Source organism: Bradysia coprophila, unplaced genomic scaffold, assembly GCF_014529535.1.
Source record: "Bradysia coprophila strain Holo2 unplaced genomic scaffold, BU_Bcop_v1 contig_297, whole genome shotgun sequence".
Classification (NCBI taxonomy): Eukaryota; Metazoa; Arthropoda; class Insecta; order Diptera; family Sciaridae; genus Bradysia; species Bradysia coprophila.
Window position 1 is genome coordinate 9,423,251 of NW_023503555.1, and position 124,269 is coordinate 9,547,519.

General features: G+C 35.4%; 5 protein-coding genes and 1 long non-coding RNA gene across 7 annotated transcripts; 1 reads left to right on the forward strand and 5 right to left on the reverse strand.

Moving 5' to 3' along the window:
* Nucleotides 1–5,586: 5,586 nt before the first annotated feature.
* On the forward strand, nt 5,587–10,357 carry LOC119079062 (putative inorganic phosphate cotransporter). The gene is made up of 10 exons (XM_037186871.1): nt 5,587–5,827; nt 8,182–8,357; nt 8,430–8,568; nt 8,623–8,822; nt 8,878–8,991; nt 9,053–9,217; nt 9,283–9,499; nt 9,694–9,882; nt 9,950–9,999; nt 10,062–10,357. Exons 1-10 carry the CDS (start codon nt 5,794–5,796, stop codon nt 10,323–10,325), a joined length of 1,548 nt encoding a protein of 515 aa, XP_037042766.1. The 5' UTR covers nt 5,587–5,793; the 3' UTR covers nt 10,326–10,357.
* Nucleotides 10,358–14,570: 4,213 nt separating this feature from the next.
* LOC119079142 lies at nt 14,571–33,515 on the reverse strand. The gene is made up of 4 exons (XR_005088108.1): nt 33,505–33,515; nt 30,905–30,912; nt 15,766–15,770; nt 14,571–14,734 (listed from the first exon to the last, which is right to left on the reverse strand). It is a non-coding gene; the product is annotated as an uncharacterized LOC119079142 (long non-coding RNA).
* LOC119079023 lies at nt 20,797–25,176 on the reverse strand. Its single transcript, XM_037186802.1, has 5 exons — nt 25,102–25,176; nt 24,965–25,038; nt 22,647–24,902; nt 21,987–22,049; nt 20,797–21,602 (listed from the first exon to the last, which is right to left on the reverse strand). The coding sequence occupies exons 1-5, from the start codon at nt 25,104–25,106 to the stop codon at nt 21,304–21,306; spliced, it is 2,697 nt and encodes an 898-aa protein (XP_037042697.1). The 5' UTR covers nt 25,107–25,176; the 3' UTR covers nt 20,797–21,303.
* A 1,643-nt stretch (nt 33,516–35,158) lies between the features above and the next one.
* LOC119079050 lies at nt 35,159–49,058 on the reverse strand. 2 transcript variants are annotated; one of them, XM_037186846.1, is made up of 3 exons: nt 49,053–49,058; nt 35,564–37,039; nt 35,159–35,501 (listed from the first exon to the last, which is right to left on the reverse strand). In XM_037186846.1, the coding sequence occupies exons 2-3, from the start codon at nt 37,005–37,007 to the stop codon at nt 35,230–35,232; spliced, it is 1,716 nt and encodes a 571-aa protein (XP_037042741.1). In that variant the 5' UTR covers nt 37,008–37,039; nt 49,053–49,058; the 3' UTR covers nt 35,159–35,229. The 2 variants fall into 2 exon arrangements, with proteins under 2 accessions (XP_037042741.1, XP_037042740.1); XM_037186845.1 differs by lacking the exon at nt 49,053–49,058 and adding an exon at nt 40,264–40,377.
* A 3,655-nt stretch (nt 49,059–52,713) lies between these two features.
* Nucleotides 52,714–54,704, reverse strand: LOC119079048 (carboxypeptidase N subunit 2-like). Its single transcript, XM_037186843.1, has 3 exons — nt 53,350–54,704; nt 52,913–53,279; nt 52,714–52,855 (listed from the first exon to the last, which is right to left on the reverse strand). The coding sequence occupies exons 1-3, from the start codon at nt 54,677–54,679 to the stop codon at nt 52,816–52,818; spliced, it is 1,737 nt and encodes a 578-aa protein (XP_037042738.1). The 5' UTR covers nt 54,680–54,704; the 3' UTR covers nt 52,714–52,815.
* Nucleotides 54,705–61,011: 6,307 nt separating this feature from the next.
* On the reverse strand, nt 61,012–62,845 carry LOC119079073 (endoglucanase E-4-like). Its single transcript, XM_037186882.1, has 7 exons — nt 62,592–62,845; nt 62,500–62,516; nt 62,295–62,429; nt 62,146–62,237; nt 61,869–62,090; nt 61,329–61,799; nt 61,012–61,268 (listed from the first exon to the last, which is right to left on the reverse strand). Exons 1-7 carry the CDS (start codon nt 62,806–62,808, stop codon nt 61,058–61,060), a joined length of 1,365 nt encoding a protein of 454 aa, XP_037042777.1. The 5' UTR covers nt 62,809–62,845; the 3' UTR covers nt 61,012–61,057.
* Between the last annotated feature and the right edge of the window lie 61,424 nt (nt 62,846–124,269).

Genomic DNA, 124,269 nt, shown 5'->3' on the forward strand with positions numbered 1-124,269 from the left:
AAATGCATGAGAATCGACGACATATTTTTGTGGTCGGCAATTTTGTCAATTTTTATCTATATTTTTGGATGACAAAATTAGTTTTTTTTTTCACTGATGTTATTATAAAGATGAACATATTTGTATAAAATGATAAACATTTGGTGTGATAAAAAAATATTTCACCGAATGTTCGTTTTCAAATGCATTTGCGGCATTCGATATAGTTTCTTTTTTTGCTGGGATTGGGTTTTTGCTACTGGGAGAGAAAACGTAGAATAATTTTTTCGTGGAATCACACCGCGTATGCGATAAATATTTTTATCTGTCTAGAACTATAATCTCGAGCTTATCCCTCTAGGGAGTTTTTGTTTATCTCGATATATCTGTTCTCGACAGATAAAATATGATATGCACCTATTGCCAGACTGTTATTTTGACCTGTAGGCATTATAGCCCACGCCTTCGGCTAGGGCAATAATGTCCTACACGTCAAAATACCAATCTTGGTAACAGGTGCATAATATATATTATCGCATACGCGGTGTGATTCCCCGAAAAAATTATTCACCTAGGATATATAAACAAACATTATACTTCTGTAAATTGTCAAAGTGTCATTCGCATATCTTGTTGTCTCGTTTTCGCTTATGCGATAATAGTATATTACTTCCGAGGTTCCAAGTTGTGTATTTGATAAGTGGGGTGTTACAGCCCGACCCGAAGGGGAGGGCTGTATTCCCCACTTGTCAAATAACAACTTGGAACCTCGTAAGTACAATGCTTTACGTGATTAGGCAATGTAAATGAAAATGAAACTTGCCGTAACACGTAATAGTAGATTATTCACCTCTGTCCACATGTTTATTTAGACACTTGGGGAGTTATTGCATGAGCCGAAGGCGAATGGTATAACCCCAAGTGTCTAAATAAACATTTGGACAGAGGTGAATACGCTATTTTATCTACCGACGGCGAAATAGTAGCACTTTTTCACTGCTATTATTTCACCTAGGTAGATAAAAAAGAATATGCACGTATGACAAGCCGTCTCGGCAAGCCTCGACCGCTTTGTCACACGTGCATAATATTTATTACAGCTTTACCAGTAGCGAAGATTTTTCTCCTAAATGAAACGAATCTGACTATCGGTTCCAATCTGTCTGCGGTTGAGTTTTGCAACTCTTACACTAGCAACTCATTCGAATAGTGGGAAGCATACGAGTTAACCAATAAGCTATTGAATTGGAGAGACTCCCTGCTACATTGTAAATTCAGTTATTGCTTCATGATTGTAATTGAATTAGTTGATTCAGCATCAGCAGAGACTTATAATAATTCTGTCGATGAATTTGCTATGACAAGTTAAAGTTATCGCGCCAAAGACCACGCCATGTTGTGATGTTAAAAATAGTATATCGATACATGAGAGGTCATCTTGGCAAGCCTCGATTGTCCGTCTCATGTATCGATAATCTAATAACAATCTCAATGTAATGGAATTAGTAATTATTGAACATTTCTACATCAATACGTCGAAGTATTCATATAATTCGTTAAAATCAGTAACATCTAGATATTTGGCAGAGGCGGATTGCCTTGTGGGCGAGGTGGAGAAGATCAACCATTGAACAACTGTGAGTTTTCTAGTGCTTCGTTTGAACTTAGCACTTTCAAGAAATTGATGAGAAAATCTTTTACTTAATTTGGTACATACAGAGCTAGAGCTACAGCCTCCTCCTCATTTTTTGTCGCCTCTGTCAATAACATATGATGAAATATTGAACAGACGAAGCGTTGCGGTGTCGACATGACTGTCATTTGGAAAAAAGAAATATCAACAAGTAAACTATCTGATACACTCGACTAAAATGAGGTTATTGTCAATGCCAAAAAATGGTGGCAGTATACATAATTGAATGTTCCCAAAAACGAGGCGATAAAAATAATCTTTTTACTATTGTATGTACAAAAGGCGATATCATAAGATAAATATGAAATGTAGAAATTGCATTCTCATTTCATTTTGTAGACTGTGTCCCAATTAAATTTTTATTTTGTTTTCGTTAATCGCTTTATCTCAACTCATCATCCATTTTTACAAGTGGTCTATTTACAATGATTACAACCGTTCGATGCTATATATATGTAATACGATGCCAATAAAACTATAGAATTTTTAAATTCGTGCGAAAAATACGATTTTACGGGTTTTTTATTGCTCACTTTTGACTTTTCGTGGTGATTGTGGCTGCAGTGATTCTATTGTAGTTAATACTAGTCATAAACTCAGTAGAATGCGAGTTTTACCTATATTTTACCTGACTGACTATTATTCTAGAAGTGCATGGACTGCAGTAAATAAAGTCAAGTCAAGTCAAGTCAAGTTCAGTCGGTACGTACAGACGAGAATACCAGACCAATTCACCATTCAACTTCGCTTGCCGCCTATTCAATTTGGCGGCGAATCACGTGGACCCGACGTTACCATCCAGAGAATTCCGCCACCTTGTTTCGGAACTTGATGAATCGGTATTTGGCTCATTTGCGACTTGCTAGAGGCTTTTGATTTTAAATCGATTTTTTACTTTTGTTTTTGTGATATTTTTTGTTTTTGTTTATTTTTTTTGACTCATCAACTTATAATTGTGTTCATTTTTTGCATCCTCGCTCCGGCAGTGGTTTTTGGTTTTTATTTCGCATCTTATTTTTCACTGATTTTTCGGTGTTTATTTTTGCATTCGTCTACCGGACGACTGATTTCTTTTCATATGACAATGTGATATTTTTGTATTTCGTATTTTATTTATGTATTTCTGTCGGCTAGGACATAGTAGACAATAAAACTATTATCATTCAATTATTCCCTTCTTGATTCTACTGATGATTAAGGTAACAGTAAGTCAACTCATAAGAAAAAGCCAGGGGGGAACCTGAAAAGTCGTCTGAATTCACTGCAGTATTGTAGTTCCAGGAAATGGAAGACAGTGGACCACGAAGACGTAACTTATTCTTAGGAACGGAACATTGGTGAATTCAACCTTGTTCAAAGTCCAAATGATTTCCGAAAAAATTGCCAAAAATGTAAGAAATGTCTAGTGTGTTGAACAAATAAGTAGTAGGAACGTCAGGATTCGACATTATTTTAAGGGTAAAGTCAGTCGAAATTTGTTTGATTTCCATATATTTCGCTTATTCTCTGTCACATTAAAAAGTCGAAAAAAACGTTTATTTTAGCTCGTTTCTATAAAGAGTCGAAGAAAACGTTTATTTAAGCTCGTTTGTAGAAAGAGTCGATAAAACCGTGTATTTTAGCTCGTTTGTATAAAGAGTCAAAGAAAACGGTTATTTTAGCTCGTTTGTATAAAGAGTCAAAGAAAAAGGTTATTTTAGCTCGTTTTTATAAATTCGTCAATGTTTTGCTTCAATTCGACATATCCATCTAAGAATCTAATACTTCATTTTACTACAAAACTTTTATTAACGACAAGCACTTCACATAATTAACATTCAATCTTTTTAGACCCGTACGAAGTACTGGGGTCTTATAGGTTTACGCATACGTTTGTAACACGTCGAATTGGACTCCCTGAGTAAGGGGAAACCTATTGTGGTTGTCTAGAGATGCCAAATCAGTGAAAAAAAATGTCCGTCTGTCCGTCTGCACGATAACTTGAGTAAAACGCATCCGATTTTGAAAATTCTTTTTTTTTCCCGTTTGGTAATATCAAAAGACAGGCTAAGTTCGAAGATGAGTGATTTTGGATCGACCCCTCCCGAGCTGTGGCCCAATAAGTGCTTTACGGTCTTTCGAAGATATCTCCGGACATTCAAACGTTACACTTGTAAGTGGTACGTCAAATAAAAGGTATTTACAATACCGATCGACAAAAAAAAAAGTTTATGGAAATCGGATGACCGACTCGTGAGTTAGACCCCTTGGTGTGAAACAGGCACAGGGCGGCAAGCAGTTTTTGCTTGTAGGTCGGCCACATTTGAACATATTTCGTCTGTTTTAGCTTTATTAGATAGGTATTGACCAGGGAAAAAAAGTTTTATGAAATTATGTTCTCCGGAGCGTGAGCTAGGTCTCTTGGAGTGAGCTCTTATCTGGCTACTCGGAAGTACAGTGAACGTGGAGTATTTTGTCAATTTCTCGAGTAAATTTTGACCGAATTTCATGATTTTTTTTTGTTTGAAAGGTATTAACGAATGTAAAGCGTCGGTAAAATTTCCGGTCTCCTAACAAAATGGCTGCCGGTGGCCATATTGGATTTTAATAAAAGTGATATATCTTGGGAAAAATGGTACTTAGAGTGTTTCTGTTAGCATGGAAATAATTTGTTATGTGTGTGGGGTGTTTCAGGCATTCCATATATGGACATCTATATATATCTATATTCACCTATATTGAGCTATGTACAGGCATATAGAGCTATATAATAGCATATTCATCTGTGAAATGCTTATTTATAGGAAAATATAGGTAAGTATAGCGGTATATAGCTGTTTAAATAGGAATTTATGAAAGTTGACTTCGTATGGGGCTGTCTATATTGTCTATAAAATTCTGAAGTTTTTTACAAAGTCTTTTACTTCATATGTTATCAGTTCATTTGCCTATGTAAGAGAATAATAATCAGATCCAATTTATTCTAATTTGGTCGTGGTTGTCAATCACAGATGGCGTGTTCAACATAGATTTCTTCAATTTGAGAGATTTCTTAAGGGTTTGAACCTTAGGACTTAGTACAGGGTCATATAGATTGTATACCACTTTTTTTACATTTTAAGGTTGTCCATATTGATATCTATGCCAGTTTGCTATCTTCCAGTTTGCAAGAACTGAAGTGAAAAATCTCACAAATGTGTGCTTGAAAAAGCTACAACTAAAATAAAAGGAGGCTAGTAACGAACTTGTTTACCCTATGTTATACCTTACAACGAGGAATTTTTACCGGAAAATATGTGGTAAAGTTCACCAATGAACCGAAAATATTTGAAGATGTCTACATCAATGTTTACTTAGCTGAAGGTGTTACGCATAACTGTGTGAATTAAAACAAAATTTAAACCGAAAACAAATCGTAAATCTCTTACACACCAATATACCAGTTCTCTAACGGAGCCCCCGACACCAGTTGTCGATTTTTTTTATTGCCTGCTAACAGTATCGGATCCATCTAATTATTCAAAACCTCAAAAAGGTGATAATTTCGATAAACGCAAATTAAGAAGAATAACATTTTGTCTCAAGTCGCAATCGCTTGAAAGAAAAATAGAAAAAAAAATTATGCCATACCGGACGCACGCGTGTATGTGTAAATAAGTACAAGCAGCCACTAGTGATGTTCTGCGAAAGTAAATAATATCTGGCAGCAGGCATCTGCCGTTCAATTATTATTGTCCATTAAAACAATTATATCGCAATAAAAATGACACTATCTCAAGTGCTACCACAGCAATTATAACTTTTAACTTCTATGGAGGTTCGTAAATCATAAACATCTTAATTGTTATACGTTTTGTCAATAAATAACAAAAATTGAACTTATCGGATTATCGATGATTGTGGCGGCAATATTTTTTTTACCGATTTCGGTTCTGCGGTCTGTTCGTTCAGACTGTTTCGATGAGCGATCGGAAACGGTTCACAATTTTTCTTTTTTCGTGATTGGGTGATTGTTATCGAACAATATTTGGAACAAATTTTGAATATCGTCACGATAATTAAACGTTTTGAGTGTTCTAACTGTTGCACGCGAGTCTGTGATATATTTGCTCTGTGTCAATATTGAATAAATAAATTTAACCATGTTAACGGGTTGGCGGAAGACATTGTCGAAATGTAAGTTTGAATTGGTTTGACATGCCATCATCTCCGATTTCCGTTCATAACTGACCTCTGCCTTAGTGTTGAAATGGAAAGCTTTCAAACGTGTGAGACAGAAAATATTTGAACGAACCATTTAGATGAAAGTGATTGAGTGATTGATAGAGTTCGCAATAGCCGAGTAGAATTAGTTTACGACGTGTTCTACTACTCATATATTACAAAACGAAAACTTGAATTTTCACAATAATTAATGAAAGGCCACTACAATACGGTCACTCACGTTTTGTAACTGCTAAGGCAGCTCGGGAAATAAGAGCTATTACATATGACTGTTCGATACGATACCTGTTATCGAAAACTATGACAAACAATAAACAATGATCTCTGAGTAGTATTCGCTTTTATAGAAAAAAAAATTATGTTAAAACTAATGAAGTAGAAGATTGGATATCAGATACTTCGATAATTATTCGATTTTTTTGGGTGATTTCGGTGACTAGAGCTACGTACTTTATGACCAACAAACTATCTTTAGGAAAAATATTTATCATAGGAAACCATAGTTTCCCTAATTTTCCTCAAAAAATGTTTTTGTAAAAATTTTGAAAATTCAAGAACAGATGTTACAGAGGTGAGCACAACGTTTGTCATACGTACGAGGTATGATTTACGGTTTTTTGAAAACATAAACAAAGTGACAGTTCAAGGGGGAAAAGTTCTGCTTTCTCCTCGTGAGAGAGAAAGTGTTACACTTTTCTCACTACGAACGTCATTCGTCCAATGGTCAACAAAACGCCTTTTGAGGTGAGGAAATAAGGTAAATTATATCTCACCGAAAACTGTTCCTTGCAGGAATTTCGGTCCAATAATCTTGCTTTTACAAAATTCGAGAGGGAACTTGATAGTTGCAAAAAAATGCTGTCGATTTTTTTTTGTCAATATACTTCACATCATACTCGTGCTGGGCTTCAAACTTGGCTTCAAACTGCTTCCTACAAAGTTCAGAGGTCCTATACTACCACGCTTGTAGCAGGTCGAATTCGAATCCCTGAGTCAGTGGAAATCTTTTGTGGTTGCTGAATGATTCCGATTCAAGCTCTTAAAGTTTATAGAATGTTTCCTTCTTTTGCTAACTCTCTATTTATCGGTGTACAGAGTTACTGAAAGAGGGAAATAACTAGGTGTCTGCTGATGAGACTGGGCGAATCCTCTCTTTTAATCGATCTATTATATTGGGACATAATAGAAAGAGAATATAATCTCAATAATAAGGTGAAGAGATACAAAGCGTTTCTGTACAACTAGCTATTATGCACACTATTTGTATGAGTCTCTTCTTATGTTAAATTATTTTTTATTGCTTTGGCTCAATATTTCCAATACAAACTGCAATGAATAAGAAAATTTTGGATTTCGAATATTCCTTAAATTTTGTATTTTGCTCTATTATCAAATGCTCTACATTTTTGAATAGACTTCTTCATTATAACAAACAATAATTGTCATTTTATTAACACCTGTGTTCCACAAAACAATTCATTTGGCATATTTGTTACTTATATCGAAATAAAAGAAAAATTCTCTGAGACCGGAATACTAAATTTATGAAATTTTTTGTGTGTCTTAAAAGACAGTTTGCGCAAATGAATAATAAGTCACATCTTAATACAAGACGTTCTGGAAGTTTATTTATAATTTTGAAATTATAAGTTGACTTATAATTTATACGTCAGTTGAGGAAACTGTCTAATAAATTGCTATTTGTATTTATACACTTCATCTGAAATGTTTGAAAGGAATTTTATACCAAAAGCGGCATTTGTGTTTTGTAACAACGTCTTTCATTCGTTAAAATGGAAACAAAGAAGTTAGTTCAACCATGATACTTTAACAAGAGAAATGAAGTCAAATGAAGTAAGTTAAGCCTGATGAAGTAAAAGATTTTCAAGAACCCTACAAAACTGACTCTTATTTTTTAAGAGTAGCTAGCGAGGTTGCTAGTCATCTTTTATCGACAGCGACAATAAAAATAATTGATGTAACTAATGAGGGTTACTTTTAACAAAAGAAGTAGCAGATTTGACAAGTTTGAAGATAGATATGCATAACACTTAGTGCCTATTTTAAGGAATTTAAGGAATCTCATTCCGAAGTAATCAGTTAAGCTCAAAGACATGAAAAACAACTAAAAAGGCAGTAAAAACAACATTTACGATGCAATCTGTTGTGTTTTTAGATGAAACGACGAAAAGTGACGGAAAAATTTTAGAATTTTTGGAAATTTAATTTCCTTAAAATAGGCCCTTTAACGTTACCACTAGATTGACAATTTTCTATTAATAGTCCCACTTTATTCCATTTTACAGTTTTCATAATCCCACATCGACTGATTGTGTCGACAATGGGATTTCTGGCTATTATGTTGGCCTACACCATTCGCACGTCATTGTCGTTGTCAATAACGAAAATGGTTAAAAGTCATGGCCACAGTGCTTCAGCTGAGGAATGTCTTGTCGAAGATAATGGTACGCCTGGTGACAGTGTAAGTTGTTGAATCTAGGTTTACGTGATGACTACGTAACTGACTACGTTCAGTTAATTTCAATAAAATTAGAAACCTGGCGGGGACTTTGATTGGTCGGAAGAACTACAGGGTGTAATTTTAGCCTCTTTTTACATTGGTTACGTTATCACTCACGTTCCCGGTGGAGTAGTAGCATCGAGGTATGGCGGAAAAATTACACTTCTCGTCGGTAAGTAAAAGAAACTTCGATTTAGGGAACTAGTTGAAACATGTTTGTGTTTAGGTATGACTGTAGCGGCATTCTTCACCCTCATTACACCCGTCTGTGTTGAAAGTGGCGGTGCTGCAGCTTTGATCACCCTGCGAATAATTATAGGCCTTGGCGAAGGATTAATTTTTCCATCATGCAATGCACTGTTAGCAGCTTGGGTTCCATTGGCTGAACGAAGTAAAATGGGTACTCTAACATACTCTGGAGCTCAGGTACTTCCACAATATATGTTTCTAGCTGGATGCACTTCAATCTGACTATACGCAGATCGGTTCCATATTTGGGTCACTAGTATCTGGTGCTCTCCTCAGCGCGTACGATGGATGGGCATCGGTGTTCTACTTTTTCGGTGGAATTTCATTCATTTGGATTGTAATCTTTGTAAGTTTAAGTCACATTTCGAAGGGAAATCCATCTATCTCAGAGTCTTGATCCACCAAAGGCACTAATATGCTACAAAGACCCAGATTCTCATCCGTTCGTCAGCGATAAAGAGAAGGAACATTTGGAGAGAGAAATGGGACAAATAGAACGAGATAAGAACCGAGCCGTACCATGGAGACATATACTCAGCAGTCCTGCTGTTATTGCTTTGATTTTTGCACAGGTGAAATAAGAAACCAAGTTTTGACTGATTATTCGACTGATTCGAATTTGCTTATTTTCATTCAGCTGGGACACAATTGGGGATTCTTCATTATGGTAACCGATCTTCCGAAGTATATGAACGACGTTCTTAAATTCTCGATCAAAGAAAATGGATTCTACAATGCGCTTCCTTACCTTGCTATGTGGATCGTTGCTCAATTGACCGGGTTTTTGAGTGATTTCATAATTGCAAAAAGATACATGTCGATAACGAACGTCAGAAAATTCTTCACGATCTTGGGTAAGGCTTCCTTAGCTTTTTACTTATAACGAGCTTTTGAGAGCTTTGAGCATCTCCGACGAAAAATCGGATTAGATTGAAGTTCCAAGCTTTCGGAAGCTCTCAATAGCTAGGCTAACACAACACGACTGAAGACTTGTCTACTACTTTTCCACCTCGACCTAATTAAAACGCTTTTCAATCCACCGCTTTAGCTGCTGTTGGACCTGGTTGCTTTATAATTGGTGCCTCTTATGCGGGCTGCAACAAATTTGTGGTTGTGGCTCTATTCACCATTGGCATGGGCTTCATGGGAACTTTCTACTCGGGTTTGAAAGTCAATAATTTGGATCTCGCACCAAACTTTGCTGGTGTCATAATGGCGATAACTAATGGAGTCGGAGGTAACGAAAATGACAATGTCCAATAGTTGCGTCGAATTCATTAAATCTGAATTCATTAAATTTGTAGGTATCAATGGAATTTTGGCACCGTACATTGTCGGAGTCCTAACACCGAATGTAAGTCGTCTCTCCGAATCCATAAAGATCAAATTTTCTAATAGTTCGCGTCGTTATTATAGTCTTTGATGAATGAATGGCGCATTGTATTCTGGACAGCTTTCGTAATATTTGCGCTAACATCAGTTATCTATGGTATATGGGCATCGGGTGAGTTGCAACCGTGGAATAATCTGGAAAAAGAGACACTCGCGGAGGGTGGCGACGTTAGTAACAAAAGTGTGGAAAATGTGAAAGAAAAGTTGGAAGAGCTCGACAAGGGCGAAGAAATTACGCATGAAGAGAAAAGTGATTTCAGTTCGAATGACTCAAAGTTGAAGGAATAAATTTTAAGTTTAGTTTTAAAGTGCCAAAAATGGAGTTTCATTTTATCAGTTTACGGAAATCGGTTGGAGAGTACTTTAATGTTCATCTACTGCGTATACAGGAATACTACCTCTCGCTGGAAAATGGCGTCATTTCAGAGACTAATGATTGATTTCCACTTACCAAAAAAGTACTCCGTGTGAGAGACAAAATGGACATTTTTCGATTTCACTTTTTTTCCTTGACATAAGGGGTAGGGTAAATTGGCACCATGCAAGTTTGATGCGTGCCAGTTTCCACTGTAATGTGAATTTAGCACAGTGCCAGATTCACCATCTGAAGAGTAATTTGGCACCATGCAACTTTGGAAATTGGCACACGGTAGCCATAATAGAAAAATATATAAAAGTGAATGGTGTGCTAATCATAGTTAGCCGTCTGTCACTATTAGTCAACATTATTTACCTATAAAGGGAAGGTTTGGCAAAAATTAGGGAATTGTGATGTTTCGATTCGAGGAACAACGTTTAGCTGCTCGACGAAGATTGCTCAATAGGGTCGGAAAACGACAATTGAAATTGATTTTTTTTTTTTTATCGATGAAGAACCTAATTATAAGACACTTTGTCTCGTATCATATGCCAAAAAAAGTTAAAACTTTTTTTTATAAATCATTTTGAAAGTCACTAAAAACACGAAAATTCGAATAGAAATACAGTATGTCATCAAAAATTTTTGTATTTCGATTCGAATTTTCGTGTTTTTAGTGACTTTCAAAATGATTTATAAAAAAAGTTTTAACTTTTTTTGGCATATGATACGAGACAAAGTGTCTTATAATTAGGTTCTTCATCGATAAAAAAAAAAAAATTGTTTGTAACTCAATCGCAACTTTTATGCAAGATTTCGTAAAAGGACGAATTTTCTAGTTTGGAGACAAATTATTGAATGTATCTCGATGCCTTCAAAGCCACCTGTCACATACCGCTTTTAATCTTATACAGTAATATGCATGTTAAAAAAATTGAAGTACAAGATTTAAAATCAACCATTACTTTGATCTATGGAAGTAATAGACCAGATGATAATTCTGGTCATATGCTTGCCGTCTGTAACAGGTTGAAGACAGTGAAAGGGAAGAGTAAAGCCATTTTTATGTACAATTGAAATATAGATTGGACTTCATCGATCGAATTCACTGACCGTGAAATCAATGCCGACGAAAATCATATTCGTGATTCCACACCAAATCCTGCTTCGGAGCAGTTAGAGTTCGATTCAACTTTGATCCAAAAACTTTTTGGCAAAAAGAAACCCCAGAAACAATGGAAATAGTTGCACCAATGGAAGATCGTGTCGAAACTATGTATTTGGCGCAGTCAAATATAACGAAAAGTGTCAATGTATACGCTGCACGGTATATCGCTAATTTGCGTACTCTAATTCTGGCACAAGCTCAAGAGGAATTGAAAGCGACACTACAAATTTGATTTTGAATCGTTTCGGTCAAGACAATGCGATAGCGTGAAGAACTTGGGTCTGACGTTAGACAGTCGCATGGGCTGGGAATGTCATGCTAGGAAAATCTCAGCCAAGGTGTTTGCTGGCCTAAGAAACATGTGGCCGAGTGCTCGATTTCTACCCGTCAAGACGAGGGAGTTGCTAGTGAAGGCTCTTTTGTTACCCCATCTGGGACTAAGAGTATCTTCGAGAGATGTTTCAATGCTTGCATTCGTTTCTCGCTTATGGGATCGGCCGCTATGACTCTGTTGGTGGCCATCTACATAGGCTTCTTGGGAAATAGTCTTTTCGTGTACTGGGACTATCTCACCTCCGCGTTCCTGCATAAGGTGATCATCACTAAGGAACCCGACTACGTCTTTCGAAATCTGAAGTTCAGCTCTTCGAATAGGCTTCGAAACCGGATTTTGCCACGCAATAACAGAAATAGTTCACTTCATAGTCTAATGCTGCGCTTTAGACCAGTGAATAATATTGGTCTACTGAGTCCAAAAAGATTAACACCCCAAAAAAAAACCCACCACACGACCCACAACCTCTCACCAAAGATTTTAGTGTAAGAGTCATTTTGATGAATTATTGTGAAGCCTATGTACATGCTAGAATGCCGATATGGGGCTTAAACGAAAGGTAAAGGTTCATACTTTTTTTACATGACCAAACGTTTTTCAATTTCCCCATTTTCCACATAAATTTCCAGAGTTTTCCCTGAAAATCTATAAAATCTCAAAAATTAAGGGTGGTGAATATCTTAAAAAACTTTTTGTGCAAACTTCCTTCTGCAATATGGTTATCCAATGAGTTCTGCCCAAATTTAAAGAGCAAAATTAATTGATGTGTCATAGACTAGAAGATAAGATCAGAATTTCGGCGCTGGAAAAATTTCATTCAAATGCTTTTTTACTGAAAACTGCTTAAACATACGATCTATGTCATTGAATTTGTGAGGAAACTTTGTGACGCATTTATTGAACTACAGGAAAAACCCATGCACCATTAACCTCAGATCATCCACCACTCACTTTTCCACTATTAAACTATTGTCTTTGCGACTTAACTTATATTTTATCATAAAAGCAAACACTAGATTGAGGTAATCGTCTGTTTTTAATGTCGTTGTAGACTTTAATATCTCCTTGGTCTAGCTAGAAATCACAGAGCGTGCGGTACAACACTCTTTTTTCCCATATAACTCTTTCGCGTGGTCAGTGGTCATACCCCCTGATGTCCATCTAATCGAAAACAAACAACCGAACTGGTGTGATCTTGTGATTGCAAACTTTCTGTTCAGTTCAGAAAAAATTCACATCCAATCCACTTTAAGTCCATAAACCAAATTAAAGAAATCGATGAGCATTGTACGTTCTGATAAACATCCGAATTGTGGATGGTGGAGGATGAAAAAAAAAATATTTTCATCCGAAAAGATGATATCAAAATAGAAAATTCAATGTAACATTGACGTTGAAAAATCATTTCCCACCAAACGAAATATGTTTTCACTGCACGTTCTAATTGATTCTGTTGTAGCAGAAGCAAATTGAAGAAAATTGTTATTTTCCTTTCGTTGTTTTGTTTCAATCTTTTTTTCATTTTTCCTTTCCATTCTTGTATTTTCTTCGTTTAATGTTTTAGTAAGTACGCGATAGATTCGCTCTCAGATACGATGTTTTTAACCTGTAATTTAATTACATTTGACCCCCCGAGTGATGCCGATAATAACACAGCATGACAGCCATCATTCCAGGTGGTATATTAAAGTTTTAGATAAAGCTTTTTGTATACGCTTTATATAATAATATGGCAGTGAGAGAGAATGTTGTTTCTGGATATTTTGTTGTGCAGTGCACAAAGTGAAATGAAATTCTTTTCATACAGAAAATATTCATTGGTTTTCGGTGGTGAGTGTGTATGTGTTGGCTCGACGTTTTTTCTTTTCTTTGAACGATTCTGGCATATAGCAGGCTTTGTGTATTGCGGAGACGAGAACATAATAGTTCAAGAGGAAGAGGCAACCAGCATGATTTTTCGTAATAAGTGAACCACCAGTGTCTCTTGTGTTTGGTATTATAGACAAACAATAATTTCACATAGTCATGTTTTAATCAAACATCGTCGTCGGAATACAAGCAACACGATGGAATTGACAACACAAGGAACAGAGCTTTGTTGTCGCGAATTAAATTTCTCCCCTGCTGGATTTTCTGAATAACGATGAACATTTTGTTGTGCGCTGCTCCATTTTGTATTTATTTTAATTAAAAAAATATATTTTCAGGCATTATTCCACCAGAAGGTGTACGGAGATTATGTAAAATAACATTGATAAATGCGAGAGGCAGAGCATCATATAATAACCGATTATACATAACGGACAGCTATGTCATCTGTTATCGACAATGACTGCAAAAATAAATGATTAGCTTCGGTTGATATTAACTTTTATAACAAAGTGAACGTTAATAGTGTTGAAGTAAATGATTTTGCATCGATCTATTGAAAATGCCTAGATTTTGCTGATGTTTATTAAACGCAGACAAATAAGGTGCATGCAACGGCATAGAGGTAGACTATATGTTGTGAAGGGTGTTGACATAGCAACTGAGGATGATCAGACCATACTGGCCAGTGACCGATATCAGCACCTGAGGTTGAAATAGCAATTCTATCTCAAAATTCACTTAACGTGAGTCGTGTGAGTGAAGAGAATCGATTTCTCTTTTTGTTTTTAATATTTTTTCTGATGTTCATTTAGCAATTTATCTGTAGACATTTCAGCTGGGGGTATTTTCAGTAATCCCAAACGTCCTGGTTAAGGACACAACGTTTGATCTACACGGGATCTTCAATCAACAATAAAGACTAAAGCAATTTTGTTTTAATATCTCAGATGTTGCCCGAATTAACACTAAAAAAGTCTCTGAATTTGTTTCAGTTTCACTGTGCATTTTGAAGTACGTGATATGATCGAAGTTTTTATGTGGATTGAGAATCTGTGGTATTTAAGTAAACGGAATAAGAATCTCTAAGCTAAACTTTGCTACTGGACGCATACCCTTGTACTTTTATATAACTTATTAGAGTGATTTTTTTTGCTCGGATTACAAAAATCTTCTTGAGAAAATTAGTCAGTCAGTCAAGGGATCTGACCCATCCAAAAGATGGGGCCTAGTAGTTATTTGTTCACCGAGTGGGGGAAAAATTGGAAATTTCATTTCGTGAGTGTTGTTAGTGACCATAGCGTAGTGAGATGAGAACAAATGCTTCATAAGTTTCAGCTTAGGTGAGAAAATCGCTATTGTGAAAAATGTTTGTCACACTTCTTCTTCTTCGATCACTTCAGCAATCCTGAAAGGATTAAAAAAAATTGACGAGGAACGACATTCCCGCGGCTAAATTCGAAAATGCGCTGTAACAGACTGGTGACAACAGAGATATTTCCCGAAGATGTCGCTTGATAACATTGGCTAGTGATTTTCGACGGATTTCCAAAAGATAGATGCTATTCGCAGGCGCCTGCGAATAGTCTTTAAATTCTAGAAATTCTAGCAGGGGCCGGCGAATAGACAAAGTATTATTGAAAATGCTATTCGCAGGCGCCTGCGAATAGACAAAGTATTATTGAAAATGCTATTCGCAGGCGCCGGCGAATAGCTACATTATTATAATGGCGCTATGCGCAGGCACACAAGTCAGTATCGAATGACCGAGAATACTAGATGTGATGGAATAATAATGGAGCTATTCTCACATAATCGTTTATGGCAAGAATACAGTAATGTAAGCAGTTCTTTTGTGATCGGTTGTAAGTGCAAATAATGATACATTGTCGGGAGCTCAAATCATAGTTGAAAGAAACAGCCCGCGGGTCACCTTCCTTGACCACGCATGACCGACTAATTAAAAATATTTTTTCATATGAGGCTAAATGTGATGTACATGTGCTCACGTCTCATCTGGCTTGAACTGATAGGACTTGAAACAGATTGTTTCTGTATTGATCTGATCTGAAAAAAGTGGATATGAAATCAGTCAACTGAATTTGTTCCGAATCTGATAATTTTAGATCGGATTTTTCAGATTCAGTTTGAGCTAAAATCTGAAGTGATCTGTTTAACTAAAAATTTTACTTGAAACTTTCCTAAAAATGTCAGATCAATCTGAACCTGAAACTGATCTGATCATTTCAGATTGAATATACATATATTCCGATTTTTAGATTTCAGTAAATTCAGTTTAGGCTAAAAAATTTCACATCAGGTCAGACTTTGTGGCCATTCTGTATAAGGAAATTGAAGCCATTTTGATAGCTACAATACTTTGTAGTAATTCTGTCTGTATAAGGAAATCCAGTTTTTTTGTTTGCCATAGTGCCTTGAGGTCTGTACAAGGAAAATCCATTTCTTTTGATAGCCACTTTGTGGAAATTCTGTATAAGGAAAATCCAATCGCTTCAACAGCTACAGTGCTTTGTGACCATTATGTCCAAGTAAATCCAGTTGTTTTAGTAGCCGCATTGTGGCTATTTTATACAAGGAAAATACAACAGACCGTGTGCCATTTTGAGAAAAAAGTTTCATATTTCAATAAAAAGAAGATTTACCATGAAAACCATTGAAAAAAAATGTTAAACATTTTTTATAGAAATTATTGAAAAATATTATTGCCATCCCGATGCCATCCCACTTATTAGAATCTTAGTAAGAATCCAATTAGAATGAATTAGAATGAATTAGAATGTATCGAGATATCATTTTAGGCTTATTCAGATTACAGATTTTAAAGTGAAATTTAAAATCAAGACGACATCTTTCAGATTTTCTGTTCACACTTTTGTTCTGCAGAATAATAATCTACATCAATTAAAAATAAGTTATTTATACTTCACACGGTCTATTGTTTAAACAGCCGAAGTGTTTTAAAAAGTACATTTATTACAACTGACGGCTCGTGCTGTCCTCACATCCATCGGGATATTTATGTACATTTATATTAAAAATATTTGTTTTAGATCAGTGAAAGTTGCCATCGGTACCTCTCAGTTGTACGGTCGGTCGTTCGACAAATGGTCAATTGGTATTTCTACGAAAAATATTTTTTTAAACAAAATTACGTAAAATATGTGGTCCCAACATGAAATACGAAATGTTTATTGGTATGTGTGTTTGCCCTTTTAATTAAGATGGCAAATTGAGCTATCAAAAGTGGAAATGCGTCAACGCACACATGTATTGGTGTAAAATTATACGAAATGTGTATCTTATACAAACTGATGTTGGGACCACATTTCGTCGTACAAATTTCCTCTCTAGGTGTAATTACTCTAAGGGTTTTATAATGACATCAGTTCACCACCCCCTATCATTTGCGCCCATAACCAATCTCACAGCAATTGTTTCTATGAACTACGATGTGATGGTGCCTGCGAATAGCATTTTCAATAATACTTTGACTATTCGCCAGCGCCTGCAAATAGCATTTTCAATAATAATTTGACTATTCGGCGGCGCCTGCGAATAGCATTTTCAATAATACTTTGACTATTCGCCCGCGCCTGCGAATAGCATTTTCAATAATAATTTGACTATTCACCGACGCCTGCGAATAGCATTTTCTAGAATGTAAAGACTATTCGCAGGCGCCTGTAAATAGTCACTTCGTTTCCAAAAAGTTTTTTTTATATTCAAAGAGACCTGAAATTCCTTGGGAATAAGCAATAAGTTGATGGAATAATAGAAAATACCGGAATAATAAGCTCGATTTATTCCGAAAATTATGGAAAAACAAAGATAAAACATTTCAGAGCAAAGCGAATTCCGTAATACACACGAGTTGCTTAATTTATTTATGAGCAAATGGGCAAACTTTCCTGTCAGAGCGAAGCGAGGGTTTCGTTTTCATAAAATTAGTAAATAAAAAATACGTCATTTATTCAGTGCGGTTTAGCAGACAATAAGACGTAAGCCTCGTTTGAAAATGTAGGAATAAATTCACTTCGTTTAATTCTGAAAATTAGGTTGAAATAAAATAAACGGAATGAACAATTTATTATAAAGCAAGACCATTTTATGATAGTTTTGTAACAATTGCAAAAAAAAAATGAGAAAAACAGTCAGTCAAGGGACCTGACTCACGCAAAAAGTGGGACCTAGTATTTATGAAATAATTTTGAAGAATATCCTGCCAACAACTTTTCAGGCGTTAGTCTTAGTAGCTCAAAATGCTGCGTATGCCAATTTTAATTCGAAATGAATATGTTATTTCGATACAAGATGGGTATGAGGAGACATTGTTTTAATTTGAAGTTCACAAAATTGTATGCAAAAATGTTGGCCTATGGATATGTTTTCATGCTACTAAAAGATCAAAATGTTATCACAAATGTTAATATTAGACTAATTTACACATGCAACTTCCACTAAATATAAAAATTTCATGAAAAATGTTGTCGGAAAATATACAATTGTTAAAAGTTTAGACGGAGCTCATGTGATTCGTGTTTTAATGCTTGAATTCTACTTACCAATAAAGTACTCCTTTCAATTTTTGCGTTGTTTATTTGAAAAACTTTTTGTTGAGTGGAAACCATATCTAAGCCTAATCTGCATTTCACTTCGTTTACTCACTGTTAACACAATAACAACTGATCTCTCTCTCTCTCTCTCTCTATCTCTTCTCATTGTTGTCGCGTAAACAGTGAGGAAACGGATGTGTGAAGTTTTGCGATCAAAATTTCTATTCAACTCAACAAAAAGTACTCTGAGAGAGCCGTCAGAGAGCAAGATGTCAAATAAACAAAGCAAAAATTGAGAAAAATCAATTTTGTCTCTCACACGAAATACTTTTTTGGTAAGAGGAAACTAAGCATAAGGCTGCGAGCGCACTTACGCCGTTTAGCACTCTGTTTACGAATGAACAATGGAAGCTCCTCCCGCTTTCCATTGTTAAAACGTAAACGGAGAGCTAAACGGTGTAAGTGCGCTCGCAGCTTAAAGCTGCAATCGCAGTTCACCGTTTTGGGTCTCCGTTTAGATATTGCGCATGCGCACAGAGAGAATTCTATCTCTGCGCATGCGCATTGTCTAAACGGAGACCCAAAACGGTGAACTGCGATTACAGCTTAAGAATCTACTTCGTAAAGACCGACTAAAACAGCGATTATTATCTTTGCAGCACAGCGTGAGCAATAACGAATTCGTGCAACGAAAAATGAACTCCGTGTGGGAAACGCTCTTATTTAAACGATTTATACGGTGATTATAAAGAGCGAGATGGAAAATCAACTCTGTGTCTGCTGTCATCGATTATACAAAAGAATCTGACAGAAGACCCCGTGATGGAACAAAAGGTTGTCGTTTCGCCATCTCTCTCACTTAAACACTCTATTGCAGTTGAGACAACTTCCACCGAAATATCAATCGTTGTAGAAGAGTACGTAAATAGGCTTTGCTAAATACGAAAGAAGTTAGGCGTATCGAGGACACTAAAATGCAATTTGAAGATGACTCTGGTCTGCCCCTAAAAGTAATTATACCTATAGGTGAAAGTTCGAACAAAATTACGTAAAATATGTGGTCCAAACATGAAATACGAAATGTTTGGTAATATGTGTTTGCCCTCTTAATAGTCTTTGATGAAAGAGAAGAAGATATTTTGACAAGATAAAATAAACTGGTCTTCTGTCCTCTGGCTCTCAATGTACCACGTTGGAAAAGAAGCAAATACTTTGATAAAGTATAGTTTCCACTAAAAAAGAGCACTCCGTTTAGCCTCCGTCTACATGACAGTTGTAAAATAGAACAAAAGAACTGTCACGCAAACGGAGTGGAAATTGAACTTATTTCAATTTTTTACTCCGTTTACGTGACAGTTCCTTAGTTCTATTTTACAACTGTCATGTAAACGGAGGCTAAACGGAGTGCTCTTTTTTAGTGGAAACTATACTTAAGTACCCCAAGGTAATTTATAATAACTAGTCTTCGGTTTTCTCGCTCTGATCATAACAGTCTATTAAGGTGACAAATTGAACTATCGAAAGCGTCAACTCGTATACATGTATTTGTGTAAAATCGTACGAAATGTGCATCTTATATGTAGTATGTATAGTCTAACTTAGACTGTCCAAGGTCTGCCCAACAGAATCGATTTTATTCCTACAACCAACGGCACAACATACTAACAAGACCTTCCAATCATTGAGGTTTTTTCTGTTGTTCCTATTATAAGTTTCGCAAAGGGAAAACAAACCAATAACAAAAGCAATGATTTTTATCTTTAATTTGTAACGCCTGACGATAATAGTCTCACCTTTCCGTGTGTGTTATATTCCTGGCGAACACCGAAACTTAAAATCCAACGTCACGACAGAAATTCAATTTTTATTCAACACTTGCACCATTTATACACTATACTAAGGAATACAGACACCCGGTTTGCAATATTTATTCTCGTGTTATTGTCTGGGATCCCATCAGCAATTGTTTTCGTCTGCTGGTATAAGGTGGAAATCATTAATTCAAACTATTTTAGAAAATTGAACATTTGAACCATTGCTGGTGGTTATGTATACAATATTCCAGACAAATAACGAAACCAATTGCAGTGTGGGGTTGATTTGTTAGGTTGTTGTTGCGTTCGTTGAAAAATGCGAGAGATCAGCAGTTGGAATGTTTTTACCAGCAAACAACTGTTACATGATGTGACGTGACTGGTAACTTACAGACAATTTTTAGAATTCCATCGCACTCCTGCAATTAAGAGCACGTCAGCTCGAAATTGATGGTCCTAAAATTTTTGACAGTTACAACAGCCGTCTCGATTTCTAGCCATGACTTTTTTTAATTGACGTAGCGCGATATATTCAAAACTAGTATTTTGGTAAAACACTTTACAAATCGTCATGTGAAAATTATGTTTGTAAATAATCATATTGGCTCTCTCGCTCTTTCGTTTGTCTTCTAGCTCGTATATTAGAATGAAATGTCATGTTCGTGTTACTATTTCGATTCTTAGCCTTTAGCTCTGTTATGAATATGTATTTACGTAGCTGCAGTGTGTGAAGTTCCAAAGTGTGTGCGGAAATATGAAATATATGCAGTTTTATTGACTTTCTCATACTTACCTTTGTCTTATATGAAAATAACTTTTACTTTGTAAGTATCTCATATCTGGTTCAACAGAAAATCTGATTTGCGACCAACAATTTGCGTAACATAAGATTGTGATGTGTGAACAATATTTGAAAAAAATGAAAGTCAGTTGTGAAGTTTGAACACCAATATTACGTGATGCAACTTACAAACTTCACGTGTAAAAAGCAATTTCTTTGTTTTATTCAAAAATCGATCAACGAAAATTTACAAACAAAAAGAAAATTTAAAATGAAAGAAAGAGAAAATACAATAAAATTGGAGGAAATTAGAAAATCGATAAAAGCATTCATATGACATAAAAAGCATTCTTCTACATGTAGACAAATCATTCGGGTTCGGGTTCTCTTACTGCCATATTTCTTTTCAATCGTGGATCAATCAATTCTGGTAGCAACCAGTCATAGTAGAACGATAATAAGCGACTTTCCATTTTGTTTTTGAAAAAGTCTTCATCTCTTACGATTCGCTCAATATATAAATTATACGTAGATGATGTCCAAACAGCGAACAAGCAAACATTCTTGTCCAATATGTGCAATTGGCCTTGGATCTGATAATAAATATCATCCGTCGTTTTCAATCCGAACTTTCCGTCTTTCGCTTTGCCCATATATGGTAGTTTAGCTGCAATTATTGAAAGAAAACTTGAATGAAAATTTGGGACGATGGGAAAATGGTAATTCCATGTGATGTAATATGGGTCACGGTCAGTGGGACGTCGGAGATATCCCAAGATTGCCGTTTTCACGCAACCCATTCACAAATCATATCGTATTTCCCAAAGACAATTTCTCGGCAGTGAAATAAAGTCAAGTCAAGTCCTCCTCCCAACAGGATCGTCTTTCGCACCAGTCAAATCAGTATCGTTTGGGTCCAAAAAATTACTCTTGGTCAAAGCAAGAAAAAATTTCAAAAATACATGAAGCGACGATTTTTTCAGATGCCCTTGCCCTTTACAGCGAGTGCAATCTCTGAACAATTAATTCTAGTAAAAAAAGCAGTACTCACACAAAACTGACGGGTCGTTCGGGTCCTTGGAAAGAATTGCGATAGGACATTGTACCTCAATGACACAAGAATGTTCTATTTCAAGTTTGGTATTGCACACCCGAGGCCTCCGTATGATGAACGTCTAATGCATCTAAAACTTCAATCGTTGGAAACGCGTCGCCTGGTCGGGGATGAAATTATGCTTCACAAGATGATTCATAATCGTGTTAACTCTGTGCTTTCTCAGCGTCTCTCATTTCGGCATCCAGTTAGGACCACGAGGCAGATGGATGTGTTTTATCCTCCGAGGATGGTCACAAACTATCAATCGAATTCACCGTTACATAGGATGCAAAGGAATCATGATACGTTCTTCAGAGATCTCGACATTGTCAACAATTCATCAGTGGCGTTTGCTAGATCAGTGAAGAAATATTTTGTCTGGTGATCTTATTTGTTTGATTGATTTATAACTTAATTTATGCTTGATCTTGATGGTTTCTTTTATTTGACTTTTTTCTTTCTTTTCATTTTCTTAATTTTGTTTTTATCTTATATAATGTTTTACGGATCTTGTCTTATCTAGTTATTTGTTTTTTGTGATCAGACTGAATTGTTATTGGGCTTCGGCCTGTTATTTGGTCTATAAACGGAATAAATAAATAAATAAATAAATGATTATTTCACCGTCATTTGTGATTCCACTCGGTGACGCAGCTAGGCACATATGTTCTTTGTCAACATAAACACCACAGTCTTGGATGGATATATTCTGTTGCTTAGCGAGTTGTTGTTTGGCAACAGGTTGCGATTCATCGTTGTGTCGTTTCGCTTTGCTATGAGCAATCATTTTTTTGCACACGTCCTTTACATGCTTGGACAGAACTCTCGCTTTACATATACCTCCAAAACTAGAAGCCAACAGTACGGTGCTCGTGATTTTTTTGTACAAAGCACTTTTCTCTTTCATTCGAGTATTCTCTTCATTGGCAGCCCGATTGACCTGATTGTCTTTGAGTTTGTTCAAAAAAATTTTTTTTTCATTTTCGAAATCAGTAACAGACATATCTGTGGTCTGGCAATTTTCACCATAACCGGAACCTGTTTCTTTCTGGTCGTTGAAACGTTTTGGACGAATATGGTTCTCCTTATTTGCAGCGCGTCTTGCTTTTTCCCGAAGTGCTTTTTGTAGTCGTTTCGATTCAATTTTTTGTGTTAGTGCTGGAGGATCTCTTTGAAATGCCGTCTGATATAGGGTTGTCACAGCTTTTTTCGAATTGAACTGAACGGCTGCAGCGTGAGCTTTGTATGAGAAGGCATTGGACAGGGCAAAATTAACCCTTTTGCCACCAACGAATTTACAGACGATAGAATTATAATGCTCAGCAATGTTGTTCGTCTCTCCCAGCAACAGGTCCTTTGCACAATACATCAGTTTACGGACTGGTGTCGAAAGCTTTTCATACGTACCGCTTTCTTTCAAAGCCGGAATATAATTTTCTTCTTCTTTGCAGAACTCTTTGATGTACTCTGGGCAGCGCGCATGGTCGCCAAAGACGTGATGAATAACGTTGCTGATGTCCGATTTCAGGAGCGAGATTTTTTCATTTTCATCCAAATTCTCCTCGCTTCGATGCTTTACTGCACAAGAAATTCCTTTTCGAATCCGTTCCATACTGCTCTCTACATGTTTCGTCAATCCTCTCGGACAGCCGGTTTTTGCTGGGTCTAGTTGCTTCCGAAAATTTCGAAGAAGGTGGTTGCAGCATTCGTCTTTTTCAACGATACGGTGTTGATACGGCTTGGCTTCCAAAATTTTCAAGTATGTGCTGGAATCACCATCCGCAATGACTTTGGTGTATCGTAGATTGTACATGTCCACGCTCTTCTCAAATCCTTGAACTATTGATTGCCACTCCATTTCAGATGATGGACCAGAGTAATTTGCTGTGCAGAAGTGTGGCGGTGGCGTGAGATTTTTGTTCTTATTGCGAACACAAACAACACAATATTTGTTGCGAACACCTATCCACAGGACTTTACCGAACGTGGCACCAACTATTGCAGCAACTCCAGATAATGAAGTGTAATTCTTATGATAAGAGCGTTTACACCAACAACCGTCTGTGACAACTGAAATGAAAGGGACACCATCCTCTTCGTCAATATCACCACGTTCTATTGCAGCTTGTCGTTCTTCTTCAGCCGCATCCTTCATTGACTGTTCTGCTGTTATTTCCCACAGTGCCCCTATGTCGTCATTGAGAGTTTTGAATCGGTCTGCACACATCGTCGGTATATCCAAAATACTAGTAAATTGTTCAAGTTGTGAATGCCCAATTCCGATCATGTTTGAAGCCAGTACTGCAGTGGAGTTAATGCAGAGAGTTTCTGTCGTTTTTTCACTTTCGTTGGTCAATATAGGAAACTCTTTACCACACTTGGTGCACTCGAAGATCATTTTTGAGTGAAGACCATTTCTTACTTCCTTTCTGACGTACGTATCACCGAACAAGCATTCTCCATATTTATGATCCGCGACATCAGTTAACTGCTTTAAAAGAAAATCCCATTCCACAATTCGTCGTCCGTCGATGCGAGTCGCTGCCGATACATCAAAATGTTGATCATTGCCGTAATCTTCATCGTCAAGTCCGGAAGATTCTGTGGAACAATTTTGGTCTGAGTTGTTTGGTGGAGTAGAGCGTGAACATTGCTCGAAATTGTCTGTTGTTGCACTATCAGTTGCAATCGTTCCACTTTCAGAATATGAATTAATGTTGATGAATAATTCAGATGAAATGTCCATCTCCATATCTTCACTGTCAATCCATTCGACTGTAGAATTTCTTTCCAATTCATTTTCATTGTCAAAAAACGGAGCAGTTTCATCATATTCCGATTCGCTTGTGAATGTTTCGTCTGGTGCGTTTTCTAAAATTGTGAATATACAATGCATATAAACTGAACTCGCAAAAAGCTGACTGTTATGATACCATTACGTCGTTCGTTTTCGTCGGTCAAAATTGTATTTGCAATATCGCCACTGAACGTATTCGTTTTCCTGTTACTGTCCAAAAGTATTTTCTTGTTCAACGTATCAATCGTCAGAAGTGAGTAATTTAAAAATTACCTCATGACAGGGTCAGACTCATCACAAAGATATTCGTCGGCATTTTCGGCTTTATTACTGAACGTTTTAATTTTTCTGTTTCTGTATAGAGAAAAGACACAAATTGAATAAAAGTTTACGAAACATTTGCAGAAGAGAACATTTAGATCTCCAGTCTACGACAAAAATTTTTTTTTTTAATTTTTTCTAGTAATAGGACTTGCGTCACTGTGTACGTAAAAAAGTAAAAGATCAGTTTATTTAGGTTCGTGGTAAGGGCAAGTAAAAGGACGAACTAGTAACTAACTTCAACAAAAGTGGATAATAATCTAAATCTGCTAATGCCACTACTTTGCATGAAACTGTTTTTCAATATTTACTTCAATACTATTTTTAGAGTACCTCTAATGCTTGAGTAGATTGAATAAATTTCAATTTCTATGGAGGTGAGAGATGAAACTCAAATTGACAATTTTCTATACTTTTCTGTGCTCCACTTGTCAAATGTAAGTGAACTAACTTATATCATACCAGTAGTCCCTAAATTTCCTAAACATCAGTTAATCCTGAAAACGCTCTGTGGTATTGTAAGACAATGGCACATGTGTGTGAAGTATCTGCGAAAAAAACCTGCGAATTTTAAATGTCCAAAATTTGATTCTTGTACAGAGGCTTTCCCGCAACTTTTTGTAAAAGGAAAAATGGTGCACATCTCCGTATGTATTTCAAAAACCATTCTCCTTTTACAAAATGTTGCGGAAAAGCCTTTGTACAAGGAAACAAATTTTGGACATTTAAAATTCGCAGGTTTTTTTCGCAGATACTTCACACACACCAATGGCACCGTGTGATGAATCTCCATAAGTTGAAGTTTTATTATTTGTATCTACGATGGTAGACATGCCGGCACCTTCTCACGCGAGAATTGTTGAAAAGAAATAATTTGATGCTATTGACTCAACGTGCTTTGGATAAAGAAGAATGCTTTATTGGCTGTTCTGTACACTCATCGTCTCATTTTGTTATTTACGTGAAAGTATGAAGTCAAAATAGTTGTGTAAATAACATTGCTAACAAAATGATAGCGGTTGTTGTTACGAAAAAACCGTATTTTTGTAGGAAACATAAGTTTTTGAGCTGAGTTAGGATTTGGGTGGTACGAGCTCTGTACAATGGTTTGTGCAATTCTAATTTGAAAGTCATCATAAAACAACGAAACATTGATTTGGAGTCCAAAAAACTAAAAGTTATTTTTTGCTATCGAAACACTTTCTAGAATATTTTTGACTGATGGAAACGCGCAAAACAAAGAAATTATTTTTTTCAATTATTTCCCCGAAACACGAATTGGGGCACACCACTGCTTTATAAAATAGAAGTTTCTTTTATTTTTCCCTCTTATTAGACAATTGTTGGTCGATAGCGCTTTTCTTCTGATAAAATTGAAATAACTGACAAAGATGGCATCACAGTATACACGTGAGCAAAATTTGCAAAATTGAAGCATAGTGAAATTTCGCTTTTTTATTCAATTTTATTATCACATTTCACTCACTGATTAAACAATTTCATTCTCTGTTTACGCTTTCGATCTTTTTTTGATCCGTATTTAAAATTTTTACCCATTTTGCGATCAAAAATTATGAAACTTAGATTTAGATATCGTGCACTTGCTTCCGAATAAATTTATGAACAATGAGAAAGTAATTGTATGGCTAATTTGACGTCATAATAGTCCTGGTTTACTAGATCAAAAAATAAATGTGTTAGTAAATCAGCGCATATCACAATCTACGTAAGCGTGTGAGAGAGGATTTACTTCAATGTGTGTGGGTTTTTGGCTGATTGTTGATTACATAATCTGCTAGTTCATCTTTCACTCAACAACGAAATAAATACTCGGTCGTTTTGGAATAAATCTACATCATCTAGTTTTGATAAGGAATTATGGCAATATAAGGGGTGAAACTTGCTGTAGATATTTATTTTCTATGCAACAGTCTTGCATATTTTCAATATATCCACTGAACGTTTTCATTTTTCTGTTTACTTCTTGTAATCATGTTTTTTTTTATCCAAGCGTACTGGAAATAAAGTTACAGGACAGTAAGGCTTGATTTCCACTTGTCAAAAAAGTACTCCGTGTGAATGACAAAATTTAATTTTTTTCAATTTTCGCTTTGTTTACTTGACAACTCGCTCTCTCACGGCTCTTTCACGGAATACGTTTTGTTGAGTGGAAGCCAATACTTATGCTAGTAGAACTGAAAAAAGGTATCTCGGTTCGATTGAACGGCGGAGTAAGTTTTCATAGTCACTGACTCATATTTTAGTTGACGGTGAAAATATCATTTGTGCATACGATATTTTGCCGAAACCGCTTAGCCTGTATTGGCAATCCCACATCTATTCCGCATTTGTTTTCCGCAAAACAATCTCATGTAATAAGTAAAGTTTCTATTTTCAGTTGGTGCAACTTCAAGCAAAAGTGATCATAGCTGACAGTAATTTACTATTTTCAACGTACTTCAGCGTTGCTATTTTTTATGAAATTGTTTCTGCTGTTTGATACACTGTCCAGTTCCAGTACCACATTTAGAGTACAACTCATGAAAGGCGACGCTTGGTAGCCTATATAGAATCGAATAAGTTTATCATCCGCACTGCAGTACGAAATAGATCTTGAACTTGTTTCGCTGTAATTTATTTTTATTTCAAAGTTGACTCAAAATTTCCATTTGTACGAGAGAGAGAGAGAGAAAATTAATATTCATTCGATTTTTGCTGAACCTATTATAATTTGTCTCAAAGATCGTAGAAGCATCATTGAAATAAAATGTTTCCTTTCGGTCGTAAAAAGTTTTCTCGAAATTTTGTTTCATACGCGATATTACAGAGTAAGAGTTGAATGCGGTGTTGATACGTTAGAATTTTGCACCAAAACAAAAGCGAAATTTCGTTGGTCATAACAAAAATTTAGAAGTTCTAATGTTTACATTTCAGTAGGCAACAAAGTTCAAGTACACGGATCGTGACATAGTGCGTTGGATAGATCTCGGTCCCCTGAATATGGAACACACCTGAGTCTCGATCACCTATATTAGTCTCGATCACATATATAAGGCTCAAACCAGGATTTTTTTTTACTGTGTGGTAGAAATTTTTTCCGGTCCGCCCAACATATGGATGATCGCGACTAATGGAGTTGTTTGAACACATGAGGTCCAAATACCTTATCACACCAACGGCCGACCGGATTGGTGCACTTTCATTTTCACATATTGGGTGGGTGGGTTACGTCTCCACACAGACGTGACTGGGACCAACGGAGATCTATCCAACGCACTATGTCATCATCCGTGTACATGCCCTCTGTTGCCCAGTGTTGCAGATATACATAATCGTTTTTTTACGAAGTTTGCGCTTTACATGCGAGGTCGCTCACTGACAACGCAGTTTTCCAATCATACTACCAAGCAAGTTTCCATTTTTGGATTTATGTGCAAATGAATGAATTGATTTTGAGACAAGTTTTGTTCTCAGCATATCACATGCATAAGCATTTAGATTTTGAGTCAACAAATGGTTGCCTGTTGTTGTTTCGTGCTAATAACCTCGATTTTACGCACATTTTTGTATATTCAAAACAATCACATATGTTCTGCTTTGTGACAGTTTTCAATTCATGGCTTCGGTACAGTGACGGCTTTGCTCATGTCGCCATTATAAACAACAACGTAATGAAATATCGGTTCAAATTTTTTGAAACAAAATTACGTTTATATTTCGAAGAATGATTATTTCTTTTCCATGCGCGTGATAAAACTCAGTGGCAAGAATGGTATTATAGTGATTTTCCATTGATAAAATTGGTAAAATTTGTGAAAAATTGTTTGAAAGTTTTCTTGCAAGGTGTCTTTGAAATCAATTTTTATCCTATTTCAGATCGATTTAGTTCAATTTTTTTCCATGTGTTATGTAATAAATGCATTAAATTATATATTAAGTTGTAGAACCCAGCAAAAAATGTATCATTACAGTCATAATACAAGTCCTAAAATCGTGAATTCTACCTGACTCGCTCTTAAATAAACTTTCAGACCAGGCCACTTTGAAACATGTGCGTTATTATTCTTGTTTTTATTATTCAAACCATTCTTAACTACGTTCCATACCGTCGCGATTCCATTTTAAATTAAAATTCAGGTGGCGAGGGGAATTTGAGCAATTCGACAAGTGAGATGAACAGTACGATAGCTTCAAAAGTGGACATAATTCTACTCGTTATTCAGTTCTTTCTTTAAACTGATGTATGCCCGAAGACACGATCTACTACTGATGGTCTTTTCATGCAAGCGTTGTGTTTTGGCCTATTTTCTCCCCCCAACGGTCGAATGACATTTCTAGTAGGGAGAAAATAGAAGTTTTCTCATGCGAACTGTAACTTTGTCTATATTTTCGAAAATAGCATTGCGAATCCATGTTTTTCGTTTCGTGGATAAAAACGGCAAAACACAACATTCACGCCTAAAAAGCGTTGTGTTCACCTGTGGAAGAAATAGGAAATCGCTCTTGTTGGAATTTCCTACTTTCTCCCCTCGGTACAAAAATACAGTGCTACACGGGCAAATCGTTTTTTCCTTATTCAATTTATGCTTTGTTGCATTAGAGTCAACTTGAATTTTCCTTCTACAGATTGGTCACCCGGGTGCAATTAGTGCACCCAGGGGTAAATAGCATTTATTTAAAAAAAAACAACAACGACGTGTCACTACTAGGATACAAGATACAATGGAATGAATTACCTCCGACAGGGGCGGCAGGGCATTCTTATAACTCTTAAAGGAGGAAGCGGATCCTGATTATTACCAATAGGGATCATCCTTGAGTTGAGCCACAAAATTTATTTTTTTTGGCAAAATCAGGATCGCCTTCTTAAATTACGGTTTTAACATACAGTAACAACTCAAAATAGCTGTCAGTGTTCGGGTTTTCAGTTAGTTGAACTTGATCTATAGGTTTGTTCCAAGTAACTGTAAAGACAACCCGAACAACGACTATTTCATCCACAGCAACGTCGATTACGTGATATTTCATACAAATCGAGCAACGACGCCTAGGGCGCCTACGTGATTCACACAGAGATATTATTGAGGATATGGTTCTGTGGATGAAATTTGACAATTCATATGGCCTTGAAATAAACCTATAAGCTGATGTTGTCAATTTTTGTCAAGGGCTGATAACGGGCAAAGTCAACCTGAAACCTGTCCTGAAAAACATGAAACCTGAGTTTTATCTGAACCTGTATTTCTATATTTGACCTGACCTGAATTGACCTGAAACCTTTATCGACCTGACCATGGCCTATTATGTAGAATTAATTTGCAAAATTTGCAAAATTTCACAGAAATTCACAAAAATTTGCACAAATTTTCGCTTCATTTTCAGCACATTTTGCATGTCTTTGCGTTCTTTTGTCTGTTTTAGTACAATTTAAAGTGAATAAAGCAATTAATTTGACTTTGAAGGTGTGTAGAAGTTATTTTTTGAAAAAATGTACAAATATGTGGAGAATTTTGTGGGAATTTTTGCAAATTTAATTCTACACTAGGCCCCACCTCTTGGGTGGGTCAGGTCCCTTGACTGGCTTTTTTTTTCTTTCTATAATTCCAGTCTTAGTTTTCCAGCCATTTTTAAATAAGGTGGTGTTTTTGAGATAACAAAACTAAAGTCACATGAAAAGGTGATGTCTCTTTTATTTAGAAAACAGCAGATTCACATGCTTCATTTTACTCATATTTATTTAATTTCCTGAAGAAACAAAAAGAGCTATGAGCTGTAGGTCCAGCGAGCGATGTCTTACTCCTAATATGAGTCTCCTATATAGTCTACTAAAAGCGCTGAACAGGTGGCGCATTTCTTGCCTGTGAAAAAAACTCATGTGAATTACGGCCCTCGCTTCGCTCTGGCAAAGTTCACACTCGTGCAAACACTTTAGGAACGAAAAAAAAATGGTCGTATATCGCAGATTACCAGTCCAATAAAGTCCAATGTTCGAATTTAACCTCAGGAATTACGATACTGGTCGAAAACACTTCATATTTTCAAATCTGCAATTTTTGAAGCCTCTGAGAATTACTCGAGTTATCGTGTTATCAAGCAAGCAAGATTGTTTTAGACTTCTAGATTGTTCGACCAGAAATCCAGATTCACTTACTCGTCGGATAAGAAATTTTTCTGGAAATCCGTTGCAAAAATGTCGTAACAAGTTGTGTTTACAATTCCAATTACTCCAACCTCACTACTCCAATATTAAACATCTACAAAAATTACTTAAGTTATCACGATAACAAGGAAAAGCGTCTGAGTATAATTTCTCCCATATCTTGTAAAAACGATCACAAAATTATAGTTTTACTCTTTACTCTTTTACTCCATTACGAGTCGTTTATATTATCTTCTAAAAAGCAGTATGAATGGAAGGTCCAGCGAGGTACGTTTAACTCCTAATATGAGTCTACTAAAAGCGCTAAAAAGGCGGCGTATTTCTTGCCTACCTCTTGAAAAAATAAAACTCGTGTGAATTACGGCCCTCGCTTCGCTCTGGCCGCAAAGTTCACACTCGTTCAAACATTTTAGGAACGAAAAAAATTCTTTTAAGAATACGATTTCACCCAAAAATTGTCGTATATCCCAGATTTCTAGTCCAATTAAATTGCAATGTTCGAGTTTAACCACATGAATTTCGCTACTGGTCGAAATTGATTTTTGAAGCCTCTGAGAATTACACGAGCTATCGGTTTCTCAAGCAAGCAAGCAAAAACTCTTTTGGGAAGTACTTCTAAACTGTTAGACCAGAAAACCAGAATTTCACTACTCGTCAAATAAGAAATTTTTCTGGAAATCCGTTGCAAAAATGTCGTGGTAACAAGTTATATTTACAATTACTCCAAACTCACTACTCCAATATTTCATTCTCTGTCAATTAAAACAAAAAATTTGAAAATCTCGTTGTTCGAATATTATCCATCAGCAAACTCAGCCTCAAGAGTTTCAATCTTCGTCGATTAAGACAAAATCTTTGAAAATCGGATAAGAATTATGGAAGTTATCGCGGTAACAAGTAAAAAACTCTCTTGAGAATTACTCCCAACTCATTACTCCAATATTGCCCATCCACGAACTTAACCTCATGATTTTCATTCTCCGTCGATTAAAACCAAAATTTTGAAAATCGGTAAAGAATTACTCGAGTTATCGAGTCCACAAGGAAAAGCGTCTGTGAAGAATTTCTCCCATCTCGTTGTTCTAACATTATCCATCTGCAAACTCAACCTCAAGAATTTCAATCTTCGTCGAATTACACAAAAAATTTGAAAATCTGATAAGAATTACGGAAGTTATCGCGGTAACAAGGAATAAAATTCTCTTGAGAATTACTCCCATCTCATTACCCCAATATTGCCCATCTACGAACTTAACCTCATGATTTTCATTCTCCATCGATTAAAACCAAAATTTTGCAAATCGGTAAAGAATTACTCGAGTTATCGAGTCCACAAGTGTACGGACGTTTTCTGTATTTAACGTTTTTTGCTAATGTAGAACATTTTCAAAATATCAAAGTGAACTTAGCGTTACGGACATTTAAGGGTATTTTCTTTCATAAGACCCTGACTTTCAGTCAAGGGAATAATAGGCCCTGGACCTGACCTGAACTAACAGGTTGTCAGGTTACCTAATTTTTGGGGAAGACATTTTAAATTTTAATCAGGTCAGGTATTGCCAACGATAAATAGGTCCGCACTGACCATGCTGTGAATTCAGCCTTTTGGATTTTTGCATGATTTTTTTAAAATTTAAGCGCCTTTCAAAAAATATAGCCCCCGAAGGGGACATTTAAAAAAATATCTGAACTGACCTGAACTTTCCAAGTCTTATGATTTCCGGTTCAGGTCAGGTCAAACCCTATCTATTCCAAGCTAAAATTCAAGAATCCTGCAGAAGACATTATCTCAACAAAAGAAAAGCTACGCGGAAAAATGAGTTGCAGGATGAGTTACACATTAACTGGATTACTTTTCGAAGTTTCCCTGCACAAGTATTCGAATGAACGCAATCACTAAAGGTCTACAAACCTACAACGAAATTGAGTTTTGAAAAATTATCAAAGGAAATATTTTTAGTGTAACTATAACTCTTCCCTCCTTTTTGTTATTGTCGTTATACCTTTTGAATTTCAGGGAGAATAATGTCGAACATCTTCCTTTTTCGGCTATCAAATGGAACAATGAAAAGTGAGTACACACGTGGAATTTATTAATAAAAAATTTGAATTTGACCCAGAAAAAAATGTTTAACATTACTGAATTCAATAAAAATTCCATCAGTAACAAGAACAGAATGTATGTGACACGGAACATTTTGTTGATGATTCATGAATCATAAAGTTTTCATACATAAAAATGTGTTGTTTGACACATTCCACTTCACTCCCCCCTATCTAAAACCGTAATGTTTCCTCAAAACAAATGTCGAAAGAAAAATCAGATTTTTCACACTTTCGAAACAAGAAAAAAATTCAGTTAATGGGGAGCAAATGTTTCAGATCGCATCAGAACACATATCCAAAGTTGTACGATATGTTCTCCTCCCTCTATGTATGTAACATCGATAGAATCTATTGTATTTACCAGAGAAAATATCCTTTTCATTCCCTTGTTTTCATCCTACCAGACTCACAACGTTTCCCAATAATACCTGTGTTTGTTTTCTTTATGAAATCCAGAATTTATCGATACGGCAAAATGATTGAACAGAATTTTTGGTAATAAAAAAAAAACGAAGAAGAAATAAACACAAACTCATGATGATATTGACAAACATTGGCTAAGAAGCCTTCCCCATTCTGAAGACGAATGAGTCAAATCATTTTCTATTTTTATTGATAAGCTGTTTTTCTTTGCGCTGTGTGCAAGGCCAGCAATTTTAAACAGTGCGGTCTGAATGGCTGAATTTTATGAAAGTCCCGGTTAGCACACATCCCATTTTCTGATAAGTAAATGTACACAACTTGTAGAAAAATTGAAGGTTCAGTTATTGGTTTGAAAACGGACTTTTCACAACGCGGGTTAGAAAATAGTGATTTTCTCACCTCAGCTGAAACTTCGGTTGCGATTGTTTTGAAATAGTACATTGCGCATCTGTATCTGTTGGTTTATTAGAAGGCATGGAATATAATCTACCCCAAATTATCCAACATGTATTTAACATAGTTCTTTTAATCGAATTTAATGAACTTTCGACTCCTAACTAACATTATGAAACTCTGAATAAAGGTCGTTCTCGCCTCGGATCAACAAAATTCACACGAAAACTCGACTTTTCAATTGTTTTTCCTTGATGTGTAAATGACAATAACTCAATAAAGCAACAAATAAACAAATTTGGCACTAGGAAGAAACGTCATATTTATCTCCTAAAGCGGTCACTACGACGAGTAAAATCTATCAACCTAGAAATTCATTCACTCTGGTGACTTGTGACCCTCGATAAGCCCTAATGCCGGACAACACTATCGAAATTAAATTTACATTTTTTTCCCTAGGTGATGTATGAGGTGCGTTTTTGACCTTTTGACCATTCAAATGCGTTGAGAAAATGGCATATTCCTATCCCTCTGAGAATTGATAGTTCAGCGGAGAAAATATTTATTTTGTCCCCGCTCTCTTTAGTGAAAAAAATTTGAGATGATTCAAAGCCTGACTTTTTAACTTCTTAGTGAAAATGACTAATGGTCATCTCGAGGAAAATTGACATCTCTAACTCGAACTGTAAAACTCATACTTGTTGAAACTTCCTATTTTTTCTCTTGGTAAACTGATAACTATTTAGCTTTCACAAGGGTTTCACCTGTGTAACTAACTAGTCTACTAAAATCTTTTACTTCATTTGCTATTGTACTACAAATTGTAGTACACTGGTTATCGGAAAATTGCTTTTATCCTTCGCACGTTGAGTTCATTATTTCGATAATAAATGGAATAATTGGCATGATCGACAAAATATATTTTACTTAATGTTCATCAATGTTACTTAAATTACTCAATCAATGTCGTGGTGATAACACCAGCGGGAGATAGTACTTTAATTCCAAACAGCTCGAATGAGGACATTCACAAGTGAAGCCGGATCTATAAAGAAAACTGTTGTAACTGTTCTAATTGGACGTCCATCACCCATTGCTGGAACAGCTGGATACAATTCTCTTGATACACACACGACCATAATTTGATTGCCAACTCGGAAATAGACTTGAACTTGACCACGTCCATTTAAGCCTTCGCCGATATAGTTTGCTGAGACCACACGGTCCTGCATATATTTCCAAATGAGAATTTGCACTCTACGTAAAGTAGCTAAAATTTCCAGAGAACAAACATTAATTACAGAAAACGTGTGGCGTTTCTCTTTAACATACCCAAAAGACTTCCATCAGTACACGAAGCTAATAATCTACTTAATTCTCGGTTAGCATCTCTGGCTACTGTTGCGTTTCGTGCGCTTTGAATTCGCCTCAAGACCGGTTGCAAAATTGAAAGTTCTCTCTGCATTAATGAGTTGATCTCTGGAATAAATTGACTCCATTGATCCCAATGACGTGCAAAAGTATGCAAAAACCCATGCTGGGTATCATTGAGCAAACCGGCACTTGTATTTCGAAATTGTTGTGGCATTTGCAATGGTAGCCACCGTTGAAGTTGAAGTTCAGCGATAGAATCGCTTGCAGTATTTTGAGGTGGTTGTCGGTCCTGTTTAATTCGGTTGAGTTCGGTTTGGGTTGGGAGTCTTGAATTTGGATGTTGAGTCGTTATCGGATTTTGTTGAGGAATTTGGTCTTTGTAATTGCGAAGGATTTCATCTTTCCTTGCTGGACTTAAGTTGCATGTAAGTGGCTCATCAGCATATAAGTCACAATCGAAACCATCTTCTATCACTTCAGTTGTTTGTTGTGGTCTTTCGCCGGAAGTTCCTGGTCTTTCACCGGAAGTTCCTGGTCTTTCGCCAGAACTTCCTGGTCTTTCAGCTGTGGTTCCTGGCCGTTCAAGTCCAGGGACAGGTGCAACATTAACTTGACCACCCGAAGTTTCGATAACATGTTGTTTAGTTTTAACATCATAAAAGTGCTGGGGTACTCCTTGGTTTTTTATCGCATTGATCTCGTTTCCCAAAGACGTTATTTCATTTCCCAATTTTATAGCATCACCTGACGGCATTTCACCTAATCCATTTGTAAGCTGTTCCACTTTACTCGCTTGTGCAGCTTCAAGTTGGCCCACTTTAACATTATTCGCAATTTTCGTACCAATATTACCACCCGCATATCCTGTCATCCCATCACCCACAATAGCAATACCTGCATCAAAAAAAGTACCGCCATTCGGATTATCTTTAACATTACGAATGGCCGATATAATTCCTTTCGGTTTGTCAGAAATAACTGAATCAACAGTATCGTATGTAGATCCGGCAGCAATGCCTGCAGGAATGGCAGCCAAACCACCTGTGGCTACCGCAGCAGCAGCGCCCGCACCAAGAACTACTGTTGTACGCGTTGCTGCGTTAAGGGCTTGATTACCACCTTCGTGGTCACCAACTGCATGGTGAATGACTCCCTTCACATGACCAACTACAGGTAAACCATTTGCGACGTTATTAATTGTGCCTAAGCAACGTTTCTGAGTTTCCGCGGCGCCTTTTTTATCACCAGAAGCAAGTTGGACAACTGAAGTTACTTGTGATACGACGGGACATTCCCTTATAAAATTCTGTTGCGTTCTTGCTGCACCTTCAGCGTCGCCTGTTAAAAGTTGAACGGTAGATTTTATTTGCGCAATTCCAGGTATCCAGTCGCAACCGGGCATGTTTGTATTTTTGATATGAGAGGTGTTGAAATCTAAAATTAGATTTAGAAATATTTTTTATTTCTTTGCTGCTCTGGTTTTTAACATTTTGTTTGTTTAGTAATCAAACAATCGAACAGATTGATAAGTCAAGTTTTCGCGGGGGAGGGGGACTACTTGATTTACAACTATTTTTGTAACGCGCAACTCTTTCCGTAGTCAAGCTGCTACAGACGGCAAGCGTATGAGCAGTATTCTCGCCAGTATCATAATCGGGTCTATTACTTCCATCGATTCGGTTGATTTCAAATCTTGTACTTCAATATTTTTAACTTGCATTTTACTGTATAAAGGACCATATTACCCAAAGTGTCGACTCAATAGCGCAGTGTGTAAGTCGTTAGCCTCACACTGAATTATTGTGCTGAAAGTTCGTAAGTTCGAAATCGCTGACACATTAATAAAAAAATTATTAATGCTATGTGATATACGAATCCAACGAGCGAATACATCAGACACCAATCGCCATCTATCAGCAAATGGTGGGAACAAAAAGCTCTTCAGTCAGCAGTCAGCAAGCGATTTAGTAAGGTGCTTGGCTACGTCGTAGAAGACATTCTCATAGAATTTCTGGTCGGTATTATCATGGGAAAAGCTCTTCAATCAGCAATCAAGCAAGCGATATAGTAAGGTGCTTGGCTATGTCGTTGAAGAGAATGTTCTCAAGGTCTGGGTTGCTGAAATACAGATGTCGCAGTGAACGATGCTACCATCATCAAAATGAGATCCAATCAATGGAATGGAAAAACTCACACACGTTCGGCTGGTTGTCTCTAACAGAGAGACAGTTGGTAACATTTGTCATCAATAGTAATAAATTAACATATAAGTTAAGATTGTACTATAGCATACCAATAAAGGTGTCAAAACATGGTTTCATGCCATGTTTTTTTAAAAAAAAAAAAAAAAAAAAATATTACCCAAAGTGGAACGGTGGTGTGAAACCAATCTTATGAGCCTAAACCATAGGAAGTGTGCTGTTATGTCTTTCACACACAGTCTTAACCGAATTGAATTTCCTTATGTATTATGTATTTAGTGGCAAAATCATCGAGCGAGTACACTCAAAGGTGGACCTCGGAGTTACAATTGACGATAAACTGTCATTCAATGAGCATGTCGATTTGGTAACAAGGAAGGCATATCGTCTGATAGGTTTCATTTTTCGCTGTGGAAGATATTTTTCTAACCAAACAAGCATGATGATTCTTTACAACTCTCTCGTCCGAAACAGGTTGGAATATTGCTCGTCGGTCTGGAGTCCGTTCTATCTCAATGCAATCGATCAAATTGAACGTGTTCAGAGGAAATTCTCAAGGATGATTTTCTACAAATTCAACATGGAGAAACAATCATACGACAAAAGGCTAAAGTTTCTTAAGTTACACTCGTTGGAGTCACGACGGTTGGAAAATGACGAACTCACTCTGTTCAAACTGATTCATCATCGTATCGATTCTCAACTTTATCATCATCTTAAGTTTGATCGACGTTCTACATCCACACGGCAAAAGACTTTGTTTTACCTTCCAAAATTCAAGACTAATGTACAGAGAAATTGTCCTATTTATCGCCTGCAAGAGCACCACGACGTATATTTCTCACGATTAAACTTAATGGATGACAGGTTTTCTGTATTTAAGAGCCTAGTCAAGGATCATTTCGCTTTTTGATTTTGATTATAGTGATGGTTGTTGACATTGTTAACGTTTTGCTATGCTTTTGGTTTATGATTTTTCCTAAAGTTTTCCATTTTTGTAATTTGCTGATTGACATATTATTGGGCTTTGGCCTGTTTGTTGATCATTAAACAGATAAAATAAACAAAGCTTGTCATTATTTTCGTCGTCGTTACCGATAACAGATGAATAAATAATAATCCTATCTATTCATTTTTTCTATTAACCTCTTTTGCAACTCATCTCTATCGTGCAACTCCTTTTTTACCGTGTAACTCTTCTGCAACTATTTTTTCGCATGCAACTACTTTGAGTGGTTTTCCCCTCGAGTTTTCATCTGAATTTCGTTGATCTGAGGCCAATAAACACACAAAAACCAGACTTTTCATTTTATTCTGAGTCATATAATGTACATTTCAGCATGGTCGTCGAAAGAATTGCAATTATGAAAAAATACATAAAGGATACAAGGGATCTAGAGTTTTGTAATGAATTTTGTGCACCGTACAACTGAAATACGACGTTTTTATTAATCGCAGATAGCATGAAATTTAATATATATTTTCGCGCACAAGGTGGGGTAGACTACTTGATTATTCGATTTTTCGTCAAAGTTATTTCTTGATTTGTTTGGGTTTTTGTTTATTTCAGTTGTCCTGTGCACAGAACAACGCTGTTTTACCTGCCTCGGTGAGAAAAATACTATTTCCTACTTTCTCTTGATAGCATTTTTCAAAGCGGTCCACACCCAACGTGAAAATATTTAGATAAAGAAAAGTTCTTCGACCAATTACTCAGACGGTTTTAGCAAAAAGTAAAAAAAAAAGTTCTCACAAAGTCTAAATCAATCGAATTCAGTGAGGAAAATTTTGTATGATGAATCTCACTGAGAAGTCTGAATTCGTTCGATTTAGGCTTTTACTTAAACTTAAATTATTTTTTTACTCGGTATAAAGATCGAATTATTTTGAAATGTCATATAAGCTGGTCGAAGTTTTTGCAAAGTGACTCGTGTCATGTATAACAATTGTTCAGGTGTAATTCGTTAAAGAGTTAACGAGTTTTTACTAATAATCATGAAATCTGAAGCGTTACATCATTACTGTTTTACGATGGGAGAAATCACAGAAGCCACATTTTAAACGATTACTATCCAATTCTCTTTATACATTCCACATTCGAACTCCACATGAACAGACGCGGAATGACCATATGGGCTAACTATGAAAATATCGATACGTCCTTGGACCTTTTCTTGTAAAATTACTACATTCGAGCCCTTTACTAAATTTATGCGCTCTTACAATAACAAACCACGACAACTCTCATATCAGAACTATGTTCCAGTAGCAAGTGAGTTTGATTTTGTAAAAAAAAATCACTCAAAATTTGATAGACACAATTAATCTGGATTTATTAAAGGAATGAAAACTACTCAAGAATAGATTTAAAAACAAACCGAGATCTAGTTACACAAAGAGCCCAAGAAAAAACATTTTTGCACTGTAAAATTGGTTCTAATATATATTTCAACTCACATTTAAAATGTTACAATTTCCTGCGGTGCGACCAGTGAGAAGTATCCAAAGAAACTAAAACTGAGTTAGTACGAGAGGGGAATTGATAAGACGCAATTATTCGCAATTATTAGTGCGGGCGGCAATGTCTCGTAGTTACACTTTTGAAGATCATTCAAATTAAACGAAAATGAACAGCAATAGTACATAGCAACAAAATAATTAACTCTACTACTTCAGTTGCTTTTCAAGTATCCAATATTAATCACCTCCAATTCTTTTACTTCTTTTGTTGTTAAAGGCCAACACACACTAGCATGTAGTGTCATCGGGAATACGATATTTCTATTGTTTAAATCAGCTAAAATCGGTTTAAACCGGTTTTAACAATAGAAATATCATATTCCCAACTAGCACTAGCATCTAGTGTCAGTTGGGAATATATGTCTATTGTTAAAACCGGTTTAAACCGATTTTAGCTGATTTAAACAATAGAAATATCGTATTCCCGATGACACTAGATGCTAGTGTGTTTTGGCCTTAACACGTAGTGGATAATGCTCGAGAAGACACTTTAGGCACACCGGAAAGTGCTAAGGGAGTCGAGGAATACCTCCAAATAAATTTCTAAAAATCAAAAGTCAAATTTTCGATTTTTAGAATTTTTTTGGAGGTATTCCTCGAGTCGCAATAACCGGCGACGTGTTAACATTCATTTTACTGTGTAAAGACCGAATTTGATGTATGCCATCGCTTATTTTTGATTTTGATGTCGGTAACGAATGATTATTATGTTCCAGCAGTAGTAGTGTACTATCGTTCGAGACTAACAGATAAGTAACTGGACGTTAACGTCCGCACTAAATACACAAACACAGACGTATACACAGCATGTAAAGAATAACAAACGAATGATCAGAACAATTTCTTAGAACTAATTTTAAAAAAAAAAATCAGCGAGATGTATACTTAACGCATGATTACCAAAATACTTTCTTTCTCAGAAATGATCATTTGAAAGTTAAATTTGATAGAAGTAAGAAGCATTTTACGTTATATACATCAAAATATCAAATGGATTCGCTATTTATTCGAAAAATATACGAAAAAAAACAATGTTAAGTGTTAAGTTTTTAGCCATTAGCTCTCGTATCCGTTGTTGTTTTGTTGTTAGACTCACCGAGCAGTAAGTTCTGAGAAGTATCGCACACTGTCGAAAGTGTGCATTAATTACCCTCTCTAGTCTAAATTCAATACCTTCTCCAGCAAGGAAGCATTACAATATTGAAAAATAGTACTTTTTGATACGAATACTAAAGAGTTTTTTTTAGCGAATGAGAATTTACAGCACGAGCCGGAGACGAGTTCTGGAATAGAGTTAGCTAAAAAAAAGTCTATTCGCATAAGTTAGGAACAACGTTTTGTTTATAGTGGGCCGGAAATGAGCGACGAAATCGCGATATTTTAGCACTAGATAAACAAATGAATTTTAACGCATCCTTTATAAGAGAATTGTAACGATTTAACCTCGGATTTAATGCTGAGTTACCATTTCCATTGAGACGTAAAAAGCCTCGTTTTCATGGGACCCAACGGTCAGGGTATGGGCATTTTCATGAAAAGTGTGCGTCCGTCATTGTAGAATACAGAAGATCCTATGGAAATGATTAATACGCCGCGCCCACAAATCTCATATTCTTGGCATATGTGTCGTCGTATATATTGTGCACGCTCTGATTAAAATAAACCAGTTATTACTGATTATCACTTTTATGCCTTCGAATAGCATCACTATTCGCAGACACCTGCAAATTGTTTTTATAATATATTGGGCTATATGGGCTATGTGAAGGCGCTACAATATTTTGGTTATTCGCAGGCGACTGCAAATAGTCTCTTTATAATATTTTAACTCTTCGCAGGCCTCTGCAAATAGCCGAAATATTACAAATAAACTATTGGCTTGGGCATTTTATTTTACATTTTGCATCGGATGCGATTTTTTTTTCGACGATGTGCAAACTTTGGGCTGCGGATACCGGATACTGTAAAATTTGTATGTCCACACATATACCGAGAATGTTATGGATCCCCGTAATACACTCCTCATTTTATTTATCTCAATTCAACTACATACACTTCCATGTGATCGTAAATTGTTGACTGGGTCAATAGGATGTAAGTTTTTTGTTAGACAGCGGAGGCTTTTCCGAAAGCAATCTCAAAATGAAAAAAAAGGAAAATAGCGAATGACGAGTTTTTTCTCCCTCTTAGAAAATAAATATCTTTTCAATTGAATGGGATAACAAAAATGCAATTTCATACTGTTTTTTTCAATCCGTAAATTGTACACGTATTTTATACTTTACATAACTCGTCGTAACATATAAAAATTTTATAACAAGAAAAATATGCTCGTCTTTCTGTGGATTTAAAAGCAATTTTCTCATCTTCTTTCGCAATATTTTCTAAGATAACAAGAGAAATTGAGAAGCTTTAGTAAAATGAAAAAGTAATGCTGTGTCGGTGGTTGTCTGAGCAATAATGTTTTAGAGAAGAAAAAAAATTGATTTCTTGTTTTGCATTTCACTTGATTATGCTTCATCTCAATAAAAAATTTAATTATTTCCAGGAACAGGTAAAAGTTTTCTTTCACTGATACCACTTTTCCGACGTTCAAAACAGGAAGCCATCCGATGAATATTTTAAAATTGTTGTCAGAAGTTGTCTGTAATTAAATTTTACATTTCGGTTTATCGTGAATTATTTATAGAAATGCGTTCCATTCCGATTAGTTTTAAAACTAACAGTTGCCAGCGTAGCTAACAAACTGTAGCCACAGCAGCTAACTAACTGCATCCACAGCGCCTAACTAACAGAAGCTAATTCAAATTTTTCTTTTGTTCTCTGACAGTTGAACAAAAGAAAAATTTGAATTTGGTGGGTCAGGGTAGTAAGTGTCGAATCAGCAAATGAGTACGAATTAAGTATTTTTCAAACAACTCTACTGGTTTGTTTAACCTGTTACGGTAGGCTATCATCCGATGTCATTAACGACGAATAAGTGACAAGCTCTAAATTATGCGGTTTTATACAGAAAATTGAAGTAAACGATTTGAAATCAATCTACACTTAACAAAATTAACAAATTATCATATTTCCGTTTTCAACAGATTTTACATAATTTCTAGATCCACAAATTTGACAGTCTTGCTATTGAATGGTTTTTTGGTTTTATCCCAGTAAACAGGTCGTGCGACAAAAATTTCGACTGGGAAAAGATTCAAAAATGTTATTCAATATAACATTAGCTGTCAACAGGTGTGGGACTAGAAATATCAGATCCTACAATGTAGGAACTACATTTAAAAAAATTTGATAATTTCTAATTTTTCATGATTGTATCGATTTTTTTTAAGTCAAATGAAGTAATAGATCCAATAGTAAAACTGCTGATATGCTTGCCTGCTGTAAAAGGTTTTGATTTCAGTATTTAGGACGAAGATTTTTATTTTTATTTTCTCAATTTACTCATTTATTTACTCAATAACGTTTTTCGAAAACAGTAACAGTGATAAGGCCATTGACTCATGATTACAAGAACCTTTACTTCCTTTGAGTCAGTTGAGCAACAGATTGCAATTGAACTAGCGTTACTTTTCAGGTCAACTCGTCGTTTTGGAAAAGGAAACAAGTTCGATTATCCCACAAAATCCTCAAAAGAGGAAGAGGTGACGCTAGTACTGTAAAAGTTAACTTCCAAAACATTTGATATCAGTTTTGGTGACGCATTCTGCGCCTCAACGTAATCAATTTTGACCAAGAAAATTTTAACAAGAAAATATGTCAACGAGAAGTTTACAGATGAGATTTTACAACAAACATTTTACAAAAAAAATGCGTCAGAAAGTGGCAGATGATTATTGTCGTATGAGTAGTTTCGTCAGCATCTGTTATCGACAGAGTGTAGGACAAAAAAAGAAGGAGCTTGGAACAACGTTGTCTTATTTGTCAAATTGTATGTAAAAACTAATGAAGTAATAGATTCTGAAAAAAAACTTTAAAAAATAGTTTCAAAAAAGAAGTAACAGATTCGATGTTGCTGGTCTGGTCACGTATGCTATTCATTATTATTTGTTTTTTTTTCTTCTGTTTAATGTTATTTAATTATTAAAGAAATCTAATTTGTACCAAAGATGGTCAGGCTAAGCCCTCATCCTAATCTTTTCAGAATACAAATTGTAAATAAGAAATTTCTTCTAAAGGTTTCGCCGCAGGAATCGTGCCCATCACACAACTAGCATTGAATCTAGTTTAGGTGTGTTCTTATATATGAGATATTCCACATAAAATCTTTCCATACGGTAAGAAAGGTAATAAGTAGTCTTCTTACCTTACATACTTTTTGGAAAGAATTTATGTCCGTCAGAAGGATGTTGTTCGCACTAGACACACTAGATTTACGCAGGTACTGTGTTAATAAAGACGGAAGCCCCGGGCGGTTAAGTTTCAAGAAGAAGCGGTGGGACAAATGATTGAAATGTTCGGTACATTTCGCACAATAAGTACCATTTCTGTCATATGTCCTATTGGTGTAATGTCCTATACTTCCGCACAGTGAATTTTCTTACTAAACGGAAATCGTGTTTCAATCCTTGTCATTAATTCCTCTTCCACTCTTTGTGTGTGGGTCACGTTGTCCACTTGGCACCAAAAATTCACATTGTTTCAATATTCAACATTTTGTATCATCACACAAATACAAAACAATCATTGCTTGATTGAATACCTCGCCACCATTCCGAGTGTATTTATTACGAAAATAAAATTAGGGGAAAAATCTTGACGATGGATCTCAAATTGATAACAGTTTGACGAATAATAAATCAACACATAGCCCGAAATTGTTCTACCCTCCCATTACGCACAAATTTTCACATACTTCATCGCTGAGTGACTGACTGGCTGAGTGACATTCTACTCATAAATTAGAGGAATATTAAGAGTTTATCGCTGTTGTCTTCATTAGTACAGAATTTGTTCCATTTGTCATTTAAACAATTGGGGACATGATATCATGAAATTTGTCACATTTTACGAACAGTGTGGATCTGATACCGTTCTGTTCAGAGATAGAGAAATGCTTATGTTGAAAATTGTGGAAATTGGTTTTAAAACTTTAGATTTGCGAAAATTGGGATTTTTTATGGGAATTTAGCTTCGTCTCCGTTTCAAAGTCGTTTGAATCCAGGCTCAAGGAATCGTTTCGTGATACTAAAGAACCGGTTGACCATAAAGAAGGTGTCAACAATTGAATAATTTCACTTAAACAAAATGTTCAGTTTAACTATAGGCTACTTTCGTAGATTCTACAGGGCCGGACTGACTACCAAATGGTGCATCGGGTATTTAAGCCTATGCGAGCAACATCTTAACCGGAAAGCGTACAAGTTATGTGGGAGAGGCTCCGATATAGGAATTTTAATTAATAAAATCAACAGGCCAGCTCGAGACTGATATTCATAGTTAGAGACCATAAACCATTGCAGCAATATCATCTGTTATTGGCAACGACAACAAAAAATGAACGATGAACTGTGTCTAACATCGTCATATCTAGGAAAGGAAAAGTTTAAACAAATGAACTAAAAGATTTTTTCTTGCAATAAATACGTTGAAAACACTTAGATCAAATCAAATAACACATTCGATAACTTGTGATATAAAAAAACACTTAGCTGCGTTCGATACAAAATCTACTACTTCATTTGGGTAAAGTTTCCTTGACTGAAAGTGTCGGTAACCATTCATTGCCGTTAATCTTTTTCGATAAGTGTCTGTAGCCATTTTTGAAAATTTAAACTTCAGACTAAAGACAAATGTATGAGGCAAAATCTATCACTTCAACAATATTATCATATTCATTTCATTATAAGAAAACATAAGCCAGAGCTCAGTGCTTATTCGTAACGTTGTTGTCGAAAGCAGATGACATGCCGTTTCTATAAACATGGCTTCTAAAATACGGCTTTCCTAAATTTTGTTAAAGGCAAGCGAATTTCCACCGGTTTATATCAATCCACGGACAAAGAACTTCTTCTAGTATGCAAGTACCTGAAAATTACTCAAATATATGTTTCAAAAGCAGAATAAATTGTTAAATAATTGCACTACAGTTTTAACTATATTAGATTAATACTTTCAGATAATCCCGTCTCTCTTCAACAATTCAGCTAGTAATGCATTTTGTTTAACTGTGTCTCTGATCTTCTTCCTTTGTGAATTTATTTCTCAATGAAATTTCTCTTCTTTTTTTTGTTTAATTTCGTTTCAATGGCTCTTAATTAACTTCTTTCTTTATTGTTCGCTGAAACCGAATATTAGATTTAATTTTTCCGCTTAATACACACGCTCCAACTCCGCCGCCCATCCCGCTCGCTCAGGTTCCACATTTACAATTTTGCAAACATTCAACGAGAAATTGTGTCTCTCGGTTTTAAAATGTTTGGCGGAGTAGAATAATAAATGCAATATAAAAGTTCTTAACAAACGATTGTAGTTTAACAGTAATTGTACAAATGTACTAGGATTTAAATGCAATTTAAGGTATTTAGGGAAAGTTTTATAGAGTGCACACAGCATACATATACTTATATACAACACACAAGAACAAGAAAAAGATGGGTTTAAAATAATGTCCATTGTGGAGATAAACTGTACTGGTTGTATATTGCATAACTATGTCTAGTCTAGGTGTGTGTATAAATTTTATGTAAATTTTCATCGCTATTATTGTTGCATAGACGGTACTGAGAGAGAGCTAAGTTATACTTTAAATAAAGCAAATGGTTAAATTACGAAAGAAATTTAAGAGAAGAAGAAGAATAATAAAAAAAAGAAAAGGATGAATGAATTTCAGTTCATTTAATGTCATTATTGTACAAATCCTAAAGCATAGGAAACGTAGAAAGTTGATCTCAGATGCATAAATGATTATGTGGAATGGATGCACACACACACACAGCGAAGAGTTAAAAATGAAAACCTTTTAAGCAAATTGCTGGATATATGTAGGCATTCAGATTGTTTAGTGTGGCTTATGGCATGGAACATGGTTGCTATATTATTAAAGTCACACAACATTTAATTACGAAATAGTTGTTTATCTACCAAGGTAGGTATGAAGGTATTTTTTCGCACTAGATGTCGATTGTCGATCCGAGGCGAAGCCGAGGTCGACAAGACGTCGTGTGCGAAAAAAATACCGAAATACCTACCGTGGTAGATACAACGTTTTTCGCAATTTCGGGCCATAATCACCTTTCCAATGCAAAATATTAACAAAATTTCTACCAAACATTCACATGCAAACATGAGTTCATTTGAACGATCAAGCAACCTGCACTATATACACATTGCAATGTGATGTATAGAGACGCGCTAAATAAAATCAAGTAGTCAATGCTTAGTATGTACGCTTCAACAATACGTTCTGTATAATTGTGTGGCTCTGTTGCCGAATGGCTATGGTCGTTGCTTGGTGTTTGAAAGAACTTTGGTGTTGGATGTTCAAATCCTGGTCTGTGCAAAGTTTTTATTTATAAAATTTAGTCGTTCTTAAAGGTACTGAGCTATGTAGCGTGCGAAAAAAATGTGAAAAAGCCCAAGTGCGAAAAAAATAATCAAAAACGCACTGTGAAATAAATACCTTCAAAACGACATTAAATGGATGCATGGAAAGGTGATGATTATGGACCGGAATTGCGAAAAAGAAAATATTTTTTTAACTTTTTTTTCTCCTGGAAATCCGAATAACCAACTAGTAGTGGTAGTCAGGTGGGTTGTTATTTAATTGATGTTAATGGAATTTTTATCATCGAAATGAGGGATATTTTTAGCCTTCTATAAACAGCAAAGGTAACTTGAATGCTATTGGTTGAATGCTTAAACGCTATCTGTAGCTTCTTTTGTTTATAATATATTATATCAGTCAAAAAACCCTTAAAGAGTAAACTTGACGCAAGTCCTCGTGTCTACTTACAAAATAACTGATATCGCTGAGGGTGGCTCATTCTGCGCCTGTACGCAAACTTTTATAAACAAAAAATTTACCCAAAAAATTGTAGAAAGAAAATTTTACAAAAAAATGCGTCACAAAGTGGCAGATGTTTCGTTTTTCTACAGTTTCAGGACGTATTTTTCCCTATTTTAACCAATTTTCTAACATTTGTTTCCTCAACATCTGCCACTTTGTGACGTTTTTTTTTTTGTAAAATTTTCTTTCTACAATTTTTTTGGGTAAATTTTTTGTTTATAAAACTTTCGCGTACAGGCGCAGAATACGTCACTCTCCGCGATATCAGTTATTTTGTAAGTAGACACGAGGATTTTCGTCATATTTACCCTTTAAGTGTTTTTTGACTGATATCAGCTATTTTGTAAGTTTTAAGGTTAAAGCTTCTGTTATAGCATATCAGACATTTATTTCAACTCTGTCGAAGAGAACAATATTCTATGCAACACAAATGATAATACAAGAACCTAATTGAAACAGTAAATTCCAACTTCTCCACTTTTTCATGAATGCAGCTGTCCTCTACTCTCAAAACTCTAAGAATTTGCCGAAGAAACCAATATTCCATCTGCCATACATTTCGAAAAAAGTCTCAAACCTTAAAATTGAAACACTTTTCCAATTTTTGTCATTTCGCCCGTATTCTACTCCCAAAACTCTGAGACTTTGCCGAAGAAACCAATATTACACCTGCCATACATTTCGAGAAAAGTCTAAAACCATAAAATTGAAACACTTTTCCAATTTTGGTCATTTCGCCCGTATTCTACTCCCAAAACTCTGAGACTTTGCCGAAGAAACCAATATTCCATCTTCCTTAGTTCCAAAAATAATTCTAAAAACATAATTGAAACAGTAAATTCCAACTAACCGATATTTCTCATAAAATCAACATATGCGATCCATCAGAAACATTGCAACACACCACATCCATCCATCGCAACCGTCATCACCAAACACACTTCATTTTGTATGTTCACACACACACACACACACACACACACACATACACTCACACAAAACATGCTGTTGTATGGCATTTGTATGAAAACTTCCGGGAGCCCTAGTTCACAAGATATGAGTTTTTTCCAACTTTTGAAAATTACATTCTTGTTTTTGGGCCATTATTAGCCTATAACCAAAATTTCAGGAAAATCTATAGAAACGTTTAAGAGTTCCTGGATCCTGGAACTAACTATCTAACTAACTAACGTAGGTGATTTCAATTATGTGAAAAAACGAAATTTTGCATTTTCATATGGAAGAACCAGGATTTCTAAATTCAATATCTCGGCCAATTTTGAAGCTGCAGTATTGTGTGATAGCAGCTCGTTGAACTTTTATGGATAGATTCCGAATAACCAAGTTTGGGAGTCATTAGAGCCAAGGGAGGAAGTCAAAAAGTTGCTGTATACATGCTCCGCCGTCCTCAAAAAAAAATTAATTAATAGCACTAGAGCTTAATTCTTATTTTGCCTTATCGCTGACAGATGATTAGCTTATGATTGTCTACAGTTTTCCTTAATTTTCTTTGTTAAAAGTCTTGCATTTTCTGAATTTACCAATCCAATACCTAAAGATTGAGAGCACTGCATAACTTATGGAATCTTTTTCGATTAAATCAATAAAATTATTATGAACTAACTTTTTGTTTATGATTCGCTGGAGATGTACATGTACAAAGGCATGACTTACTTCCTATAGATTTGTCATTTCCTTGTCACTGTCGCCATGGGCTTATGAGAAAGTGGTAGTTTTGAACAGCATTTTGATGCAAAACCTCGGAAGGCTTCAAAATTTGCAATATTCAAATTTTCAAAAATTTTTACTTCTCACAGATCGAAACAGTGGCAAAAACCATTCGCTATTTAAGGAAAAATTCTCAAAATTAGAGAAAATCAAAAAAATTCAAAGAAAACTGGAGAGAATCAAAAAGTTTTCTCGAATTTTTCTTTTGATTCTCTTGATTCTTACGAATCTTAGAAAATTTTGGAAAATCTATAAAGTCTAGTCTAACATTTTGAGAATTTTTTAGAATTCTTTCAAAATCAAGAAAATTCTAAAAATACTTGCCTAAGATTTGTAAAAATACAGAAAATCGAAAATATCTCGAGAAAACTTTTCGATTTTCTAGAATTTTCTTTCAATTTTCTTGATTTTCTAGAATTTTGGGAGTGATTCTTGATTTTCTTGATTTAATCGAAAAAGATTCTCAAAGGTAGGCAGTTCTCTCAAACATTTAAAAATATTGGTAAACTCAGACAATACAAGACAGAGAATTCGTATCTTTCCTATGTGATAGCCAAATCTGTCGAAGCAAACTCTTTCGGCCTCGAAACTTATGACTCTACGGCTACAATTGACCTCCCCTGAAACACCACAGTTATCGTGAGTTGTAAATCGTAACTCGTTCACCCAAATCTATTTATTGATATATGGGAAAATAATTTGATTTTTACTGTGATCGAGGAGCTCGGATCCTATGCTATGATTCACAACAAACATGTAAACCTCCACCTTCGCACTTGTATCATGTTCATAATTCTTAATATTTGGAAACTCTGTGTGGTTCTGTATCACTATCATGCTTGTTGTAGAAGATTTGTTAAGTTTCTAAGATTCGTTCTTACAATTTATCTGCGTGAGAATGTGTGCCGAATCGAATCAAAATCAAACAAAATTCAGTACATTTTCACTTTTACGTGCTTACACGAGTTTAACAGTCATAGAAGACAGTGAGGTTGCATGATTGGATCAGCTGAAAACAGCTGAAGCAAATTGCGTCACATATTGGGTTGGGGTTAACCGTAGAAATTTTCCTTGCTTCCTCAAAAAATACTTTTGAACCAACGTGATGTCTACCTCGAACGTGACAAATAAAAGCTAGTTTTAGGCGTTCTTCCATCTGCAATAATGGGAAATATGAGACGTAATTATCATCTCGAAGTGTCGAATCAATCTCCGTTCAATTTGCACCAACAACATTCCAACAACAAGTTTCACACACGTGAGTATAGATGAGAAATCGCTCAGTTTAGCAAATCGCTATATAAGCTCGAAAATGTAATAATAGTTCGTCAAGTGTTTTTGTTGAATTCGTAGAGATGGCGCGGCGTTATGAATTGGTTTGTGTCTGCGTTTCCCATAAAATTTGGAGGGTGAAGTCGGTTAGCTAAGATCGGTGTTTCAAACAACTTTTCATGTAACGACTCTTGCACCGAATTATTTTAATCTGAGTAGCTTTCTCAAATAACCATTTACGTTTAATAAAATTGGTTTCAGATATTTTTCAGCTAGTTCCCTTTTACAACCTCTCTTACGTGTGTAAACGTGTTTAATCCAATGACATAAAATCATTGGTTTAATCGCCATACGCTCGCGCGGTAAAATGGTATGAACACGTAAAAGACATGGAGTGGAGGGGTTATTAGTGGACTAGCTGAAAAGCAGCTGAGACGAATAGCGTCTTTGGTTTGAGTTAGCTCGAGGGTTAGCTGTATCGCCATTTCATCAAATCTTTTACGTCTTTTGATTCAAGTTCGAAAACGACCTACGGGTGAAATCTATAACTTTGAAGATAAATTTTGTCAGCAGGACGCATTAGCCATCGCTAATTTCAGTTTGTCATCGTTGTCTGCAACAGAAGCCTTTCTCAAAATGGTTCAATTCGGATTTACGAACAAACACACAAGGAATTAAGGAGGTTTTTGCACAAAAATAAGGAAAAATAAGGAAATTGTTAGCTGAAATTAAGGAAAAATGAGGAGAAATATTTCGATAAAATCGAAATTAATCTAAGATACATCAATTAACATCGGAAGTCCGCCTAAACTTTAAAATATTTTGGGCGCGTTTAAGGCTCGAAAAATATTCTTAGCAATGCTTAACTCTACCAATTATTACTAGGGGAGGGGAATTCCTTTCATTTTATTTATACTGAGTATATTGAGTATATCGCGTATATTCTGAGTTTATCGAGAATAAGTCGCATGTGTTTGACAACTGCCACATTTTGAAAATTGAAATTTTTTTCGCGATGAATTTCGATCAAACAAAACGTCAGTATGTAGCTTGTAATCTCAGGAGTCTGGCAAGGTAATTAGTTTTTCAATCGGACTAATATCAGCTGAGTTAAGGGATTTACATGTTAAATCAAATAGTTCTACTCGAGACTCTCGAGCCGAGAAGCGATGTGGAACCACAAAAATATATGTTAAACCAGTCATGTTGGAGCAATGATGAGCTACGACACCACCTTTTTGGCACGTAATAATGATTTGAAAGGATTCGATTCACCGACTTCATTGACACACTTTTAGCAATATTTTACCGATGTGGGCGACAAAAGCAATTCTAATTTGCTTATTTGTACTACTTGGACTGGAAAATTTTCTGTGTTTAAAAATATTTTTCGATTTTATTTAATTCAAAAATTCATCGTTTCTGTAATTGAGGCAATGTAATGTTCCCTCTGCATTGAGCAAGACCGGCTGGAACGTCTATTGCAACGGTTGTATACGCCACGTAGCTCTAGTTTCACTGTAAAACAATTGAAATACAAACTTTCTGGCACAACATTGGCTTTTAAACACTTACACAGCTCGTAGACCATAAAAGTTAACGGGGAAGATGTCCTGCATTGTATAGTTCATGAATGGAAAAGTGTCGTTCGAACTGAATACAAGAACATTTTGATCAGCCCATGTTACTCTGAAATCGTTCCATTGATTCGGTCGTAAAATATTCGGTGTTGGTACTGCGACAACTTCTGTCTCTTCGTTTACTCGTATCACCGACTGTGTATTATTGGTCGAACCAATGAAAATTTCAATCGCTGGAGTCCACAAGAAATTGACTGATGTAAGTGCAATTTGAATTTCATTGTCCGACTGAACACGCAAAGTGATTCCAGCATTGTGTGCGTCAAAAAACGAATAGACACCATCACTTTCAGTTGTTGTATCTAGCGGATGAAAACAAATTTATTTTATTTTTTTTTGGTGATTATTTCACCAAGTCCAGCTACATCCTACCAACAAAATATCTCATGTTAGCGAAACATCTGTCAAGCATTAGCAAATACTCGGCTCGGTTCATTAAGAAGTTTCCGAAGTAATTGCTGGCACACAAATTTCTGGAGAATAGAAGCGTGTTCAGGTTTACAGCATCGTTAATGATGGCTCGGTCAAGTGCGTTCATATTATTCATATCTAAGTCCAACGTTTGTAGCTCAGTCAATGCTCCAAATACATTTCTGCGTAACATCTTCAAACGATTGCTCCACAAACCGATGTAGTAAAGATTTGGCATTGAGGCGAAGGTGCCGGGAAGAATGTCCTCAAATTCGTTGCGACCCAACTCTAAATAAGTTAGATTTCTAAGATTTTCAAACGAATTCGCATTCAGTTCACGTATGCGACAGTTTCCGACAAATAGCATTAACAACCCTTCAAGTCCACGGAATGCGTTGTCTTCAATTTCCCTGATGGGATTAGAACTAAGAAGTAAATCGGTCAAATGTCCAAGATCTGGGAACGAATCTGCTTGAAGTACGGTAAAATTGTTGCTTGCCAATGACAACGACTGAAGATTTGTAAATCCGGCAAATACTCCAGCCGGGATTTCGTTGATTCCATTGTCTCCTAACGAAATTCCGCTCAAAGTTTCCAGTCCGGCAAAGATACCTGGTGATAGAATTAATCTATTGCCAGACAAATTTAAGAAATTCAAAGTCGAATTTGCTGAAAACCACTGGTTATTAATTGTGGTCAAATTAGCGTAACCGAGAAACAAGCTTTTAAGGTTTTTTAAAGGTCTGAATAGACCGGCTGGTAAATATTCAAAACTATTGTAGTCCAAGACTAGTTCCGTTAGATTTGATTGATTTGCAAACACATTTTCTGGCAAGGTAGCAAGCAAGTTATCACCTAAGCTGATACTCGAAACTTCCGGAAGGTTAACAAAAGCGTTTTCAGAGATCGACGTGATTCGATTATAATGTAAGTCAATTCGTCTGACACGCGAACAACCACTGAAAGCACTGTTATCAATTGTAATTATTCCCGCATTGTTCAGTTGAAGATGTTCAATATTTGGGAATGTGTCGCAGATGATTTGCGGTATATTTGCTGTAGAGCCATCGCGTCTGGATATAAAGTTTACGTCAGCATTTGTGAATCCATCCAAATGAATACCATCAATGTCGGTAATGTTGTTGAAGCCTTCGGGATTGTTGATTATTAGTTGACATGCATAGATGGAATCGTAATTGAAATCGTAATAATGTATGTAAGTGCAATGCAATAAAGACTGCTGTGCCACCGTGACAGCAATAAATGAGGAAAGTATAAAAAGCAGTTTCATCACAACCAATTTAGAATTCACACAGCAACTAAAAATCATTTTTTTTTGTTTTCGGTTAAATACACAATGCTCGCTTGATAAGATTGTTTGATTGTTCGGATTATCTTAGCTCTTGAAACAAAATCTAAAGGGATATTATATTTGACCAATAAATTAATTCAAAACTACCGTTAAAAAATAATAAATGACCGATAAATGAGGTACCGATAGAAAATAATAAATGATCGATAGAGAAGTTCGCAAATACCGATAAAAAAATTCACAACTACCGATAATTTTTTACCGATAAAAAGTGATAAAGTACCGATAAATTCATAATTTTACGACTGTTTATCGGTCGTTAATTAATTTTTATCGGTAGTTCATTATTTTCTATCGGTACTTTCGTTTTTTCAATCGGTAGTTTATTATTTTCTACAGTGAGGGACACATATTTCTTAAAACAAAGTACGCACAAATGCGTTTACTAGCATTCCATAGAAAGTTCGGTTTCACGTGCGTAAGGAGGAAATTGTAATTGCGTGGAGCGAAGCAACGAATGAGTGTTATTTAAAGGGCTTGGTGGCCAAAACAAGTACACATATGGATTACATCAAATACCGTTAAGCAAAATTGAATAAAACTTTAAGCACCAATCCTTGTTGGATCCTTTGTGTTGCGATAAATAAACCAATAAACCGATAGAAAAAATAAAAGTACCGATAGAAAATAATGAACTACCGATAAAAATTAATAAACGACCGATAAACAGTCGTAAATTTATGAATTTATCGGTACTTTATTACTTTTTATCGGTAAAAAATTATCGGTAGTTGTGAATTTTCTTTATCGGTACTTGTGAATTTCTCTATCGATCATTTATTATTTTCTGTCGGTACCGTATTTATCGGTCATTTATTATTTTTTATCGGTAGTTTTGAATTAATTTATCGGTCGTTTATTAGTATCTAAGTACGGAAACATGAATCAGTTAATTTAGCAAAATTGGATGAAAATATTGAAGATTCTACGATTTGCTGAAAACACTTACTGAGAAATAGGAGTTGCGGGAATCGGTAATAATAATTTGTACAGTGGCTCGTCATTAATGATTAAGTTTACATTTTTAAAGACGATAAGTCCAAAAGAATTAAATGTTTAACTCTTTTTCGTAATTTTTTTTAAAGGTCTATGAATCGTTTCACTGCCATCTTGGGTACGAGCAGCTGATAATCCCTTCATTCGCTCCCATGAATACAGATAACTGAAATGCCTAGCAGAGTTAAAGCTAAAATCAAAATGTAGTGAGAATCCAGTAGACCATAACAGAGATTGCTTGCTTCTCTTCCCTTTCCCACATAAGCCACGTCTAATTGCGGTCAGATCCTCCTTATCCAGCGAAAGGATTTTTGTCCCTGGAACTGATGACGTCGAGGCCGTTTTCGTACAACTGAACCTATCTGACCGTAAGATCTACTTGGCCTGTATATACGTTCCATCCTGTTCCAATAACGAAGTGTACCAAGTCTACGCACTAGCTATTGCTAAGTTTGTCGATTTTATTAAATGCGACGTTAACGATGAGATCTTCGTGATGGGAGATTTTAATATGACTGACGTTCACTGGTCTACTGATCCCGATCGTGTGAATACTCTACTTCCGGGCGCCATTCATTCTAGTGGCGATGCGGACCTGATTCATTCGCTGTTGGGCGCGGATCTATCACAGATCAATTTCGTCAACAACGTGCAAGGGAGGTATCTCGATTTAGTTTTCTCGAGTGACCCGGACAATGTTCTGCTTCGTAAATCCGACGTTCCTCTGAGTAGAGTCGACCGTGATTTCCATGAACCACTGGAATTCACATATGATGCTTCTAGACATCGAGAGATCGAGCCCGATAAGGAAGCGATGTTTTTCGACGTAAAAAATTCGGATTTCGAAGGTCTCAGATCGTTTTTCACTGGGATTGATTGGGACTATGTTTTGGACACCGAATGTGTTGATGACGCGGTCAACTTGTTTTATGGTAAACTATCAGAGGGCTTGGAACAGTTCGTCCCGCTTTTGCGGAGAAAGGTCAGTACGCATCCAGTATGGTATACTGGGACGATTATCAACTTGAAGAATCGCAAGAGCAGAGCCCACAAGAAACTGTCAAAACCGCACAGTATGTCTGATCGACTAAACTATCTGGCTTTGAATAATGAATTTCAGAGAAAGCAGAGTTTTGCCTACGAGAGGTATTTGCGTGAATTACAGAGCGATTTAACGGATAATCCGCGTAACTTCTGGAAATATGTCAGATCCAAGAAAAAGACGACAGGCTATCCTGCTTCGATGTATTTTAAAGACAAAAAAGCAACTGATCCTAAGGCTGTGTGCGACGCTTTTGGTGAATTTTTCCGTTCGGTGTACGTACCAGATGTTGTTCCCACGTCAGCTTTTGGAGTGACGAAGATGGCTGATGTCTATAGTTACTCACCCCCTGAATCTGACGTGTTGAAGGTGCTCCGGAATCTCGATGTCAGTAAGGGCAGTGGCCCTGACGACGTGTCGCCGTTATTGATCAGATCATGTGCAGTTCCCTTAAGCGTCCCGCTGCATCGCATTTTCAATCTGTCCGTGAGAAAGCGTCTCTATCCGAGTCAATGGAAGCTATCGCATCTCACCCCGATTCATAAAAGTGGCTCCAGGAGCGACGTTGAGAATTATAGAGGAGTTGCGATTCTACCCACTCTTGGAAAAGTTTTTGAATTGCTTATCTGCAAACGATTGAGTGATGTTCTGTACGGAAAGTTGTCACGAAAGCAGCATGGATTTTTGAGGGGACGTTCGACGTCGACCAATCTAATGGAATTCGTTAGTCGTACGTTAAACGTGATCGAGTCAAGATCGCAAGTTGATGCTATATACACTGACATTCGGAAGGCCTTTGATCAAGTTCCTCATGGATGTCTGCTACAGAAACTCAGCGAGCTTGGGTTCCAGCCTTGTTTACTTGACTGGATTGCGTCATATCTTCGCGACAGAAAGCAGTTCGTAAAAATTCTCGATTATAAATCTGAGTCATTTAGAGTGACGTCGGGTTTGCCTCAAGGAAGCCATCTCGGGCCATTGCTTTTTATTTTATACTTCAACGACGTAACTGAAGTTATAAAGAAATCGAACTGCAGTCTTTATGCAGACGACCTTAAGCTTCACCATGTGATCAACAAGCCGGCAGATGCTATCGATCTACAGATGGATATCTACGCGTTTTCGGATTGGTGCACAAGAAATCACATGTCTATCAATGTGGACAAATGCAAGGTCATGTCCTATTATCGCATCAGGCAGCCCGTCGCCTTCGACTATTCAATCTGTGGCCAAAATATTTCGAGAGTAGGCGAAGTAACTGATCTCGGCGTTCTCATGGACCGTCAGCTGAATTTCAAGGCTCATGTCGACAACAAAGTTGCCAAGGCCTATTCGATGTTGGGCTTTCTTAAAAGAATTTGTGCCGACTTTAGAGATGTAAGGTGTTTAACGAGCATCTTCAGAGCACACGTCAGATCCCACCTCGAGTATGCTGCCGTAGTTTGGAGCCCCTCATCTAAGACGCTTAGCGATTACATAGAATCGATCCAGAAAAAGTTCGTTTTGTTCGCACTCAGGCGATCGATCCAACGGAATAGCGATTTCCAGCTACCACCTTATGACGAAAGAAGGAAGATCTTGGGACTCGATCGTCTCTCCCATAGACGGAAGCAGAGCCGTATCTTCTTTTTATACGACCTGCTGAATCATAGAATTGATGCTCCGGTTTTGTCCGACATGTTTGAATCGTATCGCCACACGCCGTCGTACACCTGCAGCCTTCGCAGGATTGACGTTTTTCGGATTCCTCTTCACAGAACCGACTACGGCTTTAATGAACCCGTTTCCTCTATCTGCAGAGAATTCGAAAAAGTTATTCAAGTGGTCGAAAGCAGTGACTCTCGTACGATTTTTCGTAACAGGATTAAGTCCTTGGCAACCGAATGGAGTGCTGATGATGCATAATCGTCACCCGTGAGCGCATTTCTCGTGCTTTCAATTTATGCTTTTTTTTGTATCTTTGTCAGCATAGTTTATGAAATTGTATTTTATGAACCGATTGATGAATAAATGTTTAATAATAATTAATAATAATTAAGTGACGAGAGAATGGCTGTTTTGACCTCCGAATGTGATGGTGGTCACAGGACAGTGCAGGACCGCCCATCGGCAGTTGCTTCCATCACATTCGTTCACAAGACAGCGATAGTAAAACTTTCGATTGAACATGCGTTTGAAAGTTTACTTATAGAACTTTTCATCTACTGATGGAAATGTGGTGGAACGCTGCTAAGAAATTCACAGTCCAGACGGGCCAGGCAGCAAAAATTCAAGCAAAAGCAAAAACTTAAGCAAAAGCAAAAACGCAACCAGAAGATAACCAAATTAACAAAAACTACTAAGAGGGATTCTTTTGAAAAACAGAATCTTGAAATCAGACGCATTTTCCATTGGACTTTTTTATATGTGTCTAGAAAGGTTTTCGACCCCAGAGGCCAAAACCACTTTCAAAAAAATTCTTCGAAGCTTGTGTGGCAAGTGTGAGGTGAACAAAAAATGAAAACTTGCACTTTTCTTACAAAAATTTCTCCAGTTACACGAAACGTTCATGGTCGTGTGGGGTGTCATATGAAAGATAATTGCATTTTCTTTCAGGAGAAGTAGAGCTTACGGAAGTTTGGTAGCATATACGATGAATTATGTGAAGTTGAAATATTTTAGTGCTTATATTGCATCGGAGATGCTACCAAACTTCCGTAAGCTCTACTTCTCCTGAAAGTACATGCAATTACCTTTCATATGACACCATACACGACCATGTACGTTTCGTGTAACTCGAGAAATTTCTTTTAGAAAAGCGTAAGTTTTCAGTTGTCGATCGACTCCCACCAGCCACACAAGCTTCGAAGAAGTCCAATGGAAAATGCGTCCGATTTCAAGATTCTGTTTTTCAAAAGAATCCCTCCTAAAGAATCTCACCATTCATCCACATAAATTGCATCCATCCAAACTGCATTTATCCAAACTGCATTTATCCAAACTACATTCATCGTTGTATTACCGTTCAGAGATTCTTTGACAGAGAAGATTAATAGTTAATGCCGCGCAGCGAAAATTTTTCGTTCTTTAGGTATGAGCTGAATCAAATTTACTTAAAAAAGAAGAAGACCTGAAAAAAAGAGGACATAGAGAAGGTTTTTATCAAAAAAGTGATATTCTTAGAATTTTTGTAAAAAAGAAGAACGAGACGAAAAAAGAGGATATGTCCTCTAAAAAGAGGACGAATGGGAACCCGAGAAAGGTAGAGTTTTCGTGTGAATTTTGTAGGTTTAAGACCAGGCCTCTCACTCTAAATTTGGACTCCTTATTAAGGAATTAAAGAGGTTTTTGCAAGGAAAAATAAGGAAATTGTTAGTTGATAAAATCGAAATCAATCTGAGATACAACAATTAACATCGGAAGTCCGCCTCAACTTTAAACGAAAACACATTATTGTTTATTTTGACGTATCGTATTTGTAAAGTTGTATCGTAAAATTCACTTTTATCACGATGAAAATTTGAATATTTCGGGCGCGTTTAAGGCTTGAATTAGATTCTTAGCAATTTTTATTTTTATTTTATTTTATCACGTTTAATGACTAAATAACAGGCTATAGTAAGCCCAATAACAATTCAGTCAGTACAATACTTAGCTTCACCAATTATCGTGCTTCAAAATTCAAAATAAAACGCATCACTGTCTATTTTGTCGTACCTATCGTTTTTGTAGGGCGGAGTTTTCAATCAGTTTTCGATGTGACAAAATTTTTGAAATTTAAGACGTCCTTACGGCGTGAATTCTTACCTGACCCCACCCTCAAGTTTAAAAACTTGCTGGATTAGATTTTGATCTCGGTAACTGCAAAAGCTGTTGTTTGTTATCCCGTTCGAATTTCGAAAAAATAATAAATTGGTGAAAGTATATCAAAGTATAAATTTGAGAGAAGAAAGAATAAGGCCTTGAATTGTTTGTAATAAGGGCGCACGTCTGAGACAATGTTAAGGGTGATTTACATGTTAAATCAAATAGTTCTACCCGTGACTCTCGAGCCGAGAAGCGGCGTGGAACCACAAAAATATATGTTAAACTAGTCATGTTGGAGAACCACATTTTTATTAGAGTTCTTTGTGTTAAATAATAAAAATTGTTATTTTTTGACGCGCAGCGATTTTTTTTCTCAATTTTGATTTGCGTCGATGAAATAAGGAGGTGTGAGAAACCTGACACAATGCATTCAATCAGTCGATAAATATATTTGCAAATTTTGAGTATTTGAATTAGAGTAAACGAACGATTTCAGCAAGCGCCCCTTGGAATGCAGCATTATAGTCAATGGCAACTTCATTTGTGACATAGTCATCACGATTGTCTGCCCAATTATCGTTTATGTCTGGACCGCCTACTAATGCTCCATGAAGGGTTTGTGGATTGGGACCAGGTGCATGGAAGTGTGACCAGTCGCACGGAGCAGGCATATTAGGACAAGATCTAAACAGAATTAAAACAATGAGAAGCCTCTAATCTCAAGCCGATTCGCGGACTACTTACGAAGATGTATGATGTGGTCGTTGCGGTGGATTCACTCCGAATCCAACGACGAAGCTCCGTCCTGTACTTCCGAGCATATAGTCGATTTGCTGTCTAGCAAAGTTTCTGTACGGGATTGCGTTAATGCCGGCTTGAGCCAATTGAAGGCAACCGAAAGCCACATTGGAAGCATGACGTAATGATCCCCATGGACTTATGAAAACTAAGTTTCTTGGAGTTCGTGGAGCTTGCAACACAACCCAGTCACAGAATGCCTGCGCAGCACTAACAAATTGATGTGAACCATCGATCTTAGCCAACAAAATTTGACCGGCAGCCTGTTTATCATCCCAGGAAATTTCTAGTGGCCTGGTGCTCATTCCGAATTGATGCCAGAAATTGTTATAGTCTGTGCGATACTGAGCGTTTCCTGTGGCTCTGTACATCCAAGCAGCTGAATAGAATAACTCGTCTTCGAATCCGCTCCAGGAACTGGTAAAAAGCAAAGACAGTAGAAGTAAGTCTCAGCGGATAAAAAAGGAAATTTGTCAGTCTTCGTACTTGTAAAACTCTTGAATCTCTGGGAAAGAATCGCTGTATCTGCCGCGGAAGGTGTTCCCGAAATTGTACAGTTGAATTGCATGATTCAGAAGCGTGTTTGCGTATGCAGTTTCTCCATTATTTCGGAAGACCATTGATGCAGCAGCAAGAGCTGCAGCTGTTTCGCAGGCCACCTCTGTTGCCGGCAAGGCAGGAGTTGCTCGTAGAGCTGGACGGGGATTGCTATAGATTTTTATATTAGAAAGACATGCTGGAAACAAATTCATGAAAAACCTACCTTCCAGTCCACTGTTCTGGCCGACCCCAAAAAGCGTGATCTTCTCTACCATTACCGACTTGAACGTACAATTCGTTAGCCGATGGATGGATCTAGAAAATTATTTTTTTTTATTGACGATCATCATCGCCGCTGATTCATTAGTTTACCCTGATCATATAATCTGTGCCCCATCGTAGAGCGTCAATGGCGAATGACCATTGTCCGGCTCTTTCGTAACCAGCTCTAGAATCAAGCATTCCCCACGCCAACATTGTCATTGCAGAGGCGAATGGAAAACCGAACTGTTGAATGCCAGAAAAGGAAAAAAGAATTAGTTTCTCAACAAAAACAACGAGTGTCCACAGCACTTACTTTAACATGATCACCAGCTGGTGTCGCAATGCAAAGAAATGTCTCAATTAATCGACGAATGAAAATTTAAACCAAAATATTAGGTACGTTACCATCAAAATAGCCTCCCGACAGATTTTCACCGTTGACTCCACGGTCAGTGACGAACGAATTTCCTCTCCATGGAACTCTGTTGTTGGCAGGTAGAACTCCTGTTCTTTGTGCTTCATAGAATAGAAGCGACCTCCTTATGACGTCAGCATAATCGTATTGTGCTAGCGCTAAGGAAACTAATCCTAAAACGAGTAAGGTTATGGTGATGCTTCTCATGTTGTCGATACAACCGGACTTAATGATGCTTTGAAATCGAACTATTTATATTGAGATTCATCAATGAAATAGCCATCTCTGGTACTTAAAAAGATAAATTCGTTGGCATCAAATCAGTAACTTTTAGTCACGTGTTTAGAAGGTGATCACTATGTGAGACAGGGCTGTAATTGGACTTAGTAAGAAATATAAATTTTCCTTGGAGTTAATCGAAATCAGGACTCAGTAACTGTTAGTCATCTATTATCGACAAAAGCGGCGAAAATAAGCGATAAGATCAGGGGCTAGGCTAAATGAATGAAGTAAAAGATTCTTAAAACGCTAAGCAATACTTTAAACAAAAGAAGTATCAAATTCATCCATTTTGTGCAAATTCGTTAACAAAAGGTTATTGACTGTAAAAGTCAGCGAGGTTGCTCGATATGTTGTGTTCATGTGACCTTGAATTGAATTTTTCCTTAATGAATCTATTCGGATGTCACTCTTTCCGCAAAAGCCTTGAAGAAAGGCTCACTTCAGTCTTTTCGTATTGCTGTTTGAATACGTTCTTTCGCTTGCAACCAGTGCCGGCCTAGTGCCCAGTGCATGGTGAATCCAAACGGTAAAAAGTTTGTAGCGGTAATTTTCATTAAAACTTTTTACCGGTTCAGTTCAATAGCCTAGACTGGCCCTATGGGCATTCGGGAACTGCTTTATAACTTTTTGTATGAAGGACTTTTGGGTAGCCAGTCCGGCCCTCCTTGCGGCAGTGGAAAGATACACATCGCGGAAAATGTACTGATTCGCGTCGTTCCATTGAAAAACGTGAATTACATCTCTGTTTGTGTGTGTTTTGCATGCACACTTCGTATTTCTCTTAAGAAGGCAGACTAGGTACTAAAGAGACATCTGTTGAATACTCATTGCAAACTCATTCATTTGTAAAGTAAAAAAGCCACAATTTGGGAAACCATTTTCCTTCATATTTTACATTTTTGGATTCATATGAATAATGAAAACAAACCTTTAGACCTTTTCTCATCTAATTGCGCGAAAAAAAGCGTAAAATCAGTCTTCAGCTTAAAGAAATCAATATTTTAAAACATCTCTGCACTGCACACTAAGAGCGACGAATTCACATTTTTCCACTTATTAACCACTTTATAACACACAATTATTATTAAAATCAATTACCGCCACCTTCTTTTATCTAATTTTAAAACTTATTTGGTTCAAATCAATTTTTATAACTTATAATCAATAAACGAAAACATCTACTGAATGACAGCTGCAATTATATGTCATCACATTCTTAAATGTCTTCTATTCATCGGTTAATGTCCCCTCTTTATCGGCTAATGTCCTCTGCTTCGATCATTTTGATATATTGATTTCTTTAAGCTGAAGACTGACTTTACACTTTTTTTCGCGCAATTAGATGAGAAAAGGTCTAAAGGTTTGTTTTCATTATTCAAATGAATCCAAAAATGTAAAATATGAAGGAAAATGGTTTCCCAAATTGTGGCTTTTTTACTTTACAAATGAATGAGTTTGCAGTGAGTATTCAACAGATGTCTCTTTATAACCTAGTCTGCCCTCTTAAAGGTGGTACTCATCTTATCATTATCGCCTTCGACGAATTATCTCTTTTTATCTTTCTTTGCAACTACGTTTTGTTTTGAAACAATACCCAACGTGTTAAGTGATTTGCGGTTTTTTTTGGTATGGTAATGAGATGCGGATTGCGGATAGTTGACCATTAAAATTGATTTCTACATCAGACATTTTGATCAGAGGTTTTTCATTTAACTGGATAGTAAACGTCGCATTTAACAAATGTCCCTGATAATGAAATTACTGATTGAAGACTTTCGTTACTTGAATCAGGTATTCAAAACGAACTGACATCTATAGAACCATTCTAATAAAGATCGCCCTGTTGACGTCACTTATTTAGTTGAGACCTAATAAACTGATGAGTGAAAGTCTAAGCTTCACTTAGCTGAAAGTATACAAGAAAAGGAGTGGTCGTCATCATTTTCCTTATGAGGTCATTGATTTTCATTTCGCTATTAGGTATGCCCTTAACCACTATGAATAATCCCATTTATCAACTTGTTCTTCGGTAAAATATTTCTTTTTTCCTTATTCTTACCATTGCCAATAGTTCACATCATAATCATCAATGAAATCCGGTTTAACAATAACAACAAATGAATATAGATCTACAACAAGGTATATGCTAGAGGTATATATATACCCTATCTACATCACAACAATATAGATAAATTCGCTGTTGTAGAAGCTTTGTGAAATCATTTTGATATATTAAGATAGATGGCTCTAGAGAAGCATAATGACGCATGGTTCGTGTTTAAGGTTCTATAACCATGGCTCGCTTGGTTTGGATATGCATTTCTTTTTCGAATAAAATCAACAGGTTGCCATTCTGGAAAAAATTGAATTTAAGTGATTGGAGGTAATCATTCTTCCGTGATGAGTTTAAAAGTACTTATCGGATTCATCTTATTTAGATAATGTTTGGATTTCAATAGAAGGTTTATATTTGTTGTGTACTGTAGGCACTTCGTTTTATCAAAGTTCTATCTGAGGATTGAAACAAAATCTTTTACTTCATTAGTTGGAACATGTATTTTGTTATACAGATGTAATGTAAACGTTTGTTTGGCACTCGTACAATTAAAATGACAACGAAACGAAAACATCAATTTGTCAATTTGTTACCAAATTTTTCTAAACAAAAGTGACAGTTCAGGTGATAAAATGTGTATTTAAAATGTGTTAAAGCAAGAGGGTAGAATAGTTATTTGTTCAACGAGGAATGAAAAGTTGGAAATTACATTTCGATGCTATTGTTTTAATCTGACAATTTTCAAGAGATTAATGACAAAATCTATTACATCATTTACTTAACACTGCATGTCGCTATAAGAAACATCGTTCTGAAGATACCGTCGCACATTTTCGGCGTTGCTATCGATAACAGATGCTATCTAAGTTATATATCGATTTAGATGTCTCTTACTACGGTTGTTGAGATAGGATACTGCTTTTCGGTATAAATCCACAGGTCGCCCGAGAAAATACAATTTATAAATGTTTTTTCCCGAGATAAGCACAATGTTTTTCACAACACGGGCTCCGAAGTTGCAGCGGAAGGGAGTGGAGAAAATGACTACTATCTCGCTTGCGTTTTCAAAAATGCTTTGAATTGTCACCCGACGAAGTGTCAGCAAAACATCATTTTCTCATGGCCTATTCGAGTGTAGAAAATTTACCAATTTGAATATGAATTCTGTCGGAACTAAAAAAAACGTAGACCAAGTAAACCATTTTAACAATTGGTCCATAGCCTGAGGCACCGCATACAACAAACATTTTGTTCTCCAACTTTTATTTTCGGATATTTTGAAATATTCATTGGTACTAAAATGAAGCCTTTGGTGGCTAATAAAGAAAAAAATAAATTTAATTTTTATTGAAAGGCCTGTCGTGCCAGTCAAGCCAAATTCTCGAATGCCTCAAGTGCGTGAAAATAATTCTTTAATCTAATAATTCTTCTTGAAGAATTAGTATTCTTTTCATAAAAATCTTTTCTAAAAATGTAAAACGATAGAAAATAGAATCTTTTGTGAAAGTTTGACTAGATCTGAGAAAACTGAGAAGTTTATGAAAATTTGAAACGCACAAATGTAGGCTTAGATCTCCTTGGTTTCCAAAACTGACGACAGTACATCACAGTGCAGTTTTGACGATTTTGTGTGCAAACTAATCGTTGACAACCTCGCAAAAGTGAAATATGATTTAAATTTCAGAAATTTTTTGTGACATTTTTTCGAACAATTTCATGCTATTATATTCATTGACTTCAAATATAAACATTTCATGGTTACTAAAAGTGTTTTATTTTACATTAGCATTTTCTATTTATCTCTCTTCTTAAGAGGGCATACTACTTACTGAACAAGCCATCTGTTGGAAGCTTCATGTAAACAGCGTCCTTTGTATAAAATAAACCTCAATTTGTGTAATCATTACTTACTTACTTACTTTACCGGCACTACAACCCATGAAGGGTCTTGGCCTTCTCCAACATGCTTCTCCAACCGGACCTATTCGCGGCTAACGATTCCCAACGAGTGACACCGATTGTTTGAAGATTTGAGAGGACTGCATCGAACCATCTGGCCTTTGGTCGACCTGCATTCCTCTTACCTTCAGTTTTGGTTTTCAATATTTTCTTCGGAATACGATTTTCCTCCATCCGTTCCACATGACCGAGCCACCGAAGTCTATTCAGTTTGATGATCCTGACTATGTCTGGCTCTCCATAAAGTTGTTTTAGCTCAAAGTTGAATCGTCTGCGCCATCTGTTTTGATTCGGATCCAGAATCGGTCCGAATATTGTACGCAGGACTTTCCTTTCAGACGTGAGTAACGTCTGTTCTTCTCTTTGTGTCATGCACCACGACTCCGAGCCGTATGTTACAACCGGTCTTATTACCGATCTATACAATGTGCACTTAGAAACTCTGCTAACTGACTTGGACCTGAGGATGTTCAACAGACTATAATAGCTTCTGTTTCCTAAAATTATTCGCCGTTTGATTTCGTCCATGATGCTGTTGTCGGTATTTAGCTGAGATCCCAGGTACACGAATTCGTTCACCACCTTGAAAGTGTGAGCGTTGATTTGTACATTCTGCTCGCGCGGTCGGTTCGAATGGGTGATGATCATGTATTCCGTTTTTGTGTCATTCACCTTTAACCCGAGGTCGGAACCTTTCCTCTCCAAGGCCACAAAGTTTTCTTTAACAACTTCCATATTTCTGCCGATTATATCCAGGTCATCTGCGAAACCAAGTATTTGACTGGATTTGGTGAAAATGGTGCTGCTGGTGTCTGTCTGGGTGGCCCAGTTTTTCGGGGATGCCAAACTCGGCCATCACTCTCCACAGTTTCTTTCTGATCACACTGACGTATGCTGCTTTGACGTCAACGAAAAGTTGGTGCAGTTCGACGTTGTATTCCTTGCACTTCTCCAATATTTGTCTGATTACAAACATTTGATCTGTTGTTGAACGACCTTCTCGGAATCCACCTTGGTATTCACCAACTGAACATTCCATGTACGGGAGCATTCGACGGTATAAAATTAACGCGAATATCTTTTAGGCAATGTTCAGTAAGGCTATTCCTCGAAAATTACTGCAATCCAACTTATCACCCTTCTAGTATATCGGACAGAGTATGCTGGTCTTCCATTCATCGGGCAGTTCCTCTTCATTCCAGATACGCACCACGAGGTCGTGAAGTTCCACACATAACGCATTACCTCCGTTTTTAAAAAGTTCGCCAGGGAGATTGTCTATACCCGCGGCTTTGAAGTTCTTCAGCCCTGATATCTCCCTTTCAACTTCCTGAAGCGTTGGTTGTGCAATGAGCGGCTGTGCGGTTTGAAATGGTGGATCGTTATCTTCGGTCTGACCAGGTGGGGAGTCCGGGTTTAGCAGTTCTTTGAAATATTCAGCCCATCTTTTGATGCACCTTTCCTCATCAGCTAAAACCGTCCCACTCTTATCTTTGCACAATAGGGGTTGTTGACTGTAACCTTTCTTAGCTTCGTTCACCTTCTGATAAAGTCTCCTTTTGATTTCCAAACCTTTCAATTTCGATGAGAACTTTCCTTTCTTGCTGTCGCTTTTTCCTTCGGAACAGTTTTCGCTCGAAATTTCTCTTTAAACGGTACTCTGTTTCGCCTGCTCGAGTAAATCTAGCCAGATTTTTAAGTCGAGCTGCATTTTTTGTCGTTTAGTGCTTCCTGACATTCCTCATCGAACCAGTCATTTCGTTTTCGTACCGTTCGCTTTCCTACAGTCTCTGTTGCAGCATTATTATGGTCCCAAAGCATCTATATGTGTAAATAATGTGAAATTCTACATCTTTTGTGCTCAGTGTAAAGCTGTTTTAAGACGTTATTATCATTCGTTTCATAAATTATTTTAAACATTTTTTTCTGCAATTTGGTGATGAAAGGTCCAAACTTTAACATTTTGCAGTCCAACACGTGTCTCAATGTGAATTCCGTTCAATAATGATTACACAAATTGAGGTTTATTTTATACAAAGTACGCTGTTACATGAAGCTTTTCAACAGATGGCTCTCAATAGGTAGTATGCCATCTTAAAAAAATATTTCAAAAACTACTCCCTTTGCGAAGTTGACTGTGTTTAGATTGCACACAAATTTTGGCATGCGATCGCACTGCCAGTGGTCAACCGAAGCAAAGGCAAAGGTAAAGAGCCTTTGACCGAAGAGATCTGATAAACACAGATTTTGGCGTTTTTTTAAATACTGGATTTTAGTTTACTTTTGATTATATCTTTACACCAGAATCCTTTTTCAAAATAGATTTGATTGTAGCAGTTTGATCAGCTCTAAAAAAACTGAGCAGTTTATGGGAATTTCGTTAAAGTGTTAACTTTTCGTAGAGCTGGTCAAACGACTACAACCAAAACTAATTTTTATGCCATTCACCATCATAATATGCCAAATTTGCAAACTTAAGATGCCATAAAGGATTCTGATGAAAAGATATCATCAAAAATGACATTCGAGATAGAGGTGAGTGGGCATACCTAATTTTTATGCCCGCCCTGCCCAAAGCCCAATAATTTAAAAAAAAGCATGCCCACAGCGCAGCCAGTGCCCAAGAATTTTAAAAAGTTTGGCCCACTGCCCAGCCCATGCCCAAGGCCCACATCGGAAATTTTCGCAAAAAATGTGAAAATTGTCAATCTGAGGCGAAACTGAGGTTGACAGCACATAGTTCGTGCAAAATTCTAGTAAATTGATGAGTTGGAAACACGATTTTATGTGCGAAAGCCGTTTTAAAATTTCTTGATGAATATTACATCGTACGGAAAATCTTGACTACACTTAAGACTTAAGTTTGTGGGCTCACACATTTTTGAAAAGTGCCCATTCTGCGCACGAAATTGAAAAATGCACATGCCCATGTCCCGTGGGCATGCCCGTGGGCGTGGGCAGCCCACTTCTATGGGCAGCCCACTCACCTCTAATTCGAGACACACAAATGTAGGTTACAATTTTAGCTAAAGTGCCTCTTAATGGTTTTTTATAATGTTCGAAAAGTTGTTCAATCTGCCTCGTCTGTGGTTGAGAGAATGGATAGTTTATCTTTCACAGACGGAAAGCATATCACCAATGTATGTAATCTTTTACTTCTTTTGATTGAAGTACTTTCTACAAAATCTTTTACTTCATTTGTTCTAACATCGATTCTACTACATAAAGGGACATTTTAGCTAAGGTAATCGCTCATTATTATCGTCATTGTCGTTAACAGATGAAATAGCCGTTTTCGAGTTATTTTTTTTGGTGGACACCAATTTCGGCCACTTTTTATCGATGATTTACCAGTTGATAAAAAGATGTTTAAATGACGAGTGCTGACTTAGGTCTTTCAACATCAGTTAACACTTTTTAATGCTTAATAACATTTCCATCTCGAAATTTACAAGCTGATAATTATTGATTAAAAAAAAAAACTATCACAATACCTGAACCGATCCGGAGAAAAATGTAAGTCCACAAAAGATCCAGAAGCTCGTTAAATACGTTATTCTCAAGAGATTCCAATGGAACATTAATAATTAATAATAATCAAAAAATTGATATCCAGCAAAAAAACGCATTTCACATTATGATCAAAAAATTTAAAAATGAAAAAAATCGCAGCTTCGTTTAAAGCCAATATAAAACATAATATTATTATGAAGAAGATGAAGGCATAAGAGATAATCAGTTTCTGTTGTATGCCACATAATAAAATGCACACTCTGTGGCTGGCAAACATTATATGTATGTGTATAATGTATACCCCAAGATAGTTATTGCAATTAACTAAAATAAATGCCAATATTTGAAAATAATGGCTCTGTCTGATACGATACACATTCTGAATATTATTATGTATAAAACGAACGGAAAAATATTTTGCGCTACTGTGTTTATAACTTTAAAAGGCCCTTAAGAGCAGGTTTCTGATTAATAGATGCTTATCAATAAAAATTACTATGCAAAATGTTATTAAAAACAGAAGCTAAAATGAATGAAAAATCATAAGCAACGAGAAAAGATTTGCCTTTTATAAAATGGAAAAGAACTTCGATCTTGTAATTGTTGTTCGGTATGTAGCAGTTATGTTATATGGGCAGATATAAAATGATGATGAAGAGGGGAAAAAAGAATTTAATTTTTCGAAAAATAATTTTTTATTGGTTTATAGGGTGGCCGCTTTTCGTAATTTGCCCTTTTAAATGAAAATATCTCAGTCTGAGTGGTCGATTTTATTAGTGAAAGACTAGGCTGACCCGAGACTGATTTGAAAATATCTGAACTTTGTGGGATTAATTTGAAATCTGATCAGGAAAAAGATTACGGCACCAGTACTCTTTCGTCTATTTTATTCTATGTCAACTCTACCGACGGAGTACGATTCATTTTTTCACTGAAAGATGTCGCTGCAACAAAGCCAAGATCGACAGAAAAATAAATATTTTTTACTCGACAAATAAAATTCCTTTGTAATGCACATGACCTCAGGATTCCGGAACAGTAATCAGGTTTTCAATCGGCCCTGTATTTTCTTGGAGATAAGGGTTTGAAAAGCCGTTTGCTATCGTTTCATCTTATCCTTTTTAAAGACTCTTATCGCCAGGCTGGTATCGAATCGATTGAAAAACTAATTACTGTTCCAAAGTCCTGAGGTCAATCGCTTTCCGATGGAATTTTATGTGACTAAAATCCGTCGAGTAAAAAATAATTATTTCTGTTGACATTGGCTTTGTTGCAGCGAAATCTTTCAGTGAAATAGTGAATCGTACTCTATCAGGTAGAGTTGACATAGAATAGAGGAAAGAGAAGTGGTGCCGTGTAATCCCTCTCCTGAAATCACCTGAGACATGGTACTTAACACTATTTTGTTTGGAACTACACATAACATTCATCAAATACAGTTAAAGTCAACTAAGCTTCAGTTACTTCAGCCGTTTCACCAGCTTCACTGAAACTTGAAACTTGAAAAGAGAAACAAACCCCGAACTTTTTAATACATCTCAGGTAACTTCAGGCTCAGCTCAGATAAGGTTCCCCTTAGAATACATAGTTCGCGTTGTGCTTGTGGACATGTAATTGATATATTAAATTAGGGTGACCTGAAATTTTCAGGCTGATCTGAAACTCAAATGAAAAAGACTGATTCAAATCAGACCGGGTTCGTGTTGAACCTGAAATTCCATATTTGGGTTCGTGCTAAGTTCAGGTTCAGGTCAACCTGATCAAAATGAAACTGACCTGAACCAAAGCCTTAGTTAACTGATGACTAGACGATTAGTTATAAAGCCGTGGTGAACATCACAAATCTTAGTTTCTCAGAGCTACCACCATTTCCAAGGTCTGACTAAACAGACCCGTATTCACCCTGTGTAAAAGATGTAAATTTATTCGCGAGCCAAATACATACATCCCTCCACACTCATCTCACACACAATGTTCTGTTCATGAACAACATAAATTATTAAAAAAATATCAAAATGCATCCGTAAAAATATGAGCTAATTTATACGATTTCCCTTTTATTTTATTACAAAAAAAAAGAGTCTACGTTCTTTACTGATATGATGCTGATACATCAGATGTATGCTACTTATTATGCTTCTTCTTCTAATTTGCAGTACCTTTTTCCATTTATACATTTACTATACACACAGAGCAAAACAGCGCATACATAAAATACGAAAACGCATAACATATGAGCAAAATATTTATTGCAACAGTGCATTCATTAAAACCCATCTTGGTTTATGCAGCAAAGTGTGTGCAATTCTTACGTACATATATTTATGTACGAAAGTCTCGATCTACCTTTGGTAAAAATTGGTTCTGCCATTATCGATATACCACTATATAATTAATACCTTGGGCGATGTCAGAAAGCAATTTTATAACAGACGGTAGCTGTTGGAATTTTTAGAAGAATACCTCTACCTATATATCAAAAATTCTGCAAGACATGGGATGAAAATAATAATAATAATGCGAAGAGATCGGGGAAAAAGAGTGCCGTTGACTGTATCAAATACAATATTTGGTTCGATAAAAACCGAACCTTCACGTGTTACCGATATGTTGATTTTGTCGGAACATTTTTTTTTTTTGGCTTTATATAACACCTATTACAAAACTAGTGATAAAAAGATCAAAACTAGAGTATCGTGTGCATGATCCGAGGCGTATCAGAGGTTAATAAGCACTGGAAAACTGACTTAGCACTTTCATTCCGAGTTATGTAATCGAAAATTCGAAAGCTTGCAGGTCCAAAATCGTTTTTTTTCATCGAATTTAATAAACTTTCGCTGGTCCTAATAAGTAATAGTACATTACTGACTTGTTGGGACATTTTTTGTTCAGGATTGTGTGAAGGTTGTATTTCGAGCCGAGGGCGAGGGATATATTTCTACTCACATTTTCGGATGCTTCAGTATATCCAACGATTAATTCGTCTCTCGATTATTCTTTGGCGCAATGTTTTGAATTTCGCTTAAGAAAACTTCAAGTTTTGGTTCCATAAGGCATAGTTGTTTAGAGACATGGGACATGCCATAACTCAGCAAAAAGTAGGTAAAAACGCAAGGAAGGATATGAACTTTTTAAGGTAGGGTGACACTCCGTTTTTCTAGTTCAATCGCTACGTACGTTACATACGCTGACGATACGTTCCAATTTAGTTTCCTGTAATAACGCAACACATTAAGGAACGGCAATCACATTTAATCTGTTACTTCTATGGTTTAAACTAATTGTAACTAATTTTTGGTGATTATTCTACTACTTCTTCCCTTTAACATTTAGCTCAGTTTAAGGTAACAACAGACAGAGTTTGCTGCTGATTATTAAGGTGATGTTTTAGTTGCTACCAGATAAAAAGTTTCACACAAAAACTGTCTTTACCACTTTTCCCCGTCGTTACATATGTTCGATTAAACTAAGTAAAATCTTTCGCTTATCTCAATCATCCATTCGGGTATAAAAAATTATTGCAAGGATGTTGGTATTGTAGAAAAGAGAGAGAGATAACTTCAATAAATGTGGATTTTATTTTATCAAAGAAAATTGCTAATAATATACAGACAATGGTGGTCTTGTTATATTTTATGTGCCTACATTGGAAGCATATAAAAATTTTGTTTAACTTTATGAGTGGTGTCGTCGTTTTTTTTAAGTTGTGTATAATATTGTATCGTACGGATGTGGGTTATGATGCAATAACAACGTTTTTTTCCCTTTCGTTCTTTCCATCAATAAAACTCGACTCAACCTGGACTTGATGGGTATAAGTCAAGTAAGTTCTCTGTGGTATAAATGTGAATTGAGTAGAATGAAGACAAGAAAAAACTCGAATAAGAAACGAGTAAAGGACATACCATTAACGACAGCTTCTTCCATACGTATGAGGAACTAATACCATTGATGATTTTCTAGTTATTGAATTAAAAAATAAAATCAAAGAAATAAACGGAAAACACTATCTTGGTTCGGGTTACATCAGGCCCCGAGAAAATCAATGCGTGGGAATTCATAACAAACGCATTTTGATACAGACATTTTATTACCTCGTTTGAAATGTAAAATAAAATGAAAAGAAAAAAAAACACCGTAAAAAGCAACACACAGCAAAATGTTCTCGAGTATTTAATGTTTCCGTTTCATGCTCTTCACGTTGGAATATGCTTTGAACAAAGTGATGAATAAATTTGCAAATGCTTAGAGAACTTGCCTGCTTCTGCACTAACTCCTCTGGTTTGCTGATCAAGTTTTCAGTTTATTGGGAAATAAATTTCACATCGACTTGCATATGTCACAAAAAGATACTTGCGATGAACTCAGTTTTAAATGATTTACACAAAGTGATATTGTTGCGAATCTTATTTCTTTTTCGTTGCATTTTAAGTGGTGTGGACTGGGGTTCGGGCATCGGTGACGTTCAGGATTTATTTTAAGGAATTTGATTCCCGAAATTCCTTAACATTCCCGTATTCTGGTTTCTTTTAAATGTTGTAAAACATCATCACAATGTAATCGGCTCTGTTTAAAGGTAAGAAAATCAACTAAATCGGTCGTAAAATAGCAGAGGAACTTTTCAGAGAAAAGGTCAAAAAATGTTAGAAAATTTATTAAATTTTGAGAGTTCATTTACCTTCTTAACCTGTCACATTTGTTATCGATAATGACGACCAAAATAATGACAAGCTCTGGGTAATGTGGTACTTTATATATAGTGAAATGCATGTTAAAAAAATTGAAGTACAAGATTTGAAATCAACCGATTAAAAAGACTTTGATCGATAGAAGCAATAGACTCGATAATAATACTGGTCAAATGCTTGCCGTCTGTAACAGGTTAAAATGAGCACTGGATGGATACATTGAAGTTGAACATACATTCACCCATGTAGGCTACAAATTTTCAAAGAGTCCATTGCTCTTAATTACACTTCGCCGCTTCGAGCTTAAGAATATGTTTGATGGTTGGTTACTTAGTTTACTAACAGCTTTTGCAAAGGTGATGTAGTCATTACTTCTGTTACTTCTTTTGTATTCTATGCGAAACTTGTCGAAGCAAGTCATAAGATTTGAACTTTTGTAGAACTCACTAACATCCTTTTACGGCCTGTTGAATATTTCAGTCTGAATCACCGGCTTACCGCGCAACCACGACTCGAAAAACCCATAGTCAGACCATTCGAAACAAAGCTGAACGAATGAAATTTCATTTTTCTTATAATTTGCTAATGTGACATGTCGCCTTTCTGCATTTAACCATTCATATATGCACACAGATTTATCGTATTTAGATTCCGTCAAACGAGTCATTTGGTCACCAAAAATACTCAAATTGGAAGGTTTTATTCAAGGATGTATCTAGTCTAGGCTGACACCTTCCGCGTTCAACTTCTATCGCCTGACTTATGGGGTTAGGGGATTCCTAAGCTGTGTGGATGTGGACAGCTGAAATGAAGCAAAATGTCTAGGACTGCAGTGAAAATGCTTTAGTCCAAGCTCAAGAAATCGTTGTTCTCAATACCCCTTTAAATAAATTTTTAACCGAACCAAAATTCAAAAGATGCTCTCTCGTCTAACATACCTTTATATCCGAAATCGACAGACTATAATAATAATCGTAATAAATTGCATATCAATGAAGGTATATTCGAGAGGAAAAAAAAGACCCTTCTTCACTATACGCCATTCCGCGTCTCGTTCTTGTCTCCAAAGCATATTTTTTTCGCTGTTGAATGAAAATCACATTCACTTTATTAGTTGGCTATAACCGAAAGGTACTATTATGTTGTTGAGTATAATATGTTGTTGGGCAATCGTTGTTTTCAAATCGGCAAACGGCCACAACAATTTTTGACTCCTTCGTTTTGCTTTAGTTCTTTTTTGTGCTGCTTCTTCTTGTTTTTCGTCGTTGATTTTGCAATTTGAAACTTAATTATTTATCAGCTACCTCCGTCGTATCGATACACCACAAAATAATTATAACCTTTGGGCAATATGTTTTTGAAAGCAATTTTTATGATAAACGCGGTAGCTTGAAAAATAAAATGATAAAAATACGATAATAAAAAGGGAAGAAAATAATGGAAAAAAACTTTGGCATGTCGTACTGCCAGCAAGCAATAGTTGTTTGTCTACAGAGGGAAGAAAATGGGAAATTCTAACAAGTTTTCTGCTAGAGGTGAACACAACGTTTTTTATGTGTGCGTTATGTAATTCCCGTTTTTCTACATGAAACAAAAAAAAATCAATTTGTTAAAACCTTTTTCAAAACAAAGACAAAAGTGACAGTTTGCAGTAGAAAATGTCTATTTTCTCACCTGTCAAAACTAGAGGGAAGAAAATAGACATTTTTTTCATCGAACTGTCATCAGACAGTCAACAAAACATCTTCTCATGTCCTTTTTCCAGTGGCGAAAATAAGGTTAATCACACCGCACAAATGAAATTTGTTTTTCTGTTTATAACATTTACATCCAGTGTATTATGGGGATTTCATTTTTAGTGGCCATATTATCGCATCACACGTTGTCGTAAAATGTAGTTGCGTTCCGATCAACATTTCAGTAGACGATGACCGAACTCACTATCTTTTATCTTAGGAAAAAGTTCAAACTCAACTATAATGCGTTCGTGTACCTCAAGCCATTTTCATAACGTTGCTAAATATGTAATTTTGGTAAAATATTCATACAAAAAAGTCGATGGTGTCCGGACACAAGAATAGTGAAGTATTAGTAACTCTCCTCATGATTGAACGCATGCGTTTAAAATTAATTATTTACATCCGCGAAGCGTATCGCTATTTTAATCATCAAATCTGTTCTTCATTTGTTTCGTTCATCGACTAGTCTTAGTGTTCGATGCCAAATCTTTGACTTCATTAGTTTGAACATAAATTTCGCTATTAAAAGAAGAGATTAGCATGAGCACATTGCGAATTTTCGTTGTCGTTGCTGATAACAGATAATAATGATAAGGAAATTTTATTTACCACGAAAATGTTTCCCACCCGATGACATTTACGGTACTTTTCAATTATCCGCCTTCGCTTCATGTCAATGGGACAAATGATATGGCTTTATTATTTGGAATTTTATTTACTGTAACTTCTGAAAATTGCCTAAATTTACTGAAATCTTGACTGAAACTTACCGGAGAAATCACTTTGCTGGAAATAATTTCGAGATTTCAGGGACTGAACTGAGATGAATTTACCAAAAACCTGAAAACCAGTAAATTGTCAAGCTAAGTCAGATCAAGTTTCTGGTATACCTGAAATATAACCTAGACATATCTAAAGTCTGACCTGATTTACCTGAACTTATACTGATTTTCATATTTCATTCAGGCAATTTTCAGGCAATGTGCTCCTGATGTAAAACTATGTTTCAGGTCTCCTAATCAATTTAAAACATAATTTTAATGCCGATCATAAATTTAAGTTTTCCCCGCTTCGTCGTAGGCCGACTTTAGTGCTAAAACTTGTCTACAGATCACTCTTATCGCAGTCGGATCACACTGTGAAAGTTGTCAATCGAAAGATTAGAGTTCAGGGAAGAATATTAGACAACAAATTTCCATCAAATAATTTGATACGGATGTGCTAGAGGGACTAAACTTTCACGGAATGTCATTTTTGTGCTCTTTCTTCGAAAAAGTGATACTGTTGTCTGCTCGATCACTATACCTATGCGATTAATATAGGGTTCCAATCTAGGTTACCTAGTGATAACATCACATACTATTACTTTGCAGGTATCCGGATCACGCCGTCTTCCGGACCTCTTTAAAATCGTCAATTTTTCGAGGTAAAAGAGGTGCTGAAGCCACGCAGCAGAACTTTTACGAACATATCGATACTGCTAAATTTGTACCTTGTTGAGGCTAGTAATTGACCATAATTTCACATTTATTAGGGGAATATTGCCTAAATACACTTTTGCCGTTTCCGGTGATGTGTATTTTTCCGAAAGGTCAACACGTAACTCTAGCTACACGAAAAAGACCTAATTCAAATTATTCTTTTGTTCTCTTGTCAAGTATGAGAGTAAGACAAATGGAAAATTTAGAACTTTTGCTGACACCTTTTGTTTGACATTTTCTTGTCAGATAGCTCCATAACCCTTCGGATGGTGGGATATGTATAAAATCAATTGGTCTCCACTAAAATATCGTCAAATGTCTGTTTCTAGAACAAATCTTTCACTGTTTACCGCTCTCTCTGGTCGACCTTACACATTTCATCAACACTAAAGACAAAATTGATGAGTTTACAGCGTCAAAGAAATTGGATATTACGATCCGACCTGTAAATCTTAACCCGAATTAATTGAAATATCAGTATTGTGTTCAGAACACTGACTTAGTGTCTGCCCGATGATGTGAATCAATTTTGGCATCTTCCAAACATATTCCTAATCAATCAAAATAGAAAGCCTCATTTTGATTTGAAAATGTTGCTTGATGACTTGTTATAAAAATTCAAATTAAAATATTGTTTTTCGTTGAAAAGAAAACAAAAACAAAAAAAAACGTTGACCGTACGTTGGATTAAGTGTACGTACGTGTGAAATGAGAATTAGACCATGTTACATATTAGATCTGTGTAGAGTAGACGGTATATGTTGTATAAAAGTACGGATTAGATAGACAAGAAGGCATAAGGCATAAACGAATTTTTTTCCTCTCCTTCATTCGGCGTCAGAGATTATTATTCGATTGATTCAAATACCGCCTCAAGTATCTTTTTAATATAAAAAAGATTAAGACCGGTAATGTCTTATGTCTTATATGTCTATATAAGACAGTTTTCAATTTAAATTCTCAAACGGTATTCGTATTCGTACAGAAATGTTCTCATTTCCAATTTATTATTTTTGAATGTGGCAATATTGTTAGCGGAGAACAAAAGGAACCAATAAGCGGATAAATAAAAGTTTACCATTTTTTGTGTGTCTTAGGGGGCTATTCACAATTTACACACGCCGAAACGTAAGGTTTTTTTGAACCACTTCCTCCCTTGCAAGCTTTCATACCCTCTGCACACCTTACCATTTACCATAGAACACAGAGGTGATCACAAAACTCTCGATCCTGAGTCGAAGAATATTTCGAATTTTAAGACATTTTTAGGGGTTTTAAGAATTTTTAGGAGCTTTTAAGGATTTTTAGGAAGTTTTAAGAACTTTTAGGAGTTCTTAAGAATTTTTTGGAATCAAGTTCATAAAATTCCTGAAATTTAAGAACAAATATTCTGAATAATACGCCCTGACGAGTCCCCCCCCCAGTGTACGGTTTCCACATGAAATTCACAGGATTTTTTTGGAAGTGACTTTAAAGACCAGTGGGATGAAACGGTTCTCTAGGTACTCTAGGGAAAGGCTTGAATTCCCAAATTTTCGTGTTTTCGTTATCAGCTACGCGTTTTACCTTGACTAAGGCAAGAGACCTGGCCCTTCTTCAGGGAAACACCGTAAAGTGTTCTGTTTATGCAAGTTGCTTCAGACGATTAAGCCAAGGCAACTGTAAGCATTTCCTCTTTACTTGTTCTTTCCGTTGTAAGTCTGCAATATTCAAAATACCAACACATAGACTTATGGTGACCATTTCTAATTTGCAATAAAATCGAAACCTTTGTACATTGGATTGAATGAAGCTATGTGAGGATCTAGAAGAGTGAACTCAACCGTCGTTGGTTCCGTTCAACTAATATTTAAGGACTGAATCAATTACTTTTACTGTTCATGTATCGCTTTAAGTTTGATAGAAAATCTCTTACTTCATTTGTTTTAACAATCGTTTTACTGTATAAAATCATATTACCCGGAAACTTCATTGCAGTCGATTACAGATTAGAGATGATAAGTCGTTTCTGGAAAGTTTTCCTAAGTCTAATTTACATTAGAGAGAAATTAAGTTTTGAAGTATGCTCTAGGAAAATAGGCTAGAAATATACACAAAATTGCATCTAATTTCGGTTAGGTCATACGGCCCGATTCATTTTGGCGGAAGGCTAGTATGTAACCACTGAGCCAGCCCGTTCGATAAGGATATCATGAAATAACTCAGGAAACCATCATGTCCAATTGATAACTAACGAGTGCTTGGGTAATTTGTGAATGGTCCCTTATTTCGTCCATCGTTTCGTATAAATTAATTTTTATTGTAAAATATATCAAGTCTCAAACCATACCGTTCACCAAAAAGTTCCCGCGCGTTGTTCATCGAATGTATCGTTCCGAAAACAGAATTATTTGTTTTGTTGTTTTTTTTCTACCTTGTTAGTTGGCTGTACTACTCGAATATAATCATAAAATACGAAACAAACAAAAATAAAAATTTATTTTCAAATCGAAAACACATTGAAACCCATATTGTCAGAGTTGGTATTATTGGACTCAATGCAATAAACCATTTAGACTTTTATAAGCTCACCATACAGTGCGCCCAGTTTACCAAACGTTATAATACAGCAGGTGTTTCCTTAAAATCATGCGTACATTTATTAAAATACAACTATCCTCAATCGCGCTCTCTCTATATACGTAATATGTGTATAACCACTGATAGCATTCGTCATTGAATTTAGCTTCCCATATGTCTTCGTTCGTTTGAATAATTCATAAAATGTTGCTTTTGTTGTCTGAGGATATATTCGGTTTTTCTGGGGTGTATAAAATAAATATAAAAATAAAAATCTTCCCAATAACTTTGCGAAAAAGACAATTTTTTAGGCATCGGAGGTATTCTCGGTTGTTTTAATGCTGCGAACTGGAGAGTATAACACTAGAGTGTGTACAGTCGGCTTCTCATTGTCCGAAAAAAAATGTCAATGAAAATCGTATTTTATCGGCGAGTTATAAATTATTCAATTTATTAACAATATTTTTGTGTTCCCAGTCAGTTGGATCCACATTGATTTGTTGTTGACAGGCTTATCTTCTTCGATTATTAAATATTTTTTCGTAACCGCCTTTCGAGCATTTTTTCTCTCTCGCCACTTGTGCACATTAGTTATTTGAAGGGAACATGGCTGATGGTAGCATTGAAGAGCGTTTTAAATTTACCTCAGTGCTGCGAACACGTCCTTATAAGTTTTTTGAAGGGAACCTGACTGTCATCACTGAAAGGTATTTTAATAAGTCGACCGCAGTACTGCTAGATGGACCTGACTGGCAGCACTGAAAGGTATTTTATTAAGTTTGCCTAGTTCTGCGAGTTATAACTCCATTAGTTACTTGAAAGTGACATGGCTGGCTAGCTGCATTGAGGAGTGAGGAGTGATAAATTTACCTCAGTGCTGCGAGCCACGTCCTTATTAGTTATTTGAAAGGGACCAGTGTGGCAGCACTTAAAGGTATTTTAAAAAGTTGACTGTATAGCTGCTAGATGAACCTGACTAGCAGCACTGAAAGGTATTTTAATAATGTTGCTTCAATTCTGCGAGATGTAATAGAGTTGTATAGTTATTTGAAGGTAGCCCGGCTGGCTAGCAGCATTTTGGTAAATTTACCTTAGTGCTGCTTGTCACGTCTTAATTAGTTATTGAAAGGGATCTGACTGTCATCACTGAAAGGTATTTTAATAAGTTGATCGCAGTACTGCTAGATGGACCCGACTGGCAGCACTGAAAGGTATTTTAATAAGTTTGCCTCAGTTCTGAAAGATATAACTCTTTTAGTTATTTGAAGTTGATCTGGCTGGCTGGCAGCATTGAGGAGTGTTTTGATAAATTTACATCAGTGACAAGTCCCCTTCAAATGACTAATGTGGATCGTATGTAGCTTCTTTAATACTATGGGCGGAGAGTTTAAATTTCATGATATAACTCATAGTGACCTGACCTACAATGCTATGGTAATTTCTATAAAACGTTTATATCCCCATACTAGGTCCAACTGCCAAACGACAATCAATGTTTCATGATACTGCTCTTAACCTTTCACAGCAAGCATATCGCTAACATAATTAGCGACTAACGATTCTGATACTTTTTTCGACCCAAGGTGTTTCAAGAGATTAATCCAAAATCTGTTACTTCGATGATTTCAACAAAAATTTTGTCATAAAAGCGTCAGAGTCAGATTCAGAGTTCATTGAGTAGTTTCGTTGCTGTCGACAACAGATGATGTGAAAGAAAACATGCCTCCGTATATATCCCAATGGTTGCACAACAGTACGGGGATGTGGGAAGATGAGAGGAGAGGAAGATTCTCTGAGCAAATCTACACTATCCCTTACCCCATCTCCTCACATCTTAGATCTAACTTTCTTGTCTTGAAAGGTTATATCAGCTGTATCCCATGATTCTTTGAATGAAAGTAATTCCCGATGGAATTAAATTTTCATTCCTAAAGAGATTGGGTTCGCGTACTCTTAATCCATAAAATATTAAGATCTATGCCTACATTTCAATCTGTGCTTCTAGATCCAACTCGAATCCATTCTCAAACAGAAAATGTAATGGCGCCAAGTGCGATGAAATTGATTTGAATATTTATATATCAAAAATATTATAACCTCATGTCTCGTCAGAATGCACAGCACACATAAAATAAAATCATCAAGATGGAAAAATGGTACCGAAATCTGAACGAAACCGGTTGCAAGCACTCACTGGGTATATAATACTCCTGGGCATATCATTCAATTAAAGGTAAATATCTGCTTATGCCATGCGCTGTATGCTCTGGCTCATTTCAATTTACTCTTGCTGTTTTGTGTGTGTATAATACAAAAACAAAATCACAAAACCGATATTTATCCCTCAAGTCTCCATATAATTCCTTCTACAAACAATTAAGACTTAATGAATTTCAAATAAGTGGCTTGTTCTATGCAAATAAGTTTCGATATCAAAATGTATTTGGCCATCGTTTAAATTGAGATGTTATACCACGGCACCTAATGCACTCGATTCGTTTTCTTTTCTTTCCTTTTTGTTGCAACAATTTTTTTTTGTGCCTTCTGTCTTTTAAACGAATAATCTTTTCTCATGTGATTCCGTTTTTGCATATAATGCAGAGCATTTTCGAGTGGAACGCAAATGTGTTTGTGCATCGAATTTTATTGGATTTATATTCTTGTGCGATGCACAAACCGTTGCTTGAGAATCCCCTTTTATTATATTGTGAGCAAAAAAAAAAAACTTCCTTCGGACACATTAAAATATACGAATCATCTCATCAATACAGAAATGCAACAATAAAATATGCTTCGAGTCCAGTATGTGTATAAACCAGTAGTGATTTTAAAGCGAAGTGAAAAGAAGCCGAAAGAAAACTTATCAGTTAATGCAAATTTTAGTGCGGAGGCGATAAATATATGGTCTGCGCTAATAAAGTAGCAAAAGAATTTTAATTTTATATTGATAGAATTCTGTATATTCCTTATACATACATACACACTCGTCGGGTCGTCGCATGTTGCATTTTATATGTAAACACGTACAAAATGTTCAAATGGTTCGTTCGATTGTCATGTGGATAAGGTGAGTTATTATTATCTTGAGTAATGCGGTTGTTATTGGTGAGTTACTGGTGAATTTTCGATTGATTGTTTCCATTTACAAAAAGTAATGGGATCCATTCGACGTTTAGTTTGTTTATTGAATAGTCAAGCTTAGAAGAAACTATATTTAGATAATAGACTCACCTCTACCAGCAATGCAAAATGTGTCGAAAAATTCAATCTTTCGCATTGTAGTCACTGACAGATACACCTTTGTTTATTGAACAGAACCAATGAAGTGAGACCGATTTGAGTTGATTGTTGTGTGGCTGACAATCTATTAATTCGGTTCTATTAGATTTGTTTGATGAAAAATCTATTACTTCAGTAGTTTTAACATATAATATAATGTAGTTGCAGCTACAGATATTCCTTTACTTGGGACATTGTTGCCGATAACAGATGATGGTAACCACCATATTGCATCACTTATTGTTATTCGGGTTTCGGGTATATTTTCATATAAAATTTTTCCTCAGCGTCACTTCATTCGAAAAGTAATACTGAAATATTTAAGACAATGAAAAGAGACAGTAACAGTAGATTACATTGGGTGCCGCGGAAGTAATTCATTACAGGTGTGATCAATTTGTGGTAACGAGCCGAACTCACAAATATGGTCTTAACCCACAAACTTTAAAAACTGTTATTTTGACAAATGTAGAGTTTGCTTAGCCGACCGAGTCAAAGTACCAGTTTCCAAAGATTTTTTGCTTAAAAGCTCTCTTGTGAGTTCGGCTCGTGTCACAAACTCATCACTCCAAAGACGGTGGAATAGTCAAAGGACGCCTAGTATACCCTCAAAATCCTCGTTTCCACCTTACATCCATGTTCACAAATTACATAGAATTGCCCATGGGTATCAGTGCTGTCATCTTAGCATCTCCCTGTCATCTGTACCTGTGCCTCATATTATGTACATTGCTGTATTGATGGGGCATTTTTTGGTGAGGCGTGTGGGAAAGCTTGAGCCAAAGGCTAGGAATCTATGCCACACTCATCAACAAAAAATTTCTTAGCAAGACAGTACGGTACTTTGTTTTCTTGTGACCAGAAAATGTGAGAAACTGGCCGAATGACAACATTTTTTTTTATTTAATTAAAAATGTATTCTTTGGCACTTCTTTTATTTCATCACCACGTTAAAGTCATTTATCACTAGTTGGAATAAAAATGATTTTCGGATGTACATACTGTAACCTCGGCTCAGTCTCGGACCAATTGAAATCACATGAAAACTGGACTTTTCCTCTTTTTATCTATAAATGTCTATTGTTTCAGAAAAGAGGTAAATTTGATCTACTTCTTCTACCACCACCACCACGACACAATAAACTGAAACTCAGTCTAAAGTCCACCTAAAATTTCTTATTATCTAGCAGCAGTGACTGCTGATCGTTGAACGTTTTCCTTAGTCATTAATAAATGTCAAGTGTAAAGCATTGAGTCATTGAATCTGTTACTTCTGCTGTTCAAACTATTTTTTAATGTTTGCTTTCAAATCTAGTTTTTCCTTTGCTTGAACGCATTTTCGGCTATATAAGAAAACACTAACTCGTTACACATTGCTATTTTTGTCGTTGGTGTCGCTTCCAGATGAAATCAAGAGATCCTACGATCTAGCTTTTTTGACACCGTCTATCCATTTTTTGTATGAAAGGCGAACTTTTTAAAATTTCAGCCATTCGTCAAAGAGCTTTTCGGTAGTCAGTCAAGCCCTGAATGGATTGCCGCTTTAACCTTCTCAGATCCTTCGAGCTTCACTGCAACCATTTGTCGTAATATAACAGTACAGATAACAATTTGGTATTACATTTTTGGGTCAGTGTTGGAATACTTTCGACTTGTTGGGTACGGTTAAGAACGTATTTTAATCCCACTGGGATATTTTTCTCTGTAACAACGGTTCGAAATAATTCCGACAGAGTTAAGAATGCAATGGTTTGGTGTGAAGATTCTCGGCAGATGTGCTGTAGGACCCGGGTTCAAATCTCGTCAAGTACATGAAACATTTTCTACATAACATTCAAACATAGAGGCATTCGAACACTTATTCCAGATAAAAAAATGATTTATTCCTGCACATAGTAGTTGTCGACACATCTAAAAATAATTCATTTTACCAGTTCGAACGGTAATTCCCGAGGGATTAAATTTTAATTCCGAAAAGGATTCGGTCGTGTACTGTTAACCTCTAAAATATTTAAATCAAGGTCCACATCTCTATTTGTAACAGAGACGAGAATATACCTGAATATCAATTTGTACGACGAGTCTCAAGCTGATTCTTAGATTTTACCTTGGCTCTAAAAATTCATTTAATCGATAATCAGCAGTCATAACTCATAAGACTGTCTCCAAACATTAGACACTGTGGATATTAATTCGAAAAGAATTCAAATATTTAGTTGTACCGGTACAAATTCAACTGCGATTCGAACGCCAGATAAAAATAAGAACAAGGAGAATAATTTAAATCAATCACTTTCCAGCATAATGATCTCAAATGCATTGATATACACAACGACAATAATCAGATATAATTATATTGAGTCTTCATTTAGATATTTTTTGGATTGTTTCATTTCTTGCATTTAAATCCCAGTCATTGAAACAAACATTATAAGTAACAAAATCGACTTTTTGAAATGTAACGAAACGAGAGACCAGAAAAAAAATGTTTATTGGACATTCCATTCGATATCGAAGTAAAATGCTACATTAAATTAATCAAATCATCTATCAATCAGCCGTATATTATTCGTTCGAAAATGTTTACATCTCAATCTGCGTCAAATCAAACAAAATATCTTATTATGGTAAATAAGTTCGGTTTCGATAAGCAGCCACAGATATAATACACACGGTCGTACACACAGAGAAACGAACGACACAGAAACAAAAAAAAATCAATCCATAGTATCGTGGGAGACACAACATTAAAATGCGATATTGTAAACTGAATGGAAGATGAAGAATGAAAGAAGTAACAGAAAAAAAGTCATCCTTTCGAGAACGTCAACTTAATTTCCTTTTGGATTTTTATAAAATGAAATCAAATAAATCCGTCACAGAATACGGCATGATACACTCTCCGGCATACGGAGGGAATTACATTGGAAAACCATTTTTATATATTTTTATTCAAAAACAAAAGAACTACAAACATGAATCCGTGAGTAGATTATTCGAAAGAGATATACAGTAATTGGATCAAATTGTCCGACCTACACGGTTTTGAAATAATGTTGCATCCGTTCATTTCCGTGGTATTAGTTAAGTTTGTTTTTTATCAGAAAAGAGCAGTAGAAACCCATCGGAGATAGCTGTAATGGGTCCCGTACGACCTCTATATACTTAGAAGCCAAGCAGCAGTTAGCAGATACAGAATCTATTACCTCATTTGTTCAAAATATCGCCTAGGGTTCGACGAAAAATCTATTACTTCGATAGTTTTAACATAGAATTTACTTATTTGCTATATATAAGAGAAAGGAGGCACCTGGAGTTATTCGATTATTTGGGTGATCATTGTCAACAGCAGATGACTTGCAATGTATTTTCCATACCGAAATAGCATTGAGAAGGCTGATGTGATGGCAAAACTGGAATCTGACAATGGTTTTCTAGGGAGGCGAAGAAAAAGGCTGTAGCCCAGTGAAACATCATCGGGGTAATATCAGCAACTATCAGGCAGTGAAGCAAACGAAGCTTTTTCGACCAAGTGTGTCGCAGTTAACGAATAATGATTTTCTGAATTTGACTGCATCGAAACTTAGACGAGCAGTTGAGTCATTGACGAACCACTGGAACTTTAGCGATCATCTCCACAGGACATGATCCAGTACTTCATACAAAATCATCCCTAGTAAAAATAAAAGCCTCAAAGGTTCGAAAAGAGACGTCTCACGTCTCACAATACAAAGGATTTGAGACCGTGAGACGTCTCTTTTCGAACTTTCGAGACTTTTATTTTTACTCGGGATTGATTGTTTTATTTATCCACATATTGATCCCACAGACCGTCCTCTTTATATCGGCCTCAGGTTCAAGATCTTCGGACTGTACTACGAACTCCGCGATGAGGATTTGTCATTTTTACATGGGAAGCGCGCCCTAACGCGTTTTTGCTAAGAAATGAGATGTTTCAGTGATAGGAGGAGTCTAATCTAATTTAGTGATGATTGCCTAGAGATCTTTCAAGAAATTTTTCTTGATTTTTTCGAATTTCTAATTTTGTTGAATTTTTTCGAGGTCAAAAAAATTCGAGAAAACCATTAAAATTTTCAGCATTTTCTTTCTTTGCTCGGGTTTCGGACATTTTTCTCAAGTTTTCGAGTTAAGCTAGACCTATGTAGGGCATAAACAAACTGATATACAAACGCTTTGCTTCCTCTCTCCCCCTTGAATCAGTCAAAAATCGACAAATTAAACGTATTAGCCTCTAGTACTTCGTATGAGACCAAAAATCTTTTGAAATAAAAACGAAGAAACAAGGAAAGAGTATGATAGAAATTGCAAATTCATATCACAATCAACAGGCACCGACACAAAAAGTCATTATGCTAAAGCTCAACTCAGTTTCATTGAGCATTATTTTATGTGGAATCGTGATTTATGAAGATGACATTTTTATATTTATCTATCGAAGAAAAAAAAAGTAAATTTCCATTTCTTTCCCCTCCACATACGTACAATGTATCTCCCTATCGTCATGTCTGCATGCAATAATAATGAGATTCAATGAAGTTGTCATTAAATACGAGAAAATTAGGTTTAAATTCTCTCATTAAAATGGTATCTTCCGTTCTTGGAATTTTAATTCGCTTTAACAATTCAATTAAACTTAAATATAGATCAATGAGAGATCGATGCTTTATTGTTTCGTCGATGCACATTGGGATGTGGCACGAGTGCAAATTAAGAAAACGTGCGTTCAATGTACATAATATCGTGACAATTAGATTTAGATAACACTTTAGTTTCGAATAAATCGCAGAAATTTAATATCGGCTTTGGGTCAAGTATAGTATGGGAAGATGCCGTATATTGGCGGATAGTGTCTTATCAAATTATTCAGCTTGGCTCGAACAAATTCGAAATTCGATGATTCTGCAAAACGTTTCAACCCTTAACACAACATTTTTTGGAATCATAATTTACGTCACTCTGGCTGAAATTAGTTTCATTTAGCACCAAATCATTAAGTCCTAGAGAGATTACATTTTAATCTATCGAGACCTTAGTTCAAAGTTCAATAATTTTAAGCTTAATCCACGGAAGATTTAAAACTTAATCCCCAGCAGGTGATTACAATATAATCCAGAAAAATTACGTACTGAAAGAATCTCTATCTAACCTGGAAGTTTAATCATTAAATCTGCTACTTCTATTTAGTTTAAAGTATCGATTAACATTTGTCACAGTTCATTTAAGTCGTTGCTGCCAATAACATATGAATGCAAGTTTCGTAACTATCAGAAATGTTTATGCAACGACTCGGAAAAGTGAGAAAGCTCTGAGGTCTCTATCCATTACGGACTCCTTCCTCGCTCACACTTTGTCCACTTGTTTAAGTCAAAAAACTTTTATTATGTACTTCGCTGTGTTTACAGCGTGAAGCACAGTCCATGACAGACAAATCTATTACTTCATTTGAACTAAGTATTTTAGACGAACTGAAACCAAATCTTTTCCTTCATTTGTTTTAGCATTGACATTTTGCTATATAAGAAGTCACTTACTGTTCAGCGCTTATTATTGTAGTCGTTGTGGATAACAGATGATAGCTGACTTGAAACCTATGCAATGACTTAAAATAGGATCAAGGATCGGGGTAAATATACTAAGAGCATTTACCTCATTCTAGGTGAGTGTTTGGCTTTGTATGCTGGATGCACTAATGCACTTATACGAATGTCTCAGCCGAATATTAGAACTATTCTTGGTAATAGATTCGCTATTATTCGATGAGTCATTACTTCAATCATAATCGTGACAAGTAGTCAAAACAGGAGCACGTTCGCGTTGATAAAAATCAGTAAATTGAACGCAGTTAACGTCAATTGATTGAGGTTAGGGACTACTTGACGGAAAATTAAGTGGGGTTACGTTGACAAGTATCGTATAATGAAAATGATCTATTGTCGTCTCCATTGTTCATTCGAGCAAACAAGGTAAAAGACAATAGAGGGTACAGTAGGGTCTCGTATTTGGTAGCTTAACTTGGATGTAAAGGACAAAATATCAGTGAAATGTTGAAAATATAAATAGGACCCTACCATGTTTGCAGCAAAAGTTCAATAAAAACCAAACGATTTGATGATTAAAAAATCAAAAAAATAAATCAAATTAATTGGTCGAACTGAATCCACACTGATCGATCAAAACGCTGATTCATGACACCATAAATATTATTGTGAGCGCCTAAACACTTACAACGGATCAGATTGATGGCACTGTTGAACGGTCATCTGACCTATAGGTAACCGAAATACCAAAAAAGTACAAAAACCATATAGTCGTTTCCTCGTCATCGTGATAGAGCCGTAAATTGGTATAAAAGTGTAGAGATTATACGGGGGAAAAAAGAGCTTACATTCATAAATAATGTTTCGAATGGAGCCGAAATATAATTCTTTTGTCTGATCGCTGTGTAACATACAATCATAACTCACGAAAAAATCCAAATGGAGAACACCAGAGCCATTAAAACGTTTTAATATATTGAAAATAAAAACAAAAATCAAAGCAATAATAAATCTTCGTATAACTACACATTCTATAATAATCACGATTAAGATCAATTTCAGAAGCAAATTCCATACTCCACACAAATAATGCATCAAAGTCTCTTTCGTTTTGGGTATCTGAAAATTTTTGATATATTACAAACAACATCCGAAAAACTCGTTTAAAAAAGATTTTTTTTTTTCGTTTCATTTTAATTTTACTTTTGTTTCATACACATTAGTATAACATGTTAGTCTAGAGTGTGAGCGACGACACGGTTATGGAATCTGTACAATATGTATGAAACATTTTGAATACACCGATTTCGATAGTTTTTGAAGGATTTGTTAAGATTTGTTAGAATTCAAGCTGATGCTGCCAGTATGAGCCATCGGATAAAAAACAATTTTTGATTTTTCTACGATCTTTGGTCAATTTTGATACATTTTTTCAAAAATGTTCGCCGATTTAGTTCTAACTTTTAGAATATTTTGGACTTTCGTTGTAGCCTTAGTTAGACTGAGACAATGCACAATTAAACTGATTATTCATACGGATTTGGGCTTCAATTAAAAAAAAAAATCAAAATCAGATTTCATTTCTACTCTGATTCGCTAGATTTGTTCGTGTGCAAATCAGTATAGTGTTCTTAGAATATTGTATCAAGTAACACTGTCGCCATGGCCTCATGTAAAACGTCGGAAGACGTATTCAATTTTCTCGCAGATCGGAACAGTCACTGGTCGAATGTCTTGCATACATCACCTTTTAAAGACTGATTATTGGCAAATTTTGCTCTAAGTTAATAACTTAAAGTTATTAATGCGAAATCTTTTACTTCATTTGTTTCAACAAATTTTATTTGTTATAATGACATTTCTATTTGGTAGATCTCATAGTTTATTTTTGTCGTCGTTATCAAGAACAGATGATATAGCAGTCCAAAAAAGGTTGGGTCATAGGCAATCACTCATTGCTTAAACTGAATTTCGGACTTGCTACACGAGTTTTAACAGATTTTGCGATATTTTTATTGCGAAATGGCTTTTTTTGACATCGAGTGCAAAGTACTTTATTAGGCTCTAGATGTGTAATTATGACCGCAGGTCGTAATAAACATCCAAAACATTTCAAGCGTAGTATGACTATGAGTGGGAAATCTGGTAAATCATCTACGCGCAAACTTAGACAGAAATTCGGCTGACATTAACTAAATTTTCTACAAAGCTTACAGTGAACGACATCTCAAATGTCTCACTGTCAAATTTTTCTGAGAATTTTATTGTGTCATTGCAAATTCACAATGACATTCTCTGAAAAAAATGACATTTGAGATGTCGTTCACTGTAATCTGTTTAACCCTTTGGAATACGATCAATAAAATTGTTTTTCGTTTGTTTTAAGTATCGCTTATTGTTTGGTGAAAATTCTAGCACTTCGTCTGTTAACATAGATTTTACTAATAAAAGAATATAGCTAAAGACCTACATTATCGTCGTCATTGTCGTCAATTGTAGATATAGACGTAGCAGTAGCTCAAAAACTACCAACAATCTCATCTCTCATAATCCACTGTATTCACATACAGATCGTAAATGAAGGACTCGCTCTTGCCCCATACACACTAGACTATATTATAACATTATATTAAGATGCTGTGTATATGCTCTTCAAAAGAAGAAATCAAACAAAAAAAAAATCATTGTAGGACATTCGGCGATCTATCCGATCCGATACTTGTTTATGGTTTCAGTATTATACATCTAGCTATATGATTGTGCTATATACATTATAGAGTCTTTATACCAGATTAATGTATTCGATAATGTCAAATATACATATTTCTTATTTGACATGTTAAAATTGTTGAAACGGAAATGATTTAATTAGGCATCAGTGGAGAATATCTCCTTATACACACTTTCGGGCTTTGATTATTTTCTTGTATTTAAGTACCTATAAGATTGAATTGAAAAAAAAATGTTTTTTTTCTTCTCCTCTTCGTATCAATTGATTCATTGCTGTTGTTGCTGAAACTTTTTGGAGCATTTAAAAATTGTGTTCAATATTTTTCATTCATAATTAAGTGGTATTAACGATTTGAAATTACATTTTTTTCATGTTCATACAAAGTAATGCGTAGAGAGAATTCTGTTTTTTCTTGTTCTTGTACATGTACCAGTACCATGTACAAATAAATTTTTGAATTTTTTTTTTGTTTATAAATCTTTAATCTTTAGATTTGTAACTACAGTTGGAAAGATCTTGACTTCGATCTAAAGTAAAGATTAAAACTCTCAGCTTTTTATAAAATTACCTTTAACGGCATATTGAGTTTCTAGACAGATCAAAATCAAAAGGGGAACCAAGATGACCCCATGGCTGTTACTATGAAACCCTAAAGAGATTTGATAAACGAATACAAAACGAAAGAGCCAAAAGAATGTTTAATTGAGAGTCTCTGAAGCCAACGATTCTATCCTATGATCTTCCTAAGATCAGTTAAGTTTAAAAAAAGTAAGATACTGAAATCTGTCATGATTGCTTTAACCTGTCACAGACGGCAAGCATATGACCAGTATTTTTATCGGGTCTATTACTTCCATCAATCAAAATATTTTCAATCAGTTGATTTCAAATCTTGTACTTCAATTTTTTTTTAACTTGTATCTGACTATATAAAGGTCCATATTAACCAGAGCTTGTCATTACTTTTGTCGTCATTATCGATAACAGATGAATAGCCGAATGTGACAGATTAAAACTCAGGTCCTCCCTGAACCTGATATGAGAAAACTGATTTGAATCAGGTTAGGTTTAGGTTGAACATGAATTACTCTGAACGCGGAATTTTAAATTCAGGTCTGTTAAGATTGTGTCAGGCTCACGTTAACCTGAACCTCACCTGATCCTGAAGTAAAAAACCTGATCCAAAACACGTCAGGTTAGTCATATATTTAGGTTCAGGTGCTTCAGGTAGAGATCAGGCCAAGGTCAAGCTGAAATAAATCAGATCAACCTGAACCTGATCGGAGCCTTACATTTGGAATGTTAAATTTATTAGTCGAACTTCGTAGCTCCAATTCCTTTCGAAATTATGGGTTATTTATCGTTATTTATCTATTTTGTTTTTCTTTGACAAATCTCTTTAAGAGGATTGATCTATCGACCTAAATGTATTTTTCTTTGTATGTATATGTATAAATCATCGTTCGTATCCCACACACGTCAGTCAAGGGATGATAATAAAGAAATCGTTTTAAAAAAATGACATAACTATCGCAAGAATCGAGAAAATAGAGTCAACTTCTGCAGACTCGGAACACGTCGACTTTGACGTGAGCCTGAAAAAAGTCAGGACATTTTTAGATTTCTTATTAAAATTACCTGAACCTGACCTGTCCTGATGTACCGTTAACCAAGCTCGACCTAAGGTAAGTTTTAAGAAACTTAAATGGAAAAGGAAAAACTTTTGCATCAAAAAATCAGATAAAGTGAAATCCTGTCAGGCCTGGTCAGTTTATTATTTTTTAGGTCGAATCAGATTTCAGGTTAATTCAGTGCAACATAACCTAATTCTAAGCACAAAGTCTATCATTTTGTTTCAACATTGTCCCCTTTCGCAAACCCGTGTAATTGTCGAGTCCGTTTCTTCTTACAGTCTAAGTAATTTCAACAGTAAACTTTCCATTGGTTTCTACATTTATTTTGATGTTTGTCACAAGTCGATTTGCTACATAAATGGCTTTTCAGGAGTGTCTTAACAATGTGTCTGATACCAAGCATTGAACAGTGCACTTTTCTTGGCAACTTCATCGCCCATGAGTCATGAGAAAGTATATTCGATAAATTCTTCCTGATTTCGATGCATTCTTTATAGAAATATGTAACTGCTCATTACAAATCTTATTTTAGCCGTGATCTTAATTTTCATTATAACTTTTCATTTTTCCTAAATCCGGTATGTATCAGAGAACCTGAATTTAAAATTTCGTCGATATTTGCTCAAAAATGCATTTTCTCAAACGAGTTTTAGTTTTGACTACCATCTTAAATTACAACGGCATCTGTTCAACTGATTCTGTTGTTTTCTAGTGTTTCTTAAAATAAATATTGTGCAACTGTTTCCAAATGTTTATTTTGACGAGTTGGTGATGTTGATCCTAAGCCGAAGGCGTTACAAAGTTAAACCCAAACTCCCTCTCCGAACTGATGCATAATGTTAGTCATACCACTGAGGCATATAAAATCCTTTACTTCATTCGCTTTAACATAATATGTTTAGTATATAAGAGAACAATAACCAGAGCTTGTCCTTTAGTTTTGTTGCATAGTTGTCAATGACGGATGAGTATGCCTTCCTATTATGAATATTTTAACTGCAATTGATAAAGGTTAGTCGTAGAAAATTTACGAAACGTTCCACGATCATCACTAATGCGCTCTGTTTTATAATTTTTAATTTCAAGTTAATTAAAATTGAACAACAATTTACGATTATTGCCAATCGGCTGTACATTTACATACCAATATATATAAGGTATGCTCATCTGTGCAACCAAACACGACCATTAAACGCTAATTTTTTTTTGCGATAAATTCTCCAAAGAGCAAACTGAATGGAGAACAAAGTGTAAAATTGTAAATTATTTATTCCGAAAGTCCAAGCATATCCGCTCATATCCAACCGTAAAGTTTAATTTTTCGCTCAGTCTGTCGCTACTGCCGATTTATCATATTGACAGCCTAGCCACTGGTGATTTATACGTCGAATAATAATAAAATTGAAGTGGGTGTAGCCTGATGATACGCGGAAAAATTTATTAAAATTATTTCATTTCAAAACTTATGTTTTGAATGCAGTCACTTAGGCATGCTAGAGCGTATATTAACTGGAATGGAATCTGGTAGGTAAGGTATGTGTACGTATAATATCTGCAATTCAATAATGAAGTCATTTATTATTTTGTACATTCAATTACGTGTACATATTATATTGACTGAAACGGTATGGAGTCATGATTTATTGTCAGCAAGGCGTAAGGGTGGTGAACTTATCTTTTTTAAGCTATTTGTGGCACGAAATTGTTAGGAAGTAAATGACCTTCGAATAGGATTTTTTTAGAGGGTTGGATGGAATTCCCACGGAAGACCTTACTCTATCATTTTTGAGAAATTTTGTTGGAGTAGGTCTGCTACATTTCGTTGATAAAATCAGCCGAGAACTGGCAATTCAATTTATTCGACTGATGTCAAATTTCCTGTATTTGTGTTCAGGAGATTCATACAAAATCTGTTAATTCGCTAGTCTCAACCTTCATCTTATACTTACTATTATTTTTGGGTCTATTGATTTCAAATCTTGTACTTCAAAATTTTTAACATGTATTTTACTGTATAAATATGCCTATAGATCATCTCATCGGTTTGTGAAACTGATGACAGCTCAGTGCAGTGGATTACTTAGACGATTTTGTGTGCAAACTAATCATAGCCAACCTCGAAAAAGCGGAAAATTATTCAAATTCCTGCAAATGCAGCAACAAATTTTAGACATTTTTTCAAGCAATTCAACGCTTTTATTTTCCTTGACTTCACATATAAACATTTCACGGTTACTAAAAGTGTTTAATTCAATTTTCCATTAGCATTTTCCATGTTAACTGTTTTCCGAAAAAAAAAAATCAAAAACTTCCTCTCTTTGCGAAGTTGGCTGTGATTAGTTTGCACAGAATTTTTGGCATGCGATCGCACTGCCAGTCGTCAACCGAAGAGCGTGTACTATATTACCCAGAGTTTGCCATTATTTTTGCCATTATTATTATCGATAACATATGAATAGCCTTATGTGACAGGTTGGCTTCCGTTTCAGCGTGATTATGACGCCGTTCGATCAGAAGCAATCTCCGAACATGGAATTGAACAAATGCGATCTATTGATTTATCACCGACACCATCCCCAAATTTGTTACTTCATCCGAAAAAAATTATTTTCACAAATCTATTACTTCATTCCTTCATTGGTTGCACCGTGCATTTTGCAATATAAGACGACATTAGCCAGAACTACATCGTTTATTATTTTTTTGTCGAGGTAATCGTTAACAAATGGCATATCTGTTCGTAGACTTTCCTCTGTCCTAAGCTTCCTTTGTCAGTGAACTTATCAGGGACTATTTTTGAAAAATTCTTTGACAAATCATTCAGCAAATGGTTTGCACATACATACACGAACCTATGAGAGTTTGTTTTAAACCATCGTCTTAAGCTACATACAGTGGTGGAATGAATGTCTTATCAAGAAATTATTCAGTAATTTGAGAAGTCTTTGAGAAATTTTAAAAAATATTCAAACTGGCTCTACTAATGATTTTCCGTTCCACATACGTTGCTCTTACTCAATTGACATAAAAAATGTTAGTTTTTCTGAATTTGTATACCTGGCGGTGAACATTTTGTTCGGACAAAAGCCGGTGACATTTTTCTTTTCGTTTTACAATAGTAACAGCAGCCATCCTGCCAACAATTGAATTAAGTGACCAAGTGACATACTTTAAAGGGAAGAAAAAAAAGTTTAATAAAAGGAAGATCGTTAATCAGTTAATTCGATTCTACCCCATTTGTTACTTTAAGATGCATTTCTATAATCACGAAAGTAGAAAAAAAATTCTTTCGATTAAATTATTACGCAAACACCTTTCGAAAAATATTATTTTTTTCCTTTTCTCTATTGTCATAAAGTTAACTCTCTACGCACAGCCTTTTTTTTATTCCATTCCGAATCCTATTGATATCGCATCGAAATAACGCGCATATGCATAAGAATGATACCAACAACAACAAAAAAACCGATGTTTTTAAATACATATTGGACTCATACAATGGGAGAGAGAGAACAGGTAATTTTCAAATAACAGGTGAACTACGAGAACGAAAACATTTAAAAATTTATTTTATATTTTTGAAAACAAATTGGACAAAGTTCCCCCTTTATATGTTCAAGAAAAAAACCATCTGTTTGTTTGATCATTTTTTTGTAAATTCGCCTTTATTTCGACCCATTACGAAATATGCTGTTGGTTGTCTATATATTGATGGGTCGTCTTTTGGCGCAAATTCGAGAGGGTAAATGTAACGGTTTTAATGGTTGATTTGGTGAACATAAAATAAGTGAATGAATCGCCGTTACATTAAATGGGTCAACAGTTTGAGGCGTTCGTTTTGTATTTTAAATAAAGTAAATGATCGAAAAATGAACACATTTTGCTTACAATTTAAAAGTCATTTAAAATCTCAGCGACAAAAAAGGTGGCAAAGGTGTTACTTGACTAAATGATTCTTAGATTCCTCTAATAAAAGTGAAAATCCGGTTTCACTGCTTTTGCTCCATATTTAATGCTCAATATAGTAATATTGAAACACCGATACCGATGTGCCATTGAGATGTATATTTTATGGGTAGATGCTATTCTCACATTGTGTGAATTGTAACTTCATATAATAAATACTTTGGCCATTCGCACAATGCAGCAAATGACCTCGAAGAGACTATTCGGACAATATGTCAAAAAGCCGAGACGAGACTATTTGCACAATGTTCGAATAAAAAGTGTGGAAGTGAAATGTGAAAGTTGGTTATCAATAGTCGGTCTATTACAACTGTCAAAGTGACGTTTTGAACGTCAAACAAAAGTAAAAGTATCGTTGAATCACTGACTGAATTGGTTGTGATGAAAGTTCATGGTTTGACCGTCGAAACTGATCGCCAGCGCCAATGTCAGCATTTTCTTTTTGATTTTTCACTTCAATGATCTTCATGCCTGAAACATAAATAGATTCACAAATTGTGTATTTACTGATCGTCATTGGGTAGAATTATGCAATTTTGTGCAGATAAATGCTAATATATGCCGAATAGGATATCGTTTCGACGGATAGAGGGAATATATCGAATGACAGCTGGTTTTTTGAGAGAGAATTCAATACATTTTCTTTCGAACAAATTCAAAATCATTCGACATATTCCCTCTATCCGTCGAATCGATTCAGTCGTTCTGATTTTGTGACTAATTCGCACCTTAATTTATTTGACGTTTAAAACGTCACTTTAACAGATGAAACAGACCAATTTTCGATTCCATAGGTCGCATGGAAGAAATTCAAATTGTAAATTGACCATTGTCTATTCAGCGAATAAGAGACTAATCGCACATTGTGCGAATGGCATTTTCGTATTCAATATTCCCATTTTTTCTTCTTCAAAATTTCCAAAGACAGGGCTGGAAAACAAGAGGACTATAAACAGAAAAGTATTCACCAGAGAATTTTTAATATGCTTGAGATGCTGATATACATTTTGTTGGTTAATAACACATTATATCGTGTATGAAATGAAATGGATATAAATAAATACAACATTTTGATCGGTTTTTTTTATCTGTATGGCTTTGTGTGTGCATTTGCCGACTTGGAAATTAAGTATAACCAAAGAGATACTTGTTACGACGTCATTATTTGTTATTATATTCCACGGTGAATATGCAAAAGGATATAATAAAAACAATTTTAAAATGTCATTTGGTGTGGCTGTGTGGAACATCCATGCTGGAACGTTATAATTTTTTCGTTTAATATTGGCCTGGGTATGGATTGGTATAATGAAAAGCGACAGTTGAAATTTATAAAATAAGAAAAAATCAGAAAAATGTCTCAACCTGAACTTAATTTTGGAGATAACGAGCAATTATGGAAAATATTGCGAGAAATTTTGTTAATTTTAATGAATGAAAAGGATGACAACGACGTATCCATACCTTGACTTATGCACGCTCCAAAGAGTTTAAGAATACGTTTGCGGGATGATTTTCTCAACTTATTCTTCAGGTCTGTAGAGGCTTCAGTAAGTGTTTTTAAGAATTTTAATTTTGGGTAATATTGACGAAGAATATCACTTTGTTACTTTGCATTTTCAGCGGACTTGAGGTTAGAACAACGTTATCAACGACATAGCGTACAACATTTTTTACATGCTACATGCGTCGAAGATCGTACTTTTCATGTTTCAAGCACTTCTTTCGACGCCCTTAGCATGTAAAATCCATTACATAACTCGGGATAAAAAGATGAAAAGTAGAGTTTTCGTGTGAATTTTGTTGATCCGAGGCGAAGCCTTTGTATGGTTATTTGTTTACCAAGGGGAAACAATATGAAATTCCAACAGTATCGAAAGTTCGCTTGAGTTTGAATTTCCTATTTCTTCCCAAAGTGAACACATTGTGTTTTGACTTATTTTCTCCCCTCAATAGGTCATGAGAAAATTGTGTTTTTTTTTACGAATGCCGGATGACATTTCTAGTGAGAACAGTTTCTCTTCTGTGAGGAGAAAATATAACGTTTCTCATTTGAACTGTCACTTTGTTTATATTTTTGAAAAAGATATGGCGAATCGTTTTTTTTTCGTTTCGTGGAGAAAAACGTTGTATTCACATCTGAGAGAAATAGAAAATTCCAACTCGAGCGAAATTAAGGTCTTCGCTTCGCTCTGTGTGCAAAAGTCGCTCTTATTGGAATTTCCAATTTTTCCACCGGTAACCAAATACCTATTTCATTCGATAGTTGCAAAGAGAAAAAAGCTCTTGCTCACTACATGTGAGCAAAACGAGTTAAGAAAAAACAAATTTTCTTGCCTGCAGTTTCAGAAGATGCAGTTTCTGACCGCATTTAGAGAGCAAATTTAGCGTGGAGAAAATTAGGTCATTCACGCCGCACGGATAAAATAGTTATTTGTTAACCTAGGGAAGGAAAGTTGGAAATTTCATATCGAGGCTGCGATGGTGAGAGCCACAAACCATCTGAAAAAAAGAAAGAAGAAACCTACTTTTTCGCGACGACAACACACCGTTTTCATAACAAAGGCCTTTATCGCAGTTGTAGCTACTTAGAATTGTAACGCATACTGAAGCTTCGCTAAGCGTTTAATTTAAGAAACTTGTTTTGGAAATAAATGAAGTTGAAATTGAAATAGACGCCGTGGGAACGATTCTGGTAATCAATGCAGATTATAATTCCTCGGTATAGTCGCTATGTCATCTTTGTATCGTTTTGACCTTGTAGGTCAGTAAGTTCCTGTATTTACAGCGACAACAAAAATGAGTGGTTACATCAAGTAGTCTTATATTAACAGAATGTTAACTAAAGCAAGTAAAAGATTTTAGTTCCGTCTGTAGAAAATAGAGCAAAAGAGTTAGAGTATTATTTGTGTCGCCGATATTTTCGCTCCGTCTGTGAAAGTAATTATCTTTAATCTATAAGTCGGAAGCAATAAAATCTGTAAATGGAACTAATTTGCCAAACAACGGGTTAATTGTCCATGTAAGATTCTGTTCTAAAAAAAATTGCAAATAGCAAATCGAGGTCATTGCCCTGTTACATAAAATTGAGATCTGAAACAAATACACCGCTGGATAATAACTTATTAATCATCGACATCTAGATGAAGTCTATCAGCAAGTCGTTTTTTACTCTTTCTTCTTAATAGAATAGTTAACGATCCGGCATACCACAAACAACTGCAGAACATAATTCATTAACACAACAGCATTCTTATCACTTTCTTCCCATACAAACTTTCTTATAATGTTCTCAAGGTCGGCTTACTGTCGGCGTACCACTTTAGCGAAAATTGTCGAGCTGTTTCTTCTTGCGCGACAAATATCCCAACAAACAAACTCAAACGAAGCGTCAATTATATATCGAACAAAATATCATAATTGACGAGCTGCATTTTGTGCAATTAAATCCGCAGTGAAAAATATCTTCAATTCAATCGAAAGTTTCAGCAAAATAAAGAGAAGAGATAAGAGAAAAAAATCCGAGCCGAGTTTTTAAATTGAAAATAAATTTTCATCGATCAGTGATCACACAATATCACACTAAATATCTCTTTATAATCATGAGAAACATTTTTGAAATGATTATGCCCCATTCCCCCTTGTACACACATAGCATTGTGATGCGAATTTAAAAGGATTTGCTCACACACAACAACTTATCTTATACAAAGTGAGCAACAACAACTGCAAAAAAAAAATCAGTTAAACAATTTAATGCATTTAACATCGGTTTCTTTGTGCGCCTTTGCACAAAGCATATCACACTAATGACCAAATATTTTCGTGCACCATAATCTAACTGGTTGCAAATTACACATAAATATTATTTAACTACTGTCAGAAAATTGGCGAATATCCGACATATTTCGGTAATTATTTTTAATTTTAATAAGAGAGGCTCTGCAAACAGTTTTGTTGGTGGACGAAATTGTGATTGGACGTTGCGATTTTTTGTTATTTATTTTTTTGTTGAAAAAAAGTGTTTGGTACATACTGTTCGTTGAGTCAACGAAAGAATTTTCTTCATTCGACGAACGGTTGGATGCTTGAAAATATTTTCATGTTTTATATCGGCATTGGTATACTTATATGCACCGAGAAGAAGAAGAAGATATTTTTACCCATATCAGCGGCTTTCAATATAATGTTTTGTGTGAAAGAAAAACGTTTAGAGTGTAAAGACTATCGACCCAAACCAGTTATATGTTCTCTGATTTTATCCTAGAATATTACAGTCCTTTCGGAATACATGCGTATACGGAATGTTTACCTTGCGTTTAGTCTCTAATTACAGTTCATATTCGCTAATTTAAATGCTTTTTTCCAGTGACGGTCGTTTACCAACGGTTTCTTTGAAGATTTATTTCGACCATTAAAATCCCGAAATTTAAAAGTTTGTACGATCATGGATATCCCAAAATTTTAGAGATTTTGCAAAAGTTCGTACGACTCGCACCCTGTGCCTTAACCAACTTTGAATGGAAGTGTCGCACCACATCGGATTTTTTTTGCTAATTCAATAGGGGGAGGTAGTCTGGTTACAAAAATAGCAATAATAAGAAAAACGGCTGGGAGAATTTTTTTTGCGACCACTTTGAAGTCATTTTTCCATACATTTTCATGTATTTTATGAAAATGACAAAAATGTTTTTTTCGCCAAAATACGCATTCACAATTTTTATCATTAAAAAATATTATTTTTAGCAAAAAATTCTTCTACAGTATGCCTCTAAACACTGAGATTTCGTTTATACACCGAGGGGTAACTCACTTCTAGATTAAATCATAAAATTTTAAAAGTTTTATCAAAAACTCGTACGACCATTGATATCCAAAAATGTAAAAGTTTTTTCAAAAGCTCGTATGACCATATAACATTTAAAAATGTAAAAGTTTTGTCAAAAGTTCGTACGACAACGGATATCCCAAAATTTCAAAGATCTTTCAAAAGTTCGAACGACCTTGACTATGGTCTTATATCTTAAAATTTAAAAGATTTTTCAAAAGGTCGTATCACCATTAAATTCCCAAAATTTAAAAGTTTTATCAATACGAGCTCGACCTTCAATGTCCCAAAAAAAAATTTAAAGGATTTATCAAAAGTTTTTCACCCCAAATATCCCAAAAATTAGTTTTTTCTAAATTAATTTAGCTCTGTGAAATAAGTTAGCTCAATCGTTCGAAGGTAACGCTTTATTAAAATTTTGAGAACACTTTTGGCCTATAACTTAACCGTCATTTCAAAGAAGAAGAGTCTTTATTAATTGATACATACAGCCTGCTTCTTCTTCGATTAAATGCAAATCATGTCTAATGTGAACCATTTATTTTCGAATAATCATTATATTTCGAAGTTTCATCTTGACTTTCCTGTACAGCTATCTTTTCGTCGCTTCCGCATGCATATACAAAGCAGATACTTTCACACATGATTGACTCACATTATTAAGTGAAGCATGCAAACAAATAAGAATTGTGCAGAATTCGATACACTCAATCGATCACGAACAACGAACAAAAGGTAAAAACTCCTTTTCCAGTATGGTAATACTGCCTAGGCCAGTGAATTAAATGCAAACGATATTTCATCTCGCATTGACATTAATTCACACATGATTGCTTGTAAATCAATAAAATATAAGAAAAATCATTTTTTTTATGTTTCATCTCATACAAAATTATGATTATTGTTTACGTTCATTCAACATACGCTTATGCGCATTGAAAATTTATGTTTACAAATGAAATGATTTAAATTACGCTCTGCGCATGCAAATTTCGATGTGAAAACAATTTTGTGAATTTTATGAAAAACCAATGCTCGGAACGGGTAGGGCTACGAAAAATTTTGGGCTACCCGAGCCCGACCTGATCCATACAGAAACCGAAAAATTCTGGTTCAGGTCAAGTACGGGTCGAACCTGAAATTTTAGTTTTAAGATTCTGGTTAACATGAATTGAAACAGGTCAACCCGATCCAAGCCATAGACGGAGCTAAACACTTCTAATGTACTTGTGCGAACAATTGAAGGTTTCATAATTTGTTTGTTCTACTTTGATAAATTAAGACATACTGGAGGTGCCATGTTCATTTTGCTTATGATTCGCTAGATTTTTACATGCAAAAAATGATGAGTAGCCTGCAATTATACCGCTATGGCCCAAATACGAAAAGTCGAAAAATGCATCAAATCATCTCACAAATCAATGGCTCTCGGTCTCTTTGCGTTCTTTTCTCAAAATGCACATGTGATGACTTACATCCTTTACGTATCAAATCAGATCAGATCATATTAAAACAAAGCCATTTATATGCATGCCATCTTATTGCGAGGAGCCAACCACTCCGATATAAATCTGCATTTCAACCCACCAAGAGAAAAACGAAACGATTCCATTGATTTCATCTAAGAATCAAACTGACATCAGCCAAATATAATGCGCTCATATCTTCCATATCAGAGACCATCCAAATAAGGAATTATGTTTCGATTATTATTTTCGGGTTCTTATGGTGAAGGCACGTTATGTGAGGTTGAGTTCGCAAAAACAAAAACAAAACCAGCGCGGCTTCACTTTATCGTTGAACAAAAATAAATTCGGAAGCCCATATTGTTAAGTGAAAGAGACAATAGAAACGGTGAAAAGGGGAGCCGAAAGTCGAGAACGTTACCAATTTCGGTTTTGTGTATGGCTATATTGTGCAGCCAAATATTATAAGAATGGTACAACACCACAATAAAAATGTGGTCGAATGGAAGATTGCATATAATTTCCGATGGTGCATTATAATGGGCATAAGAAGAAAACAACGAAACCGACGAAACGAAAATCAAAAATTCTGACTTCGATACTGTTTTGATACCGAAGATTTATTGATCTGTTCATTTGTCAGACGAAAACAATATATCTTCTACGATGTACATGCGAGATCTCGAGTATTGTGTATACCTATTTATTGAATGGAAATAATCAAACGGAGGAAGACAGAAAAAAAACGGCTGAATGAATATCGGAGTAACGGTAAGTCGTTTTTATAGTTTTGAACAAAGTTATGACTAAACATTTCTGAACATTGCGTTTTGATTGTTAATTTGAAATCACTATGGATCCTCACCGGGTCCATTGTTTAATTTAATTTTGATTTGATCAACGTTTCTCTTTGCTTTTAATTTTAACGTGTTTAGTTTGCAAATATTTATCGAGAGATCGAGCAACGGATATTGTTGAGAATTACAATCTAGTGAAAACAACTCTAGACACTTAAACTGTTCTAATCTGATGTAGTGTTGGTACAGCTATCATCTGTTATCGAAAAAGGCGTCAGGACCAAATGACAAGCTCTGACTGATGGAATTTTATATAAAGCAAAACTTAAGTCCAAATAAATGATGTAAAAGATTTGAGACCAATCACTTGAAGATGTTAAGATGAATGAAGTAATAGACCAGATAGTAAAATTTCTGATGGACTTGTTGTATGTGAAAATTTAACTGAATGAAGTGTTGCGCAGAGCCCATTTTCGAAAAAATATTTTCTTGAATTTTCTCGAATTGCTTCACGAGAAATTCGAGAAAGCTTTCCAGAAATTTCTAAACAAAAAAAATCCTTGAAAATAGGCTCTGAGCAATCTTATAAATTTTGCGTGAAATTGTTGTATTTCTGAAGTAAACGTGTGGTCAAAGTTTCGTACAAATGCCTTGTTGGATTTATTAGTGTGGTCTAACCGTCTAACTGACCTAAATATGATGGATTTATTGTTGTGTCTGTGGTGTCGTTCCTGTATAAGTGAATTCGTTTCAGAAACTGCAAAGCCCTAGTAATGATGTCTGATACTTCATTACCTCGTATTACAAAATCTTGTACTTCATTCGTTTTAATTTAAATTTACACATATAAAGTCACGTAACCGGAGAGCCTCGCTTACTTTCGTCACTGATTCAGTCAATAACAGATGCTTAGATGTTTTATGAGAATCGTAGACACCTCGGAGCGGAAATGGAGCGGTTTTTCTTAAGAAATGGAGAAATTCTTCGATAGACTAAAGACTATTATGAAAGAAGACATACAATTACGCAGAGTCTGTCCAACAGATTTTGTAAAGAAGATTTTGTTCGGAAGAAAACAGTTGCAATCGGGGAAGTGGGAAAACAGAGGCAGTCTCAGTCTTTTTCACACAAACCATTCACACCTGAACGGCAACACCTTCTAGAATAAATTTGTTTCAGTCTCTGGGGCGTAATATGATAGAGACTACCCAACTTGGGACTTAGGCGAACCATATGGAAGGTAATGGAAAAATCATGGACGAGGCGTAGAAACATTTGATCAACTCCCAACTCCGTCTACGTTTTCCCCATAATTAACTTGGTGAGTCACATTCGTTTAAAGCCCTGCTCGCCCCGACATAAAACGTAATTTTGAATGATCCCTACAAACAACTAATTATAAACATTTGACCCATGTGAAGCCAATTGCCAACCAGATATGATCTTTGATCATAATCCAGTGATTCGTTCCTGCTTAGAATTTAATTAAAATGTTGGAATAAGTACATATAAAATCTAGACCGCGCATACAACCGCCGTACAACGTGTAAATGAGCGGAAGCATATTTTTTCTAAATGATAAACATATAATAAGGACATGCTTCATCAACTTTAATTTAATATTATCTTCGGTGTAATAAATCAAAGTTATACCTTCTGCTGGCTCGCTGGTGTATAATGTGAAAATGCCCATTAAACAACTGGGAAATGTATATTAACTAAGCACATGATTTAAAGATGTTAATGTCTTATTAATTGATGGTGCTTAACAAGTTGGGTATCGGTGTATGTGTGTGCTTTTCAGTCCTCTGCGAAGTACTGGGGCTGAAGAGCCGTTATGGCGTTTGTAACATCAGGAATTCGAAACAGACGGTAAGGGCAAAATATTTGCCTATGGTTACAAGGTTACAGATGATCAATCTTCCAAAAAATGTCTGCCTGCTTTTCTCACCGCACATCCATCCGTTCGTGTACACGATAACTTGAGTAAACAACCGGAAGGTCGGATCGGAGATATGGTGGTAAACTGGTCTTGGTTTTTTGCATATATTTAGAGAAGCACCGATCACTAATGAGAGGTATTGATTGAACACACGAATCGGTGAAAATAGTTTTATGAAAATCGGTCCACTGGATCATGAGCTAACTTTCCCTTAGACGTAGCGTAAATCGAGCTACTCGGCCATAGATAGACAAGTGAGATGAAAATCGGTTAAAATTGATAAATGTTTTCAGCTTTCGATGTGGCATGTTGGTTAATGGTGGACCATGGTGGAAGAACTAGGACTTTAAAGGATTTCTAACGTTTTTTGTGGGTTCATTTCTGAACTTTTGGTATTATTGAGGTGGTAGCAAGTTGGTTCTTAAAATTCCAGAAACGCACACGGTCCACTGTCAACCTTTCCCAGTTCTAGAATTCAAGGAATTTGAAGGATTTCTCAGGGTTTTTTTTGGTTAAATTCTAGACTTTTGGGATTGTTGAGGTGGCAATGTGTTGGTTTCCAAAAGTCCAGCACTTCCATGGTATACCATCTTCCCAGTTCTAGAATTCTGAAGGATTTAACGGATTTGCGAGGTACTTTTGGTATTGTTAAGGTGGTAAAAAGTTGGTTCCTAGGATTCCATCATGAATTTATGGTTTTTAGTCTCTCGCAGACGGCAAGTAAATCACCAATATAATTATCGAGGCCTTCACTTCTTTTGATCTAAGTATTTTCATCACATTGAAGGAAAATCTTTTACTTCATTTGTTTTAGCATCCATTTTTCTTTACAAATACAAGTTCACCAGAGTTTATCTATTATTTTTCATCGAATGACAGCACTTTCAGCTATATAACTTATCTAATGGCCTTAAAAAATGAAGACTTACTGTCAGTACAAAAGTATCATTGTGGCCATATTACATTTTATGTGAAATGTTTGCTTTTTGTTGAATTTTTCGATGTCTTTCAACGAAAATACTTTTTATTTTCATTTTCTCATTTAAAAGTCTCCTTAATTTGGAAATTCGTTGTGTTATTCTGGTATGTTACGATTCAAAATTCGACGATGGAAACGTTAGAGCTAGAAATGTTGGAGTTTTTAATAATTTGAAACTACATCATAGAACGAAAAGGAAAAGGAATAATTTTATCTTTAAAATATTTGTTTAGAGTCATGACATCTTATTACAATTTCCCGCAACTTCCTCAGTCGATAAGTGGTCTGTAAAAGGCTGTGGTTTTTGATACATTTTTCTATGCGAAAGACACTTCCTTTCGTAATTGCACTTGGCCTCCGCGGGCAATAGACTCAAGTACGCTATACGGGATCGTACGGGTCTAACATCGCAGCATTTTCTACGTTTTCCATTTGTATCCTATATCCTAATCTTATACACCTGTGATAAGAAAATTCGTTTTGTCTGTTCCATTTTTGTTTGCCGACTAACTAATTTCAATCGTTCGGTCATAACATTCAACCACCCCGAATAATACGTTTTCAATTTCAGTTGCAACTCGATAATCGTATGAGTATTATACGAAAGAAGAAAGAAATTAATCAATTGATTGATTGTCAGCCGCTATACAGATAAAAATAACATAAACAGAGAAGAACCGATTCACATTTGAATTTTATATATCGGTTTTTTTCCTCCTCCTTGTTGTGTTACGTTTTTTTTTTTCGTTGTTAGGTGTTGAGAATCAATATAGACTAACAATGTACGGCATAAAAGAAACAAAATCTCAAATATGCGCTACCGGTTTCTTTGTGCGGTCTGCATCAAAGCATATAGTTCACTAAAGAAAGTTAAAAAATCTGGTGTACAATAGTGAACCAATTTGAAGTGGATTTACGAATAATATTTTATATTATCCACGTCTGGATCTGGCGAGAGACGTAAGCGAACATTAATTTATACTCCATACGCTTGGAGATTGAATGATGGAAAAATAATATTATTTTTCTGTGAAACTCTTTTTTTTTGTCTGCGCCTCCATCGTATCTCACATCCACGGAAAATATCGATTTTTCTGCAATTTATCATAAATTTATTGAATGCAAAAATTTAATTCTATTCATTGGGATGAGAATAATATTCTTGTCTGACGAAGCATTGAACTCTTTCGATTCAATTTTGTTGTTGTCAGCCAATAACGTTCCTAACGTTGGTAGCACTTTACAAGTGGTGTTGTGAAGAAAATTAGTAGAACTGAATCAAATGTGGTGAATTAAGCCGTCGTGTTCATTCATTTTACTTATAATTCGCTAGAGTTTTATATACCAAGAAGAATAAGTAGGCTTTGCAGCTACCGAAATTGCATACATTCTAAAAGTCGTAAAATGAACCGAATCATCTCACAGATCGAAACAATCAATAACAGGATCAGAGGTACTCAAAACGCATATGTAATTACCTTACATGCCTTACATCCATTACGTTTCAAATGAGATCAGACGAACATTTACAATGTTAAGAGTTGGTCAAAGTCCTAGTTCTCTTGACTTACGACAATGTTGCACGCGAAAAAAGAGAGTTGAAAATCGATTGGTTTGCCCCTCGATTGGACGTTAGTGTCAAAAACTTTGCAAATTCAATTTGAAAGTAAGCTGGAAACTGTGAAAACCGACTTCTCGATATGGAGACAATACATCTAAATCAATAAAAGATTTGGACTTTACCGCTATGTGGAACTTTAAACAAATGAAGTAACAGATCTATTACGACCGGATCGCAATATCATTGCGGACTTTTGATATTATTTTAATCCGGAACAGACAACAATCATATTAACAGTTTCACTATGTGATCTATTACTTCATTTGATCGAACATTTTCATAGATTGATTTCAGAATCTTAATTTGTTTTAAACATACTTTTTGCTATATGAGATCTTATTAGTCGGAGCTTGTCGTTTATTATTGCTGTCGTTGTCAATAAGAGATAGACTATTTTAGTGAATGGTTTAAGAAATGTTCTTTTTGCTTTCAATGAATGAAAATGAACTAAGTGAGGGGTGGTCCAATTGAACGTATTCATTATTTATGTCAAAAAAATATGAAAATGAGTGCGTTTGAATCCGTTTTAAAAATCCGCGGTAACATTATACCGTATCTGGTAGTTTATATTCGTCGAGGTAAGATTTGAACACAACATAACATAACAGATCACCGAGCCGGCTACAAAGTCTTGTACTTTATTTGTTTAAAAATACATTTTGTTATATTGGAGGGCAGTTGTCAGGGCTCATCCTTTCTTTCACCGTCATTGTCGATAACAGACTACTGCACAAACATTTATCTCGAATTTGTAATTTCGATCAGTGTCACATTGTTCACTCACCGGAATTCTTAAGACAAATTATCATTTTGCTTGATTAAAATCCGTCGAGCAAAAATTTAATTATTTTCGTTCCATTCGTACATCTAACGTTCCTTACTCTTTTCTCTGGAACGAGTTAGCCCAAAATCTCCATATAAGATCAACCAAATATAGCTTTCAGTCGAGTTCACATTTGCGTTTGGCTATCCGAAACATTTCAATCCGAACGATACTTATTGTCATTTCCCACTTACCTACATACCTTTCGATTGACCTCAGTCTCTGTCAATACAAGACTCTCATCTGCATCAGTCACTTAAAAACAAACTGGCTCTCCAGCGCACCATGTACGGTCATCGCACAGAGAAGATGAAAAAACGTCAGTGAACTTAATTTGAAAATCGATCAAATCGATGCGATCGTAAGCTATTCAAGATGATCGAATTAAACACAGAATGAAGAGCAGAAAAAAAGTCCATTCGATCCATAAACTTCCATAAAACTGCATCACCATTCAACACGACATTGATAGCATTAAAATTATTTGTTTTCATCGTATTCATCCATTCAGAAGAGCCGAGCAACAACATGACTTTACAATTTATGTACCGTCTCAAAACAGCAAACGAATAATCAAATTAAATGTTTCCAATAATTTAAATGTTATGAGTTTGGATCTTCTTCATCATTTCCTTTTTCAGTCATACACGGTGTGTTTCAGCATTTTTACTCGGCCGTTTGCGGTTTTATATTGTAACATAGAGCTAAGTAGAGGTGAGTATCTCTACTCTAAGACGCTCATTAATCTGTAATTCCGTACAATATAAAACCATATTTATACACATAATAGTGTAAAACGAAAAGCCTGGCAGTGTATGGTAGTTGGAAGTTTAATTCTTTCTTGCACACTTCCATACAGGTGCTGCAAATATTTCAAGTTTTTGATATTTATCTGATTGCGCGCGGTTTGTTTGTAGGAAAAGAGCAATTCATATACGTTAATGGCGGCATACATCAGTTCGGGTTTTCGTATAACTTTTAAATTGTGTTGTGAAGCAAATACTCCAATTTATATGCGAACACAGCACAACATATAAAAGCGATTTTCATAATAAAATGGTTGGGTAAGCTCTTTTGTTATAAATGCGCAAATATTTCGCTCGCCGGTTTGTTTCGTTTTCGATTTTTTTTTTATCTTCGTTGCTTTTGAAGAATATTTCTTCCTTGATGTACGCTTGCGCTTTTCTCTCCTTCGACCGCAATATTTGATTTGGGATATTTTAATGGGCTTTTAACGAGTTTAGACTTACACAAATTGGTACTTATGATGATCAGGCATGAAATGGTGAATACCTTTCATTTTTAGCTCAAAACGCATTTCATTATTGCGCCGTTTTGGTTTACTTCATTGTGCATGTGCACACACGAATGTAAAATTTGAAAAAAGGGGAAAACAACTCTAAAAATGAAGCAAATGGTTTATTGAATTAAATGTCGTTTGGTTCAGTAATGCTCAGGCGATGATCTGCCTCAACGTTTTCATAGTAATTTTGGAAATAAATTATGATGAGGTCTGGACCCTCGATCTCTTCGATGCAAGTAATAGATCTGTAAAAATATTTCCAAAAATTTCTTGGATTGATACTGAAGCAACATCGCTTTTTTAGGCACACGATGTGTATCTTATACATCTAGCTGCTCAAAGTTCGCGTGCCTGACCGTAAAGTGCACTTATGTAATTGCTAAGTTATTGTTGTGGCTTGTGTGATTACTGTGCATGTTTTTTATGTTCGAGAAATGGTAAATGATTCGAGGCGGTCAACCGCGGTCAAAAAAAAGGTTGACCGTAAATATCAGGTCAGGTCAAGTAAAAAAGGCAAACCTGACCTGACCTGAACCTGATTTTATCAAACCTGACACTGAAGAAATATCCTTAGGTTTTGTAATAGAAGCTTAAAAGCAGAGTAATTGGGTTACACCGGCCATTGCAGGGTGATTCGGCACATGAACAAGTTCCTGCGATCTAGAGAACGAAACGGGTTGCCCCAAATTTATTCAACTAAGTCGCAGGATGCTGGAAGACTTTGAGGTAGCTCCTTCAGACATTGCCGCAATACAACCTGACGTTCTAGACGGCAACAGGAAAGTTACAATGATTTACGTGATGACCGGTAAAGGTAACAAAGGATCAACAGATCTGTGTTTTGAGATCCTCACGGATCGTCCCAACCTAATAAATCTAAAATTGGGTTTCATGGAATAATTTTGGTAACGACTTCTTCTTCACTTTACTTTTGCATACGACTATTGGTGCATTGTGACTTTCAGGGCCAGCGTTAAATGTTTAATTTAAACCATTACTGACGAGATGCATTCCCACTGATCATGTTAAGGGTCACTCATTCGCAATTTTTTCTTTCTTGTGTTAGCCCTGGACGATATTTTCTTTAATGTGCAACGTGCCTCAGATATGTTCACTTTTGACTTAGCTTTTCGCTGTAACTATTTTGTAATTTATTACTGATGGATATGCTGTGTGGACGGGCAACCTTCTCTAAGAGGGCAGCACACTTTGTTTAATTTAATAAATAAAGATTTTTCTTGGTAACGATGTATAATTTTCACAAAATTATCCATGACTCAAGACACATATGGCTAATTCCATGATCTATCTCGTGATGAACGGTCTTGAAATAGCTCGGAATCGGCAGAGCTTTTCTTAGAGCGACATACATGGAACTTTATATGATATACTAATGAACCGCTTTCGAATGAACCAAACATGCTCTAAGAAACAATCAATGGATTTCGGAATATTTAGCTTTAAACTTTGTTAGTCACGGGACAAGAGTGATCTCCCATGACTCCATGGTATCAAAGTCATACCGTCAGGTCTTTTCCCATCATCTCTTGAAATCTCTGGGGGCTGTACACTATATTTGGAACACCTGTACTAGAGAACTAAAATATCAGGTCAGGTCAGGTTTTCGAGATTCAGGTTTTTCAGGTTTCAGGTCATTTCAGGTCAGGTCAAAATTTATCAAATCAATTTCAGGTCAGATCAGTTTTCAGGTATTTTCAGGTCAGGTCAGGTTTAGGACATGACCTGCAAACTAGTTTTGAAAGTCAAATCTTTGGAATGCATAAAATCTGCTACTTTCTTTTGTTAAAAAAAACATCATCTAGTCTTTGCCACTAAATCTTGTACTTCGTTAGATTTATTATACGTTTTGCCATATAAGGGAGTGGCAGCAGGAGTTTATCGCTTATTTTGACATCTTTATCGATAACAGATGACTAGCTCCAAAAATCTCAATTTTTATTTCATCTATTTTTTCCCGCAATAGAAAGCATTCAATTCTAAAGGCAAAATTCTGATCAACGTCCGAGTAAATTCACTAAATTCCATAACCGAAAGAAATTCGGTGTGGTCTATGTGCCCTATGCAGTTCACAGTGAGATACTGCTTAGCTCCATATACGTTCAATTTGCTCAGAACAATGATCCATCTTATTACGATTCGAAAATTATTGATTCGGTTCCACTACAGTAACACAAATCATAAATTAAAAATATTGAAGACACGAGCCTTACAAATCTGAAAGTCCATTACAGTCTGTAAAGACAAGCAACAATTACTTGTAAAAACCGCATGAGTTGGAAATGAATTGGAACGAAAAACACAAGACGAACAAAAGCATAAAAAACAAATGATTTTTCGTTAAATGCTTTTTTTCTCCTATTCTTTTTCACAGTACAGTAAAATTAGAAGATATTAGAATTCAATTATGCTTTCGACGAAAGCATTGGAATTAAAATAGAGAGAAGGAAAAAAAACCTTTGTGCCACCGAGAATTGAAATACGACGGATTTCAATATCGATAACTAGATTGAAATGTCCAAAATTACAACACCCGTTTTCATGGCTTATTACAACACTCAAACCAGTGTTGAAATGAAATTCGTATGAGTTATTACAGCATTCGTTTAAAAAAAATGCAAAGCAACGTGATCGATCAAATTCGAAGAGTGATTGTTTACAATGAAAATTCTGAATTTTTGTGCATTTGTCTATTTCAATTCTCGGTTGGCACAAAGCATGATGTGTTACACGTATTGTAATGAGATTTTTTCAGCACACGACCCAATTTTCCTTACTCGCTCCGCTCGTAAGGAAAACTTGGGTCTAGTGCTGAAAAAATCAACATTACAATACTTGTAACACAACATACTAAATAATCAACAAATGGAATATCAACCGAACGAAATACTTTATTATAACTTACCGAGCAATTGAAATCCATTCATTAAAAATATTTATTTCGTTTGCCTCTTAAATCAACTTATTATTAAGTTAGTCATTATCTCAGTAACATGGATCCATATTATTGAATATGTTATTATTATTGCATTAGGTGGTCCACCGGTGTGCGCTCGAGTCCAAAACCTCACAAGCCCACATTTGAAAATGATTTTTTTTCTGTGGTTTTTTAAATGGCCAGTAATTAATCTATCTTTCATTTGTATAACTTTATTTAGCAATAAATTTATCATGTTCCCTTCTGTGTTTCCTAATGCAATGGAACAAGTTTATGGAAATTTTCGGTTTGAAATACGAGAAAGAGAAGACAAACGAAATAACAAAAAAAATATTCAACCGAATCCGTTCGATACAAAGCTTTTTTGATTGATATAAATTATTATTAAACTCGGGTCCATATCGATTAATCACAAGATTGACCGTGCCATAGTTTTGGGAGCTCTAATTATATAGAATTTTTCAAAATTGAATTTGGATGGCTTGTGAAACCGCTGATTATTAAATAATTTTTTTTGTGTATTTTCTGTATGGAATAAACGAAAAACGAAAAAATAGTTTTCGGTGCCAATTTGGCCATTTCTATTTTGATTAATTGATTGATTGAAAAATTATTGTTTTGTCACATTTGCAAATTGTAATTAATTAGCCAGCAACGCCTTTGTCATTGACATGTTTTCGGAATGGCATTGTTGTGATTTGAATCGATTCAGATTACAATTAAATTGTCAAAAGTTTTTGCAAACCGAAAAATGTTTGCAAATAAACTTGTACGACACGGTCGACATTGGTTCAGATTTCGATTTCGGAGATAACGAAGTTGAGCAGAAATCTACCCACTATCTGACACATACTACATGGAATTGTTGGACATTTCATTGGTCATATGATGGTGAATTCATAAGTTCTTGTTATTTTTTTATAATTTCATTTTAATTTAAATTTGCAAGGGCAAGGCTAAATGTTTTAACATCGAAATCCAGGAAACTTTGATATTAATCACTCGTCGAACAAAATTTCTTATTTCTAGTTAAGCTTACCTTCTGAATTGTCGTCAGTCTGTCTTTCCTCTCCTTTCATTTTTGTTTAATCAAAGTCTCACAAAAATGAATTTTTCTTGTAAGAATTTCGAGCCGCGGTGGTGGAAAATCGCTACTAGGACCATCACTTCCTAAGACAGAAAACTCTATTGTTCAGCAAAGTTTTAGAAAATTGAAGGCAGAAAAACCCATTCCGACAAAATTTCTATCTAAAAATCAAATTTCAAAAGTTATTTGAGTTTAACCACAAGGAGAAATTAAATTTTTCGAAGAAACAAGAAAAACTGTCCGAAAAATGGAAAATTCGGAGAAAACAATTTGGACTTTCCTCTTTCATTTGAGCCGTTTATCACAAAAACCTGTACATTTGTTGCCTTTTAATAAATCGAAAAATTTAACTATAAAATGAAAACTTTGAAGGGGGATTGAACGAGGGGTTTATTAAAGGTCTATTATCGTTTTGGAATCTCTTTGTCAACATTAATTCATGGTTCAAAATTCAGCCTTTAATCCTAAAATACACGAAAACAAGTCTTTTGTTCTACTAGTAGGTCGGTCCCGTTTTCGCAACTATAAATAAAATTTAACAATTTTTCATTGACGATTCTTGTCGCACGACTGTAATTATCTAATAGAGATGTTTGATGTAAGCACTCTCAAAAGAATGAGACAAAATCTTCTACTTCATTGATTTTAACATTTTACTATAAAAAACCACTTTTATCGTTTATTTCGTGTCGACTCGAGTGTTAGATAAAAATTGTTATCGACCGGTGGTACAAAACTTTATTTTCCCAGGAAAACAGACTAATTCCAGGAGCGGAATCACCTAACATGCAACAATTCGCTTTCTATGTAACACTCACTCACATGATATTCTAGTGGTCCGTTGCCAATTCTGTATCATCCAGTAATTATAATATAGCAAATTAACTCTAGGTCGACAAATGTTCCTTAAATCAATTATAATAATGACATAACGCTTGGTTAGCCGGAGACGAGTTCGCTAGAAGAAAAAAAAATAGAATAAAAGTTAGACGGTACCCTCGATAAACATACATTAGCCTCAAAAACTAAGCCCGAAACAAAAATGAAACAGTCAAAATCTGTAAAGGTTTCTCTATCAAGACACTAATGAAAGTCCACAAAATTGAGTTCGAATTTTCAATTTTTCTATAGCATATCAGCCAAAGTTATGTAAATCTGTGCACAAACCGACATAGAAAAAAAAGGATTAAACTATTACAATTCATCTGTTATCTATAACGATGACCAAAATTAGCAAATAGAAATGTCTCTATTTAGTGTTCCCTTATATGGCAAAATGTTCGGTGAAATTAGTGAAGTAAGAGATTTTGTACTTAACATTAAGCGACACTTTGAACAAAGGAAGTAGCAGATTTAATGTGAAATATACTTACCGTTTATAATATTGAAATATTGTTTGGAAACTAAAGCTCAAATGTAATAGATTTTTGTGTAATTATATTACATTTATATTACAGCTCGTTATAAAATTACTTGGTAGCGCCTTATTTGTGAACAAACTTCACTGCAGCTGCGACATTTCATGGATTTTTACCGCAATAAAGTTATTTTTACAAAATCGTCATTTTCTAATTTCAGCTGAAACTTCGGTAGCCTTTGGTCGTTGCGAAAAGCGTTGTGTTGACCTCGGGAAAAAATAAAAGATTTTATTTTCTCACGAAAAAGCACCTTCAAAATTAAATTTTCAACTTTTTTCCGTCAGTGAACAAGTAACCATAGAGGTAGACTACCTAGAGGAATTATGACCCGACATTCATTGAAAAATTATATCACACACACCAATAACACGAAAACGTAAACTTTGCTTTGCTTTTGAGTCAAAAGTTTTGACGTTATGAAAGTCCCTTTACTTTTGACATTAAGAGTCCCTTTTAACTGTCTGTACACAAAGCGTTCACACACACGTTTTAATATACGATTTTTCATTTTAATTTGTCAGTTTGTTTTATCGAGAGGGCCCTTCAAATCACTCTTCACCAGAAAATAGAGCGAAAAGCAGGAGCTAATTTTGAGATAGTTTTTATGAAAATCAAGAAAATTCGAGAAATTCCAGAAACTTCAGGAAAAATCGAGAAATATTTCGCGAGTTTAATTGATTTCTTGAATTCATTGTATTTGTTGGAGTCCTTGAATTTCAAGAAAATTTAAAAAATTCAAGGCAATTGCAGAATGTTGAAGAATTTACCAAAAAAACAAAATTCTTGAATTTTCAGCATTTTCATGATTTTGACAAATAAAAAAAAATCGAGAAACTTCAAGAAAATCCAGAAAATTCAAGAAAACGGAAGTTTCTTATGGTATGGAATCAGATCTTTACACTTCTTATGTGTTATGTGTCTAGCCATTGATAATGGCTGTGATATGCTGGCGAGATATTTGGCAATAAATAAATATCCAATAGAGCGATACACGAGACAAAAAATCTAAAATTTAATTGCCAGCATTCAACTTACCTTGTTGTGCATTGATTCTTATATCCATATTCATATTACCTGAAACTTTGTTCGAACGATTTCCATTTCCTGGCTATTATTCCAATGGTATTTTAAATTGAATTTAATGAAGTGTAGTCGTTTGAATTGAATATGAAGATAGAAAAAAGAGTGAAACAATTTCTAATTTGAATTATTTTTTGTTTTATTAATAATAATAAACCGAAGGTATCTATTATTTTATAATTAAGTAATTTTATACAGAACTTGAATGACTAGATATAAAACGGGCTATATATACAAAAAAAAATTGTGAAAGAACGAACAAATATAAAATAATTTTCATAAATTAATTTATGATTAATCTTAGCTGAAGCCAACGCAGCATCATATTAATACGATTTATAATTGCTGATTTTTTTCTCCTTCTTTTCGTTGTTTTATTTTGCTTCTGATACTTTTCGCTTAATCTTATTTAACTAGTAGAATATAATAAGTACAATTATTTTAATCTTAAACTTCTTTTTTTTTTCAAATGTTTTACATTTCTATTTTATTGAAAAAAATCATTTTTTGTTTGAATATTCAAATGAGTAAGGGTCTTCCCGACTATAAAACATACTCGAGTATATCGCCTGCATTCACGTACAACTCGTATACAATTTACTAATAAAATCTTCAATCTATTTATGAGTTTGAATTATTATTGACGCTACAGTGCGATTGGCTTAAATAACAAAATGAATGTTAAAATGAATGAAGTGATAGATTTTATGTTAAAACATGTAATGAAAAAGTAAAAATCCAGTTGTCCAAATTTTTTAACTTTGTTTTTTGCAATAAAACCTGATGCGACCTGAAATAAAATAACTTGACGGGTTGTGAGGGTTACCTTACTTCTTAGAGATTTTTTTTTTAAGATTTAACTCAGGTCATATCAGGACAGGTTCGGTTCATTTGATCAGGTCAAATCTATAAAACGGATTAGAAAATCGAAGATGTGGGTCCGCCATTTCGTAGCTTTTTGGGCTTTTTCTGGACGGCTACAAAGATTAGACCTATAAAAAGTCGGATCATTTTAGAGGCATTCCGTAGAAGTATTTTTTGCTGAGAATCGTGATTTGCGTCGATTAAAAATAACTTATCTACCGTCTCCAACCTAATTAGACGAGAGAATTTCCAAATTTCTTACGATTATAATCGATATTGTTGTCGAACAAACATTTGCTGTGATGTACAACAGCGCTGATCGTCAGACATTGTCTAATATATCGCTAATCATCTGCTATTGACTTGACGGTAACAACAAAAACTAGCGACAATCTCTGGAACTTATAGTCTTAGCAAAAGGAATGTCCAAAACAATTGAAGTAATAGATTTTGTGTCAAATGTCAAACAATATTTTTAACAAAAGATCTAGCAGATTATACGTATAATCAATGGTTGGCGTCACACGTTAGACGTTTTTTTAAAGATAAACCGAAAACCATCAGACTGAAATACATCTCCGAATATTCTATCATTTTATTCTATGTGTTCGGCTACAATATTAGGCCCTATGGTCACATCTTCAAGATGCCACTTTGCATTTACGTAAAATCAATTTTTACACCAAATTGCATAAAACGATCAAAGTCATAGAGCTGTACAGATTTGAGATCAAATATGGTCGAGTATATTTCGTTGTCGGCAATACCCCTACACACAGAGGAAAAAAAAGTATCTTTGATTTGCATTAATCACAATTAAAAATTGTTTTTTGTTGTTGTGCGGGGGCTTATTATTTACAAGTCAATTTGTGTGTGATTTATTGTTAAATATTTATTTAAATTTAAATTGTGAAAAATTTATTTGCAAATTGTTTAGTTAACCATATTTTTATAATAAACGATAACGAGATTATTATCCAATTACAGATGTGTAATATAAACAATAAACTAATCATTAAAAAAGAAACGTTTTATCTGTAAAAGTCACGCGTTTATTAAAAAAAAAAAAATTCAAAAAAAATCGACAAACTCCACACTCTTTACAGAATTAGATTAATTAAATTTTTTTTAAATAATTCATATTCGATTCGAACATTACTTATACGATCCAAAAACGTAAATCATTCACCGCGAATTTATTTGTATAATTCCAATGTTCCGATCGGTTTTTTTTTCACCAACATTTTATTTTGTATATCGAAAGGAGATTAATTACACGATATGTTTACGCGATATACCGATATACCATATTGGGATGTTCGAACAACGAACGTAAAGAATATATTAAATTATATCCGATACACCATGTGGTAGAAATGAATAATAAAAAAATTGTTTTTTTTCCATCGTTGAACAAATGAACAAACTAAAGAAAATATCTCAACGGTCGTCGTTTTTCTTGCTGACTGTTGCGCGAGCAGCAGGATAATTTTTTAGAATAATCTTTAACGCCAATGTTCTGCGTTTCTTTTTTTGGTTAGGTTAACGACGTGCGTATATAATAAACTTACGACACAAAAGGATCTTGAACAAATTTTTATTTTTAAAAAGCAAAAGATTTCGTTCTTACTGTCGCTTTTGGAGCTTGATTTCTTCACTTTCTTCTTCAAAAAAGATTCCGTTACAAATTGTCCGGATGATTTGTACAAATTTAATTTTTAATACAAACACCGCAGACACTAATTGAGTATTAACGAATTCCTTAAACTCTCCACATTATTACAATGAAACGCACCTGATCCTGACAAACACTGACAAGGATCTACGGTTGAAGTGTAACGAAAGCGATTTTATTGGTGAACACATTCCTTCTTTGAAAATGAAAATTTATCCCAAATGAGTGTGCAATAAACTAATCAGCCAGGGCTTTGAAATGTATGCACAGTTTGACTTTTAAGAATTTCGATTATTTGCTTGCACGAACACTCTTCGGTCATATTGGACTGTGACGTGAAAATTTGGTTTTAATTGATGCAGTATCGAGCAGGTGTTTTCTGAAATTAGATTCGTACCGCTTCTAAGTTTGTGGAACTTAAACACGATTTGAATTACGTCGCAGACAGCCCTGTTCGCTAATCATCTGCTATTGACAACAACAACAAAAATGAGTGACAATCTCTGGTCAACATAGTCTTATATAGCATAATGAATGTTCAAAACGAAGGAAGTAATAGATTTCGTGTCAAATATCACACAATATTTTTAAAACTAAGTACGTCCAACGCTAGCCGATTCTAAACGATAAACCGCATAAAAGACTAAATACATCTCCGAACGCCCTTATCCGAAATTTCCGACCTTTTTTATCGAAAGATTCGAATATTCTACCATTTATTGTGGACTCGGTTACAATATTAGGATATATGGACACATCTTCAAGGTGTCACCTTGCATTTACGTAAAATGAATTTCTCAATTTTTGAACGATCAAAGTCGTACAGTAAATGTCAGTGAAATTTAAAAACTTCTTCAAAACTTCTTGTTTATGCTCGTGATAGTTATACGTACGTCGTACGAGCATGATAAGAATAAAGACATATACAAACATATGAACAGTTTTGTTTGTATGAGTGGACCAGCTGGAAAACAGATGTTGCAAATTGATGTCTAAATTTCACTTCTTAGTACAAGTTATGCGAATCCTGATTGAAAGTTATCAGAGACTGCCTGATTTTTCGTGAAAAATCATTTTCGCTTCTTTCCCAAAAGCGATGGATACTTTCCCGACCGGAAGCACTGATTGAGAAGACTCATTGAGACTCATTCACAGAAGAATAAACTATCAATATATCTATCGCATCTGGTACTTCTTTTGATGTTCGAGATTTATACACAAAATCATTTACTTCATTAATTTTAACATGTTTTTTTGTTGATAATAAGATCCCATTAGCCGGACCTTATCATGTTTTGTCGTCGTTGTCGGTAACAAATGACTAGTAAGAAATTTCAAAATAATCACTGGCATCAGTGTGACTGGCTGACTGACTCTATACAGTTAATTGAAATGGTTTACATTTGTATTAATATAAGATCTGGTCACATACTAAAAACTCGATACGCTGACCAATTATTTAAATTATTCAAGAAAAAATCAAATCTCATTTTTCACATTGGTAAAAATATCAATAAAATTAAGATATCTCATTTCAATCGATTAGACAGAAACCAATTTAGCACTTGGCCTCAGTTAAACATTTTTGTTACCCAGGCCAAATAACAAGCAAACCAAAACAAAAAAAAATTGAATAAAATAATTAGAATAAAAATATGAAAAAAAGGCAAGCGAGAGAAGAAAAAAAAAGTCCAACAACAACATCGAACACCGATATGTACTCTAGGTGACCAATCAAATTTTTCCATTTGATGAATTTTGTTGGTCTCGTTAAAATTTATGAAATGTGACAATATCAAATGAATTGATCGTTTTTTGTTGCATTTCGATCATTATAAAATACAACAGCACACACACATTTCGTAATCGGTGTAAGAAAATTGAAATCGAAATAAGACGACAACGACGACGATGGTTTTTTTTTCGTGTGTTCATTGAATTCGAATAAAAACATGTTCAAAAATTGATATTTATATTTTTATAGAGATATCATTGTGGGTATAATGGCATGTTGAAAAAAAAAAATGTTCAAAAATGAAATGAGCGCGACAAAAATTAAATGACGACAAAACATTGAGACCGAAAAAAATCACTTCTAATAGATCGGGAGCTTGTGTACAGATCAGACCCTCATACAGGGATTAGTTTCGTGAAATTGATTCTTAATACAATTCGTGAAAATTCTCGAAAATAGACACTCCCTCACACAAAACCCATTTAAAAACGACAATACTTACGATAAGACATATCCAGCGTAAATCTATTACTTCATTTGATGAAATGTATATCGTAACGCTTAAAACATGATCTTGTACTTCATTTGTTTATAATCAAACATTTTGCTATATAAAAGACACAGGACCAGAGCTCATTGCGTATTCTTATCGTTGTTGTTAATAGCAGATGAAAAGTCAAGTTGTCCGATTTAACAATAACGGATAAACTGATGAATTTTCACCGACGTTCATATAAAAGTGTACACCGACCTTCGTACCCATTGACCATCTTTTAAAAAAATTTATAAGATATCAGGCGGTAGAAAAGCACAAATTTCTACAGCTCCGGAATGAGCATATGATCAAATCGGGTACTTCCTCAGGGCCTATTTTAGGGAAATTAAATTTCCAAAAATTCTTAAATTTTTCCATCACTTTTCGTCATTTCATCAAAAACACAACAGATTGCATCGTAAATGTTGTTTTTACTGCCTTTTTAGTTGTTTTTCATGTCTTTGAGCTTAACTGATTACTTTGGAATGACATCTATCAGAAAACAAAATTTAGAAATTTTAAGAAATTTTGTGAAATTTGTGAAATTTTTGAAATTTTTGGAAATTAAATTCCTTAAAATAGGCCCTTCCTATTATAATTCCTAAATTGGCGCCTAACCTACATACATTTGCACCTTAAGAGTAAGATTGTGTGTGTCCATATACTAAATGTTCAATTCTAAATGCCCTCAGGAAGCCACTTCAGCCTTGAATTTCTATCAAAATAAATTTGTGTATTGAAACGCCTTTCGTAACCAAAAAACTTGAAAATTCGATAATTTGATTTGTCTTTTCATCTTCTGCATTCACTCTTGACATCAATGGCAATATCAAGTGCAGTCTCGATCACCAGCTTAACGTGACTTAATGTGAACCACGCCTTGAGGTATGAAAATACTATCTGAGGAAAGTTGAAAATTAGGTTTCGCCTAAATGTAGGCCACCAATCACACTGCAACCACCCAAATTATGAAGCTTGTGTGGACGTTAGGACATTTCCAGTGCGATATAATCGCAAGAAAAATTCCATGTGAAATTGTGTGACACGGAAATCGAACCCGGACCATTTTAATGGAAGGCTAGTATAAAACTACTGAGACATTCTGTCTCTAATA

Bases quoted from the DNA above. Each gene is read 5' to 3' on its own strand.
- LOC119079023 (XM_037186802.1), bottom strand. The intron at 24,903-24,964 runs GTATCATAACAG...TCACAATTTTAG, and splicing joins CGAAAACGAACGACGTAATG to AAAACGCACCAGACGAAACA. The intron at 22,050-22,646 runs TCATTTATTTAT...AACATTCTTGTG, and splicing joins CACAAATGACGGTGAAATAA to TCATTGAGGTACAATGTCCT.
- LOC119079048 (XM_037186843.1), bottom strand. From the start codon at position 54,679: ATGAAACTGCTTTTTATACTTTCCTCATTTATTGCTGTCACGGTGGCA. The intron at 53,280-53,349 runs GTAGGATGTAGC...TTCATCCGCTAG, and splicing joins TAACATGAGATATTTTGTTG to ATACAACAACTGAAAGTGAT. The intron at 52,856-52,912 runs GTAAGTGTTTAA...ATTGTTTTACAG, and splicing joins TTTTATGGTCTACGAGCTGT to TGAAACTAGAGCTACGTGGC.
- LOC119079050 (XM_037186846.1), bottom strand. From the start codon at position 37,007: ATGCCCGGTTGCGACTGGATACCTGGAATTGCGCAAATAAAATCTACC. The intron at 35,502-35,563 runs GTATGTTAAAGA...TGGAAATTTTAG, and splicing joins TACTGATGGAAGTCTTTTGG to CTACTTTACGTAGAGTGCAA.
- LOC119079073 (XM_037186882.1), bottom strand. From the start codon at position 62,808: ATGAGAAGCATCACCATAACCTTACTCGTTTTAGGATTAGTTTCCTTA. The intron at 61,800-61,868 runs GTACGAAGACTG...GCTTTTTACCAG, and splicing joins GAGATTCAAGAGTTTTACAA to TTCCTGGAGCGGATTCGAAG. The intron at 61,269-61,328 runs GTAAGTAGTCCG...AATTCTGTTTAG, and splicing joins CGACCACATCATACATCTTC to ATCTTGTCCTAATATGCCTG.
- LOC119079062 (XM_037186871.1), top strand. From the start codon at position 5,794: ATGTTAACGGGTTGGCGGAAGACATTGTCGAAAT. The intron at 8,569-8,622 runs GTAAGTAAAAGA...GTTTGTGTTTAG, and splicing joins AAAAATTACACTTCTCGTCG to GTATGACTGTAGCGGCATTC. The intron at 9,218-9,282 runs GTGAAATAAGAA...ATTTTCATTCAG, and splicing joins TTGCTTTGATTTTTGCACAG to CTGGGACACAATTGGGGATT.